This window comes from Trichosurus vulpecula, chromosome 1, assembly GCF_011100635.1.
Source record: "Trichosurus vulpecula isolate mTriVul1 chromosome 1, mTriVul1.pri, whole genome shotgun sequence".
Classification (NCBI taxonomy): Eukaryota; Metazoa; Chordata; class Mammalia; order Diprotodontia; family Phalangeridae; genus Trichosurus; species Trichosurus vulpecula.
Window position 1 is genome coordinate 50664107 of NC_050573.1, and position 141878 is coordinate 50805984.

Consider the following 141878-nt stretch of genomic DNA (forward strand, 5'->3'; position numbering starts at 1 on the left):
AAGAGAGGACATAGCTACTGCCAGGAGAAATGGTGAGAAGGAACAGGGAGGGTTGAGGATGGGAACTAAAAAGGTGGGGAGGTGCTGAGAGAGAGAGCTGGGACATGGAGGGGGAAGAACTCTGGCTCGCCTCGTCCCAGATCCCTCTCCTGTCCTATGCCCAGGCTCTGCCTTGTGGACTGGCTTGGGGAACTGGGAGAATAAATTTGGTGAATCCCATGCCCGACTGCTCAAGCTAGAAAGTGAGCACAATGAACTCAACACCCAGAGTAAGTCCTGCCCACAGAAACAGAAGCCCCAGCCACCCCTCAAAGCCAAGGTCATCCCCGGCACCTGCCCCACTCTTTGGACATTGGTGTACCCATCCTTGCCAGATCTTCCCACACTGACCCTGCTCTATGTCCTTATACCAACCCTCTTGGACAGTCCAACACTGATCCTGCCAAGTATTCCCATAATAACCTACCCTGACCCCTTCCTAACAACCTTGCTGACCATTCCCAGAATCAGTCCTCCCAGAAACCCACCTTAGGGCTCGCCAAATATCTTGACATTGCCACCAGACATACCCATACTCACTCTGCTGGACGCACTCCCACTCTTTTCCCTCCGCTCTGCCAGTGACTCAGGCCCTGGCAGAGGCTGGGAAGGACCGACAAGACATTCGCAGTGAGATGTTCCGGGCCATAGCTGCTGTGAGGAGTGGGAACAGTGAGTTGATTCAGTCACAGACACTTGGTTAGGGGTTAGAGAGGGAAGCTGGAGTAGGGAAACTGGGAGCCAGAGGGCATCAAAGTGGCCTGGCCTTTGGCTGTCTACTACTTGCTCATGGGTCCAAGCACAGGGCTGCAACCTCCATCCTGCACCACCCCGGTGCACCACCACCCCAGTGGCTATCCCATCGGGTGGTCCCTTTCCATCCTGAACACTGGTCTCTCAGCATACTCAGGGCCCTAGACTTACAGAACCTCACTTAGCAGCAAGGTGTAGTGGGGGCACTGGAGGACCAGCAAAAGACCAAGGGCCCACGGTAGCTCAAGAGTCATCATCCAGAATCCCTCCTTGACTTTATCCTGGAGGGGAGGTGTATGCTGGGATATGGCACAGGAAGAGAGACCCCTTTCTCAGGCCAGAATCGCAGTGATATGCCCTGTGCTGGGAGCAAACTCTAAGCACCATTCCCAGGCTCCTGCTCCCCGTGCCCTGATTTTTGGCTGGCCTTTGAGGGTTCTTGCTACTTATTCTCCACCACCAAAGCTCACTGGGACCAGGCGCAGCAGAACTGTGCCAAGACACAGGCACACCTGGTTATTGTGAACAACCTTGAGGAACAGGTAGGAGCCTAGGGAGCAACAAGTGCTTGGCCAATCTGATAGGGAAAACATGGACCCCAGGGGAGCCTCTGTTCTGAGGGGGGGAGATATGGCACTTGGGGGAGCCTATGGTCTGGGGAGGAGACATGGCACCTGGGAGAGCCTCTATCCTGGGTGGGGGGGAAGTAAGACACATCTCCCCCTTATCCAATGGGGGTACCTGGCCCCTAGAGTAGCCACCAGTATGAATGGGCGAGATATATGTCCTGTGAAGGTTGGGGATCATGATTCCACTGACAACTCTTACTCCTTGCTAAGACCTTCCTGACCCAGAACACCAGAGGCTTGGGTTACTGGATTGGACTCACGGCAACTCGTGCCAGAGGAAAGGTTAATGGGTACACGTGGATTGATGGCACCAAACTCACTTTTAGGTAAATGTCTTCCCCTGGGACACAAGGCGAAGCTCTCAAGGCACACGCTCAGGTACAGGTGTTACCTGAGTCTGAAGCCTCACTTGGTAGACCAAAGAATGTCCAAGGTTGAAGGGCTCTTATTTAGAAAACTGAATATAAAAAATCCATTTTGGTGTGGCAGCTGGGTGGCACAGTGAGTAGAGCACCGGCCCTGGAGTCAGGAGGACCTGAGTTCAAATCCGGCCTCAGACACTTGAGAAAGTTACTGGCTGTGTGACCTTGGGCAAGTCACTTAGCCCCAATTGCCCTGCTTTCCCCCCTCTAAAAAAAAAAAGTCCAAGTTGGAGGACTCTTAAAATATAAATCAGAGTATCAAAGCTTGAGATGCCTTAGAGGGTACATCATTGAAAAGAGCTGAGACCAACCTTAGAACATAAGGTGTGTCAGCACTGATAAGAACTTGAAAACACAGAATGCTAAATGAGATCTTAGAACATAGAGCATGGGACACTAAATCTAGGGTGGACCATAGCTAGCATAGGATGTCAGGGTTGGGGGCTGGGAGGGGCCTTATAACAACATGGAATGTCAGAGTTGGAAGGGTCCTTAAAATACGTGATCTCAAAGCTGGGAAGACCCTTAGAACACAGAATGTCAGAGCTGGGAGGGCCCTTAGAACACAAAATGTCAGAGCTAGGAGGGCCCTTAGAACTCAGAATGTCAGAGCTGGGAGGGCCCTTAGAATACAGGACTTCAGAGCTGGGAGGGCCACTAGAATATAAGTTAGTTCATTCAAGTTGTCAGGTCTAAACAAATGACCTCACCAGGCACTAAAAGAATAACCTGCGATTGTGGAGTGCTAGAAGTGACCTGGTGTAGTGGACAAGATGTGAATTTAGAGTCAGATGACCAGAGTTTGAATTCGGGCTCTGCCCCTCACTCCTTATGTGAAAATCCCTTCCTTTTCCCAGACTTTACTTTCATCATTGTTAAGGGAAAGGGATCAGCTCAGATTATGTCTAAATTTTCTTCCAAGTTTCATTCTGTAACACTATGGTCTTTGAAAAAAAATGATTGGGAGAATTGCCTTAGGACTGGAGAGGAACAAATGTCCTGATTTTTTTTTAAGGAAAGAAGGTGGAGCCTGCAAATTATAGGCTGGTGAACTTGACTGACTCCCAGCAAGATTCTAGCATACATTATTGAAGGGTTAGTTTGTGAGCTTGTGTAGAAAGAGAAGCAGTGAATTCCTAATGATAGCTCTTCTAGATGGTCTCTGAGGTCCCGTTCAACTTGGATATTCAGTGATTTTGTGATGGTGAAGAAACTAGAAATCATAAGAACTGGGGCAAGGGGAGGGACGAGAGAGCCAGCTTCAAGTATTCAAAGAGCTGTCACATGGAAGAGAGGCTGCACTTTTTTTTTCTGCTTGGCCCCAAAGAACAGAACTAGGATTAATGGCAGAAAGGGGACAGGTTCTAGTTTAAGAGAAAACTTCCTGACGATGAGAGCTCTCCTAAAGTAGAAGGGCTGAGATTTAGCTAGGCCACAATTAGTGTGAATAATGAATCCGTGAAGTGTTTGGTTTATTAGTATTCACAGAGTTACAATTATGTAAAATATGGCTATTGGTTCCAGCCCGATGGAAATATGCCATGGGAATTTGAATATGTGCCCATTTCAGGGGACTCTTTATTTTCATGAATTGGGACCTATCTGTAGTGAGAACCCCAGCCCTGCAGGTCTTTAAGCAAAAGCTAGATGACTCTTTTTAGGGATATTGAAGAGAGGATGACTCCTCAGGTTGGACATTATGTTAGAAGTTTGAGTTCCCTTCCTGAAGAGAAAAGAAGAAACAGAGAGAGACAGAGAGAGAGAGACACAGAGAGAGACAGAGAGAGAGAGAGACAGAGAGAGGCAGAGAGAGAGAGACAGAGAAAGAGAGAGAGAGAGAGGGGGGAGAGAGAGAGAGAGAGATACAGAGAGAGAGACACAGAGAGACAGAGCCAGAGAGATACAGAGAGAGAGACAGAGAGACAGACAGAGATGGAGAGACAGAAAGAGACAGAGAGAGACAGACAGAAAGACAGAGAGAGAAGGAAACAGAGAGACTCTGTGATTCTTAGTGGGGTATTCCAGACATCCCTTGGGAATTGGGGACAAGAAGGGCAGATGGCTTTTTGCTTATCCCTTTTTCTTCTATCATTCCCTCCCAAGTGTGTAAGGTCCCCAAGTCTAAAAGCACAAGCAGGTATTCTATGTTATTTTCTAGAACTCCAGGACACCACTGGCTTTTGGCTTGGTGTGAGTCTGAAACGTGGTGTCTTCTGTTATCATGGTTATGGGACCTCCTTCTTCTGCCCATACAGCTACTGGAATGAAGGGGAGCCCAATGATTCAAGAAGGAACGAGAACTGTATCATGTTACTTTACACGGGTCGATGGAATGATGCACCCTGTAATAACCTCAATGACAACTGGATCTGTGAGAAGAGGCAGCAATGTTGAGGTGAAATCTACTGCCCAAGCCTGGTTGGGCACAGAAAAGGGACAATAAAAGATTTTCTCTTTCCCTCCAACATAGTGGATTGTCTAAGGATCCTTGTCTTCTCTTCAAACCAGGGACTCCCTAAGGGAAGTGGTTGTTTTCCATCTCAAATTGCTCTGGAAGGCAGACACCCTCTCTCTCTCTCTCTCTCTCTCTCTCTCTCTCTCTCTCTCTCTCTCTCTCTCTCAAATTTTTCTTGAACAGAACAAATTTTGCTAAAACAGAACTAGGATTAATGGCAGAAAGGGGACAGGTTCTAGTTTAAAAAAAAACTTCCTAACAATGAGAGTTCTACCAAAGTAGAAGGGCTGAGATTTAGCTAAGCCCCCATTAGTGTGAATAGTGAATCTGCAAAGTGTTTGATTTATTAGTATTCACACAGTTACAATTACCTAAAATATGGTTATTGGTTCCAGCCCAATGGAAATATGCAGAAATGATGGCCACATCTAATAAAACAAAATTTAACAATGATGAATAACCTCGGGTTCAAAAAAATTAATATGATGATGCTGATGATCATCATCATAATAGCTAGCATTTATAAAGTATCTACCATATTCCAGGCACCATTCCAGGCACTTTACAAATATTATTTCACTTGATCCTCACAACAACCCTGGGAGGTAGATGCTTCGAAGATCCCCATTTTACAGTTGAGGAAACTGAGGCAGGCAGCAGTTAAGTGACTTAGGTTAAGTGACTTAAGCAAGGTCACACAACTAGTAAGTGTGAGAGGGCCAGATTTCAACTCAGATCTTCCTGACTCCAGGCTCAGGGCTCTACCCGTTGTACCGTCTAGGTTCCTTATGTGGTAGAAGATGGAATAGGTATGGCTAGACAGCACTTCATCTGAAGAAAATCTGGGGGTTTTAGTGAATTTCAAGGTCCAAATGAATCAACAATGCAATATGGTGACCCAAGAAGCTAATGGTAGCTAGTATTTATGTAGCACTTTAAGCTTTGCAAAGTGCTTTGCAAATATCATCTTATTTTATCCCTAACAACACCAGCACCTAAAGTGACCATTTGACAGATTAGAATCACCCTCATAAGTCACAGTCTTAAATCACTTCAGAAGGCATGTGCTAACCTAGTTAGAGGAGCCAAAGAAAACAATTGGAAATTGAAGAAATCTGCGCATATGCTCACTAAGATACTTTGGATCACAACTAGAAAAAGGTTCAAAGACTTGGGATCAGTTCCAAACGAGCATCCACAAACATTTGATTTGCACAGTCCTCCTGAGATGGTTAAACAGATTGTTTCTATCAATATTGAATCATAGTCATTGAAGTCACCATTGCAGGTGTCTAATTATTCCTTTTAATAAATTGATCATTTACTAAATAAATTACTTTAAAAAAAAAGAAAAAAGTTAAATTCAAGAGGGAAACTGGCAGGGATAGGAAGAGGATAGGATTGTAAGAAGAGGAGGATTGTAAGATTGGGTGTTGTATCTGGGAGGGAAAAGTCAGAAGCAAACCAAACTTCAAATTTAGAGAGTCAATTGTGAAGGGGAGGAAAAAACGGTAAGACCCAGGGATCGGGGGTCTGGGATAGGAAAGAGAGGAGAGGCAGTGAAGCAAAAATAGACCATACCAATTATATATCACTAGAGTCTACCACACTTCTCTTTCATGTCTGCCATTTTCTTTGTAAAGAGGGGAAAGAAGGGGCAAAAAGAGGAAAAGTACAAGAGGATAGGATGGAGAGAAATATCAAAAATTAACAATCATAACTATGAATGTGAATGAGAGCAACTAATTATAGGATCATTCATTTAGAGCTGGAAATTACCTTAGAAGCCATCAAATCCAGCTACCTCATTTCACAGATGAGGAAACTGAATCAAAATAAAGGGTAAGGACTTTCCTAGCATCAAACAGCAAATATCTGAGACAGGATTTGAATCCAGGTCTGACTCCAAATCTAGTGCCCTGTCCAGAATGGATCAGAAAGCAGAACTCAACCAGATGTTGTTAAGAAACACCTGAAAGATAAAGATTTATATAGCATTAAAATAAGAAACTAAAGCAGAATTTATTATGTATTAGCTGAACTTAAAAAAAAACCAGGGGTAGCAACTGTAATTTCATATAAGGCAGCAGTAAATAGATATGATTAAAAGATTAAAAAAGAAAATTACAATATGCTTAAAGGCATTGTAGACAATAGAATGATAACAATATATATGAACCTAATGGCAAATTATCTAAGTACTTAAAGGAAAAGCTAATTGAATAACAGGGAGAAATGGACAGAAAAACTATATAGTAGTTGGGGGTCTTAATGTACCCCTATTCAGACCTAGACAAAACAAACAAAAAGATAGTCAAGAACAAAGTTAATGACCTGAATAGAATTTTAGAAAAGTTAGTTGTGATATTTATTGCAACATCGATTATTGTAAGATTGATAGTTATTGAATATTAAAGGAGTATACATGGTTCTCAAGCATACATGGCATCTTTACAAAAATTGACCGTGTACTAGAACATGAATAGCTCATGAAAAAAATGCAGAAAGGTAGAAATATTAAACATATCCCTTACTGACCACAATGCAATAAAAGTTATAATCATTAAGAGCCTTTGAAGAAAGAATTCAAACTTAAATAGAAACTAAATCATGGAAACTGATAATTTCATCAAAGAAAATGACAACAATAAGACAACATACCAAAATTTTTGGGATTCAGACAAGGCAATATTTAGAGGAAACAGTATTCTCTAAACCAGAGGTTCCCAAACTTATTTGGCCTACTGCCCCCTTTAAAAAAAATTACTCAGTGTCCTACCCCCCTAGAAATATATTTTCTTTAACTCTTTAATGTTTTTTTTTAAATTGTGTCATTTCAAAAAAATATATAATTTTTTTTAAAATGGCCTATCTTAAATTTAATAATTTATTGTAAATTTGTGGGGTTTTTCCTGCATAGAAATTTTGATGATGCAATATTGTATCACGTACCTGTATAGTAGTGTATTGTAAACAAATCATACATGCACATATACCTGCTGACGCGTGCTGGACTTCCTGACAATGTTTGACACCCTTGCCTGCCAACACTTGCTTATTAAGACCTGTTAGTGGACTTGACCACTGATAGGTTATAACTTGCATTTTGTGTATTTATTTGAAAAATAATGTAATCACTATGACTTTAACTCTGTTACACAACAGATGAAATATGTATGAATGGTTTTTCAAAATTTTCTTCTCTTCTTTCCTTATGCTTTCACTGCCCCTTTCTTTTTATTCAATGCCCCCCAAATGTACCCAAAGCCACTACCATACCACCCCCTGGATTGTTTCAGTGCCCCCCAAGGGGCAGTATTACCCACTTTGGGAACCTATGCTCTAAACCCTTTCTTCAAAAAAAGAGAAAAAGAACAGATCAGTAAATTTTTTATGCAAATACAAAGACTAGGGGAAAAAATTCAACAAATCAAAAAACCCCAACTAAATGCCGAAATTGAAAAATGTGAAATTGAAGAGTGAGGCAGCTAGGTGGTATAGTAGATAGAATGCTGAACCTAGAGTCAAGGGGACCTGAATTCCAACCCAGCCTCAGATACTTACTAGCTAGAGTAGGAAGAGAAAATAGGACATGGAACTGCACTGCCTTGTTCTCCTCAAATTTCAGAGTTTTAGCAGAATACTAAAAATGCCAGCCAGATGCAAGCCCATTGCTTCAGTAAGTCATCAGCCTGCCCTTAGAGGCTTTCAGACTCTCTTGAGGTAGACAGCATTGAACTCCAAAGCTCTGACTACAAGGCTGTGAGTTTGAAGTAACTGTGTCCTTCCTCCAGGGTGTGGGGCTGACTTATTGAGCTTGAGGGGTTATTAGATCATGATCTCTTGAGGGGATATAAAAGGTTGTGCCCATCTGTTTAGAGGTAAGGGTGGAGTTGAGAACAGTTCCATTGTGCAACTGTGTTTCCTTGTTATTTACCTTTCTACAATGTCATCGTGACATGTTTTGCTATTGGATATCCTATGATTTCCTATATGATTTATCCTATATGATTTGCTATTGGATATCCCATGGCAGTGATATTGATGGAGGTAAAAGTGATGATGATAGTGGTTATGATCATAAAATTATAGCTAAAAGGAAACATAAGAGATTATTTAGTCTAGTGCCTTATCTTGCATAGGAGAAACTGTTAGGCAGCCAGTCAATAAACATTTATTTGGTGTCTACTATGTGCCAGGCACTGTATTAAGGCTCTGCTGATATAAAAAGCAGCAAAATATAGTACCTACTCTCAAGGTTAACAATCTAATGGTAAAGACAACAAGCAAATACATATTACAAACAAACTATAGGGGAAAAGGAAATGATTAAGAGGGAAAGTTAGGATAAAAAGAGGCTGAGAAAGGCTTGTAGAAGGCTTTCTGCAGAACAGTGGTGTCAAATTCAAAAAGACAAGGCTACCGTACATAAGGGCCCATGTTGACTTGGAAAACGATATATTAACATTGCATTCTATTGTATTTTTATTTTTTATTTATTTTGTTAAATATTTCCCAATTACATTTTAATCTGGTTCAGACATTGAGTGGTTACAGTTGGAATGCAGATTTGGCCGACTGTTTGACATCTTTGCTGTAGAAGATGGGATTTTCATTGGGATTTAAAGGTAGTCAAGGAAACCAGAAGACAGAGAGAAGGGATAGCATTCCAAGCATGAGGGAAAGCCATAGAAAATGTCCAGAGTTGAGAGATGGAAGGTCCTGTTTGTGGAACAGCCTGGAGGACAGTGTCATCAGATCAAAGAATATGTGTTAAAGAGTAAGGTGTAAGAAGACTGGAAAGATAAGAAGGGGCTATGCTAGGAAGGGCTTTGAATGCCAAACAGTATTTTGTATTTGATCCTGGAGGTAATAATAGAGTCATTAGAGTTCATTGAATAAGATGGGGCTGACAGTGTTGGACCTGTGCTTTAGGAAAATCATTTTGGTGGAAGAATAGATGATGAATTGATTGGAGTGGGGAGAGACTTGAGGCAGGCAGACCCACTAGAAGGCTATTGTAATAGATGTGAGGTGATGAGGGTGTTCACCAGAGTGGGGCCAGTGTCAGAGGAGAGAGGGGGGTGTATTTGAGAGATGCTGCAAAGATGAGTTGACAAGGCTTGATAACCGATTGGATACAGGGGATGAGAGATAGTCCAGCATGACTCCTAGCTTGTGAGATTGGGAATATGGTGTTGCCCTCTACAGTAATAGGGAAGGTAGGAGATGAGGAGGGTTTAAGGGGAAAGATAACGAGTCCTGTTTTGGACATATTTAGTTCAAGAAGACTACTGGATAAGGCAGTTGGAGATGTGAGATTGGAAGTCAGCAGAGAGGTTAGGTAGGGATAAGTTGATTTGAGAATCATCAACACAGAGATTACTAATTACTTCACTGAGTGAAGTAAGATAGAGGGAGCAAAGAAGACAGACCAGAACAGAGCCCCAGGGTTAAGTGACTTGTCCAAGGTCATATAGGTAGATATTAATTAACAGAACTGGGATTTGAACCCAGGTCCTTTGTCTCTAAATCCAGTGGTCTTTCTGTCTTACCACGCTGCCCCATGGTGATGATGATAATAGTTATGCACAATAAGGATGGCTCACAATCCCCCTTTCTACCACAATCCCTGACCTCGTCTTTGGGGACTTCAGTTTTGGCAATGAAGAACCTTCTAGTACTGGCCTCCCCAGTAAACAGCCTCTTCAGCTTACAGGTCCATCACCATTCTACCTCACTCTCCAACACCCCCAACCCTCAGGCAAAACTGGTCCACTTCCAAGCTCCTGAACCCTGAAAATCCCATTTCCAATCCCAATTGCCTGTCCTTCTGTCCACCTCTCTCATTGTCTCCTTCCTCCTGAATCTTTGTTCTCATTACAACCTGTGGTCTCTCAGCCTCTCCCTGTTCCTCCAGTTCCTCAACTATGTTTCCCCTTTCTGTGTCTTGACCCTATAGTTAGCCAATTCAACAAGGCACTATTCCCCACTGTCAAATCTTGTCCACCTCAAAATTTACTGTTTTCCTATAGTGCTCTTCCCCTTCTTTGCTAAACTTCTGGAAAGAGTTGACACCATTTGACCACTACCCATTCACTCCTCAACCCCTTCCAGTCTGGCTTCTATAACTACAACCACCTGAAATTGCTCTCTCCTTGTTATTTACCTTTCTACAATGTCATCGTGACATGTTTTGCTATTGGATATCCTATGATTTCCTATATGATTTATCCTATATGATTTGCTATTGGATATCCCATGGCAGTGATATTGATGGAGGTAAAAGTGATGATGACAGTGGTTATGATCATAAAATTATAGCTAAAAGGAAACATAAGAGATTATTTAGTCTAGTGACTTATCTTGCATAGGAGAAACTGTTAGGCAGTGAGTCAATAAACATTTATTTGGTGTCCACTATGTGCCAGGCACTCTCCAAGGTCAGCAGTGATACCTTAATAATTAAGTCTTCATTGTTCAATCCAGTGACCTATCCTCAGCCTTTATATCCTTCTTGGTATTTTTGCTGTATCTGACATGGTTGACCACCTCTTTATCCTGAAAATCTCCCTGAAACCTTGACTTGTGTAATGCATCTCTCTCATGGTTCTACCGTTTCTAGGTCTCCTTGTGTAGTTTTCCCCCTCCTGCTGCTTCGGAAAAATGGGTTTCCCCTTAGTCCTCAGTCCTTTTCCCCCCTCTCTCCATACTCCCTCCCTCTCCAAAGCTGGCACATAGGTGACCCTTAATAAATGCCTATTGACTTGACTATTAATTTCATTTAATCCCTGGCTTCAACTACCACTTCCAGGCTAATGACTTTCAAATCCATAACTGTAGCTTTATTTTCTCTCTTGAGTCGCAGATCTGTATCTTCTACCAGCAACAAGACATCTCCACCCGTGTGTTTCACTAACATGTAAAATTCAACGTGTCCCAAAAGGAAATTAACATCTTCCTCCTTAAACATGTCCCTCTTACTGATTTCTCTATTTCTGTTGTTGCTTTCAGTCAACCAGGCTCAGGACCTTAGATCTAGCTTTGATTTTTCTCCTCTCTCTCACTGTCACATTCAATTTAATAGCCTCCAGACTATATAATTTTTTTTGCCTTTTGTCTCTCCTCTGCTCAAGCCATCCTTCATACAGCTTCCAGAAAAATATACCTGAGGCATAGATGTGGTCGTGTCCCTCTCCTGATGAAAGATCTTCAGTGGCTCCCTATTGCCAAAAGAATAAAAAAAATCTTCAGTTGGTCTGTTGGTTGTTGTCTGTCGTGCTCAAAGAGATCAAAATGATATCACCATATTGGGGTCAAGGTACAGTGTGTCCAGTTGTGGCTGATTAGACCAATAAAAGCTCAGAATGCTTTATCACAAGTCAGGCACAAATAGTCCTCATGAACATTTGGAGTGGAGATGTCTCTAAATTTGTGAATCTCACATTTCTTTTGAGCTACTGCAATTCTGCTTTGCTCATAGAGCTCAGAGCCTTCTTTGATGTGGACATGCCATGAAGGGTGGTCCTTTACCAGTGTCTTCCATGTCTCACAATTGATTCCAAAGTTCTTCAGAGAGACCTCGAGAGTGTCTTTGTATCACTTCTTCTGACCTCTGTGTGAGTCCTTGCCTTGTGTGAGTTCTCTGTAAAATAATCTTTTAGGCAAATAAATATACATTTGTCATTCAAACAATGTGGCCAGCCCATTGGAGTTTGAATGCTTGGCAGTTCAGCTTCTGTATCTGCTACCTAATCCTGCCAGGTGGTCTTCAGACTCTTCCTAAGACAATTCAAATGGAAGTAATTCAGTTTCCCAGAATGGCGTGGGTAGACTGTCCAGGTTTCACAGGTCAGCAAAATGACTCTGTAGACCTTCAGCTTGGTAGGCAGCCTAATACCTCTTCTCTCCCACACTTTCCCTTAGAGCCTCCCAGACACTGAGCTAGCTCTGGCAGTGCATGGGTCAACCTCATTATCTAGGTGTACATCCCTGGAAAATATACTGCCAAGGTATCCAGAGTGTTCAAAATTTCTCCATTTTCTGTAACCAATGGTTTCACATACGGGTGGTGTGGTGCTGGCTGGTGGAGAAGCTCAGTTTTCTTAGTGTAAATTGTTAGGCCAAAATTAGCACAAGCAGTAGAGAATCAACCCATTCTTTGTTGCAACTCAGCTTCAAAGGCTGCATTGAGTGCACAATCATCTGTGGACAAAAAGTCATGCACCAACTCTCCCTCCACTTTAGTCTTGGTTTGTTGTCTTTTCAAGTTAAATAATTTACCATCAGTGTGATAGCTAACCTTGACCGTGTTTTTGTCCTTGTTGAAGACGTCCAACAACATCCCTGAAAACATCATACTAAAAAGCATGGGAGCAAGCACACAGCCCTGCTTCCTTCCATTGGTGACTGGGAAAGTGAGAGAACAACATCCATTATCTGGAACCTGTGGAAGCATGCAATCATAGAACTGGCATACAATACTGATGAGCTTCTCTGGGCAACCAAATTTTGCCATGATCTTCCATAGTCCCTCACAACTGACAGTAGCAAAGACCTTGGCCAGACTGATGAATGTTGTGTACAGACCTCTGTTCTGCCCTTGGAATTCCTCCTGGAGTTGTCAGGCAGCAAATACCATGTTGACTGTACCTTGGCCCTTTCTGAAGCCACACTGGCTCTTGGGTAGATGACCATCTTCCAGGTGAAGGATCAGCCTATTAAGGAGGACTCTGGCAAGGAAGCTCACCAGCAATGACTAACAGAGCCCCCACCCCACCCCGTGATTGTCAGAGGACAACCTATTTCTTTTTCCTTTATTGAGATGGACAATGAAGGCGTCCTGGGGGGGATAACCTCCTCTTGCCATATAACCAAGAATATTTCAGCCAGCTTTTGTATGAGCAGTGAACCTCTGCCTTTGTAAATCTCAGCTTAAATAGAATCAGCACCATGTACTTTGCCACATAAGAGGAGCTGAATGGCATTCAAAACCTCTTCTTCTGTTGGAAGTTTGGCTAAAGAAGGATTGATTACAATCCAAGGTATATAGTCAATGGCTTCAGTATTGATTGATGATGGTCTGTTAAGAACATTATGGAAGTGTTCAGCTCATCTCTCCAGGGTCATGTCCTTATCACCACATCAGTAGTTAAGATGCACCATAGGCCTTTGGCCCATAAATAGCCTTCAGGGCATCATAAAAACACGTTGGATTGTTACTATCAGTGTAAAACTGAATTTCATCTGCCTTTTTAGTGAGCAAAGAATCTCTCTAAGATTCACTTGCATTTTATTTTTGATGGAGTTAAATGCGCTCCTTTTTTTGGGGTGGGGTGGCAATGAAGCAATCAGCCTTAAGTGACTTGCCCAGTGTCATACACATAGTAAGTATCAAGTGTCTAAGGCCAGATTTGAACTCAGGTCCTCCCAACTCCAAGGCTGGTGCTCCACCCACTCTGCCATGTAGCTGCCCCAGGGCTGTCTTCTTAGAGATAGAAGAACTATCCTTCTGGTAAACCCTGTGGAGTTCTCATTTTGTTTAGCAGCTTCTGAATTTCCCCATCATTTTATCAAACCAGTCTTGATGTTTGTGAGTGTTCTGGCCCAGATCAGTAAAGCATTGTAGTGCTGTACACTAAATCTCTGAAAGCTGCCCACTTTTTTTTCTGCTCCACTGTTGCCAGCCATGTGTTGGCTCAGTTTCCCCTCCAAGTTAGCAATGAACTGTTCATGTGTAGAGAATCGCTCTAATCCGTTAGCATTGTCTTCTGGTGGTTGTCTTGCTGTAGGGCTGCTGCTTTTGTAGAATGTGGATGTTTAGCTTGGAAAGGATAAGTCTGTGATCAGTCCAGCACTGTGTGCCATGAATCACGGTCATTACTCTCACATCCTGTCTGTCTCTTTTCCTTACAATGTCTATTAACTACCAATGTTGGCTGTGAGGGTACAGCCACAAAGTTTTATTGTGTTTAGGTGAACAGAAGACAGTGTTGGTGATGAGAAGGTCATGAGATGCACAAGTCTTCAGTAGTAAGTGACTATTGCTATTTCCAACTCCATTCCTCCCAAGGACTCCCTGCCATGTCTGATAGTCTATGCCTATTCTGGTATTGAAGTCACCCAGAATTACAAGCCTGTCCTCATTCAGCACATTGATGATGAGGTGTGTTGGTAAGCAAAATGGGCTCTTAGCACTCAGTTCAACCAAGTGCCCTTGAAGAGTTTGGCTTTTGTTTCCTTTGATTAATTTAATGTATTTCATTGTGTCTTACTAGGTGCTAAGCCCCAGGCCCAAACCCCAATTAGGTGCTAAGCCTATGTGGTGTGAAGCTCCCAGGGGACTAAGGGGAGGTGCTAACTCCAGAGCCAATCATAGGAGCCTAAATTCTGGTCATTCAGATGACGTTTGATGACATCTGAAACAGTATAAGAAGAGAAGACAGAGCTATTTTCTCAAGGGCTGTCACTCTTGATGGCATGTGCTGATGTGGAGACTCCGGGCAGCTGTAGCTAAGAGCCCTCCAGCTCGTAAACCCAGATGTTGGGACTTTGTTAAACTCTGGTAACTATGAATTGGGATTTGAATCAGACAAGGTCTGTCTGTCGATGTTTGTACTTTGTTTGTATTTTGCTCTGAAGTTCAGGGTGCTGGCTTTTCCCCCTGTACTAAGTGAGTGATATTTGCATGTTGGATTAAAATAAGCTTGTTAACTCCTTAACATTGTTTTCCTTAGTAAAGCAGATTAAAAGAACCTGGGCTTTTGCAGCATGCTGGCAGCGTTCTTGTTGTTGGGCTTGTGTTGGTCTTTCACCCCCACAACAGCTGCTAGCCAGATTGTTGAAACATGAGGGTCTTCAGGTCTTCACAAAATTTTTCTTAGACTTCATCAAGTTTCTTCATGGTGGGAGCATACATGCCGATGATGGTGGCATGACCTTTCCTTGCAAGTGGCAATCATATTGTCATAAGCCTGTCATTCACTCCTTTTGGGAGGCATACAAACTTGTTGACTGGATTAGTGAATGCCAGCTTCCCTGCACTCCTCCTCACTGTGGTTACTCCAGAAAAAAAAAGTGTTGTTAAATTTTGAATATAAACATTTACACCTTGGAAGCTTGCAAAGCAAAACACCCACACCCACACCCACACCCACACACACACACACACACACACAAAACACAAATGGATGGCTCTAGCACACCCCTGTGTATATTACTCTCTTAGGTTCATTTCCTTAGCGCCCATAGTTTAAAACACTAATTATGTTGTAATCACATTTTTAAATAAATTAGAATTAAATTCCTTCTAACTCTCCCTTCACTCTGCATCAGTTTATATAAATCTTCCCTTGTTGCTCTGATTCCATCCCTTTCATCATTTCTTATGGTATAATATTATTCCATTACATTCATATACCATAATTTGTTTAGTCAATTAATGAGCACTCCCTTTGTTTCCAATCCTTTACTACAACAAAAAAAAATGCTGCTACAAATATTTTTGTAAATACGGATCCTTTCTGTCTTATGCTGGTCTCTTTGGAGTATATGCCTAGTAATGGTATCATTGGCGTAAAAGGTATACACAGAATCGTTGGATCAATGCACAAACCATTTTCTCCCACCCACAGTTCTTAAAAATAAGGGAAAGAAAAGAAATGGGCAGAAGGGTGTTCATCCTGCCATCTCCTACATTAAAGGGAAAAAAAGAAAAAGCCTCTGGCTCACCTGTTTGCTGGTAAAGTGGCTGCCAGGGCTCAGTCAGTTCTGAAGGATATGGGTTATGACTCTAGTCTTGTTGGCCCTCAGCTTCTCTGGCAAACTGGTTAAGCTCACCATTCAGACCACCCCTGCCAGCTCATTCCGAAGTAGAGACAACTAGAGAAAACAGGGAGGAAAAAGAGGGGCACGGAAAAAGGGTGCCAGGATGCAGATATTGTGTCTTCGATTCTGTTGTGCTTGCTCCTGCTCTGTCACCAAAGAGAAGCTTATCAAGGTCCTAGATGGTGGGGGGAAGAAGAAGGGCAGTCCCTTTCTGGACCAGAATCTCAGAATTTGCTCTGCCAGGCTTTCTCTGCTAGTGAATCATTTCCTTGGATCCAGAGGGGGAAAAATGATAAGAGATAAAAGGTCAAAGCAGATTCTCTTAAGACACAAAGTTTTTCCTCACTTAAATCTGCTTCTTTGCAACTTCCACTCATGTCTCTAATGTTGTCCTGTAATTAGAGTGATCAGTTTTCATGTCTTATCACTCTTCTCCAGATCACGCAGTCCATGAGGACAGTGTCTTCCATAAACCTTGTGTCTTGCTCAGCACCCATCGCAGGACTCTGCTCAGGGTAGATACTTAATGTCTGCTGAACAAATGAATGAAAATTAAAAATTAGAAAAAATAGCTAGCACATTCTGAGGAGGGAGAGATCATTGTGGGCAACGATCTGATAAAAATATTACAGTTTTTTTTCCTTTTGTTCTGTTTCTTCTTTCATAACATGACTAATGTGGAAATATGTTTTACATGATTGCACATGTATAACGTATATCAGATTGCTGATAATTTGTTACTCAAAATCTTATAAAAATGAATGTTGGAAAAAAGAAGCAGATGAATAAAAAGATTGAATAAAAATTATAAAAATAAAAATTTTACAGAATTCACAGACATACGGAACTTTTAAGAGACCTATGCGTCCTTAACCTAGAATCCATAAACTTTAAAAAAATAACTCTTAGAACTGCATTTCAATATTATTGGTTTCTTTTGTCATCTTATGTATTTCACGTTATATATTGAAAGAGATTTTACTGAGAAGAGGTCTGTGGGCTTGATCAGTCTGCCAAGGAGGACGCAAAGAGGAGCTTTGACCTAGTCCAAGTCCTTATTTTGTAGACAGGATAAAGCTGAAGCCCATAAAAGTGACTTGAGACAAAGGGAGAGACTGGAGCAGGGTTGGAACCCAAGTCCTACTCTAACTAAATCCTTTGTTCTTTCTTCTACAGTACTTAACTGCTTCTTTGGGGCCCTAGATCCTAGAACCCAGACATTTTGCTTCCTTTCACTGGAACTAGTGGGTTGTTCTGGCAGAAGACATTTCCGGAGAGGAAATCTCTTTATCTAAGGGGACATGTCCCTTCCTCACTTTGCAGATCTGGCAAAAACAAGTCATATTCCTGACTTTGGCTCGTGACTTGTGTCAAAATGTTTTGAGGAGCAACAGCAGCTCATGGAACTGTGGTGGGGTAAGCAAGGGAAAGGTGTTTCTATATGTCAGATTCTATTCCCTGGGTTCCAGGGAGCTCTCTGTCAGTCAGGCAGGCAAGCAACAAGCATTTATTAAGCACCTACTATATGCCAGGCACTATGCATTGCCCTGGGGATACAAAGAGAGGCAAAAGACTAGTCCTTGTTCTCAAGGCCAATGATTCTGTACAAAGAAGATGAATACAGCTAGGTGATGCAGTGGGTAGAGCACTGGGCTTGGAATCAGGAAGACTCATTTCCATGAGTTCAAATCCAGCCTCAGACATTTGCCAGCTGTGTGACCCTGGACAAGTCACTTAACGTTGTTTGCCTCGGTTTCCTCATCTGTAAAATGAGCTGGAGAAGGAAAAATGGCAAAGCACTATGATATCTTTGCCAAGAAAATCCCCCAAAATGGGGTCACAAAGAGTCCAACAGGAGTGAACAAAGCGGCTACTATGTGCCGGAGACGACAGAGTCACAGGACTGCAGATGGAACAATTTGTGTCATCCAGCCTCCTCATTTTACAGATGAAGAATTTGAAGCCCGGAGAAGTTAAGTGGCTTGCTCGGAGTCACTCAGTAAACTAGCAACTAGGAGGATTAGAGTTTGAATCCAGAACCTAGGAGGATGAGGATTTGAATCCAGGACCAGTGATTCCAAATCCAAATGCTTTGCTTGCTTGTGAGATCCAGGCAGTTGGGTTGGTCACATCGCCCCTCCTTCCTGACGCTGTATATTGGCTGCTTCAGCTGTCTGTCTTTACTGGTTACACCTATCAGACTCATTGGTGGGGTTCGAGGCTGGTGTAGATTGATGGCTATTTCAGGTGCCCAAGTCACAGGACTAAAAGACAGCTCGCAGGCGGAGCCTCCTCCGCAGCTCCTCCGCCTCTCCCTGGGGACACACCTCTCGCCTTTGCTCTTTCCTCACTATTGGCTATGCCAGATGTCGTTCATTCACTCTCCAAATCTTCATAGGCTAAAACCCCTATCCTTTACCATCTCCCTTGTTCCCATTCGCTCCTTTTTGAAGGGGCGGTGATGTTTCTACGTAAACACGGAGTATCCCCTGGTTGGCTACTCTCCCCGTCACTCTTGTCAGTAGGCCCGGCGCCGGGGACTTTCGGGCTCCCGGATTGGGTCCGCCGTCGGGCGTAGGGCGGGGCGGAGGCTCCTGTCAGTGAGGTGAAATGGCAGCGGCAGTGCCGGCGGCGGCTGCGGTCCCGGGGGGCGGCTGAGGGGGCCGGGACGAGTCGGGGGGCGGGTGGGAGGGAGGAAGGGGGCGGCGGCCCGAGCCGGAGCCGGAGCCGGAGAACAGAAGGCGGCGGCGGCTGAGGAGGAGGAGACCATGGCGGCGGCAGCGGCGGCGCAGGTAGGGCCCGGGCTGTCCCTGCTCCCGGGAGCCGGCAGGCAGGCGGGCGGGCGTCTCCTCAGGGAGCCTCCGCGGAGCGAGCATCCCCACCCCGGGCCCCGGCCCCGAGCCCACGGTGCACCTGCCGGGCTGGACCCTCGCCCCTGGCCCAGCCCCTGTCCCCGCCCGGCTGGTGGAGGGGCCAGGACCCCTCCCTCTTTCTCTCTCTCGCCCGCCCAGCCTTCCTGCCCTCCGCCTCCATCAGGCCCCCTCCCATCCAGGGCCTCGGAGACCGTGGGGTTCGTCTGACAGGTGGGGGAAACTGAGGTCCAGAAAGAGGAAGGGGCTGGTCCAAGGTCACACAGCAAGCCAGGGACAGAGATGAGATTCGAACCCACGTCCTCGGGTGCCCAAACCCGGGCATCTTTTCGCTCTCCGTCCCCCTCCCCCCCTTCTTCTTCCCCTCCCTCGTGCAAAATGCGGAAGGGGGAGGCCCTGGGAAGTTACCTCCTTCCCCCCGTCTTATTCCCAAGCGTGGGGTTTGGGGGCGCAGGACCCAGGAACCCGGCCACCGATCTCCAGCAGAGCCCAGCCCTCCGAGCTGCCTTGGCTTCTGGGCCCTGGGGGCAGAAGGGGGCTGGGGTAGACATCCAAGGGCTGACACCGCACTCGTCGGGTGGCCGTGACTGTCCTGGGCAGCTGTGAACGGCCACCACCCCATACATGTCTTCCTCCCCTTGGCCTTTTCAGAGGGCATGGGGGGGCTCTCCCTTCTCCCCTAACTTCTCCCACCTCGGGTTCCAGATGAGGCAGAATGCTGTAGTAGGACCAAACACCGGGCTTAGAGTCAGAAGACCTGGGTTCGGAGGCAGGCTCTGCATCTTATACCACCTGTGTGTCCTTGGGCAAGTAATTTAACCCCTCTGCATCTCGGTTTTCTCATCTGTAAAAGGAAGGGATTGGACTTGCTGCTCTCTAAGATTCCTTCCAGCTCTGAGTCATATGACATGAAGATCTCTAAGGTCCTTTCCAGCAGCGATGTTACTCAAAACCCTTTCCTTTTTCTCATCCCCATTTATTTCTGGTCATTAGAATTCCTCCGATCCTTACCCCAGGATTATAAGATATTCAGACCTGCCTTAGAAGTCAGCCTTGAAGTCCTATGCTATGGTGGAGTTTGACCAGTGACTTCCTAGGCTGATCCTAGTACAAGTGAGGTACAGTACAGGGAAGGGGGTGTGACCTGATCTCTGGTACCTGGGTAGGTGAGGAGAGTCACACCAGGAGCAGAGTGTATTGAGAAGAAACTTGGAAAAAGGCAGAGGTCAAGGAGAAGCGAGCAGAGGGGGTTTGTCAACCAAAGTCAGGCAAAGAGGAGACTCTATGGTGACTTGCTGGGAATGTTGTAGCAGAGAGTTCTGCTCAGAGGTCATCTAGTCCAGTCCATGCCTGAGGTCCCTTCCAACTCTGAGGTTCTGTGAATCAGCACTATTACCCCTTCAATACATACATCCCAGTTTATATCACTTAACCAGCCCACTAACGCAGTCTGTTCAGCTGCAGGAGGTGCATAAGTTGCTAGTCTTAAGGGCTGACCTGACTGGTTGGGTGGCATCCTGACTCCATCTGATGATGCCGACCTTCAGATGGCATTCATCTGCTCACCCTTTCTATGGCTGTTAATTGAGGCTGCACCTTGATAGCAAGAATGTAGTCTCTCACCTTTGATTGGATTGTTTTGTCAGAATGAAATATCTTCAATAGGTTGTGGCATTTGGGGCACAGTGGGGTTGCATGTGAGTCTGCCAAGATCAGGCATTTCTTTGTTAGGGAATTTTTTTAGAAAGGAAAATGTACTAAAAGGCTTGGGTAAAAAATTAGTGGATAGGTCACTTCATTTTTCTCTTGCCTCTGGGCTGAATTGAGATTTAGCAGAAGAAAGCTTACTGTTCTGTCTGAAGCTATCTGTTTCCATCTTTCCAGGTGGCATTAACTGTCTGTCATCTTGCCTTTATCCCAGTTTCTGCTTTCTGGCAAGAGGATAGTACCAGAACAGTTGGTTTGACCTGTGGGCTCCCACGAACTCCTGTGGATAGCTGTGGGGTGGTTTGGATGGAATTTCATGTGGGTTAGCAGCTGGCATAGAAAGTGACTACATAGAGTCAAGTCAGCTATATAGAACTGGTGAGGTGGCATGAAGATGGATGAAAGGGACAATTTGGAGTGTTTGACAGCAGCAAGGTCCCCTGCTTCCCATTCTTGGTGGGCCATTGTGAGAATGAGTATGACAAACTGTTAGAGCTCTGACCACATCATTCAGGCTAGGAAACAGATTTACATACTTTCTTAGTACTTAGGAAAGAGTTTTAAAGCACCAGCAGAAGAAGGAGCCTGAGGCTCCTTTGGTGACTAAGTTGTTGACTTTCTGTACACCTCTGAGCAAACCCTTCCCTTCTCAGTGCCTCAGTTTCTCAATCAGAAAAAAATGGAAGAAAAAAGTATTGAGAATTCCCAGGGCTGAGCCCTGCCCTAAATTCAGTTCAATCCAACAAATATTTATTGTTCCCTTTTCTTTATGCCTTCCATGGTGGAGTAGAAAGAGCACTAGGTTTGTAGTGAGAGGACGTGGGTTCAGATCATCCCAGTTCTGCTACCAACTAGCAACCTTGAACAAGTCATTTTAATCTCTCCAAGCCTTCATTTCCTTATAAAATGAGGGGCTTGGACTCGATGACTCTAAGACCCCTTCCAATGTAATATCTACCATCCTCTGACCCATTTTGGATACCAGATAGTGGCAGTTATAAAAACCATGGTGGCAATGGGTTGTCCCCGCTTCCCTCCAGGTTATCTATGTTCAGTGTAGAGGGAATCAGTAGGAGTTTGGAAAGAGGGCCATTTCAGTTCCATCACTGAAGAACTGATCCCACATGATATATGGCTAGGTAGCTAAATTAGAAGCCTATGAAGCCTGTGTTGTGGCTGTACTTTAGATGGGGGGGTGGGTCTCCTTAGTTAACCCTTTGTGGCTGATCAGAAATCTTGCCAGAAATTGAACTGGCAGAAATAACAGGTAACTGAGGGATTAGGTCAGTCTGTTCTGTGTGATAATAAGAGGAAATCCGGAACAAGTTGAGACAGGGAAAGGGCTTGTTAGGCGCTTAAGAAAGGATGAATCTCCATTTGCTTTCTTGAAAGCACAACAGCCTCCTGGGGTATTTTATTTTTCACTGTATAAAGTAGGGAGCCAAGATCAATAGAATACTTAATAGCTTCACCTTCATAGGCAGAGTTGGAGAACTCCAGAGCCATTAGGAGCTGAGGGCAATCACAAAGATCGTAGAAGTTAAGAATATGAATGTGCCATTGAGAAAGAGTAGCAGCCGGAAATAGGATTTGAAGTTCCCTTATTAAAGTACAAACATTCTGGACTATCTTTGGGATGACACTAAATTGCAAAACTGTCCATAGAAGAAAAAAAGACGCTTACTTTGAGAATAGGACCACTGTGGGTTTTCCTGAGGCAAGTATGTGTCATAGGATCATAGGATTTAGAACTAGGAAAGACTCTCTTCATTTATCTTTTACAAATTAAGAAACTGAGGCTCCAAGAAGTGACATGATTTCCCCAAGTCCAAGCAAAGCAAGATTTGAACCCAGGTCTTTTAACTTCAAATCTTGTGTTCACTTTGGAACACCATATTGCCTCAGCTATTTAATTTGACTCTCATGATGTGTAGGAGGGGTTCTGTTTCAGTGTGTAGATTGGGTCCTAAGAGCTATAACTCAAATTAAATAGCAGACAGATCAGATGGTCAGATGTCATTTGGACTAGTCTGTCTCCCTTTCCTCTGAGAACTCTTAAGAGATGAGTTGATCTGCCCCCTTCATTGTTCTCCCATCAAGGCTTTTATAGGCTTTGAGGAAAGCTCTTACATTTCCATATGGTTCTAACCAAAACATAAAAATGAAAGAGAATAGCGTCTGTTCTTCCTGCTCCTTAGTTCTGGATTTTTAAGGAACCAAGAACCCTTACTTGATACCAGTGCATTATCTCCCTACTTCTTTCATGGCTCAACAAGTTCATTCTTTCTCTAATGCTCAGGAAGCAATTGAGGCGAGAATTAATTAACCTGGCTAACAGTGAACTGGTCACAAAGGCAGAAAACCTGCAAGGTGTGGGTTGAAACCTACTTTCAAGGTCAGATGGAATATTCTAGTAATGACAGTCCTTCTCTTTAGGCATCAGGACCTTAGATATGCTGCTTCTGTTGTTACTAATGCCACTAATAGTTATAATCAATAATAATAATAGCTTACTGTGAACCAGCATCTATCATCAAACAAGGAACATCCACTGGGCATGGAGAGCCTGAATAAGATGAGATGCAATTTGCAATGCCAACTCTGATGGATTTAAGTTCCAACTCTGCCACTTACTTGCTTTGTAACCTTGGAAAAATTCCTTCCCAAGGGATGCTGGGATATAATAGGAATTGTACTGGATTTGAAGTCAGGAGAGACCTTCCACCTCTGACACTTGGTGTCTGACTATCATCAGCAAGTCACTTCACTTCTCTGAAGTGAATTTCATTATCTGTAAAATGGGGTTAATTATCCCTCTAGTGCCTGCCTCCCAGAGTTGTTCCAAGAATCAAATGAGATAATGTATGTAAAGTATTTTGTAAACTTATAGCGCTATATAAATGTCAGTTACTTCAATCACTATTGTTTTCCTCTCTGGGTACATGCCCCATTTGCAAAATGAGGGGGTCAGATTAGGTGACCTGTAAACTCCCTTCCTGCTTTACCATTTTCTAAGGATGAGAGAAGTCAGAAACTATGGAAACAGAACCTGAGCTTTGGTCCTGGAAGTCCAAAGGAAGTTTTTACACCTTTCCCAAAAGGTAGGAGAGGGATAGAAGTTGAATAAATACAGGATGGTAACTGCAGCACAGTTGAGGCGATAGAAATAGCTTATGTTAATCCAGTGGAAGGTTTCCATCATTACACTGTTACAGTGTTCCTGTTGACCAATGACTGAATTCTGAAATGACTGTGTTTGTGTCAGAGGAGAGCCTCCAATTGTGCCGTCTTGAGGATGGGAAAACTTTTTTGTTTCTTAGGAAATGTAGTGCACAGGAAAAGGAACATCACATTTTATTGGCATTATCAGACTATTCTGTCTAGATTGAAGTCAATTATCATCCAAGAAATGACTGTTGTATGTTGATGCTGTAAAGGCTAATAGCTATATTAGACAATCTAGAAAATGTGGTTCCCTTTGAGGTCTTTGAACTGGGAAGGAGTCTATGTTCTTAAGCACCTAAACACCTGTTATATAGGCATAAGTGGGAGATCAGGAACATGGTACCAGATGGGGGAGGGGGAGGGTCAGGGAATTCAGGTGGGAGGGTGGTGAAGCTGGAGAGCATGAACTTAAGTAAAATGTTTCCACAGGCAAGAAAATTTGGGTTCCTTCCTCCTCTTAGGAGGGAGAACTCTCCTTGCTTTCTTGGTATACAAATATCTGGAAAAAATAACTATATTTATGAAAAGGAGATGCCATTTTGAAGGAGGATGAAATCTTATATGAAATATATAGCAAAAAGTCAGCTTCCCAAACTCTATTCTAAACTGTTTCTGGATGAAGATGTTGTGATATCATTTCAGGATGGGGCTAGTCGTAGCAGTGAGTGAGTGTCGAGAATGATTGTCTCCTAGCCAGTAGAAGACTTTTCCAGTGCCCAGGCATTGTGCCCAAGCAGAATAGAAGCTTGCTAAGGGGTCAGAAGCAGCAAGGATTTTATGGAAAGTGATGGGGAAGTGAATTTCATGCTAGTGTAATGAACATCTCGTCCTTAAGTTTGCAAATCTCAGACTGATGTTGTTTAATAATTTCGACTCTCTGCAAAAACTACTCGTTCATGTGAGAAACACCTGTCTGATCTTCAGGAATTCCCCGCTCTAGTTTTGTTTTGGAAACCCAAGTCCAGGCTACCCCCTCACATTATTTGATGTAGTAGAGTGGGAGAGAGGAATAAGGAATCAGAACTCTTAGGTTTTCTCCCTATAACTGATATTAAGGATATTGGAACAATTCTTCTCCCCTCCTTATTCATTCCACCTTTTTAGTCTCAATGCCCCTCCTTGTTAAAAAAAAAAAAAGAGCGGAAGAGTCTTAGTTCCATCTCCACTGGCCACATGTGGTTGTTGTATGCTCCTCTTGGACACATTTAGGCAGTAATTATGATGATCCCACAATTCCAGCTAGTTTGGAAATCTCCCTTGTGCACTTATTTTGCCCTCTCTCCTTCTCTCCCTTCCCCCCAAATTCTTGGGTGAATCCTTTAGACTCAGCATTTTCTGTTCACAATTCAATTCCTTCCAGCCCCAGCTGCAGACTTTGACTCTCTCAGGAAGCGCTTGAGTGGACTGCGTTGTCAGAATCTTAAGAATGATTAACCCCCAGTTAGACTGAAGTCATCTTCACTGAATCAAAACACCTTCCTTGGACTCCTCGGTAGGTTGTTTCTGGGACAGGAGGGTCAGTATACTGGCAAAGACATAGGTAGAATGGAAAAGTTGGCCCTGTTGCTTGGGACTGTCAGCTGGTGGGGGGGTATAAGAGAGGGGCATTTCTAGAAATAATTTACTTGGCTTGAAAGTTGATAAGGGAACTGTTTCATAGGTTGTTCATGGCATTTGGGGGCTGTGGGGAGAATGGAAGTAAGTTCCTTGAGTTTCCTACAAGGTGAATGAGAATTGGTAAAGCTTTGGCATGTCTTAGACATCTAAGTGTTAATTCCTTTTCTTCCTACAGAGAAGGGCAAGGGTTTTTCTGTCGTAATACTGAGGCAGAAAAAAAGCAATATGTGGTATAATGCAAGAAGCATGTGAAGGAATCAGGAGTCTAGGTTCTTATACCTATCACCATAGTCCTCAGCAATTCCCTTTCTGGTATATTGGACAAGTGTGCCACCTGCTCAGTCATGGTGAATGTGGCTAAGCAGGAACAGTTTATTTCACAGAGCTGCATCTGACCTGTGGGATCTGGCCATACACTCTAAAGCTTTGATCTCTAAGCATACCTACTTAAAAGAGACAGGACTTGTTTAGCTGAGCAGCACCAGGGACGCCGAGGCTCCCCATATCTTGATTCTTGGTCCTCTGTGCTACATGTGTGTTATATCTGGTAGAAAATGTATTTTGAACATTCTATCTGTACGTCCCAGCAGGAGGTGAAAAGACAGTGTCTTTAAAGGTAGGTAGATGAGGATTCTGAGGTACTAAGTAGGTGAGAGCCTTGCTCATCAGGAGTGCCAAAGCAGAGTCTCAAGAGTTCCACTGGGTATGGGGGGGAAGGGAGGGAATGAGATCAGGAGCCATCTGACTTTGGCCCATATAACTAAAAGGACAAATTGCCAGTGCTTTGATCAATCCTGGGCTCCCTGCTAAGGAAAAACTGACTTTTTGGCCCATTAACAAACAGCCACATAATTAATGGTGAGTGGTAATTGCCTCTGTCAGTGCCAATAGCACACTCTAGTAAATGAGATGAGAACTATCAGATGCTCAGCTTAGAGGACAGGATGGTGGGAGAGGATTGTGAGGGGAACAGGGGTGATCAGGAAAGAATGCAGAAACAGTAACATCCATAGCATTAACAACCCATATTCTCTAGGCACTGTGCCCAAATTCCTTCAGCATTCTGTAGCACTGTGGTGTATTGTGGGGTTCTGGCAAGAACCTTAAGTCTTATAGAATACTGTTGGTATAGGGTACTATGGGGTCTTGTTAAGGTTTGGGGAGTATCTGTTTCTTGGATACTGTTGAGTTGTATTTGGTACTTGAGTACAATTTGAGTATTCAAAAATCAAGTCATGTTGCCTATTGCATGCTTAGAATTTACCTGTGACCCTGTGTGTCATAGGAAATTACCTTCCTTATTCCCTAAGGATCCATTCCGATCCTTCCCCCTTCAATGATGCCATGTAGAGGAGTCAAGTTCTGAAAATGGGAAGGATGCTGGCTAACTTTGTAGGTTTGGCTAGAAGGCAAGGGGGCAGGAGTGCACTAGGAAGAATTGGTTAATTGGTTAATTGGTCAGTAAGTAAAGGAAAATGACGTTGTTAATTGTGTAAGGCTGAAAAGAGGTGATTGGTAAACTCTTATTGATGTAGAAAGAATTGAAGGAGGCAAGGGAGAATGTGGATATTTATTGAGTGCACACTATGTGGTCAGTATTTTGTATAACCAAACCTGTGTTTCTCTCATACTACAGATGGAGTTGTAACCTCCCTCATTTGGGCCTCCTGTGGACCTCTTCTCTTTCCCTTCAATTTCCCCCATCCATAACTATTTCTGATGAACATCCCTGAGACCCTGAGCCTTCCCGGCATGGCGAGCCCAGCCCTCAGCCCTGACTCCTCTTCCCATGAGGCCCTTTCAGGCCCTGCCTGTTCTCCCACCTCAGACTCTGAGAACCTCAGTCCAGATGAACTGGAGTTGTTGGCCAAACTAGAAGAACAGAATCGGTGAGTAGAGAAAGGGACATTTGCTTCCTAAACAAGGCCTGGAAAAAGAGCTGTCATTTCTACCAGCCTTCTTAAAGGGTCAAATTGTACATGATGCTATTTTACAAATTACACAAAATCTTGCATGGATTCACTTCTCGACCTTTAAAAACTAATTATTCAAAGTAGACACATGAAGAAAGAGGAGGATCCAAGGAATTGAGGGGAGGAGGCAGAAAGTCCTGGGATGAGGGGATATTGTGGGGAAGTACAAATTGAGCATCAGGACTGGGAGATTGGACAGGACTAGGACATTACGGGTTTTCAATTGAACTGGCCTGATCTTAGGGGCCTTGGGATCCTGCTCTTGCAATAGCCACTGCAGCTCTCCCTACTTCTTACTCTCTACCTGCTAAACAAGGCCCTTAAAACTCCATTGTCACTGAGCTGCAGGGCCCACCCAGGCAAAGGCTAACTGGTAGGGACTAAAAGATTCATTGAGGCCCAAGGCCCACCACCAGGAACACGGCACCCAATGCCCAGGAAAGAGAGAAGAGTCAGTCAGCTTTTCAGTGATAGGTGTTTCTGTGCTGTTTGTTCTCCTTCCCACCCAGGCTTCTGGAGGCTGACTCCAAGTCGATGCGTTCCATGAATGGTTCCCGGCGAAACAGCGGCTCTTCCTTGGTCTCTAGCTCCTCAGCCTCTTCCAACCTCAGCCACCTGGAGGAGGACACTTGGATTCTCTGGGGCCGAATTGTTAATGAGTGGGAGGAATGGCGACGCAAAAAAGAAAAGCTGCTCAAGGTAGGACTCGTGGGGAGTAGCACGAGCATTTCTACCAACTCCACAGTGGCAGAGCAGAATCCACCAGATGGGAGGTGGGTATGGGGGTGTCCATTTACTGTACTGGTTGTGCCTGGTCCTTCCCTCATGATCATTGTTGGCACCAGTAAACACTGCCACCCACTATTTGCAGAAAACTCTACTAAGCCCTCTAGGAAATAAACAAGATTCCTGTGAAGTTTTCATTCTTGAGGAAGTAGGATATACTACATAAACATAAAGTAATAATTAAAATAGCAATTAATAAACGAGTATTTATTAAGCACCTGCATTGTGCCAGGCACTGTGCTAAACACAAAGGATAAAAAAAAAAGTAGTAAAAATAGTCCCTGCCTTCACAGAGCTTCAGTTCTTATGAGGCCGACCACATGTATGTGAATCAGTACCTACCGGATAAATTCAGAGTAGATAGAAAATAACCTTAGAGGAGAAAGAACTAGCATGTGAGAGGATTTAGAAAGACTTCCTGCAAGAGCTGTGTCTTAAAGGAAGCCTGAGATAGTCTATCCTTCCAGTGTAGGGGAACTAAGATAAGAGGCAGAGTGTTTTGTGAAGAACAGCAAATGGGCTATTTGTGACTAGACTATAAGGTTTGTGGAGGGTAGTAATGTGTTAAAAGGCTGGAAAGATAGCAAGCGGCAAGGCTGTAAAAAGTTTTAAAATGCTAAAAAAAGAGGTTATATTTGATTCAAAAGTAATAGGAAGCCATTGCGGTGCTTTGAGTAGGGACATGAGGGATGACCTGTGCTTTAGGAAAGTCTCTTTGGCAGCTATACTGAGGATGGATTGGAGTAGGGACACTGGAGGCAGGGAATCTATAAAGCCTTCCCGAACCCCCCAGCCAATAGCCTTTCTCCCTCAGAACTCCATGACCCCTGCCCCACACTGCCTCTCATAGCCTCATTAGCCTTCTAATTAGACTCCAATCCATACTCTGCATAATTGCCAAAGAGATTTTCCTAAAGCACATGTCATTTCTCAATACATTTCAATGGCTTCCTATTACTTTTGAATCAAATATAACTTCCTAATGAAGCTATGAGAGGCAGTGTGGTGTAGTAGACCATGAGCTGGCCTCAGAGTCAGGATCAATCTGGCTTCAAGTCCTGCCTTTGATTTGTATTAGCTGTGTGACCCTGGGCAAGTCATTTGACTTCTCATTGTCCCCCTGACAATTGTCTTAAGGCTATAATTAGGTGCCAGTCTGCATCGATAGGAGTTTCTTCACTAAGAGTTCCCAACACTGATGAGATCACAGGACAAAGAAAAGAAAGAAAATAGCTTTTAGTAAGTGCCAAGTGAGCAGGCTGCACAGTCATGGAGTTCCAAGGGAGAGATTGCTCTTGGCTGGGAGATTAGTAGAAAAGAGACCACATTTGGACCTGGAAGATTGTATAGGGCTTAGATCAAAAGAGAAGTGAGGAAGGACATTCTAGGTGCAAGTTGAACACTATGAACAAAGATAGGAAGAAATGTGTGTGGTATGTTCAGAGGAGAGTGATGAGGTCAGCTTTGCTTCAGTGGCAGGCCTTGGTAGGGTAGCAGAAGCCCATCATCAAAGAAAACAGGCAGGAAAAATCAAGTGATTCTGAATATTCTGGTTGGAGCTTATGCTTGTTCACATTTACGTTGGTCTAACGCATTATTCTCGGAACAATGTTTTTAAATGCATAAAACAATTATAACAAAATACAGTTATTAAAACATTGAAGAAACAAGTTCACAGGCCCCTTAAAGCCTCTCTGGTTCAGGGTGTGCTTAAGGAATAACAGAAGAGGCATAGGGGGTGTAGTGGATCTCCACTAGAATTGGAGTCAGAAAACCAAGGTTTGAGTCCTGCTTCAGATACTTAACTAGCCGTGTGACCCAGAGCAAGCACTTTTCTCTGCTTCAGTTTGCTTCTCTGTAAAATGAGGGGGCTGAACATAATGGTCTCTAGACACTAGAGATATGAAGTCAAAAATAAGTGTTTTCAGGGTGCTCACATTCTACTTGGGGAACAGAACATGTCCACAGATAAGTAAGTACAAAGCCAAACCAGTTAGGAGGAGAGAGATCAATAACTGGGGAGATCAAGAAGGGCTTTGAGTAGAAGGTGACATGCGAGCTGAGTGGTAGAGGAAGTTAGGGATTTAAAGAGGTACAGTTGAGAGGTAGAGCATTTCTGGTGTGGGGGAGCCTGTGTAGAGGCCTGGAGGAGGGAAATGGAATCTTGTGTCATGGGAATAGTGAATAAGCCAAAATCTCACCCATGTGTAGAGGAATAATGTGTATAAGTCCAAAAAGGCAAACTGGAACAAGGCTGTGAAGGCAAATGAAAGCAGTTTGTCTTTTATCTGACCCTGTAATAACAAGGTGAGGTAATTCCCGATGAGAGTATATAGGTGACTAACCAGGCATCTGCACTTACACACGGTAGCAGAAACAATGCTGAGGGTGCAAACCTGGGTGACTCAAAGGATGACTGACTTGTCAACTTAACTTGGTGTCCTAGAAAGAAATAGGGAAGTTCAGAAAAGGCATGGGTTTGGGGGAAAAGATGAGAAGAAAATAAGTCATCTGGGTGGCACAGTGGCACAGGCACTAGGCCTGGAGTCAGGAAGTACTGAGTTAAAAACTGGCCTGAGACATTGACTAGCTGTGTGACCCTGGGCAAGTCACTTAACATCTGTCTACCTCAGTTTCTTCTCTCTAAAATGAGAGTACCTATTTTCCAGGGTCATTATGATGATAAAATAAGATGTTTCTAAAGCGCTTTGCAAACCTTGAAGAGTTTTATAAATGGTAGCTATTGTTAGATCATCTAACCTCCCTGGACTTGTTTCCTCATCTGAAAAAAGAGAGCAAAAGTCTAGATGAACTCTGTCTCATCTAGCCCCATCATTCGAGGATTCTAGACAAGATCAGAGCTATAAACCACAGCTATGAACATGCTGCCGAGAAGAAAGGGAAAAAGTTGTTGGAGCCACATGGAAGGTTCTTCTGGTAGCTCATGGATCTGGAGCTCTTGAGGCAAAAGCAATGTCTCATGCTCTTTGGAATAATAAAGAAGATATATGGGTGCCAGGATGTTTGAAGAAAGAATTTACTGGGCATAGAAGGAAGAGATGTGTGGTATGGAGAGTGACTGTGCATCCTTGACATAGCCATTTAAGAGATATGTTGTCATTTCGGAATTATATGCAGGACCTAAGAATCTTGTGAATTTCATCAGCTAATCCCCATAATGATTTGTGTGGGGATGGATTATGCTGCCACAAAACATCTGTAGGCACTGGGAAGCCCTGAACAGTAAAATGAAGGTCTTGAGGGGTCATGAGTGGGATTTTAACCACTACTTTTAATTAAATGATGAAGCTTTTAGAAGGAGGATCCTGAAAGTGAACAGCTGTCTATGTAGATAGTATCAAAAAATAAGATTTGCTGCTTCATGACTCACAATATCAGAATGATGGATGCTTGCCTAAGGATGGAGGGCGTCTTATGAATACTAGGAAGAACATGCTTGGCAACCTGATCAAGAGGGCATTAAACTGTAATTAGAGGCAGAGAGAGAAGAATTCATAGATACAACTGCAAAACTAGATACTATAGAGAATAACTAGAAATAAGGAGACATGTACCCTATTTATTCTTAAGAGAAAATCATAGGTAAAAGGACCAAAAACAATGCCTGCAACATCAGATATCTGTATATCATTACATAGGATGTGGATAATAAACAAGGTGAACTTGAAATTTAAACACAAATATGTAAATATGACTTCATAAGAATCCTTGAAACTTAGTGGCTTGAAGGAGACTTTCATTTATTCAATACAAACTCATTAAGTGCCTATTGTGTCTAACTGTACTAGGCACTGGTGAAAATCCAGTGATAAATGGAACATGGACCCTAATTACATTCTAGTAGATACATAACTAGGACAGCAAGGTGATGCAGTGGATAGAGCATCAGGCCTGGAGTCAGGAAAACCTGAGTTCAAATCCAGCCCCAGACACTTACTAGCTGTATAACCCTGGGCAAGTCATTTAGCCCAGTTTACCTCAGTTTCCTTATCTATAAAAGGAACTGAAGAAGGAAATGGCAAACCACTCCAGTACCTTTGCCAAGAAAATCCCCAAAATGGGATTGCAAGCAGTTAGACATGACTTAAAAACAACTGAACTAAAGATATATGACTAGAATGTAGCAGTGGAAGAACATGCCTCGTTCAGGTCAAAGGCACCGCACATGGACAATGCGGAGGGGGCTGCCTTGGGGATCAGTGGGCTCGCTCTTGGCAGGGATATTGTACACAGGGTTCTTTAATAGGTACGGTTTGGACTAAATGTCCAGTGGGATCCCCTCCAGCTCTGAGATTCTGGGACTTAGAACTGCATGAGGTTTAGAAACATGGTAGAGAGCTTTTGGAGGACAATAAAAGGAAGGAGAAATAGGTGATTATCAGTTTGCTCTATAATCTTCAACCTGTCTATCAATCACTTCCTTCCCTGGTGCTGACAAACATTCTCAACCCTCTCCCGTCCTTGAAAAACCATTATGTACATGACTCTTCCATCTTTCAAGTCATTGACCCCACATCTCTTCCATAGTCAAAGGAATGGGGACTGGGCCTGTGATCCAATTTCTTTGGTATAGGCAAGACCCAGGTGAGGAAACTCCATCTACCAATGCATATTGACACCCTCTCAGCAACTTTTAGCCTTAAGGAGTTATCTAGAGTACTGAGAGGTTAAGCGACTTGCCCAGAGTCACACAGCCGTCATGGGTCAGAGTGGGGACTTGAACCCAGCTCTTTGTACTGTTCAAGGCTGCCTCTCTTCACAGTCAACTCCTTAGAAAAAAAGCTTTACGCTTGTTGATTCAACTTCCTCTTTTCCCACTTGTTCTCAATTCCTTGCAAAGTACCTTCCAACTTTACCTCTTATCTGAAACTGCCATTTACAAGATTACAACAATTTCTTCATTGCAAAAACTAATGTCTTTTTTTTTAAAGTCCCCATCCTTCTTGACCTCTGTAACATTTTATCTACCAGAATGTAAGACTGCCCTCTCCTCTTAGATTCCCTCTCTCCTAGGTTTTTGTGATACTCTCCACACCTGTTTTTCCTCCTGTTTGTCTGACCACCTTTCACTCTGCTTTGATGGATCATATCTCCAAGGCTCTGTCTTGGGCCCTCTTTCCTTTCTCTTTACAACTTCTTGGTGCTTTCATCAGGTCCTGTGACTTCACTTATCCTAGATCTATATGTCTAACTCTAGTGTTTTCCTGAACATCCCACCTCACCAGCTACCTAGTGAACATCTCCAACTAGAAGTCTTAAACCCACCTTTCCACCAAACTGCTTATTTTGTTAAGGGCTCCGTCATCCTTCATTCCTTGCTCTTCTTTACTCCCTCCCCTCAATCAAGTTAATTGGCCAAATCTTGCCAATTCTGCCTTCACAACACATCTTTCATATGTCCCTTTCTGAGCACTCAAACACATCCTCTACCCTTGTGTAGGCCTCTCACTCGGACTGTTACAATAGCCTCATAGCTATTGTGCTTCCAGTTTTTTCCTTCTCCAATCCATCCACACAATTGCCCAAATATTCTTCTCAGAGCACTATCTGACAATGCTACTTTCTTGCTCAAGAACCTTCAGTGGTTCCCCGTTGCCTCTGGAATAAAGTAAAAAATGCCCTACTTGGTATTTACATTCCTTTACGGCCTCGCACCAACCTACCTCTTCCAGTCTATTGCTTAGTACTCCCTGATACTGACCTGACATTTCAGTGAAATTAGCCTGCCGGCTGTTCCTTAAATGTGTTGTTCCATCTTCCATCCCTATGCTTTTGCACAGATTTTTGCCCCTGCCTGGAACATACTCCTTGCTTACTTCCACATCTTAGAATCCTTGGCTTCCTTCAAAGCTCAGCAGGATATAAGCTTCTTGAGGACTTTTTTGTTTTGTTTTTCTATCTCTAGCAATTAACTCATTGCTTTGCAAATAGTAGGTGCCTAATCAATGCTTTCTAGACAATATTACAAACTGCCTTTGAGTTCAAATCGCTGTCACCAGACTCAGATAAACTACAGACTGTAAAATATATTACTAAAGGTGAGCATCTAGAGAGAGGGCACAGAGATTGCAAAGAGCAAGCACGATTTTATCAAGATTATGTCATGGGGTAATAGGATCACAGATGTGGAGCTGGGATGGCTTGGTTGTCTTCTAGTCCAGTCCCTTCATGTTGCACTTGAGAACATTGATGCCCAGAGAGTTGGACTGAACTAGGTTATGGCCAAATAAGCTCCATCAGCAGCATGATTATTTATGTATTACATATAGTGTACATTTTACACATGTATATATATGTACACTGTGTATACCCAATGATGTGTATACATATGTATATACGTGTGTACATGTACACGTTTATGTATATAAAATCTATTATATGCATACATATTTATATATACTCAGACTGACATGACCATCTCACATTGAATCCTCCATCAGAACAAAGGAAAACAGTTAAACAAAATCAGTTGCCAAGTCTTATATTGTATGTGACATATATAATGTTCCTCATCCTACAGAGGAGGAAGATGTTTCCTCATCTTTTTTTCTGGGACCAGTATCAATCATTACATTTAATCAATGTCTGGCTGCTTTTTAATGTTGTTTTAATTTACATTGTCGCATATACATTGATCTCTCGATCTGCTTACTTCACTCTGCATCAGTTCATACAAATATTAGTTTGTTTCATTGAATTCCTCAAATTCATCATTTCTTATAGTATAATAGTAGTCCATTACAGTCATATACCATAGTTCATTCAGTCATTCCCTAATTGGTGGGCATTCAATTTCTTTTCATGTTTTTGCTACCACAAAAAAATGCTGCTATGAATATTTTCTTTGTCTTTAATCTCCTTGAGTTTACCTTGTTTTTAGCAAAACATTTGGTAAAGTTTGTCATATTATCCTTGTGGAGATGAAAAGATGTAGGTAATTAGTGAATTTGACACTGGTGGCGATACCAAAAAATAGTTATCAGTAGTTTAAATGTCAATTTGATAGGATGTCTCTAATGGAAGAGATTACAGGGGATCTGTGCTTGGCCCAGGGGTATATAACATTCTTATCAATAAATTGGATAAAACCATAGTTAACATGCTTATCCAATTTCCAGAAAACACAGTACTATAAGGGATAGCTAACATATCGTATGGCAGTCAAGATCCATAAAGACCTTGACAAGCTAGAACGTTAGGCCAGAGAAAGTCTTACACATGAAAAACAAAATTGACTTCATATGTATAAGATGAGAAAGGAGATCATCTGAAAAAGGTGTGGGATCTTTAGTGAATTACAAACTCAATGTGAGTCAAGAATGATATGGCAACCAAGAAAAACATAATGCTAAATAAGGCTTTATTGAGAAAGCCTAAGTGTGGGAGTTCATCACTGTACTTGGCCTTGACTGGACTACAGTAAAGTGTTGCATTCAGTTCTGAGTACCACATATGAAGAAGGGCATGATAAGCTGTAGAATGTCCAGAGGAAAGCAGATAGGATGGTGGCATGGTAACAATCTTGAAATATTCAAAGGGCTGCAGAAGGTGAATTGGCTTGTTCTGCTCAGTCCCAAAAGGGAAGGACCTAAAAGCAGTGGGGAGAAGTTGCACAGAGTCAGAGTTAAATATGATATAAGGAAAAACTTCCTAACAAGTAAGGATGTCTGTAAGGTAATGACTTTGCCCCTTACTAGAGGGTTTAAAGCAAAGGCTGAATACTTGTCCAGCAAGTTGTTAGAAGATGCTTATTCAGGTAAGGGTTGGACTAGATGGCCTCTGAGGTCTTTTCTAAGTCTGTGATTCTATAGAAGATTCATTATCTTAAAAGCAGAGCATTTGGTAAATTTGTCTTGTTAAAAGTTTCTTTTCTCAGTAGGCAAGGGAAACTACTACTCTGAACCTGATTTTGACCACCAGGGAGAAGTTGCTTGTGAAATAGAAGTGCTAGAACATGGGAGAAAGGGGCCGTGTCATCTTAGGGTTTATAGCAACTAAGGGAATGCCAAACATGGTCAGATGCTCACAGTATTAGGAGAACAGATTTCAAAAAAGTCAGAGAGAAAATAGCTGTGTTCCTGAGACCAGAGACTCTTAAAAGGGAAGGTAGTTCTAGAGTGGCTAGAAGGCTCTTAGAATAAAATTCTCACAATATGATTATTAGTATTTACAATAAGAAAGAAGAGGGAGGCATTTAAAGAGACTGAAGGGGGAAAGAGTCTGATACAGCTTCCCAGATAGCTCTCTCAGATTCAAAGAGGAATGTCCATGTAACAACTTGATAGGGAACGGTTAAACGGGAGGAGAAAAGGTGTCAGATACAGGAGTTGGGGGAAAAGGGGGAAAAGCACTGCAGTACATGCTGTGAAAGAAGATGCAATAAAAGGCATCAACAAAAGAACACAGAAGCATGGCAGAATTGTGTCAGGGAAGCTGAAATGAGATACAACAAAGGGCTTTTTTCAAAAAAGCTTTCTTCAGAGAAAGGGTAGGCCCACTGCTTAGGAAGGATGGATGACAAGGGAAAAAGTAGGACTACTTAGCATTTTTTAAAAAATTCTGGATTGTTTTACCCCGTTCATTAAAGGGAATAATCATTTGATTGAGAAGGGTAAGATTAACATGGTCACAAGGGAATTGGAGAAAAAGATGGAGAAGTAGCTAATGAGATAGTACCTAGAGATGTTAATGCTAGAAATCATAGGAGCAGGAGGATGATGGGGGAGGGCACTGGAAACCAGTCATAGGAACAGAAGGTTGCAGGTGTAGAGGCAGAGGCAGGGGCAGGGGCAGGGGCAGGGGACATGATCATGGTCCTCAAGAATTTGAGGAGCTGTCATGGGGAGAAGAAATTAGACTTGTTCTCCTTTGAGCATTGGGAAGGAGCTGCCCAAGGGCAGATTTAGGTTCAACATGAAAATTTTCTTAAAATTAGAATTTTTTCAAAAGTGAAATGGACTACTTTAGGAAATTTTGAATTCCTTCTCTCTGGAGTTTTTTTCCCCACAAATCATTTTTAATAATTTATTACCTGTGAACAAGGGAAAGAGCTGATAAATCCAAAAGAAACAGTTTTATTCTCTCTGAGGTTTTCAAACAGAGATAAGATAACCACTTGGGGATGTTTCAAAGGGGAAATTTGTTCCAGTTCCTGTTGGACTAGATGACCACTGAGGTCCCTTCCAATTCTGAGAGTCTATGATTCTGTAAAACAAAGCCAAGTCTCTAGATCTAGAAGAATTTTTCTGGGCGTTTAAAAAGAAAAAGAACTTAAATGATTATTTATTATGATTCGGAGGAATTGGACTTAGGAAAATGGTAGAGACTGGAAGGCTAGAGATGGGGGAAATGTTGCCCCTGGTTTTTTTAAGGGGAAAGAGGAATCCATAAACTATAAGCAGGTCAGCATAATATCAATCCCAGACAAATTCTGTAATGTTATTCAGTGGCAGTTTTATGAGCACTTAGGAAGAGAAATATTAGATACTAAGAACCAAAATAGGTTCACTAAGAACAAGTCATGATAGAATAACCTCACTTGCTTTTAAGAGTGTTATTAGAGTGACTAATTAACCAACAGACATTTATTAAGTATCTCTTGTATTCCAGGGACTGTGCTAGGTACCAGTAATACAAAGATAAAAAATGAAATGATCCTTCCTTCTGATATGGATACAAACGGTAGCCTAAGGGTTAAAAAGAATATTAAGGGTTACTTTTCCAGTACTTTGTGAAGCCCCTCCTGAGGGGACTTGGAGCTCATTCTGTAGCTCTTAAGGGTGTCCTAAAGTCCTTTTCCTCTTATCTTGAAATGCCATAAAACTTCTCCTTAACTTGTACCAAAAGAATTGCTTTTGTCTCCCTTATCCTGTGTCCCCCTGTCCTTCTTATCCTGTCAATCATCTTCCTCATCCTGTGTCATAAAATTCCTCTTTATCTTGTAAACAACCATCTCCCTCATCATTTGTCATAAAATTCTTCCTTATCTTGAGTCTTCAACCACCATAAAGCCCTAAAACTACATCATCATCCTGAATATCTACAGGATGTATAGCTTTATGTCTATACTTCCAAATATTAGGGCCTTTTGCTTCTCACTAACAAGGCCCATGTAGTTTTCACTAAATAAAGCTCCCATTGGCTACAGAGAACATCTAAGTGAATTCCTTCACACTCAAACTACTCTCCCAAATCTGACCTTAACATTTATGCTGCCAAAACCCTGGATGTCTCCTGAGACCTGCGCTGAAGTAGTATAAGGGTTCAGGACAATAGGATGAATTGGGGTAACAGCTTCATTCGCAGCCAGCAGGTCCCGAATCATGTAAAACTCCCCATTTGGCTTAAGGATGGGGATTATCAGAGTGTTACAGGGTGACTGACAGGGAACCAGTAAATCATCTTGTAAAAACTTAGCAATGAGGGGCTGCAACCCCAAGCAGACTTCATGTCTAATAGGATATTATCACTGATGTGGGTATGAGGTTGGTTCCCTTAGATCTGAACAGGGATGGCACATGTAGCCCTTCCAGGGACTCCATTGGCCTAAGCTACCAGGGTAACCCTGGTCCAGACCTCATGAGAGATGGGGTGGGGGAGATCTGCCTGTTGTGACTAATAGGATTAAGGGGTTCTGGATCAAGGAAAAGTGGGACCCTAATGTTAACATGAAGTCCTGGCTCTGTAGAGGAATGGGACAAGTGGGGAGGATAAGGAAAGTATGTGTAAAAGCCTGTCCCTCATAGATCCCCCCTACTTCCCTACCTTTCCTGGGTCTGCCATCAATCCCCATTAATCCCCATTAATTATAAGGAAGAATTTTATGACACAAAATGAAGGAGATGGTTGCTTACAAGATAAGGAAGAATTTTATGTATTTCAAGATAAGGGGAAAAGGACTTTAGGACCCCCTTAAAAGCTACAGAATGAGCTCCAAGCCCCCTTGGGGGGGCTTCACAAAGTACTGGAAAAGCAAACCTTAATATTCTTTTTTAACCCTTAGGCTACTGTTTATATCTACATCACTTCCAAAGAACTTACATTCTATTACAGGAAATAACATGTATGTATATACATGTAGCAGAGAAAAAATACAAAATAAACACACAGTCATTAGGGAGGGAGGCCACTAGCAGTTGAGGGAATCAGGAATGGCTTCAATTTTATGAGATATAGGGAAGATAGATTGCATTCCAGGCTTTGAGGGGAAGGGAGACACATAGTGCAAAGGCTCAAAAAAAGAGACAGAAAATGAAATGCCATATTTGAAGAGAGAGAGAAGAGCAATTTGGCTGGATCATAGGAGTGAGAGGAGAAAGAGTAATACATAATGATCTCAGAATGATAATTTGGGTCCAAGTTGTGAAAGGGCTTAAAACCCAGGAGAACTTATATTTGATCTTGTAGGTATTAGGAGCCACTGGAGTTTGAGTAAGAGTTTAATATGGTCACATCTACACTTAAGGAAAGTCATTATGTCAGTTGTGTGGGGGATGCATTGGAATGGGGAGACATGAGGTACAAAGACCAGTGTAGCAGTTCAAGTGAAGAGTAATGAAAACCTGAATTAAAGAGGTGATTGTAAGTAGAGAGGAGTTGGATTCAAAAGATGTCATAGAAGCAGAAATGGCAAGATTTGACAACTGACTGGAGAAAAAGTGATGACTGAAGCATACACCAAGGTTGTGAACCTGGGGGCCTGGAAGAATGGTGGAAGTTCAGTAGAAGGGAAGGTTTGCAGAAAAGATAGTAATTTCTATTTTGGTTGTGTTGAATTTGAAATGGCTGTAAGCTATGATTCTAGAGGACTGAAGATGAATTAGGCCACCCGTCTCATGATAAAGAGATGACAGACTCAAACTGTAGAATGAAACAAGTATCTTGATGCACAGCCAGTATAGGAATTTGTTTTGCTAACTGTACATATTTGTTACTATGACTTTTCTTTGTTAGTGTGAGGTGAGGGTGGGAGGATAAGAGAGAATAAGGAAAGAAAAACAAAAGAAAAGAGACCCACTAAGGTATGGTGTTTTCATTTGTTTTGTTTTGTTTTTAATTTAGAGAGCAGAAGGAAGGCCAGAAGGAAGCACAGATAGGCAGGGCAGCTTTGAAAATTACAGAAATGTATTTTTTTACTTAAAAAGAAAAACAAGCTATACATCATGGAGATCTGTAGTCTCCTAGACAGTCATCTCTATCTATTCTATTATGTTTATGGAAATAACCGTTTTGTTTGGAGTTTGTTAAATTCAGAATAAAATTTTTTTAAGATTTTTTTTAAAAGGGAGAGAGATATCTCTGTGATAGTCAGTTTGAAATATCCAATCAGCAATTTGTGATGTGAAACAAGAGTTCAGGGAAGAGACTGGGACTCTTCTGAATATATAGATCTGGGAGTTCTCTGCATGGAACTGATAATTAAACCCTTAAGAGCTGAGAAAGTTGTTGAAGCAGTATAGAGAGAAAGGAGTAGAGGTCCCAGGACAGAACCTTGGGGTAAACCCACAATTAAGGGGCACTACATGGATGTAGAACTAGCAAAAAGAGACTGAATAGGGGTGGTGAGCCAAGCAGAAGGAGAATCAGGAGAGAGTAGCATCCTGAAGATCTATCCAGAAGGAGAGGGTGGTCAGTGGTGTTGACAGCTGCAGAAAAGTCAAGAAGGATGAATAAGAAGTCATTGACTAGCTCCATATAGCTATATTCATTCAGTATCAACTTAGAGGAAGGCATCACTAGTGTTATGCTGCCAGCCTCTGCCCTGTTCTGGTCTATATTTTTATCAACAGCTTAGTTGAAAGCATAGATAGCATGCTTACCAAATTTGCAGATGACATGAAAATGGAAAAGAAAGCCTAATATCTGGGATGACAGAATGAGGATCCAGAAAGGACTTGCCTGACCAGAATGCTGTAAGCCAAATCTTAATAAGTTAAAATTTATTAGGGGTAAGTGCTAAGTCCTACACTTAGTTGTTTTTTTTTAATCAGCTGTTCAAGTATAAGATGGGAGGAGATTTCTGAATGTCAGTTCATATGAAAAGGACTGGGGGGCGGAGCCAAGATGGCGGCTGGTAAGCACGGACTAGAGTGAGCTCCGTACCCGAGTCCCTCATATGAAAAGGACTTGGGTGTTTTATATAGAATTCAGTTGTGTGGCATAAGGCACAAAAGGCTAATGTAATCTGAAGCTACATTAACAGAAGTACAAGGTCTAAAACAAAGGAGATGATAGTACACTTCCAAAGTATTGTATTTAGTTTTGGATGCCACAGTTTAAGAAACAGAAAAGATAGAACATGTCTGAAATATTAGAATCCCAGAATTTCAGAATTGGAAGGTACCTCACTGGCCATCTAATACAACTCATATCCAAAATAGTCTCCAAAATAGACAAGTGGACCTCCTGCCTCTGCTTGAAACTCTCCAGTGATAGGGAGCCCACCAGCTCCAGAGGCAGCCCATTCCATTTCTGGAAAGCTGGGATTGTTAGGAAGGTTTTCTTGACAGTAAGCCAAATTTGCCTTTTTGTAACTTCCACCCATTGTTCCTAGTTCTGTCCTCTGGGACCAAGCAGAACAAGTCTAATCCTTCTTCCACGTGACAGCTTTTCAAGTCAAGGAAAGTGGCCAGAATGGTGAGAACCCTTAAAACCATATTTGTGTGAGGATCTATTGAAGAGCCTAGCTTTTAGAAGAGAATATTTGGTGGGGAGGTATTGTCAAAGGTATTTATGTGTTTGAAGAGCTCTCCTGAAAGAAGGATCAGGCTTATTGAGTGGGCAGAACCAAGACCAGTGGGGTAGAAGGCACAAGGAGGCATATTTTAGCTTAATACGAGAATTTTCCAGTAAGTAATACTGCCCCAACTTTCATACTGGAGGTAATATGAGCAGAGACTGGATGTTGTACTGAGGATTCATGCTGTAGATAAGAGTTCAGCAGATGACCTCTGAGGGTTCTTCTGATTCTGATTCTGAGATTCTATGATTCTTGTGGGAGATAAAATTAGAATGATAAGTGGGGGTCGGATTGTAGGAGGCCTTGATTGACATCTTTAAAAGTTTACAATCTACTCAGTAGACAGGAACCACTGAGAGTGTTTTGAACAGGGAAGTCACACAAGCAAAAAGCCCTGTGTTAGGAAAAGCAGCGAGGATTAGTGGGTGGAGAATGAACCCTCAGATTCAGGAAGACCTCAACTCACATTCCACCTCTGCCATATGCTGGCCCTTTGACCCTGGGCAAGGCACTTGTCCTTTCAGTGACCCAGGCAAGTCTTTAAGGGTCAAGTCAGTAGCACCTACTATTATTTAGCACCTACTATGTGGCAGGCATTGTAGAGAAGGTGCTGCCTTGTACTGATGGAAGAAGGTCCTCACAGGGAGCACCCCAACCTGATGAAATTGCAGGTGCTGTCAAAAAAATCTGGCATTGTGATATATAGTATTGAGTGGAGTAGGGAAAGATTAGAAGTGGGGACACCAATCTAGAACTACTTTTTGCCTATTTGAGGTTCTTTTCCTCCATACCTCATTGTTCCCAACCTGAGCTTCTGAGCCTGAAGCTTCTTTTCTCTACTAAACTGAGAGAGGATCAGAAACCCCATTGTAGCCTACCCCATCATTTTGGGTCTTCTGCTCCCCAGGAGCTGATCCGGAAAGGTATCCCTCACCACTTCCGTGCCATTGTGTGGCAGCTTCTCTGCAGTGCCACAGACATGCCAGTGAAGAACCAGTACTCAGAACTGCTCAAAATGTCATCTCCCTGTGAGAAACTGATCCGTCGAGACATTGCACGGACCTACCCTGAACACGAGTTCTTCAAGGGGCAGGACAGTTTGGGCCAGGAGGTCCTCTTCAACGTCATGAAGGTAAAGGGCATGGGGTTGGCAGTCTCCTAGGGGATCATTTCTTCCACAGAAATCTCAGGAGTCAGCTTTCTGGCTCTTCTCTTTCTTCAAAGTGTCGCTGAGAAGAGATTTTTTTTCGGTAGATGGCAATAAGTTTGGGATACTGAGTCACAGGAGGTAGCTGGTTTCCAATGTCTGTTTTTAATCACTTTTTCAGGAAGACCCTTAAGCTCTTACTTCCTATGTCCTGATTTTCTTATATCCCAAGCTGACCTCTACAGAGGGAATCAACAGTCTCTGCTTCCCAGTTCCCAAGGCACTGGCAGGTACATTGTTACTGTTCTCTTCTCTTCCAGGCTTACTCGCTGGTGGACAGAGAGGTGGGCTACTGTCAGGGCAGCGCTTTCATCGTTGGCCTGCTTCTAATGCAGGTTAGTGGCCTGGCCCCTGAAGCCAAAGTAGCTGACTGCTCTGCTCCCCTGTTTATGCATCATGTATGTGACTCTCACCGTGGGAATCCCTGACTTCTGTCGTTATTTTATTCAGTTGTTTGGCTTCCCTGGGGTGGAGTAGTGGAAGCATTTGACTGTATTATGTCAGTGCTTATATCCTACTGATGGTGGCCCCACAGAGCTACCCTGTTTGTTCACTTCTACATTCTTTGATGGAAACACAGGCTGAGCATCCGTAGCATGTTGAGACATGATACAGCGCTGAGCTGGTCCCTGTGTAAGAATTTGCTAACTTGTACAATCTAGGGGAAGGGCAGAGGGCAGAGGGCAGAAATGCCCAGTAGTAGTCATTCTTTCTCCATCCTCTTCCAGGGACTCGAAGGTAACTTAGGATGGGCATTTTGGAGGCAGTGTTAAGGGGAGGAAATGAAGGAGGGGTGAGCACCATTGGGCCATGGGAAACTCTTCTAGATGAGAAAGAAGGGCTAGCAGTAGTACAAGGGACAAAAAAGGTAGAAAAATAAACACTCAGGAATTTGGAAGGCACACCATAGGAAGTCATAGCCCAACATCTGCCTTTCTCATCCTTAATACCTCACCTGACTGGCACAGATGATATCAAATATAGCTCTTCCCTAGCCCTCTGTGCTGCAGAAGCCCAGTGAAAAATATGAGAAGTATAGGACATTACCCCTATCTGTGAGAAACCTCTAATCCTGTCTGGAACCCTGTTCAACACAGTGTCTTTCTCCTTTTCACCCCAGATGCCTGAGGAGGAGGCATTCTGTGTATTTGTGCGGTTGATGCAGGAATATCGTCTACGGGAACTTTTTAAGCCTAGCATGGCTGAGCTGGGGCTCTGCATATACCAGTTTGAGTACATGTTACAGGTGAGGTCTGGGACATGAACTGAAGTGATTTGTCTTTTTGGTGAAGGTGAGCATCCCTGGTTCTGATATTTGTCAGTTACATCAAGCCCTATTAACTGAATCCTTCACCAACCCAAGAACAGCCTACTCAGGTGTCTCATGTAGAAGGGCCCAGAACTGAGTGCAAGACTAATGGAGATCCAGGATGATGGCTTCAGATAACTACTGAGAAGCCATGGTTGCTTCCTCTGCCTTCCTGACTCTTAGGCTTTCCTGTCCTTCTGTCTGGAAGTTCTTTAAGGACAGTAGAATTTAGAGTGAAGGAAACCCTCTCTCTTGTCCATGTCAGATTGTGTGGCCTGGCTTAATCATAAAGGGAAACCTTACCTGTGAGTTAACTATACCTTCTCTGTTCTATCTTCCTTTTCTCCTCTATTCCTCCTTTTCTTGGCAACATACTGTAAAAAGCAGCTTTTCTGAAGGAAGTTACTTTGCAGACGTACCTTACTAAGACATATACCCCTCTCTATTGCTTTGAGCCTTTTCTTTCTGTCTTAGGAGGGAGTCTGGCTCTGCCTGACCCTGGTTTCCAAAGCCTTTTGAAAGGAAGGCACTGGACTGGATTGATTGAGGAAATTCCCAGAGCGATGGTTCTTTACTGTGTCTGTTTAGGAAACAAGGTTAAAAATATGTGAGGGGGGAGAGAGAGAGAAAATGAGAGACAGAGCCACAGAGAGAGACCCAGACATTCCTCCCCGCCCCGCCCCCCCACCACTCTGTTTCTGTGTGTAACAGGGAAAAATGTCTACCCACCTCTGCTTATTAAAGGCGAGCTGGCAGACATCTTTGTTTATAAATAGCAGCCCCCGCACTGCTCATGGCTGCTAGACAGAGCTGTGTAAGTTGGCCCATTCAGGAAGCCAGATGCAGGTGGAGGGGGCTATTAGGCCCCCTCAGGACTGAGGAGAATAAGGCAGAATAAGGACTAGCATAAGAGCTGGTCCTGAGAAAATAGAAAGATTCGCTTGATCCAAGTATCTGAACATCCCAGGGACTGAGGCTTCCCGTGGTCTAGTTATATCTGGCCTCTGAAGTTGATTTCCATTTTTTCCCCATGATGAAAAACTACTTTATCTCCTCTACCAGGAATGTCATGATTTTTAGGTCAGTTAGCCAAGAAGTTCTAAAGCTGAATATGTAACTCAGTGTTGTCCTAGGAGTCAAGAAACTCCCTGTTCTGGGAGGAAGTCTGCAAAGGTGGTGGAGGGGAATTGAAGGGGCAGATGATTGGAGCGCTAGACTGACTCTGTTTCCAGTTCCATCAAAGATACCCTGGAGGACCCTAAGAATTTCCCCATGTCCTACTCCATGCCTTAGTTTCCCTCCTTTGGCATCTAATTCCTGAAAATCTGTGATTAAGGGTAGGGATGTGAAAAGAGGACTTGCACATGTCATGTAATGGGAGACAAGGAAGGATCATGGGAAGAGAAGGGGAAATTTAAGCATCTAACATTAGAAATAGGTACATGGGATTGAGATCCCTAAAGGGTTTTAGATAGAAAGAATAAAAATTGTTACAGAAGCCTAGAGAAGTTGGGTACTAACTGGAACATGAGCTTCCCTCTGTGGCGACGATGGAGTGGCTAAAACACATTTACACTAAGGCTGATGGCTAACCTCTGGCTGGGGTCAGGATGGGTTGTACTAGAGTTCTGTCTTAGGGAAACATTGGTGGGGACACTGGGACCTCTCTTGCCTTCTTTATTTTCTGGCAGGAGCAGCTTCCAGACTTGAACATCCACTTTCGATCCCAGAGCTTCCATACCTCCATGTATGCCTCATCCTGGTTCCTCACACTCTTCCTCACAACCTTCCCTTTGCCAATTGCCACTCGAGTCTTCGACATCTTTATGTATGAGGTAAGGGCTAAGGTTCAGTGGGCCTGGGTGAAGGGAAGAATTCAAAGTAACCTAGATCTGTGTCAACAGGCCCTAAAATAACAGCTCAGTTCTCTTCTTTGCTAACTAATTCATGATTTTCTCTTTTTTCTCTTGAGTTTCTCTGCCCTTGCTGTACTTGCCATCTTCTGTTCCTTTTTTTGAATTCTTCCAGCTTCATACCATCTTTTCTCCCAATCCTGCTTCTACCTGTTTGACATTTCAAATGTAGCAGAGACCTAGGACTAAGAGGGGAGAAATAGGTAGAGCCAGCATCTCTGACCTTCATTGTAAAAACAGGCAACTTCTTCCCATTGCAGGGACTGGAAATTGTGTTCCGGGTGGGTCTGGCCCTGCTTCAGGTGAACCAGATGGAGCTGATGCAGCTGGACATGGAGGGCATGTCACAAGTGAGTGGGAGGAGGGAGTAACTGTGAGCCTTATACAGACAAGATTCACATTGTACACCTAGAAAGTGTATTAAAATGAGGCAGGAACCTGGCTTGGGAAAAAGGAGGAATGAGATCATCCATGAGCCTTTTTTTTTTAAGATATCTAGGAATCTGAAGGCCATTTCAGAGGCTTTCCTGGTGGAGGTAGTGAACAAAGATCCGAAGGAGGAGTGAGAGAGAGTGAATTTGCTAGTTAGGCCATTCTTGGCCTACAGGGCAAGAAGGGAATGCAGAGGGCATAGAAAAGGAGGGTAGAACACATTGTTCCGTCTTCTGCCTCCAGCTTGGGTTCCCTGAAGCCACATGCTGCAGAATGTGCTTTACAGTAAATTAGAATCATCAAATAGACATGACATTGGGCATGGTTTCTGTCTCGGATGTCCTAGCCAATAGGTCAGACCCAGGAGAAAGAGAATCAACAATCCTGGGACAGAGCCTTACTGGAGGAAGAGGTTGATTTTCCACCTCGCACCCCCCTTCACCCCCCCACAATGTTTCCCAGCTGGTGTTTCAGGGAAGAATACACAAAGGCAGCAGTTGTGTCCACAGACACAGGGGGATCCGTTGTATTCAGCCTGAGAGGCCAGCTTGTGGTGGAAGAGCAGGAGCCAATCTCCTTGAATCCCCTTCCCTCCCCCACCTCCTGTTGCCAGCCTACCCTAAGCTGTGCTGGGCTGTTTCTAACATTTAACCCTTTTGCTAGGGTCTGTATGGGCCCCAAGGCTCTTGGTCAGTGCCCTGCCATCTCAAGGTAGACTAGATGACTTTGGGGGAGGAAGATTCCCCTTCTCAGATCCCACCTCACTCTAGCCTTCTTTAAGATAAAGTTCCTCCCTGTTTGCTTCAAGGCTCTTTCTAGGTGTATGCTATCTAAGATTTCTATTTTGCTTAATTTTACTTTGATTCAGTTAAATATTTGAGCTCCTATAGTGTGCCCAGTACCATCCTTAGGTACCTTCAGCCTTTTACCTTATCTCCTTGCCTTCCTCCTTGTCTTTATGAAAGCCTTTTTCTCAGTCTGCCTACCCACCCATTTTTTTTTGTTTTATCCTCCTCCTGATTTCTGTGTTTGAGAAATTTGGCCCTTGACTTGAAGGAAGCTAGAGAGAGCTATAGGAACCCCGAGTAATGTGACTAGCCTTATCAATCTTTCTCTACATTTCTTTCCCCTATCAAACTTAGACAATCAGTTGTTTGGTTTCTTTATGGAGCTTGGTCTCTTGAAGGACAGATTCATCCATACCGTGTCTTAAATCAGAGCCCTGATCCAGAGAATAGCTGGATTGAGTGGTAATCTTGTGTTTGGGGAACTGGAAATGGGAGGAATTAGGATGCTGTCTGCCATTAACCTTCTATGGCAGTGGTTTGTTTTTGTGTGGGCCCAGTAAGTTAAGAATGGCTTTAACATTTGTAATAAAGTTTTATTGTGTTAAAAAAAAAGATATAAAAGCCATTCTTAGCTGCCCACTGGCTGAAATTTCAGACCCCTTGCTCTAGAGAAACAGGAGGTTGGTAGGGGTTGGGGGTGACTGGTGACCATTACTCAAAAGGGACCCTGAGGGGTTCCATGGTGGGAGGGGTAGCTGTGACTGGGTATGTCTCCACAGTATTTCCAAAAGGTGATACCCCATCAGTTTGATAGCTGTCCTGACAAGCTGATTCTCAAGGCCTACCAGGTCAAGTACAATCCCAAGAAGATGAAAAGGTCAGTATGTGGGACTCTCGATCCTTGGGAAGCAGTTGGGGTGGGCCAGGAGCTCCTAATCAGGAGATTCTCAGAAAGAAATGAGGTGCAACAGGAGGGGTAGAAGAGGGGATGTTTGACTAGAACTGAACTAGAGTTGCCCTTCTTTATAGGTTGGAGAAGGAATATGCTGCCATCAAAAACAAAGAGATGGAGGAGCAGATAGAGATCAAAGTAAGTTCTTGACCTCAGGGATTATTCCTTTCCACCCCAAGTTGAGCCTTACCTAGCAGCCCCCCAGTGGTGGTGTTGATTCTTCTTTGATCCAGGGATCAACCCCAGTCGTTTGATTAACAGACCTTGGGAGGAGAGATAAAAATGTCAAGGGCTGCAAATATTTCTAGTGCCTCAGTGACTGAAACTGCTCATCTTCCTTCCTCCTTGTCATGTGTCAGTGTCGTGTGTAAACCATGAATTAGCAGACTGCCCCCAGTTGGAGATCACCAAAGTACTTTGAGATCTTCATTGGTTCTGTTCTCTCTTAGATTCCCCATTTCCTACTAACCCAGGGGTCAGAAATCTATATCCCAGGAGGGCTTAGGAAGGGCCACAGCAGTCCTATCAAATGGGTAGAGGAGAACAGGTAATGCAGGGGGAAAGGAGATAAAGAGCAATGTGATGTGGCCCAAAAAGTTCACTTCATCTTAGACTCTGCTGAGGGACACAGGATCCAAAACAGGGGAGGCGATGCTTCTGCCATCCTCCGGCCAGCTCCCAGCTGGAGGATTGCACTCACTTCTGGGCACCACATTTTAGAAAGGCCATTGACAGACTAGAGCGCATCCAGAGTAAGGCCAGAGCACCACGATGGTGCAGGGCTCAGAGTCTAGGCCACATCAAAGATTTCTGAAGGAACTGGAATGAACTTAGAGGAAGGAGTATTAGGAGGGAATCAGGACAGTCGTTTCAAGTTGTTGAAGAGCTTTCATGTACAAGATGGCTTTGACATGCTCTGCTTGGCTCCAGAGTACAAAACTAGGAACAGTAGGGGAAGTTACAAAGAGGCAGTCTTAGGGAAAACCTGCCTGAAAGAGCTGTCCTTGAAGGATAGTGTGTTCCCCATCACTGGAAGTTTTCAGGCAAAGACTGGATAACCATCACTTGGGGATACTGTAGAAGAGAGAGGGCCTTCCAATTCTGGTGGTAACAAAGTGCTCCTCATTGGTGCCTCTTCCTTAGGCTATCCATCAGCTCAGCGCCCTCACCCCTGTTACAGCTGCCAAACTAATCGGCCTTCCACTAGAGGGCCCCCACGGCCCAGCTCTTAGTTATAATGATAATGATGATTTTTGCATGTCTTTATCTGGCTTTGTTCTCTCACTTGAACCTCTCCCCAAGCCTGTGACTTAGATAGAATATGAGGTGGTATTATCTCTGTTTGGAAGATGAGGAAACTGAGAACCCTGGAGATAAGCAACTTGCCTGGATTCATCCTGTTACTCACTAATCTTATGAGTTGCAGGGGCCCTGCCAACCCAATGATTCAATGAATTTGTGAAAAAGAAAGTGACCTGCCTAAGGTTTCACAGCTGATAAATGTCAGGAATAGGACATAAACCTAGCTCTGACTCTAAACCCAGGACTTTGATCACTATGCTCTATCTTCTCCTTATATTCATTCATTTATTCATTCTTTAATCATTATTTATTAAGTGCCTACTATGTGCCAATCATTGCACTCAGTGCTGGAGATACAAAAAGAGGCAAAAGATAGTCCTGGTGACTTCCCATTTTATTCTCTGGTAAAGAGATTCCTCCTAGGGTAAGGGTCAGGCTGCTAGGTGACGCTGTAGATAGAGCACCAGGCCTGGAGTCAAGAAGATGCAAGTTACATCTGGCCTCAGACACTTACTAGCTCTGTGACCCTGGACAAGTCACTTAATTCTGTTTGCCTCAGTTTCTTCATCTGTAAAATGAACTGGAGAAGGAAATGGCAAACTACTGTAGTATCTCTGCCAAGAAAACGAACAAAAGAAAGAAAGAAAAAAAAAGAAAAGAAAACCCCATACGGGGTCATGAAGAGTCAAACATGACTGAAACAACTGAACAACAACAGTAGGATAAGGGATTGGAGTAGATGACCTTTGAGGTTTCTTCAACCTCTGGGATTAGGTGACTAAGACATGGGTTTAACCTGAAGCAGAAAGGTCAATTTGATGATGACTAAGTTGGTGACTAAGGGGGGCTTCGAAGTCTCCTGAGTTCTTAAAAGGATTCTCTATTCTGTTGATTTGGTGGGATAAACTCTGCTTTATGACAGATAGATGGCCTAATTGAGCAGGGTTAGCAGCCTTTTCAAAGTAATATGACTCAGCCCTCATTCACGTAATGCCTCACATTTGGGAAGGAGTAAGTCAGGGAAAGAGAGATGACAATGGAGACATCTCTCTGAGCCTTAGCTTCCTCATCTGTAACTATAACACTACTTATTATAACAGCTTCTTGGGAGGATTCTATGGGAAAGCATTATAGAAATGCCAACTATTTGTCTTCATGGAATAAGCTTTTTGACATAATGCTTTGCTAAGTCACACTTAACCAAACTGCCCAGTTGTAGCTTTCAAAACAATCCCTTTCCTCTGCATGGAGCAAAAGCAGACACTAAGAAAATGCAGTGGAGATGTTCTTACAGTATCTGTCATCTGTGATCAAAAATGTTGAAGATGTATAATAAAATTATGAAAAGGGAATGATTTTTAAAATCGAGAATCAAAACCAAGTTTTCGCCTATGAAAACACTTGCCGTAATGCAGCAAAGCCTCTGTGGTTTGCTCATTTACTCGCCTGGTCTGTGAAACATTCTTCGGCTCCATTCTTCATCAGTCAGAGACATTTAAGGCCTACTCACCCTTTCTCTCTTCAAACCACCTATTTTCTGGCAAAGTAGAGACAGGTCTTGGAACCTGTTTTCTGGGTGGATGTCTCCTTGGATGCTACAGATTTGAGTACCAGCTTTGTGGGGTCTCAGGGAGGTAGCTGCCAAGGAAGGTGTGAGTGATTTTTACCAGCTGCTGTGATAGATAGAAAGACATGTATGTGTACACATATGTACATATATACACATATAAACATATGCACACCTATATACATATATATTCCTGAAATTTATACATTTAATTATGCATTCATTTAAAAATTGTACATTTATACAATCATTCTTCACAAAACCACCCCAGCTCCATCACCAATAGTAATAACAAACTTGTAAAGCACTTTTTAGATTCTCTTAAAAATCACTATCACGTGTATTATCTCTTTTGACCCACATAGAAATCCCTGCGGTATAGGTAGTAAAAAAAAATCTCTGAATTAGGAGTCCAAAAAACTGATTTATGTAGTGTGTGCTCTGGTGCTCAATAGCCATGTGTCTTTGACCACATCATTTATTACAGCTGAGACAAAGCCTGCCCTACCTAACTTAGACATATCTTGAGGCTCAGATGAAAGCATGTGTGTGTAAGTGCTTTGAAACTGTAAAGAACTAGACAGATAAGTTTCTTATTATCCTCCTTTTACCGATGAGAAAACTGAGGCACCGAAGTGAAGGTGACTTGTTCAAAATCCGTAGCCAGTAAAGGGTTGAGCCTTTACAATCCTTGATCAGGATTACTGATTCCAGGTCCATTGTCTGACTATTACACCCATTGCTTTTGTATCTTAAGTGCAAAGGAGGAAGGATCAGACTCCTTTCCTTCTCTCCCTGCCCTACCCTCTCCATTTCTATAGATGCCTTCTCAGCTTGTGGCTTCTTTTCTTTGGGCTGCCTTTGTGTGAGGAGAAGGGTACACAAGTATAATTTGTCCTGGATTGCAAACCTACTGATGGAGGACTCTGTTTGGGGGTCATATGTGGTAGCATTTTAATTCTATCTGCAACCCTCTCCAAGTTGACTCCTGACACCCCATCTACACAGGGAATGCATATTTATCTCAATGAGCAAAATGGGAATGGGGAAAGTCTATTTACCAATATGTAACTGTGGGCATCTATTTCCATACCAAATAGAAATGACATTTTATTATTCCTAGTTTGGGTTGTAGGCTTCTATTAGGATACAGGGTTGAGAATTGATAATAATTCAGTTATTTTGACCTTTTTTTATCTTATCTTCATCTTTTTATCTTATCTTTGTCTTTTTATCTTATCTTTATCTTATCCTTTTCATCCTTCAAGTTGTTCTTGACTGGTCTTTTTCTGAGTTCTTCCTGTGCCTCTGAAATTATGGGAATCTGAGTAGAGCACAAGGATGGTGTAGAATGTGATCAGGGGCTAGTTCTCTCTCTTACCTCCGCTATTCCTCGTGGGGCTGGAAAGGGCATTGGTGGGACTAGCCCAGCCAAGAACATGGATCTGTGACTCAGCACTCCAGACTGGTAGAATGCAAAGTGCATCAGAGCAGGAGTCAAGAGGCCTGGGACTGTGGGCCTTTGGGCAAGTTCAGGGTCATGGTCTCTTGGGGCCCTTTAGTCCCAAAATTCCCATGATTGTGCAGCTAACTCCCTGGCATCTGCCCCAGACAGAGCAAGGCAAAAGAGGGAAAGGGCAGTGTTGTGAATCTTAGTGTAGAAATAAAAATGCAGCCAATATTTATTAAATATCTGGGCTAGTCCTTGGAGATCCAGGAAATTGCATAGACTCCCTTGCCTTCAAGGAGCTATTTTTCTATTCTACTGGAAGGACTATTAACATGTATCAGACAACTATGATACAAAAAAAAGTGAAGAGTGAGAGAAACTGACAACTGAGGAAATCAGCAACAGTGTCATAGAGCACGTGACACATGAGATGAGCCTTGAAGGAAGATAGAAAGGCATGGAGTTGAGGAGGGCACTCATGCCATGTGTCAGGAGACAGCTTATGTGAATAATGGAGATGGAGAGGATTCTTGCTAGTTGACCTCTGAACTAAACCAAGGCATGTTTTTTTTAACTGAATGAAAGGTTTGGTTTTTTTTTTTGTTCCAGGAAAAATCCATAGCCGTTTGAACATGAACCAAGACTATATTTTCTAAAGTTATGCAGGATTTCTTTACCTGAAGTCCAGGAAACTGTTTGGAGGTGGGGGCGGGGCGGGACCCAAAGCTTTTGATAGATGTATTTCAGTATAATTGGTTTCCTTTGTAAGCTTATGTATTTTATTTTATTCATTTAAAAACATTCTGAGAAGCCGTCCATATGCTTCAGCAGACAGCCTACCACAGGGGTCCAGGACCCACAGAAAGGTTTCGAATCCCTGGACTAGACCAGAATTGTTTGTCGGAAATCTAAGGTCAGGCCCTTAAAAGGAGATGTAGCCTTCAGGAGAAGAGAATTAGATAGTGACCTAGATTGACCACAGGGAAATTGGGGTCAGATTGGAAGAAGGGGTCCACTCTAACATGTCCTCTCCTATCACTCCCTTGGTGTATAGAGGCTGCGGACAGAGAACCGGCTCCTGAAGCAGCGGATTGAGACCCTAGAGAAGGTGAGGGATGTCCCTGTCCACCTCCAGCAGCTCTCCCTTTTCCAGAGGAACCTCAGTCCCCAGAAGGCCTCACTTGGCATTTTAAGCGACCTCCCCTTTGAGATCTCTGGAGGCCGGGGTTACCCAGTTCCACTCCTTGAGGATCCCATCTCCATTTATTGTTGCATTGCAGAGACCACCTTTGTGGTGGAGGGGACGGTCATTACCCTGAACTGAATGTTGCCCTGTGTCCTGCGAGACCAAGGCCTAGGGTCTGAGTAACCGTGTCCTGTGGGCAGCACTTCACATTGGTGTGTGACAGTTCCCACTGTCTTCCACTGTCAGTGATGCTGTGATTTGTATTGTGATGTAAAATGAGACTGTGATTTAACTTTACTAGGGCTTGAGTGGTATTGTAACTAACTCTTTGGGTTGGTTGGGCCATAATTGGCACTGTAAATACCATGATCTAGATAGATAATCACAGGTACATAAACATATGTATGTGTGTACATATATATGGGTGCATATGTATATGTGTGTATATATGTATATGTATATATGTACATGTATATACATACACATATATACACGCACATATATATGGAGAGAAGGGGAGAGAGATAAAGGTAATGCTTCCCTGAATGATGGTAAAACTTCTATCTTAATTAGAATAGGGGTATAGTTGATGTTTTAATTGGATTGCCATGTACTTAGGTGACAGTATGCCCAGCACCAGAACTTTGGCAATCCAATAAATGCTTATTTGAACTATACCACTGCCCTTTTGGTGCTACTAGCAGATTGACGAACTCCATAGCTTTGACAGTGTTAAAAGGGAAGGTGGAGGGGTGGGTCTGTGGTGGAGGGGAGGCATAGGCCGATGACCTTCTTCCTCCTTCTCTCCCAGCCTGCATTTAGAAGTACTCCTGGGCCCAGGCTTGCTCTGCACACAACTAGGAACCTTTTCCCTCTTTGGTCACTTTGCTAGGGACAGGGAACTTCATTAGGATTCTGTTTTCTTTGTCACATAGCCCGGAGATATGTCACGATGTGTCAGGATTTTTTTGTTGTTGTTGTTTTGTATACATGAGAACAAAACAACAAAAGTAAACTCTCAAATATTATTTTAGAAAGTAAAAAACTTGCGTAGAGAATAAAAAATTCTTTCTGCTACTATAGCTGCTCTATTTTGTCACATGAGAGAACCTCTTCAACTAATGTGTGAACAAATCTGATAAAGCTGGAAAACAAGGAGTGGGGTTGGACAGGAAGCAGCCTGCCCTGCTTTTCCTACTTCTGCAGACACTCCAGTGTACCACGTTCTCCCTTCCCCAATTACTACCCATGTATTTTTCTGTGGAACTGAAGCAGTGTTGGCCTTGGCTGTCTTCTGGATTTCTGCCTATGGCCTCTGGTCCTCAGCCTGTTCTTTCTCCCTTGCTTCTAGCTCTAGTCTACTGTGCTAGTAACTGCCGGTTATTGTCGTGTTTTTCTTCTCCCCCTTTCCCCACATCCCATCCCTTCTGCTCTACCTCTCCCCTCTTTCGGGATCTCCTCCCTGTGGGTTTCGGTAGGAGAGTGCTGCTCTGGCTGATAGGTTAATCCAGGTACGGTACTTTTTTTTTTCTTCCTACCCATCTTTGGTTTTCATCTGCACTCCATGCTTCTTCCCTTCTGCCGATGCTTAACTCTGCAGTGGTTGCAGTCATTTCTTGGATTTGTGTGTGTGTGGACAATGCTCTGTTCCCATATAAAGGATGGGGGAGGAGGTGGTTTTCACACAGTGCATGTAACAAGTGTCTCCCCAGTTCTGACCAAGTGGCCATTTGTAGAATTATTGGGTGCATGATGATGCATTTTTCAGGCTTTCCCCATAGTGATTGTGTGTGTGCGTCTCTGTAAATCTGGGGAGAGGGGATAGTTTTCCATTCTTAAGATGTGTGCATGTTGGGGGTGGGGGGCGTGGATAGGAAGGAAGGAGGGATAGAGAGGAAGGGTTTCTTTGTAGGATAAGTTGTGTGTGCGTGTATGTATGTACCTGAATCACTATTATGTTTTCTCAGTCTGCCCTCTGTCCTCCCATCACAAATATAAAATGCTTCTTAGGCCAGTGTCTGGCTTCTCATCTAACTCACCTACCTGTTTCACTAGACCATCTTTTCTAAAAACCTTCTGCATTGAGCCTGGTGGGGAAAAGTCCATACTTATTTTTGGTTTTTTTGTGGGGATGGCTGGGGTGATAGTAGTGTGGTCATATGAGGAGTCTTTAAAATCATTAGGAGTCACCTAGTTTGATTTCCCACACATCCAATGAAGGAATCTCTTCAAGAAAACATCCTTGAACTGTGTTTTTGTTCCTTTCAACAGGCTACGTTGGATAACTTTTAACAAACAGGGTAAATTGCCCAAGAGCTAGAGATCCAATAAAATGTATGGATCTGGCTTGTTATCTGCTACTTCACCTGCCCCCCTCATCTCTATTTCTAAGCCCTTAAAACACTCGTTTATTTGCCATACAAGATATAAGGGAAAAAATGATGATCCAGACTGGGTCAGGGAAGGGACTGACCTCACATCTAACGTGATTTATGTGAATTATAGAATCCTGGAGACTGAGCTTCTAGCCCAGTTTCTCTGTAGTTTCACTTGTTGCTGGATTTTAAGTTCCTTAAAGACTAGGAGTGTATCTTCTTCATTTTTGTAACCCCTTCAAAATCCCTGTACTTAGGTGCACAGTAAATTTCTGTTGAATAGAATTATTGAAGCAGCTTGGGATAACAAAAAGAGCTTTGGATCATGCATCAGGAGACCTAGGTGCCAACCTCAGCTCTTTCCACTGAATTGCTATGTGATCTTGGCCCAGTCACTGAGATGCCTTTCAGCTCTTGGTCTATGTTCCCGAGACTTCCTGGGGACTTAGTTGCCTTGGTCAGTTTGGCAAACATTTAAGCCCCTCCTTACTACTTCTAAAAAACTGATTTCAGCACTGTAGATACTCCCTCTACTGATACAGATTACAGCCTCTCCATGCATCACTAGTCTGCATTATGAGTTGCTATGGCCATTAAAAAAAAAAAAGAAAGAAAGAAAAAATCATGGCCTGCCAGCGAACCTTCTAGTATTGAACCCTTTTTGACTTGAGCTAAGTTGGTGCCTTGATGAAAGACATAGTCCATTGCTTGGTTTAGGACCTGCCAGAACTTTTGTTCTGCTCGTATAACCTTCAAGAACCTTTACCCAATATCTATGCCATCCGTGCCTTGTCATCTATAAAATCAGGAAGGTGAATTAGACCATCTTTAAAGTCCCTTCCAACTCTGACATTCTGTGACTTAAGTACTTTCCTATCCATTATTTCATATGATCTTCATAGCACCCCTTTGAGAGAAGCCTTGCCACAAACCAGCAGTCCTGAGGTTGCTGAGGCATGTCCATCATGCTGCTTTACTAACTGTAGCTCCCTGCATTCCCCTGAGGATCCAGGAGAACAGAACCGTTCCTGTTAAACAGGGGCAAGACAGGACTCCTGTGGGCCTGCAGGTGGAGCATTTGAGCCACAGAGCGTGTGTTCATCTTTAATACCGGCACAACCCGGTCCCTAAGAGGAACAATAGAAGTACCAAGAGGATTAGGATATTGGGACTCTAGGCTCCTGGCAAACTTGACTTGTCTTCTTCCCCACTCCTGCTAGTTTGCTGCTTCTCTTTTTCCTTTTTCACAAAGCTCTTGATTACTACCTTTTTCCCCTCTCTTTTCTTACTCCTTCACCATCTCCCAGCACCTGACCATGAAGCCTAACCACCCTGCCATGTCCAATGCACCTCTTGTCTCACATCTCCCCTTGGAGCCCAGACTCCATCTTTGTGGCATGGGGTGGGAACCAAGAGTTGGGAGGGATAGGGTGGGAGGCAGGAGCATAAAGAATCCTTGTATAACTGGACCTCCCTTCTCCTTTAGGGGCAGGTCACCCGAGCCCAAGAGGCCGAGGAGAACTATGTCATCAAGAGGGAGCTAGCTGTGGTGAAACAGCAATGCAGCTCAGCCACTGAGAACCTCCAAAAGGCTCAGAGCACCATCCGGCAGCTCCAGGAACAGCAGGTAAGGCCCTAATGCCATACCTGGGCAGGGCAGAAAAGGAGCTGGAAGGGATGCCAGCACTACCCCTGGCAAGTCAGCCCTCTCAAAGTTTGTGCCCTGCAAATGTGAACAAGTGACATATTTGGGCTGTGTCCCTCTGAGCCAAATACGCCAAAAGGAGAGACAGCAATGGGAGAAAACAATGATACAAATAATCCAGAGGTGCCATTGAGTTAGGAATCCTAGCCTAGGAGAAAAAACATTGAATTTGGAGTCACACTCAAATCCTGTCTCTGTTGCTTACTAAGTAGTATGACAGAGGGGATCCCCCCCACCAAGCGTGGAACTTGGTCAGGCAGGCAGGCCACAGCATTTATTAAGCACTGACTTTGTGCCAAGCATTGGGCTAAGTGCTGGGATTACCAAAGCAAAAAAAGGCAAGAGACAGTCTTTGCTATTAAGGAGCTCCTAGTTTAATAGGGGAGACAACATTAAAACAAGGATGTACAAATGAGATCTAGATGTCAGGAAGAACTAGATTCAAATCCTAACTTACATATTTACTAGCTATATGATCCTGGGCAAGCCAGTCAAACTCAGCCTCAGTTTCCTCATCCGTAGAATGGGGATGATAATAGCGCGCACACACACACACACACACACACACACACAGTTGTGAGCTCAAATAACATAATGTGTGTCAAGCACTTGCAAACTTTAAAGCATTATAGAACTGTGACGTCTTCCTATCTACGTGACCTCGAACAAGTCCCCTCACTTCTGTGAGTCAACCTCAATCAAATAAGGATAACAAAGTCTATACTCCATCCCTCACAGGATTGTTGTAAGAAAAGTGCTTTTCGAACCTCCCAACATAAAATGAAAGTGACTGAACGAGTCAGTCCGCCTCCTTAGGCTCCATTTCTTCATCTGTAAAATGAGAGACTCGGCCTGAGGTTCTTGTTGAAGGCCCTTGTAGCTCTCAATCTGAAGGAGTGTTAGGTTGGGGCTGGGGTAGCTGGGCAGGGAGAGACTGGCCTTCCCAAGGACATTTGTCTTAGGGTAGCCTCAGGAAAGTGGCTTGGCAGTCTGAGGATACACACGAGAGCTATGTTCTGATCCCACATCTAGTTGGATGACCTTGTACAAATGGCTTCCCGCCTTCTGAAGAATGAGTGCAGTTGGCTAGGTGCTCTCCAAGGGTCCTTCTCACACTAGTATTCTGTGGTACAACAGATCAGGTGACTTAGCGGTTAAAGTGCTGAACCTGGAATCAGGAAGACCTCCGTTCCAGTTCCCTCTCAGACACTTCCTGGCTGTGTGACCCTGCGCAAGCCATTTAACCTCTGTCTGCCTTAGTTTCCTCATCTATAAAATGGGAATCCTTATAGCACTTACCTCCTGTGGTTGTTGCAAAGATAAAATGAGATAATACTTGTAAAGCACCTTGCTAGACTTAAAGCACAATGTAAATGCTAGCTTTTGCTAGCTCTGTGATCAGTAAGCTAGTTAATGAGGAACCTATGGAAGGAAGCCATGGAAAACTATTCCAAACTATCGCTACACACACACACACACACACACACACACACACACACACACACACACACAATGGCAAACAGTTGACTGTTTTCTTTTTCCCCACGTAACTCGAGGAAATCTTCCTGAGTCTACACGAGACAAGTATAATCATCCTCATATGAATATAACCCCGTTTGCATCTAAGAGGCTACATGGCAGAGAGAATTTTTTTTCACAGTGAGCTGAACAACACACACAAGAACAATCTTCTTAGCTCCCAAAGTCCTATAGTAGCATGGAGGTAACCCTAGGTTACCAAAGTTACTGGGGAAGCAATTCCTGTGGAGAAGGGACCAGCTATCCCATCAGCTACTGACTAACTACTATCCCAAGGCAGGCAAGCCAGCTTAACTGAAACAGCATGGCATCCTAGGGAAGAGATAGGGTAGCATGTTCCAAGCAAGTCAAACCATACCCCTCCCCTCAGACTCCAATGAAGACAGCCCAAGAGCCTTGGTAATAGCAGTGCCCTCAGACCACCATTTTCACTTCAGCTATCATTGTGGAAGGAAAGCAGTAACTAAGGAAAGGGGACCCCACTTCTTCCCTACTATCAACACCAACTGTCTCTAATAGGCAGGTAAGCCCAAGAACCTCAGGAGTGGCAGCAAGCCCAGACCACTGATTCTATTTCTTCCCACTCCCCACCTCCCCCCAACCCTGACCTAGCCCCTCAGCCATCAGCCTGGGAAGCAGCCCCTGTGGAGATGTGGCCTGACAGGTGCTTCAGAAAATGTGCCAGTGCCCCCTCCTCAGCGACCGCAACCCCTGAATACCAGGGAAAGAAAGTTTCACCACCAAAGTCCTTGGTATCATCAAATGGTTCTACGCCAAAAACGGATATGATTTTATCAGTAGAAATAAAATTAAAGAAGATGCAACACTATCGGCTTTGTCATCACACTCTAAGGACCCTAGTCCTTTCCATGTCACTTGCAGCTAGAACTTTCTAAGTATCTTATTTCTCCCATTTGAATGTGAACAGGGACTGGCTTTTTCTCTTTTTATCTCCAGCATTAGCACAGTGCTTTTCACATATTAAGTTCTTTTTAAATGCTTTTTCATTTGTTAATTCAAAGGCTACATCAGCAGAACATAAGCTCTGACAGGTTCTACTCACCCTGGAAGGGCATTAAATACCGACTAATCTCCAAGGACTCACCTACTTAAGTTCAGAGAGGCTTATTACAAATAAGTTAGCTGCTTGATAATGAATCCTTTTGCTGTGACAACCCATGAAATGAAAAAGTTTTTTTTTTTTAAATATCCCTTAGTCCCATGTGGCCTCCTTCTACTTCTTCGGTGACAGAATGATGGAAAGGAGAGAAGATGCCAAAAATCACAGTTTTTAGACCATCTATAAACATTAACTTAGTTACTGGTATTTTAAATGCGAAATCCTTGTTCAGTGACCAGCAAGTAGACATACTACTGGGAGAACTGAATCAATTTTTACTTTCTTGCCAAAAATGACTCCAGAAGACAAAGGAAGTGACAGTTAGGTGGAAGGATAGCTCGTAGGCTCTCCTTAGATGTATAAAAAAGTTAGTTAGCATGCATACAAAAACAACAAGAAACATTATTTTATGAGACATTTGATCTCTTATATTTTACTCATGATAAACATTTGCAAGAGGATATTAAAATAATTACAGTTTATATATCAGCATATATTGATGAAATAGAAAAAAATCTATCCACTCACTAAGAACTTTCCTTCAATTAATTTTCATATATTTTAATACTTTGTAACTTTAGAGCTAAAGTAGGCATGGGGAAGATAGAAAAAAATGTTAGAAAACATAGATTAAGAGTAAGAAATGAAAGCAGCCAGAGGGTTATAATACAGAAGTCACATAATAATGTATCGCAAATTCTTTGAAAAGAGAGTCAGGACATTCTGAACAAGCTGAATGCCAAATAACATCACAAAAATGGAATTGATTATATTTTAACAGACAGAAAACAACAGATTACCTGTGTGGGAGTTATTTCCAAGTCAGCAGTGTGTACAGCCAGACCGTTAATTTGTTAGAGCAAAGGTCAAAATCAGCACCATGTTAGAATGAAAGAAAAAATGAGAACATATAACACAATTGGGCCAAGTCTAGCCTGACTTAGTTAAATGAGCTGTTGATATGGAAAATTAATAAACTATTAATAATAATAATAATGATAATAAATTAGAGAACAGACATTAACACTGGCCGTCACTATTTCCTTAAGAAGTTTAACTGATGTAAATCAGTTACCAAAGCAAGGGGTGCAAGAGGCTCCCTCAACCAGCAAACCTTAATAGTTACACCTTAGAACAATGTCTGCTTAAAACCTAAACTCATTCATAAAATCATACAGAGGAAGATGATGAAATAATTATGAGCAATATTGTTTCACAAAACATGAAGAAGCAGTGAAAAGAAAAGCACATTTACAGAAAGCTTGGAGAGAAGTTGAACTAAACCAATCATACTGAGAACATTTAAATATGAAATTTAAAGGAAGAAAATGAATGGGCAAAAAATGGAAAAAACCTGTTAAGATTTCTATCATTAACTCTTCTTTAATGGTAGTGGAGCAACCACACTTGAAGTATTGATATCACAGTCCCTAATTACGTGAGTTACTACATGAGGAAGCAGAAATGACACTAGAAACAAAGGCAGAAAGAACAGCTAGACTAGAAGTGTGTAGAAAAGATGTCTGTGCAGGGGGTGACAAAGTTTTGAAGGTGTTGAGAGATTGATCCTCGAGTTATCTAAAAGGACAGATACAAAAGACTTGGAAAAATGTTGGGCTTTATTACCTCAAAAAAGGCATCTGAGAAGGTAATGGTAATTCTGCCTGTGTTATCAGATCCCACACAAGCATTGAGAGAATCCTTGAAGATTTGAAAAGGAAGCAGTCTGACTTTCACTAATGACATTCTCTAGACTGCATCTTTATAGTTGACTAAGTGGTCACTGAGCACATATGCCACCCCCCCACACACACACACACACTGTAAATGACCAAGAATTGACAGTAGAAAATATAAGATCATACGTCTTATTGTTTGACTTGGTACAACAAAATGCCACCTGAAAGGCCCTACTACAACAATGTAGCTTCTGTGCATATGTCAAACTCATCCCGGCTTCCTTAAAAGATGTAGCATTGAGATAACCTTGTTCAAACCTCTGATGATTAATATCAAATGATGCATAAAACAAGACAATATGATCACTAGAGTGTTTGAAATCATTATGGAGAACATCCAACACAGAGTCAGTTGGAAGAAAGGTTCATTATATGTGGTTAGAGCCTCCAGATGGCCTTGTTGCAGATGACTTTGTTCTAATTCATTAAACCCCAAAACATTTTGGGAGCCTCATTAGTGAGAGCCATAATCACTCGAGTGTTCAGCTTGATCCATATCCATACAGGAAAAACTAGGTAGATGCAGATTGCCTGTTGTTCAGGCTATGATATAAAGTTGTATGGACAATAGCCCATCAATATATGTGCCGTGGACAAAATCTGTGGATGGATCGTTAGTTGGGCCCAGATTTGAACAAGAGGAGAGGAGCAGTCTGAAATGCCTTTGGAAAAAAATGTGCAGTGCTTATAATGATTCAAAGCTTCTTCCTGAAACAAAGACCCATCATTGTAACATCATTATTCCTCTGCTGTCGTGTGTGGCAGTGAATCATGGAATACCACAGTCTCCAAAGAATTAAAGTTGAAGGTCACCCAAAAGGCGATAGAATGGTCCATAGTGGTCTTAAGTAGGCTACAACATGTTACTAATAAAGATTAACAGATTACAATAGAAATATGACCAGAAAAGGAAGTGGGCTAGGCATGTAGCAAGAGTGAAAGGTAACTGAGGCAGTGCAATGAAGTGGAAAGAGTGCTGGATTTGAATTCAGAAGACCTGGGTTGAAATCCCAGTTTTACCACTTAGTGCCTTTGTGACCTTGGGCAAGTTACTTAAACAGAATAGGACCTCTCTTCCCTCATCTGTAAAATGAAGAGGTTGGACTAGATGAGTTCTGATGTCCAGTTTGAAATCGTTCTGTAATGACCAGTTTTCCTGCTCTATTGGAATCCATGAAATGTTAAGAGATCCAAAGGAGGACACCCCCCCACCAAGATATTAGGTGAGTCCCCTGTGGAGAATTTATTGGAACAAATGGACAAGATATGCAAAAAAAAATGGGCAGATGCGGATGGGCTTCACCATTGGAGGTAGAGGAGGTCCACCCAAGCTACATATCAAGTAAATATGGAGGACCCAACCCCACCATGTGCGTGTGCGCGTGTGTGCATGAGAGAGAGAGAGAAGGTATTGAAATTTCAGTTTCTGAGTCCCCTTTCCTAAGGAGCGGCTACATAATAATAGTTAATTATAGCTAATAATAGCACTTTAAAGTTTCTAAAGAGTTTTACATGGTATTTCATTTGATATTTGATTTTATTTGATTATAACCTACTCCTAGGGAGCAGAGAGAAGAACTGGGATTGCCTGCCAGGGTGCTGATGGCTTTCCCTAGAGAGAGATTGCATCTCCCTGGGGTTTGAACCCCAGGATCTTTGGCCTCAAGAAAGTGAATGACCTGGCCTTTGGTTCTTTATGAACAGGAGCAAATGAAGTATTCTTCTGGTTGGAGACAAAATCAGTCCAAGCTTTTCTCTACATCAGGTCAGGAGCATCATTTTAGGACTCTTCGTGGCCATGTGAGGCCTGAGTATAGATCTGGGTGCTTTTCTACTATGGGCAAAGGCCTGAGGAAGCTGGAGAACAGTAATCTATGGGTCTGCCAGGATCCAAGATCCCTGAGGAATGGGCTTGGGTAATAATCAGTCATCGAGCATTTACTAAACAATCACTGTGTGCCAGATACTATGCTAAGCACGGGGGATACAAAGAAAGGCAAAAACATAATCACTTTCCCTCAAGGAGCTTCCATTCAAACGGGAGAGACAACATGCAAACAGCCATGTATATACTCAGTACATGCAGAATAGGTGGAAGGTAATCTCAGAGGGAAGGTACTGGTACTTAGGGGTGGGGGTGGGAGGACCAGGAAGGGCCTCCTGCAGAAAGTGGCATTTGAAGTGAGTCTTAAAGGAGGCCAGGAAAACTAGTAGACAAAGAGCAGGAGGTAGAACATTCTAGGCGTAAGAGAAGGCTTGGGGTTAGGAAATGGTATCATGCTTGAGAAGTAAGAAAGCCAGTGTGGCTGGATTCTGGAGTACATGTAAGGGAATAAAGGAGAAGACTGTTAAGATAGGAAGAGACAAAGTTGTAAAGAGCTTTAAGTGGAGGCAGCCGGGTCAGCCATGGAGGACAAAATTAGGACTCTGGAAGACATGTAATCACAGAGAGTTAGAGCTTTAGAATTTGAGTTGGAAGGGGTGTCAGAGGTCTTCTAGGCCAACCAAACCAAACCGACCAAAATTACGAGTCTAGTCGACAGCATCGTTGGCCGGGTGTCTCCTCTGTTCTTAGTAGCAACTGAGATTAAAAGTAGGAGTCTTTTAAACAGGATATCTGTGTTAGAGTCTGGGACCTCTGCCTCCCATGAAGAAAAATATTCCTCACCACTACAACCTGCTAAATATGCGTGTGGTAAGTTCAGGGAACCTCCTCCTTGGAGTCCCCCATAGTCACAGGGAAGCATCTGTCCTGGTCCCCCCCCCCCACCTCAGACTCATTTCTTATCTGATAAACTGTCAACAGCTGCAAACCAAACCGTGCAACGGTTCCTCTCTCCCCACCCATGCTCGCTCCCCACACTCCACTCCACTTTGTGGTTATGTTTGCCTGCACTCTGGAGCTAATAGGACACCCTGTTGGAGGAACTTGTCAGCTTTTTTTTTCTCACAGCAATAAAGATTTCGCAGGTAAGGAGTGCACTGTTGTCTTCCATTCTACAGTACTTGGCATGGATCAGGGCTTAGTATAATCAGGAAAGGCCTGAGGGCTGCCCTGCACAATGGCTAGGGAGACAAAACATTTGAAAAAGAAGGTTCATGAGTAAAGGCTGAAGGAGCAAGAATGGTTCAGCCTGGAAATATATTGGTAGGAGGTGAGAGACACAAAGGCCTCAAGCCTCAAGACAGTTCACTTAAATCTCTCTGGGCCTCATCACCTTTTCTTGTCAGTACAGTGGAGGGGGGAAGCTGGTGGGGGGAAGGGACCAGATGACCTCTAAGGTCCTTTCTAGCTCTAATAGCCTAGAATCTATGTTATATGGAAGGTGGAAAGCAGCAGAAGATGTGAGGAAATGAGTTACATTTCTATTACAGCAAGGGGAATTAGATTTTAGGATTTTAGGAAGACCCTGAAGGGGGAGCACTGGAACCAACAACTGAGGGAAACCATGGAAGTGAGTGAGAGACAGAAAAAAGATAAAGGAGATGGGGGTGGAGTAGGAGAGAGAAAGCATTTATTAAGTGCTTACTAAGTACTGCTCTGGATAATAAGAGCACATTTATATAGAGCTTCCAGGTTTTTAAAGCACTTCACGTCTATTTTTTTGTTTGATCCTCACTACAGCCGTATGAGGTAGATCCCACAGGTATTATTACACCTCTTTTTACACGGGAGGAAATCAAGCTTGTGATTTGTCTGTAGTCTCTTAGTAAGTTGTGGAGGGAAAACTCTTCCTGGTACTCAGGATGCTCCTCGTGAATAAGGTGCTTTGTTAGGTTGTCTTCATTACCACTTAGGTTCACCCTGCCATTAGACTTTGTTCCCCCGCCTTTAGGTGCCCTAGCCTCCCAACAGTTGCCTGATATCCTCATGCTGTCTTCTTATTCTCAGAGACCTCTAGTGTTGTATACCTCCTTCTTATCTGTGTCTCTCATTTCCTTGGACCATCAAGAGCCCTTTGCTTGAGATTCCAGCTCCCTGCCTGTGCTTGGAGAAACTGTTTGACCAGTGAACAGGGGCTGCATTTACTTGCTGGTTTTTCTTCCTCCGCCTCAAAGGGGCTTCCTTAAGACTTGAAAGCAAAACCATAAATGTAAATATCCCTATTTAGTCACTGCCTTTTCTTCTCTCTTGATTGGTCACTCAGACACTTTTCACATATTAAATCACCTTTTATAGTAGTTGATCAATATGAAGAAAAGTAATTCTTTTTTAAAATTTATTTTAATATTAAATTTATTTTTTTTGTTTTCAGCATTCACCTTTATAAGATTTTGAGTTCTACATTTTCCCCCTCCCGAGACAGCATGCAATCTGATACAGGCTATACATGGACAGTTATATTAAACATATCTCCACATTAGTCATGTTGTGAAAGAAGAATCAGAACAAAAGGGGAAAACCACAAGGAAGAAAAGTAATTCTTAATAATTTTCATTGTCCAGAGTTTGAATTTTGTAGTACTTAACATCACAAGGAACTGGGTCATAATCTTGACAGATAGAAACTTCTTTTTAATGTTTCATTTCCCTACTGAGAAATGTTTCTGCTCTATTTCCCCTATTACTGAAAGCTTCCTTTGAGTGTTCCTGGTTGTATCCTTGAAAAATCATTCTTTTTCCAAAATACTAACTTTTTGCATGATCACTAAGAGCAAAGCCTCATCTCTGTGTCAAAAGAGACTTAGCCTTCTACCGTTCTCCATGCTTCTCTAGGACTCACAATTTTTCTCCTTTCTTGAAAGATAAATAATTTAATTTTTCTTTCTTAGTGAAAAGTTTTGTTTTTTAAGTCTAAGCCAAGTTAGCAGTCACTCAAAGCCCAGCTTCTTCCCCAGTTTTAATAATAACAATTATAATTATAGCCAACATTTACATAGCACTTTAAAATTTACAAATACTGTCTCATTTGATCTTCAACAACACTGGGAGGGAGGTGCTACTATTAAGGAAACTGAGGCAGACAGCCACTAAGTGGCTTGCCCGTGGGTCTTACAGCTAGTAAGTGCCTGAGGTCAGATTTGAACTCAGGTGTTTCTGACTCCAGGCCCAGTACTCTATCCTCTATGCTTCCTAGCTCTTCCTAATAGATACTTTAAAGGATGTGTAGTCCAGTTAGTGTGGGTGCTCTTTTCACTAACACAGCTTGCAAACCCCTCCTTTTTTTGTCCTGCACCATTCCTGCGGTATTTACCCATATATCTTCCATAGAGGACCTCTGTCAGATGTTCTTGATTCTTTCCTCTAGTCCATCCTCTCTGGGACTTCAGAAAGCAAGAATCTGGATGAGAGAGAGGGTGAGAGAGAGAGAGAGAGATGTTGAGAATAAATATGGTACCACAAGTCCTCACGTGGAATGAGGATCATTACAGATCACTCTTGATCCCCAGGCCACAGCTAGGCAACTGCTGTTCATTTAAGTAGATCTCATACTTGGTTGGCTATAGAATATTTAGCCAGGGTCACAAACCTTAACAGCCCTAATATCTATCCTCTATTCATTCTCCCTGTTCACTGTCATTCACTGTCACTCACTGTCACTCCAACAATTCTGTGGAGCTTGGGGAACTTACCTTCATTGTAGATTAAAATTTTCAATGAAGTATACACTTAGAAAACTCACACACCCTTTTTTCTTTGACATATATTATGAACCAGCTGGTGAACAACACATGCCCACTACCCGAGAAGCACATATCTGCTTGCTGAGTACAGGGCTCAGACTAGCAGGGATTTTACTAGGCTAGGTGTTCTTATTTCCTTACATTTGGCAAACTTTTATTAATAGGCCACTATGTGTGAAGGTTTGTGAGCATCCCTTGGGCTATAAAGATAGATAGCATACAGCCCTTACTCCAGCAGGCAAATATGTAACGCAAATATAAAATTCACCCTGACCCAAGAGAGCATCCTGTTAGGAAGTGTAGAGGAGCAGTCCAGGCAAAGAGCAGTGGAAAATTTGAAGAGGGAAAGATGACTTTCACTTGGAGGGACGAGGATCAGGAAAGGCTTCGTAGAGAAGGTGATATTTGAATTGAACCTTAGAGGAAGGGAGGAATTTTAAGAGATGGACATGTGAGAAGAAGAGAGAGCGTCCTAGGCATGGGAAACAGTGTGAGCGAAGACTCAGCTAGGAGGAGAAAGGAGGACAATGGCAAATGACTGGAATATGAGAGAAAGCAATAGGAGATGAGGCTAGACTAGTGTGTTGGAGCCAAATGATGAAGGGCTTTTGAATGGCAGTGTGAGGACTTTATGTAATGGGTAGCCATGAGAGATATCTGAGGCCCCATGCATTTACCCATATGCATTCACCTGTATGCTGTCTCAGGCTCCAAGAGTTGCCCAGCCTTTCCCACCCCCACACCCTGCGTCTCAGGGGGAGACTTCTGCACACACAGCCTGCTGGAGTGGGAAGGAAGCATCCAGTCCAACTTCTCATTCTACAGATGAGGAGACTGAGACTCAGAGAGTGAAAATAACTTTCCCCAAGGTCACACAGCCAGTCTGTGGCATGGCCAGAAGAGAGCCCAGCGATCCTCACTCCCAGAGCCTTGGGGCTCTTTTCACTTCTTTCCATGTGGAAGTGTTTAATGGGTTGTGTCACCCTAATACAGGAAGCCTTCCTTAACCTCTCTCAATTCCAGCATCTTGCCTCTGTTAATTATTTTCTATTTATTCTATATATAGCTTACTTTGTATAAATTTGTTTACATATATATGTGTGTGTACATATATGTATATGTACATACACGTATATACACACATACAAAGTTGTCTGCTGGCACTATGCTAATATAGAATATATAAGCACATAAGTGCTTACTAAATATTTATTGGGTGATTGGCATCTGGTTCTAGGGAGAGCCCAGTGGCCCTGAAAGGAGAAGTGACCAAAAGCTGGAATCCTAAAGACCTCTGACATAGAAGGGATGTCAGGGGACAGCCTGTGCCTAAGCAGACATCTCTCCTATACTGTCCCCAACTAGAAGTCAACCAGCTTCCATTTGATGTGCACCCCAAAAGAGCTCCCAAGGCAGCCCCTTGTACTTTGAGACAGCCCTAAGAATTAGGAAATTTTTCCTTAAGCCAAAAATTGCCCTGTCTGCAACTTCCACCTACCGTTTCTAATTCAGCCTTCCGGGGTGAGGTAAAGCAAATCTTATCCCTCTTCCCTGTGATCACCCTTCGTGTATTTGAAGACAGTTTTCATGCCTTCCCCTGAACCTTCTCTTCTCCAGACTGACTATCCCCAGTTCTTTCAACTGATCTCCATATGGCACAGTATTCAATACCCTCATTATTTCAGCTAACATTCTTTCTACTTGTTCTCACTTATTAGCATCCTTCCTTAGAAGTGATACCCAGAATTGAACACAGCATTGCAGATAGGGTCTGACCAAGACAAAGAACAGCAGAACTCTCTCCTCCCTTATTCTGGACACAACACCTCTAGGAATGCAGATTGAGTCAGGTTTATATCTTACCCTATCATATGTTTTGTCCTATGCAGGATAACCCTCGCCTAACAGAAGAGTTTGTGGCCCACCTGGAGACAGAACTGGAACAGTCTCGAATGCGTGAGACAGAGACCCTGAGTGCCCTTCGAGAGATGCAGGACAAAGTCCTGGACATGGAGAAGGTGGGGCCCATGAGGAAGAGGGGTGTCTTGGAACTAGGAAACAAAAGGGTCGGTCTGGGTAGGACCAAAGACTATGCTGGGATTTTTTTTTGTAACCTATCTATCTTCCTCACCTCAGTTGGATAAGATAGAAGTTCCCCTCCCCAAATAGCTAAGCTTCTGTGGCTTCAGAGTGAACCTCTGGATTTTCCTGTGTTACACCCCCACCAAACCACCACTGCCTTGTTTGCCGATCTGGCTTTCTTGTCCACTGCGGTTAGTCCCCTCTCTGCAAACCTTGGTGAAGGTGTTATCTGTGGTACCTTTAAATACATGAGCCCAGAATTCTCCTACCACCATCTCCACATACCCCTCCCCTCACCATTTCCTTCCTGCCTCTACGTGCCAGGGGAGATGCCAGCAGAGAGCACTGAGAACACTGCCCCAGTAATGAGGGGGAACAGAAGAAAGAGCCAGGAGTTAGAGAGTCGAGGTACAAAGACAGAGGGCCAGATAGCTGAGTCCTCTTCTCAGACCTGAGGCACAAAACAGAGAAAACATATCTGGATCTCCTTCCTATGTCGACAACTGGGGTTATCGGCTCTGGGTGGAAGGCTGATGCCTGGGCCTTATTTCCAACTCAGAGGTGGGTAGTCAGGGCTCTGGATAGAAAGGCCAAATGCCTGGATCTTATTTCCAGTCCTGAAGTGGGAGAATTAGGGCACATGACCAAGAAACTAGATGTCTGGTGGAAATGTGGTGGTTATAGAACCATACCACCAGCCCAGAAAAACAGTACACAAGGCATTGGGACTGTCTTCCACAGTTATCTGAAGATCTCCAAGCACTTGTCAGTCATGCAACAAGCATTTATTAAGCACCTACTGTGTACCAGGCTCTATGTTAAATACTGGAGATACAAAGAAAAGCAAGAGACAGTCCCTGATCTCAAGGAGCTCCGGTCTAATGGAGAGATGACGTGCCAACAACTATGTACAAATAAGATATATACAGGATAAATTAGAGGTGGTCTCAGAGGGAAGCCACTAAGATTAAAGAGGACTAGGGAAGCCTTCTCACAGGAAGGACTTCTGCAAAGACATGAAGAAAGCCACATATCTATCCATCCATCCCTGTCCCTATTACTTACAGAATCAAAGAATTTTGCTGCTGAAGATTCTATCACTCTGGCCTTGTAGATCAGTTGATCCAGTCCCCTATTTTATAGAGGTAAAAACTGAGGAACAGAAAAGTTAAGGGTCTTGTCTCCTACACAAGCCTCATCTCTCTAGATAGTTATACAAAAAGTTTTTTAAAGTGTTGTTTCTGCATTACCACTGGGAAGACCTCTCAGTTATTTATGGAAGGCATGGCTTGGGAGAGAGGCAGGTGACATACTTTTTCGTTCCCTTCTCCTCCCAAACCCCAACTACCTGGATATGTACATACATAGAGAGTTGTAGACATAGAAACTACGTTTGTAGGTACACAACACACACAACGTATAAATTGTCACATAGAAATGTTGGCTATAAAGCAGTGAGGCCAGTGGTTGTAAATCCTGTCCCAAAATCAATCTCAGGACTTTATGGTCACACTGTGTGTGTACAGCATGGAGAGAGGAGAGACACAACTTGGGTCTCCATGGCACCCTCTGATTGTAAGGCAGCAGTCCTCCTGTGGGCATCTGATGAGGGGTGGTTCAGAGAGACACTGGTCTCCAACTAAGGGAAGGGCCATTTTCAGAAGCAGAGCCAGCTTAGAAATTGCATTGTGATGTGTCAGATCAAGTGCTGGGCTAGTAATTGGACCTGGGTTCAAATAACAATTCTGACACTTACTGGGTGGCTGTGCAGGTTACCCTAGTTTCTTCCCCTGTAAAATAAGGATAATAATACCTGTGAGACCCTTTTCGCAGGGTTGTAGTGAGGCTCCATGAAATAATGTGTGTAAAGTACTTTGAATACCTTAAAATGCTATATAAATGTCAGTCTGATCATTGTAATTTGTATAATGGTTATAAGCCAGGTTTGGCCCTGAGCCTAGTTTTCCTTCTGTGTCCTTCCTTCCTGGGCAGTGCTCAGTAGACTTGGCATGTCTCTCATTTCAGGGCTTCTATTCAGATAGAAAAGAACTTTGGGCTGAACACACCCCCTGAGGATGTCTTGTTTGCCTCCAGTGACACGAGAGAATATGGGAACCACTGCTTGGAACATGCCAGCCACTCAAAAAGGCTAAGGGCAACGTGGGCCCCAGGGGTTGGCCCTGCCTCCTCTGCCCTGTTTGAGTAGTACATACAAGGCTAGGGCCAGCTTCAGGCAGTCTGTATCCCAGCTCCAACTTCTAAGGGCTACTCATTAGAGTAGAGATGCAGGATGCATTTGCCTTATTTCCTGCCCTAACACAGACAGCAGAGAAGCAAGGGGCCAGAATTCATGGCTCCCACCCCACCTAGTTTCATATTGACTCCACTCTCCAAAATGGAGACTGCTAATGAGCAGGGATCAATTCATCTTTAGATAGCCTCGACACTAAACTAGTCCCTGTCTCCTTAGTCCATTGCTTTGGCCCCCAAACCTCAAAGAGGCTAAAGAGGTCCTGTAAGAGGTACCCCATTCATTTGGAGGGAAAAGCTTGGAACAAACCCTCTCTCTCCTCCATCTCTTCCCCACCCTCATTAAAAGCCAGGGCCCTTCTCCTAGGGCTCTAAAAATAGTGCACTCAGAGTCCTCCCCACAGCCATTTGTGCAGTGGTCTGATGTCACTCTCCTTAGTTTCGATCAGAGTGGTTGGTACTGTCTCCTCCAGACCTAGGCCTTAGCATGAGGGGTACTGAGGGACCCCGGTTTGTGAGAGGGTTTTTGGGAAATTTACATTAATGCCTTAGTGTTGCCAGTACACAGATGGCTTTTGACAAAAAGGGTGGAGGCCAGCTGTTCCTCGTCTTTCCTGAGACTGGACAAGGAGAAAGGGATCTGGTCTATAATTGGCAGAGTGGGAGACTTAACTTGAGCATCAGGAAGAATTTTCTGTCCCTAGGGTGAAACTCTTCATGTCTAGTGTAGTGAAAAGAGATTTGGTCCCGAAATGAGGAGAGCGTTCAAAGTCCAGCTCCAACACTTGCTTGCTTGTAACCTCAGGCATGTCACAACTTCCCTGAACCTGTTTCCTTCCCCCATTGAAATGCCTCATGGGGTTATTGTAGAGAAAGCACTTTGTCAGGTCAAGTCAACAGGCATTTATTTAGCACCTCCTAAGAATGGAGGATACAAAGGCTGCCATCAAAGAGCTCAGTCTAATGGGAGAAACAGACAGGATAAATTGGAGGTCATCAAAAGAGGGACAGTGCTGGCTTTAAGGGGGGTTGGGAAAGTTTCTTGTAGAAGGTGGGATTTTAGCTGGGACTTCAGGGAAGTCAGTAGGCAGAGATGAGGAGGGAGAGAATTCCAGGCATGGGAGACAACTGGAGAAAATATCCAGAGGAGAAAGATAGAGTGTCTTGTTTGAAGAACAAAAATGAAACCAGTGTGACTGGATTGTAGAGTACATGGGAGGAGTAGGGTATAAGAAGACCAGAAAGGTAGGAAAGGGTCAAATTATGAAGGCTTATAAAGCCAAACGAGATTTTATATTTGAACCTGGAGGTAATATAGGAAGCCACTGGAATTGATTGAATAGGGAGATGACATGGTCGGATCTGCACACTATAAACCTTAAAGCACTACTTGAATAGGTTGTTGCTTCCAGAATGGTTGCTTCCACCTAATTGTGGAACCTACTTTTCAGGGTAGCTAGGGAGAGTTTCATTAGTCCAGGTGGTGTAGGGCCTCTTCTATCTGGAGCCAGGTGGATGGACGATATGACTTCTCTAGAAGCTAGAAGAGTTTATGTTCTCTGCATCTTCTAAATATCTGGGAGGGGCTGAGAGGAAGGGTCAGGTGTCAGAACCAGAGGGTGCCAGCAACGGGACAAGGCCACATACAGAAAGGTCACAAAGAAGAGATCCAGTCTCTTCTTTCTAACACCCTCTTTACTACATCATCTCTCCCTCACCTCCATCATCCTTCTCTCCTTCCCTCCATGTGTCAGGCTTCATTTCTTAATCTTTCATCACAGCAACTTAGGCTGGAGTTTGGGAACCTAGGAAATGGAAGCTTTGATCCCCAAAGGGGCTCTCCTTCTAGTCCATAGCAGTAGGATTGACCTAGGAAGCCAGAGGTTCCTGGAAGTCCAGAGGTCCTAGGGCTCCATTCACCAGCCTAGCTATAAGAATGAAGAATGACAGTTGCCTCAGCTGAGGTGAGGGAGGCCATGGGCCTGGCAATGAAGAAGAGGTGGCACACAGCCTTTTGAGAGGCAGAGGCACCAACCAAGGTAGTCTGGACCAAGGAACAACTAGACCCTAGTGGATAATATCACCCACTGCTCTCTTCGTGTACCAAGCCTTGGGGCCTGGCTCGAGGGTTGGGGGGCAAAAGCCTGACTCCCTCCACTGACTCTGTTCCCTCTTCTACTCTTCCTAGAGGAACAACTCACTTCCTGATGAGAACAACGTGGCTCGGCTACAGGAGGAACTCAAAGGTCTAAAACTTCGGGAGAGCGAGGCCGTGGCCTCCCTTCGGGAGCTAAAACTGCAGGTTCAGGAGCTCACAGACAGCTGGCAGGTAAGAGCAGCAGGACCCTCAGGCCTCCCTGGACGGCTTTCTCTCTCACTCATTGATGTGTCCACAGTCATGGACTAGCAGTCAGAAACCCTGGGTTCAAGTGTTGTCTCTGCCACTTCCTTATTGTGTGGGCAAAACCATTTCCTCTCTTGAGCTTTGGTTTTCTTGAGGCTCACAAGGTTTGCATACTCTATTAGAGTCTTCTTCCAGTGCTCCTCTGGAGGTGCCCCTGGCTTCTGTACCAGCCGAGCAAGCCCTTGCTGGTCCTACCAAGCTAGAGAAAAGGTTGGAGTGAGGACCTGGCTTCAGATTGCATTTCTATTGAATCATAGAATCTCAGTGGCCATCTTGCCAACTCTTGCATGAACAGGATCCCCTCTGCACTAAGACTCTATGACCCTTCCAAATGATCAGCCATCTTCCAAGCCAGGGCTTCCTGGGATGGGGGGGCGCATTCCCTCTTGCAGGATGCCAGCTTCTGGTTTTGTTTTTATCCTTGAACCTATAACACCTCAGGCAGTGCCTTGCCCATAGTAGGGACTTACTCAGTGTTTGCTGGAGGGAAAAATCAAATTGATTTACATGACAGGCAGCCCTTTCCACTTGTGGGCAGCTCTAATTGTTAGAAAATCTTCCCTCACATCAAGCCTAAATTTATTTCTTTGCAGCTTCCTTCCACTGCTGCCCTCTAGGGTCAGGAAGAATAAATCTAATCCTACTTCCCTCATGACATCCCCTTAGATACCTGAAAAGCACTATTATGCCTCCTATATGTCTTCTCTTCTCCAAGTAAGCATTCTAATTCCTTCAGCTGATCCAAGTTTAGCATCGTCTCCAATCCAGTCACCCTTTTGGTCACCCTTCTCTGGATGCATTTCAGCTTCAAGGTCTTTCCTAACGTATGGTTCCCAGAGCTGACCACAGTCCTCCAGACAGGGTCTGACCAGGGCAGAGGACAGTGGGGCAATGACCTCCCTCATTTTGAACATGACACTTCTCTTGGCCATTTGGACTTCTGTGTCTTCTTGTTGACTTGTGCTGAACTTGTGGTTCACTAAATCCCACCAGGTCTTTCCCTAGTTACTGCTGTCTAACCAGGCCTCTCATCCCATTACTTGTGCCTTTTACAGGAGAATGGTGTGGAATTCAGCCTAGCCAGTGTCTAGGAGGCTCCTAGGCCCATCAGCCCCCATTGGGATTTCAGTTCCTAAAGTTGTGTAGCAAGAAGTGCACAGGGGAGCAAGCACCCTCCCTGATGAAATCACAGATATTCTTGAGGACAGGAGTAATCAAGATAATGCACATTTATGTAGTCCTTTAAAGTATGCCAGGTGGTTTGTACTAACTCCCTCACAGGACTCTTGTGAGAAGTAATAAGATAATGTAAATGCTTTGTAAATCAAACCGCCCTGTAGAAATGGCAACTCTTATTGGTGAAGAGCTGCTGCAAGGAGGACCTTCAAGTTCAGCCCCATTTACCCAGTAACATGAAGCACCCTGGGCAAAGCCAGGAAGAGGCCACCCCCACTGTGCCCTCTCCTGTATATTTTCATCTTCCTGGGACTACAATCCTGGGTCTTATTTGGAAGATGCTCATTAAGTCATCTCACACTCTGAGTTGCGTTGAGATTCGCTAATCTTACCATCTAAGGTGTCTTCTGGCTCTAAAACCTGATGACCCTGCCTCCCTCCTGGATAGGCCCACCTCTCCCGGGGAGGGAGATGGAAGGAGTCTCCCCGGAAGCTGGCTCTTAGTGACCTGCAGGATGAACTGATGACTGTCAGGCTTCGAGAGGCCCATGCTCTGGCTGAAGGGAGGGAGCTGCGACAACGAGTGGTGGAGCTGGAAACACAGGTCAGAGAACCTGCCCAGAATGAGGAATGGGGCCTTCACCCTCCCCTTGCCCTCCTATCAAGCCTAGGCCATCTCCCTGCCCCAAATGGACCTCGTGAACCCCACTGGGTAATGCTGTCTGCCCTCACTGTTGGCTTGCGCCTTGTTGGTTACAGGCCAGGTGTCACCTAATTTTGTTAGTCTGTGGCTTCTGGCTCTAGACTCCTCCTGCACTGCCTGGAGCCACTCGGTCACTTGCTGGTGACTTCTCCTCCTCCTAGGACCAGATCCACCGAAACTTATTGAACCGAGTAGAAGCAGAGAGTGCAGGCCTGCAGGAAAAGCTCCATTACCTGGTGGCTCAGAACAAAGGCCTGCAGACCCAACTGAGTGAGAGCAAACGCAAGCATGCTGAGGCTGAGTGTAAGGTGGGCCCCCACCCCCACCCCCAAGCTGTGCTTGCTTCCCTGCATGCTCTGAGGTCTTTCCCCATCTCCCCACCCAGTCTGCTGTGCTCCTATCTGTCCCCTTTCTCCCCCTTCCTTTGTCTCTCCCTCCCCTGAGTCAGCTCCTGTGCTTTCCTGCTGCTTTTGCCCCTCCAGAGCAAGGAGGAGGTGATGGCAGTGAGGCTCCGAGAGGCAGACAGCATGGCTGCTGTAGCGGAGATGAGGCAGAGAATTGCAGAGCTGGAGATTCAGGTGAGGGGCCAAAGCCAAGGCCACAGGGCGTGACCAAAGAGGAAAGGTTGATGTGGGGAAGCCCTCGGCTCCTCTTGCCTCCCCTCCCCATTTAGTGACCTGGGATGAGGCACGTGTTTGTCTTACAGAGAGAAGAGGGTATGATCCAGGGGCAGCTCAACCACTCGGACTCCTCCCAGTACATCCGTGAGCTCAAGGATCAGATTGATGAACTCAAGGCCGAGGTGAGTCCCAGGACTGCCCCAGGCTTTGACTTCTTAGGTCACTCATCTGCCTTCTGGCATTCCAAGAAGGGAAACCAGCCATTCCCTCTTTGGGCATGCTGGGAGACCTCCCCCCTTTATGCTAGGGCACAAGCTAATATGCCCAGGAGAGAAATTCCCAGGGTCCTGGACGTCCTGACAGATTTCCCAGATGCTGTGCTAAGAAAGAAGCAAAGTGCATTTGTAGTCTTCCAGAGAACAGTCAGACCTTCCCTGGGATGAGTGCTCCTGAGGTGCTATCACAGGACTCTGGACCCAGACGGAGAGCAGGGCTTCCATCCTCCGAACCTCTTACCAGTTGATGGGTCCTACGGCAAAATGCATGGCAGGAGCCCTGGCCTAATAACCGGGAGATTGGAGTTGTGCTCCTGACTCTGCCACTGCCTCAGTGGGTGACCATGAGCACAGAAGCCCCTTCCTCTTTTCTCGCCTTAGTTTTCCTAATTGTAAAATGGAGCAAAAATCCCTGCTGCCTAGAAGTAGTGTGAGAGGATCAGCTGAGATGATGGAGGTGAAAGCTCTTTGTAAGGTTTAAAACTAAGTCATCTTCCATCGTGATCATGTGTCCCTGTTGTTTCAGGAGTTTTCTATTATCTTTAGAGCAGACACAGGATTGTGCCTACAGCTGCAGAGGGAGGCAGAGAAGACAATGTCTCGCAGATATTCTCTCTCTAGGTCCCCATCCCACGAGCTGGCCGCCGGTAGAGCCCCCAGGTCATGGCCAGAATCAGTGCCTAGAAAGGGCTAAGAGAGGGGTCAGCTGTCAGAGCTGGAGGGGCCCAGGTTGTCAGGGAGAAAAAAAGGGAGACCAGGAGGAGGCAGGACTCCTTAGCACGGGCTCCCTGGCTGCGCTTGGTGTCTCAGGCCCACTCATGGGCCCCCCAGCAGGACAGGAGCTCCCTGCCCCATAACTCTTGTCTTGATCCGAGCAGAGTCTCTCACCCTGGGCAGGCTGGCAGCTGGACCGAGGCGACGCACTGCATGCTGGGACTTGTAGGCTCCCACAGGCCACCCCTCCGTATCAGAGCCCAGGGTAACTCCCCCTCCCACAGAGCCTCCCCCTCAGGCTCTGGTGTCTGGGTGAATGAGGGCTGGGCTAAGGTGGAAGACCTTTTCCTTAGAACCTGACCAGCCCTCTACCACTCCTCCTCCAATCTGGCCCCTTGTCTTCCCCTCAAATCCAGTAACAGCCGTCTTGCTGGTGGGGCCACAATGGTCTACACCTCCTCCTGCTCTCTGTTCTCCACCAAAGAGCCATCTCTCCTCTCTTTGTGGCCCCCTGCCATCCAGTGGGTCTTGCTCCCTCCCTCTTCCTGTGTTTCCCTTCCTGATCCCTCAGTCATCTCCTTTATTTCCTCCATCTCCATCCCCCCTCAGTCCTCTCGAGCATTCCCTTTACCTCCCATTTCATCCTGACCACAGCTTATCTTCCCACCTTCCCCTCTAATATGGGTTTGGATCCCTCAGGTCCACCTCCTTCCCAACCTTATCTCCCCTCCCCCCATCTCCCAGGTTCGGCTACTGAAGGGCCCACCCCCGTTTGAGGACCCCCTGGCATTCGACAGCCTCCATTTGGTACGTCATTTGGATGAGGACTCGCTACCCTCCTCCGATGAGGAGCTCCTGGGTGTAGGCGTAGGGGTGGGGGCAGCCCTACAGGATGCCCTGTATCCTCTATCCCCCCGAGATGCCCGGTTCTTCCGACGACTGGACCGCCCAGCCAAGGACAGTGAGGGCAGCACGGACAGTGAAGCTGATGAGCTGGCCCCTTCCTATGGCCAGAGCCTGGGTAACTGAGGAATGACTGCCTCCCTAGCCCGCCCCACCTGGGGCCCAGACCTCTCATGTTCAGGGGGGTAGGAGGGCAGGCTCTCCCCAACCTCTATTCAGCGTTCTTCCTGGAGGGGATGTCCCCTCCCCACAGGGATGAGGGGGAGTGGGGCACGTCTTGGTGTGCCTAGCCCCTCCACAGAGTGCACCAGAACATCTACCTTGAGTGTTGTCTACACTGCCCTCTGCCAAGGGCGCTTGTGATTCACTGTATTTAAACTCAACTCCATTCTGTGGCTCCCTTCCCATCTCCCACCACCCTACTTCCTTTCAGGGGTTCTCTAGGGCAGGGACTGGGGGACAGGAGGATGCTATGGCTCTAGGAGTCACAGGATCCCCTCCCCCTCGGAACACTTCTGTGGTCTCTAAGTTTCTGATTGTTCCCAGTGTTATTTATTTATCTACAAGAAGGTTGTTTGTTCTCTTCCCCCACCCCCATCCCTGACTGCCCAGGACCAGAAAGCACTGCCGTTCCCTCCCAAGAGAGCAGCACAGGCACTGGGGTGAGGAGGGGCATAGAGGACCAATGGTCAGGGATGGCCTTCTCTGTGGCACCTGCTCTCTTCTCTGCCTCTATTCCCAGGATTAGGCTGGTCTGTCTTCTCCAGGGACTTGAGAGCTAAGGACACGTAGACCTTCCTGCCCCACCACATCCTTGGAGGTGCTTCAGATTAACCAAGTCCCTGCCTGCCAGTTCTGTACCTCCACATTTAGGGGTTGGTGGGGGAGTTGGGGGAGGGCGGAATTCAGCCATTAGCAAATCTGACAAGGGAAGCAAGATCTCTGAGCAAAAGATTCCCTCCTGAGTATAAAAAGAGGCCAAGTCTTGGCAGATGGGTCATGAGCACAGGCCTCCCAAAGCTGTAGCCTAGTGTCAAAGCAAGACTAGGATTCTCTTTCCTGTGACGTAAAGACCACCAGCTGCCCCTGAGCTATGGCCTCCTCCTTTGGTCAGGCTGGCTTATACCCTTGAAGATGCAGGATGTACAAGCCACCCAACTTCATCTGTTTGCTGGGCCTTTTGTGGTATCTTCCACTCTCAGAGCTCCATGTCCCTGGCACGTCCATACTCTCAGTGACTAGCTCCTTCTCAGGCCATCCCCTTGTAGCCCCTGAGGTGGAGGGATGGGCCTCGGAACAGAAGACCTGGTTGGGGCAGTCCCTGTATCAGTTTGGGCATTGTGCCTTCCATTAGCAGCTGTCTCTTCTTCCCTGTGCCAGTTCCATTTTCTCGCCATATTGTTTCTCTTCCACCGCTCCCTTCTTGCCATCAGCCAAGCCAGTACCTGGGTCAGTGCCCCTGGAGGAACAGGCCCTTTTTCTGCTAAAACCAAAGTCATCCCAGTCTGGGGAGCAAATATCTAAGAGAATGTCTAGAAGTATCGTCTAATCCTGAGCAGCTCACCCACCCACCCACCTGCCACTAGTCCCAACCAGGGTTAAGTAAGTTCCTGTGCCCGGAAGTCTGAGGAGGGTTTTTTTGGGCCACAGGTGGGAAGAAGGAGCCACTCCTAGAGCTAGTGAAGAGCGGCCTCTGACCATCATAGTCCCAGACCATGGAGCTCCCTCACCATATAGGGCCTGCTCATCCCACTGTGGAGCAGTTCTCTTCCCCTCCACTCAGCACTTTGCTTTCTAAGATTTTCCTGGTGTCTCTTTTCTTTGCCAGTATTCAAGGTGCTGCCAGGTTTCCTCTCAGCCAGATGGTGACCATAGAGGGAAGGGGGATTGTCACTTGAGTGTCTTATCCCATTTGCCTCTCCCTGCAGTGCAGTATCAGTATTCAGCACCCATCTGTGCCCCTCTAGACCTTCCACCTTCACTCCAAGCCGGTCCACCAACCCAGCAGAAGCCACCTAGGAGGGGAACGAATTTGGGCAAAGGGGAGTAGAAGTGTTTCCTTGGTAGGCCCTGCTTGTAGGAGTTTCACCTGCTTGTAGGATTTGTGCCTGTGGCCATGGAAGGAAGAAGTGCCATATTCCCTGAAGAATAAGACTTCTGGTCTTCCATTTCATCCTTGACCACCTCCCCCCCCCACCACCACCTCGGGCTCTGTTTGCTGAGTTTGAGAACTTAGGTGCCAAAATCCATGAAGTGTCTACTTAAGCTGCTCTGGGGGCATGCTCCCCTCAAACAAACACACTATACCCTAAGTGTTATTCTCTGTCCTTGCAGGAGGATCTGCCCTATCTCTCATTCCTCACACCCAGTACTCTTGTCCTCCCCCAATCACTGAGGGCTCATGGCTCTAGGGCAGCCCACCACATTGGTGCTCCCAAAGCTATCTCCTGACCCCTGCCACCATTACCCCTTCCCCTTAGCTGATATCAGAAGCAAATAGTCTGATCTGTACTTAATAGGAAAGCCCCTGTGGGGCAGGTTTCCCACTCTCTTTTCTCCATGCCTTTTTTCTCACACACATACACAACACCACCTCCCACTGGCTCTGTCCTCTGTGCTGAGACCAGAAGTAGTTGAGGGTGACTGGCACTCTGCAGGTGTCTGGCCTGCTCTGCAATGTCCCATCAGGTGCAAGTGTATGGCCTCCACCTCCCCCCTCTGCCCACCACCATCCTCACACTGCCTGTACAAACCCATATGTCTCCACATGAAGTTGGAAAGACAAATAATAAAGCATATTTACACGGTCTTAGAATTGGTGGGTAGGATGTTGGGGTTGGGCGGGGAGTGGTGGAGTTTGCTGGGAGAGACCCTAACCTAAGCAAACTGAGATGAGGCCTGAGCTTCACGGCTTAGAAGGAAGCAACTTGAGGTTCTTTCCCTTCATCTAATAGCAGACAGCATGAAGGGAGCAAGAGAGACTGAGGACTGCTTTCATTCCCCTGAAGTACTAGGGAATAAATTTTCTTTCAGGACAGAGTATAGTTGTGGAGGGTGGGGTTTTTGAATGCCAGCAGGGAAAAGAAAAAGGACAGACCCTAAGAACTTAGACACAGTGGGGGCAGGGGGTGGCACACAAACTATGAAAAGCTTTTTCTCACCTCATCCCAAACCCTTGGGTTCTCAAGGCTTGCTTGATTGTTAGGGAGTTTTCAATGTGTCTTTAAGTCCTGACTTAAAAGTACTGGGAAGATTGGCAAGAATGAGTAGATGGTTTGGTGGGATGACATCCCTTAGGGGCTGAGGTTTGAAGTCAATGGTGACTGGGGCTGTGAAGGGGCATATGTGTGATAGGGAGATGGGGTTTGTGAATGACGTGTTTGTATATATTACTGTTTTGTGTGGGTGTGAAGAAGGATGTGTGGGTGGGGTGAGGAGTGTGCTTATGTGTAAGTAGGCGTCATTAAAGTCATCAAACATGATATACCGGGGGACACAGGAGAATAAGGTTTCACTACTGTCCTTAAATAGCTTCTGGACAATTTTAACTGAGTGGAGAAGACACGTGGAAAAGTAAGAACCAGAGGAAGGTTGTAGGAGTTGAGACCACCAAGGGTGGAATGGACAGGACAGATTCCAGGAGGAGGTAAGACTCAAACTGGTCTCTGAAAGCTAGGTAGAATTTTGAGAAGGAAATTGCAAAACCAAAGCCAGGAGGCAAGAATTCGTGTGTTACTTTGGGTGATGGGGTGGAAGTGGTGATCGATGTGACTAGGAGCAAATTTGAGACATTATGTAGAACGTCATGCTGGTCCTCTAGGGGTGGGGAGTGATATGAATGGCTAGACTTTAGGCAGATGAAGCTAGCGAATAAAATACAAAGGGGAGAGACTAGCAGGAGACTGCTTTGGAAGACTGGGTAGTCTAGGTCAGCGATAAGGGGATAAGAACCCACCTCTAATTTGTATGGGAATGAATGGGCCCCTGAGATTAAACATGAAAGGTAAGCATCCCTTATAAATCTGATATCCTGGACAGGAAACAAGGCTTTAGGGGTATAGGCAATTCATCTCCTGCTTGTGGAAGGCTTGGACTTTGGAAGAGAAATAACAATTGATGTTCATGTAGAACTTTGAAATGTGCAAAATATTACATATGTATGTTGTGTATACATATACATATATATATTATCATTTGATCCTCTCAGCCTTGTGAAATAAGAACTTTTGGTATTATCCCCATTTTGCAGATAGGAAACTGAGGCTCAGGTGAAATGACTTGCCAAAGTCACATAGGTAATAAATGTCAAGAGTCAGACTTCAAATCCGGTCTTTCCAAGTTCAACACTTGGGTATTTGGTTTTCTGAATCATGGATTCTACTTCAGTGGATCTGCGATCCCATCAGTGTAGATACTTTCACCACTGATTGAGATCACAGCCCTCCACACCATCTTATCTTTGTGTGATTCTTATCCATGCCTTTCTGTAAGTCCTCCACAGAAGATTCACCCAGTGTTTGGGAAGCCTTCCAACACTTAAGATAGAAGAAAGATGGGCTTGTGGTCAAGGGATCTCACGGGACTGGGAAAAGCATCTATGATGAGGGACTCAGTAGCCTGATCAACAAAGCTTTAAAGCAGGAATATGGCAGGAAGAAAATGCCTCCATACAAACCATAAAAAAGATATTATGTGGAGGATGTGATCATAAGCTTTAGACCTGAAAGCAGTACTAGAGGCCATCTCATTCAATGCCTTCATTTAACTGATGAAGAAATTGGGACCCTAAGAGGTGAACTGACTTGCTCAAAGTCACACAGAAGCAGGAAAAGGATTTGAACCTAGGTTCTCTAGGCTCAAAATCCAGAGGGTCCACCACTCACATTCCACAAAGAATAGTGCTTTTAGTAAGGAGAAAAGATCAAGAATGAAGTCTATATCTTCAGTTATGTCAACACCAATGGCACAGTCTAAGCAAGAGACAGTGACTGAGATTTTAACACAAGCGGGTACACCTTCATAGGTGTCTTTGAGACTTAGGGAGATGGGATTCAGGACAGGAATTCATCGATGGATGATCATATCTTGTCCAAAAAGAAACATAAGAGAGGCAGTTTGTACATTAAGAAGCCTGTGCACAAATCTTAATATACAAGGAGAATTAATTGGTGGGTGAAATGGGACTACAGAAACCACAAAGGGAAAGGACCATGACGTCCTAGTTTGTGATAGCCAAGGACAGAGACAAACGAGATGTTACGCTTTGCCTCAGAGGGCAGAACTAAAGTAGAAGCTGCAAAGATGCCAGTTCCCACTGGAGGTTATGAACTTCCTAGAACTTTCTAAGAGGAATGGATTGCCTCTTATTAGAGGTCTTCAAGTGAAGACTGGATGACCACTCGTAAGGGTAGTTCTACAGTGGATTTATGCTCATGTACAGGTTGGACTAAATGACCTCAGATCTTTTCCAGTTCTGAGATTCTGGAATTCTTACAGTAGATTCCAAAGAATCCAGAGAAAAGAAAGGTCTGATCCTGTGGCAAAGAAGAGTGAGAACACCCTTTGGGTTGGAATGATCAGGGCAGACTTTGTGAAGGTGAGACTGGAGCTAGACTTTGATGTGTAAGTAAGATTAGGCTAGCTATGAGGCATGGTTGGTAATGGGAGAAAGCATGTGGGTGTGGATATGGTGGAGAGGATCTGTGTTGAGCTTTCTGTTCTACTTTCTCTCTGTGGGGGCTTGAGGTAAGTCTATATTCCCTATGAACCAAGAACAGAGGGCAGAGTGTGTGTGTGGGGGGGGTGTAGTATTAGGGTGGGGCTGCCTTGGCACTCCTCCTCAGGTCTGAGTACAGGGACACCTGGATCCTCATTCCTTGTGCAAAGGAAATCTCTGTAGTTTTCAACAGGAGCTCAATTAGTGTGTGTTCCCATGGCTAAAAGGTGGGGGTGTGGTGTGTGTGTGTTTGAGGAGTATGGGGGGAACAGTGGGAAGATAGGACAGGCCCCCAAGATAAAGTCACTTGCTTTTTAGAACCCCAGAGTAAGCTGGTGCCAGGATGTTGGGGGAGGGGGAAAAAGATGCAGTGTTCTAGGCATCTTTCTGCTCAGCCCTCTCAGTTCTCATCCTCCAAGGTATATCTGAATGTCTGATAGCTATAGAAGAATCCAGGCTAATCTAAGCTAGGCTCTTCAAAGTGGGAGGAGTCAGGAGGGTTGAGGGGCTAAGACCCCTGAGTCTTCAGACTGGGGGGAAAAGATGCCTGGATCCTAGTCTGCTTTCTTCTACCTCCCACCTCTGGTGGGTAGCCCCCAAGATGCCTCGATCCTTCCTAGTAAGAAGCAAGAGATCCTCTGGAAGAAAAAAGTTGATTGGTAAGTATGGCCCCAGCCCCAGAATCCTGCAGGGCTCCCATGGAAGAGCTGGGTACTAGGCTGCCCAAGTTCTGGAGGGAGAGAAGGGCTAGCCAAATTCAAATTGGAATTTAAGAGCCTTGGATAGGGGTGTTGGTAGGTGGGGGTGTTGAGTTAGGAACCAGGATATCTTAGATGGGGCGGGGAGGGGAGACAGCAGAGTCGGGAGCTAGAGTATCTGGGTTTTCCCACAGTTCTTAAGGAGTGATGGGTTCTTCTTATATAGGCTTTACTCCAGGGGATCCAGCCCTGTCTGTGGGGAGCCTTGGAGGTACATGGGCTGAGAGGCCCCTATCCCCAGACCCTGAAGCCGGCTCCTCCCTGAGGTCCCCTGCTCTAGACGAGGGTGACCTCATTGGTAAGAGCTCCCTTGGGCCTGAGGAGGTAGCAGCCTGAAGACTGTGGGCTAAAGCCCCTAGATTGTGAGAGGTTGCCAGACAGTTGGATCGTAGGGGTCTCATACTGACTGGATTTATTTGACCTAACCCCAGGGCTCCCGGGTCTGGCCAGCCTCTCCTGGGATGGTCACTGCCCCCAGCCCCAGCTCCAGCCTCAGCCTGAGACAGGAGTCACTTCCCCAAGTCTGCAGCCACAGCTACTGCTGCTACCACCCACAGCACAGCCCCCTCACCAATTCAAGGTAACCCAGGACTGGGGGGCGGAGGGACAGAATCTAGTCCAGCGGCAGCCCCAGCCCGGTCTTTCTGCCTCTAGGGTGGGGCGGGATGGTGTGGAAGAGCCCTAGCCTTGTCCCTTCTTCCACCGCTCCCGCCCTGTCCTCAGGAGAGACTGTTCCCCTGCGGCGTGTGCGGGAAGAGTTTCCGGCGCTCCTCCACTCTGTCCACACACCTGCTCATCCATTCGGGCACGCGGCCCCATCCCTGCCCCTTCTGCGCCAAGCGCTTCCACCAGAAATCCGACATGAAGAAGCACACGTTCACCCACACCGGTGCGGGCCCGGAAAGATGAAGATGAAAAGGGCTGGGTTGAGCGGGGTGGGGGAGCAAGCTTGCAAGCTGCTGGAAAGGCCAGAAGGACTGTCCCCTCCCGCCCCCCGCCCCCGACGTATTTCACCCTAGCCGGTCCTTGCATTCATCTTCATTAACTCCTCAAACTCCCTCCATTACCCTACACTATCCTCATTTTCCCTACTGACCAGCCACCCGAATTCTACCCATCTTTACCCCACTAGATCCCCATCTCCCCCTCAATATGCTCCCATAACTCCCCAGTTCTCATTACTGCTTTATCCACCTTACCTCCATAGTTCCCCTCCTGTCCAACCCCATACCCCATACTCACTCCCCTACATATGCTCCTTGCCCAGCCCCCCACTTCCACCAAGTTCCCCTCTACCTTTCCACAGGAGAGAAGCCCCATCACTGCGGAGTGTGTGGAAAATCCTTCAGCCAGAGCTCCAACCTGCTCACTCACCGTCGGCAGCATGGGGTGAGCCACCCCCTGCCTCAGAGGCCAAAGTGCCTACCCTCACAGCAATCCTCCTGCCCTAAAGAGTCACCTAACACCTCCCTGGGGGTCCTGAACCCCAGGGAGAAGGGAGAAAACTGTCCCTAAAGCCTTGTTCTCTATCTGCTCAACCACATCATCACCATCGGCAGAAATGGGAGGGCTTTGGTGGAACCTGTGTAGGGAAGCCCAGATCCACAAGTCCCAGACAGCCCAATCCCTCCAAAGACAGCAGCTCCAGCTCCACTATCTCATCTTTATTACAAACTAAAAGGGCCTTAGGAAACACACAGGCACACCATACACTGACTCTAGGGGCCACAGGAGCAAACCAGCAAGGACAATCTACAACATACATACAGTGCACGAGATTGACAAGGAGTTTGTCGGACCAAGACCCTTCCAGAAGTCAGATGGAAGGTTGTTAGGAAGCTAGAACATCATCAGGGCTTTCCCTTTGCCCAGTTCCCCTTGCTACGGAACTGCAGGTGGGAAAGCAGGTAAAATGCAGGGCTGGGGTCTTCATTTCAGAGGGCATGCTGGTCCTTTGGATGGGACGGGACAAGGGCACCTCAGTGGAAGGTCTCCACCTCCACTACAGTCCAGTCTCCCTGTGGTGAGGCAACATCATCTGGGGAGAAGCTAGTGACAGATGTGATGCTAGCCCGGGACTCATCCAGAGGGGACAGCAGTTCTGCCCAGCGGCCCAGCTCAGCATCACTCAGAGCTGGGCGGCCACTCCCAGGTCCCTGCCTGGCTCCCCCTGGTCCCTCTGCAGCCAGCAGCAGCGTCCGGCTCAGCAACTGCTGTACTACACTGGCCTGCAACGCTCCCAGCTGCAGCTCACCCACTCGAGATGGCTTGGGACCACGTGGGGCTGGAGGCATCTTCTCCACTGTCTGATCATCCTCTTCCTCCTGATCCTGTACCTCCCTGCTTGGAGGCCCAAATGTTGTTTCCGGGGCCTCTGCCTCATAAATCGTGGACAGGCCATCAGGGGGCCCAGCCATAGGGGACCAGGGCAGTGGCTCACCTACAGGAAGGAAGGATAGGGTTGAGACTTGTGCCCTCTTCAAAGAGCTGCCCTCTTCCTCCAGGCTCTTTCCCTCTGCCCCTTGGCTGGGGTTACCTGGGACCCCATGGGTAAGTCGAGGAGAGGTAGTACAGGGGCTCTGGGTGGGAACCCCTGGCCGGCTCCAGGCAGCAGGATGGCAGGCAGCAAGTTCGAGGTCAGGATCAGGTGGAGGCGAAGCTGGGGCTCCTATCTCAGGGCCACTGTCATAGGCTCGCAGCTCCTCGGGCGTACTTGTGGCACTGCTGCTGTGTCCAGCAAGGTCCGGGCCACTCAGAGTACTGGAAGGGCTTCTGGACAGCTCCCCACCCAAGACTCCCAAGGACAAAACAGACTCGGGAAGGGGCAGTTCCCCAGGAGGCGCATTCTGCAAATGGGGTTGGGCCAGCACAGGGGCTGTGGCCCTGGAAGAGGGAGAGGGTGGCACGAGAAGTGTGTCCAGGGGAGATGGAACGGCCTGCACAAAGGGTGTGTCCAGGGGAGAGGGAGGAGCCTGAAGAGGCGTGGCCAGTGGAGAGGGAGGAGGGGGCAAAACCAGAGGAATAGGAGGGGGCTGCAAAGGGCGTGTATCCAGAGATGGCGCCTGAGAAAGCATGGCCAGATGAAAGGGAGGGGCCTGAAGAGGGGGTTTGGCCAGGGGTGGGGAAGGCGGGACTAAGTGAAAGGATGGGGTTTGTTGAGAGTGTGTGGCTATGGCAGAGGGAAGGGCCTGAAGAGGGGGAGAGTCCGGAGGAAAGGGAGGAGCTTGAGGAGGGGGTGAGGCCAAAGGAAAAGGAGAGGACTGAGGAGGAGGTGTGGCCAAGGGAGGAGAGTGTGGGAACCAGAGAGAGGGTGGGTCTGAGGGAATGGGAGGGGCCTGGAGAGGGGGTGTGGCTAAGGACAAAGGTGGCTCCTGTGAAGAGGCTGTGGTTAGGGGAAAGCCCTGTAGAAGAGGTGTGGCCTGAGGGGGAGAAGGTGGGGACAGGGGAGAGGGTGGAGCCTGCATAAGGGGTGTGGCCAGGAGAGAGTCAGCCCTTTGCTCAGAGAATGTGGCTAAAGGAGAGCACAGGTCCTGAAGAGTGGAAGTGGTTGAAGGAATGAGAATAGGCTGGATGGGTGTGGCCACAGAAGAGGGAGGGGCCTGTGGAGGTGTGGCTGGAGGGAATGGGGCCTGGAGGGAGGGTGTGGCTAAGGGAGGAGATGGTGGGGCCTGTTGAGGGGCTGTGGTCACAGAGGGAGAAGCCTGAGGAAGCCATGTGGCTGAGGGAGGATGGGTCTGGAGAGGACTGGTGACTAAAAGAGAAGGTGGAGTCTGCTGGGGGGATTCGGACCTAGAGGGATTGGCTTGTGGAGGGTGTGTGGGCAAGAAAGGAGGAGGGGCTTGTATAGGGGGTGTGGCTAAGGGAGAGGGTGGGGCCTGCTGGGGGGATGTGGAGAGAGAGGAATTGGCTGGTGGAGGGGATGTGGGCAAGGAAGGGGGTGTGGCTAAAAGAGAGGGTGGGGCCTGCTGGGGGGATGTGGAGAGAGAGGAATTGGCTGGTGGAGGGGGTGTGGGCAAGGAAGGGGGAGTGGCTTGCATAGGGGGTGTGGCTAAGGGAGAGGGTGGGGCTTGCTGGAGGAATGTGGAGAGAGAGGGATTGGCTGGTGGAGGGGGTGTGTGCAAGGAAGGGGGAGGAGCTTGTATAGGGGGTGTGGCTAAGGGAGAGGGTGAGGCCTGCTGGGGGGATGTGGAGAGAGAGGAATTGGCTGGTGGAGGGAGTGTGGGCAAGGAAGGGGGAGTGGCTCCTATAGGGGGTGTGGCTAAGGGAGAGGGTGGGGCCTGCTGGGAGGATGTGGAGAGAGAGGAATTGGCTGGTGGAGGGGGTGTGGGCAAGAAAGGGGGAGGAGCTTGTATAGGGGGAGTGGTTAAGGGGGAGGGTGGGGCCTGCTGGGGGGATGTAGAGAGAGAGGAATTGGCTGGTGGAGGGGGTGTGGCTAAGGGAGAAGGTGGGGCCTGCTGGGGGGATGTGGACAGAGAGGGATTAGCTGGTGGAGGGGGTGTGGGCAAGGAAGGGGGAGTGGCTTCTATAGGGGGTGTGGCTAAGGGAGAGGGTGGGGCCTGCTGGGAGGATGTGGAGAGAGAGGAATTGGCTGGTGGAGGGGGTGTGGGCAAGAAAGGGGGAGGAGCTTGTATAGGGGGAGTGGTTAAGGGGGAGGGTGGGGCCTGCTGGGGGGATGTAGAGAGAGAGGAATTGGCTGGTGGAGGGGGTGTGGCTAAGGGAGAAGGTGGGGCCTGCTGGGGGGATGTGGACAGAGAGGGATTAGCTGGTGGAGGGGGTGTGGGCAAGGAAGGGGGAGTGGCTTCTATAGGGGGTGTGGCTAAGGGAGAGGGTGGGGCCTGCTGGGGAGATGTGGAGAGAGAGGAATTGGCTGGTGGAGGGGGTGTGGGCAAGAAAGGGGGAGGAGCTTGTGTAGGGGGAGTGGTTAAGGGAGAGGGTGGGGCCTGCTGGGGGGATGTGGAGAGAGAGGAATTGGCTGGTGGAGGGGGTGTGGCTAAGGGAGAGGGTGGGGCCTGCTGGGGGGATGTGGAGAGAGAGGAATTGGCTGGTGGAGGGTGCGTGGGCAAGGAAGGGGGAGTGGCTTGTATAGGGGGTGTGGCTAAGGGAGAGGGTGAGGTCTGCTGGGGAGAGATGGACAGAGAGGAATTGACTTGTGGAGGGGGTATGGCCAAGGAAGGGGGAAGGGCTTGTTTAGGGGGTCTAGCTAAGGGAGAGGGTGGGGCCTGCTGGAGGGATGTGGTCAGAGAGGAATTGGTTTGTGGAGGTGGTGTGGGGAAGGAAGGGGGAGTGGCTTGTATAGTGGGTGTGGCTAAGGGTGGAGCCTGCTCATCTTTTCGGCTAGGCGGTGGTGTGGAGGGAAGAGAGGGACCCTTGGACCGGATTACTGGGCAGGTTGAGGGCGGGGCCTGAAGAGAGGTCTGGGCCAGTGAGGCAGCAGAAGTACTGTCCTGGCGACGGGTGGGTCCAGGCAGGCGGGACTGAACCCCGAGAGAACCTTCGCTGGACTTCCTCCTGGCCACAGAAGCTGGGCTGGAGACAGGGTCCCCAGGACTCTTGGGAGTTCTTTTAGGGGCTGTGGCTTTGGGCAGGGGAGAGGGCCGGGCTCTGGTGTTGGAGGGAGCCCGCGGAGACCCTGGCTCGGGCCCTGAGATTCCAGGCAGACGTGACCCAGGGAGCCCAGCCCTTGAGGCTTGGGCTCCCTGAGCCGGTCGAACGGTATCTGGAAGAGATGGGACAGAAGAAAGGCCTTTGGGAGGGTCTTTTTGGACGACCCTAAGAGACCTTCCCCCTTTGCCTGCACCTAGAGGTTGTTTTTGGCTCCTCCCCAAATTGGAATGGGGGAGGCCAGGTGGTGTCAGCCAGTCAGCTCCTTCACTGGCGCCCTTTCCCCATAGATCCCTTCCCTGGGTACTCACTGCTGACAGGCCACCACCCTCTGGATCTGACCCCCATGCCATCACTATCCCCCTAATCCTCCTACCTCTCCTGGCCTCTGCTGGAGCCGCATTGTTCCGTCCTGTGGGGGTGGAAGCTAGTGATGTCTTAGCCTTGGCTGCAGACTCTGCTGGAGCAGAGCGGACTTGCTTGGCTGGGGTGGACACTTTGGAGCCCTGAAGCCCTGGCCTTAGATGGGAGAAGAAAGCCTGGGTCACACAAGGAAAGTAAGCTTGGGTCCCCCAGAGTCTTTTAGGGCTGGCCCCCTTTCCCTGGAACAAAAGCTGATAGTTTGTATACATTTGCATCTAAGGTTGTAAAATAAATCTGTTCCCTGTGACATGCTCACCCCTGAGAGGAGCCATACCTGGGGAGGGACTATGAACCTGAAAGGGACCAGCCTGGGGAGACAGCCTATCTGGGGAGGGGGTCCTATTGGGGAAGGGTCATAAATGAGGAGAGGCCTTAATGAGGGACCAGTTTGGGGGAGGGCCAAATATATGGAGGGGAGGTGCCCTATCTGGAGAAGGGACTAGCCTGGGAAGGTGAAATACCTAAGAAGGGGCCATGCCTGGGGAGGGTCCCACTCTGGAGTGGTCCTATCTGAGGAAGGGTCATATGGGGAGAAGTTCACCAGAGAAAGGATCATACCTGGATAAGTGTTATGCCTAGTGCTCAGTCATACCTACAGTGGGTCCATATCTGGAAATGGGTCATACCTGCCTGAGGAGAGACCAGTCTGAAGAGGGGACATTCTTGGGGAAGGGTCATTCCTGGAGGCTCGGCCAGCACCTGGGGCTGGTTCTGCTTTCCTCATCAAAGGTTGCCTGGGCACTACAGGGAGAAGCTCCAGGTCAGTTCAATCCTGACCTCCTCTGTCCTCCCGTAACACCTTAAACACAGCTTTGGAAGGGGACAGGGATGGGAGTGGGAGAGGCAGGGAGTGGATGAGGGGAGGCCTTCCTCTAAGGACAGGAGCCCTGCATTATCAGCCCTGAAGGGCACCTCAGGAGGCTTGAGCAGCCCATCTGTTTCCCCCAAATTCCCCTCCCTTTACTCTCTCTGATATTTGGAGAAAAGATGAAAAAATAGAAGAGACAGGGACCATCAAATAGGAGCAGGGTCAGGGAGTAGAATTCAAGGTCATTGTCAGGGAAGATCAAGAGTCAAGAAACGGGGCAAGTTTAAGGTCCCAGAATCAGTGTCAGGCATTGAAGCTGGCAAGAGACAAGACCTGGGGCCCCTGTACCTGTGCTAGGAACATTGTGGCCTATCTTGCTGGTTTTGGGGGGCCCAAGTAGGGCCGTGGCCACCTTGGGGACAGGGGTTGCTCTTCCTGCCTGTTCCCCTGGAGACCTCTTCACCACAGCTCGGGGCTCAGCAGTGGCTCGTGGGGGCACTGTGCCTGATCTTTTAGGAGTCCCAAGAGGCGCTGGCACTGAGGAGTTGGGCAGGCGGGGAGCCAGGGGTCGACTTCCCCCAGCTTTGGCTTTAGTTCCAGTATTCATCCTGCAACAAAGACAGAGGATGACACCTGTATCCCAACCTGTCTTGCAGCACCCAGACATGCCAGCACCTTCCCCCACCCTAGTCTCTTCTGCCTTTTCCCTGGAACCTAACTGTCCAGTTCCTCAGTCTCAGCCCCCATGCTCCTCATACTTCTTTTGTATCCTCTTCAGCTGGAGGAGGGAGCCAAATGACTGCCTCCCCCACCAGCTGGGGACACCGTAGGCGTTCCCAACTCTCTTGGGTACATCCTATAGCAACCAGCCCCTTGGCACCCAGCAGGTTCTGGGAATTAGATGGCAGATGGGCTCCCCTCACCCCCCCATACACAGCTTAGAGAGAGATTAGCACCATCTACCCCTCCCCCTGAAGTGCTGGGATAGTCCTGACGCCACCACCCAGGACCGAGGCATCCTATCCTCTGCCACCCAGCATTTCAGAGACCCAGTCATCCTTCCCCTGATCCCACACACAAACTCCAGAGATCCCTCCACCCCCAGTATCTGAGGGATAAAACAGACCTTCCCCTCCCCAGTACAGGTGCTAATCCACATATCCAACCCCTAAGAAGACCAGGGGAAACCGAGGTTCCAACTAGGCCTGAGGAAGGGGCCTCAAAACCCATGCCTCAATTCAAGCAGATGGAGAGCTTAGGGAAGGGGGAGCCGCTCTGGTCCTGTCTCCCGCTCGAGTTGGGGCGGCTGAGTCGGGGTGTGTTCCAGGGGGTGTCTGTTAAGCTTCCCCCCCACCCCACCCCCACATACACCTTGATTCCAAACACCTGCTGGGGGAAGGAGCGGATGAAGGGGGGCTGCCATGAAGGAGTTAATGGAGACAAAGAGCCCAGCGCGATCGCCGAGGTCCCCGCCTCTCAACCCCTCCCCCTCCACCTGCTCCGCTAGCTCCGCGCCCCCCAAGCCCATATCTCAGTCACCTTCAGCTTGGAGCAGCTCGAACACCTGGGTCCCCGAGGGACGGCCTGACCGGGCAGTAGGGCCTGGGCGCCGAACCCAGGGCAAGGGGGAGAAGAGGGAGGAGGCCAAGGAAGGGGAGGGGGCTGGGGGCTAGGAGACAACAGGCGAGCCCCGCCCCACCCCGCCCCCTGTCCTAGCCTTGGCCCGCTAGAGAGGGGACTACGCAGGAGGGGGTAGGGCCAGTGGCCCCGGGTTAACGTGGATGAGACCGAGGAAGAGATGGAGAAGGGGGCGGAGAGACACGCCAAGGGAAAACGAGATGGGGAGTTTGGGGCGGGGGAGGGAATGACAAAAATAATTAAGAGATGCAGGCGAAAGGCGGTGACAGAAAGAAAGAGGCAGACAAAAACACAGGGAGAAAACGCAGAGAGCCAGAGACACAGGCTGGAAGCAGAAGAGAGACGGGATGAAAGAGGAGAGGAGAGGAACAGTAGGAGAGAAACTGGGGCAAAGACGGAGGGAGGACGAATCTCTGGGGGAGCTTTTTTTAAGGGGGTGTTTCCATGGCAACTGCCTCCAGGAGTCCAGAAGGAGCATATGCGGAGTGGGAGGAAGGAGAATTTCCGGTGCCCCTCAAATGGCCTTCCCCCATTAGATTCCACCCATACATTAACCCCATACACTACCACCACCAACCCCCAAGCCCACCCCTACCCCCCAGCCCCATTCTACCCCTTTCCCTCTCTTCAACCTACCTGGCCTCTCCAGTCCTCTAGGAAACTGACAGGCTGTGCTTTGGCCAGGTTGGAGGTGGGACTAGCACTCCATTGGTCTATTTTCTTGTGGGCAGACCAATCATCATGTTGAGTATCCTTCCACATTTGGACTCTCTGATCTGTGTCTCCACCCGGGGCTGGGTAATGAGATGTTTGGTCCTGCCCAGACTCCTCCAGGGACCCAAGGACCAGGGCCTTCCTCACCAAAAGACTCCACCTTCTAAAGAGACAAAAGGATGGCCCTACCCCTGAGGGAGGAAGGGACATGGGGTGGGGGGAGAGGGGAGAGACATGATTTCTTGTGTAGGGGAGGGGAAATTGAGAGAGAGTGAAGACTACTGTGTAGCGTAGAAGTACGTTGAGTTTGTCGTTGGAGGCTATGGGCTTGAAACAAGGCTTTACAACTTACAACTACGTCAACTGGCAGGGCACTTCAGCTCTGTTTCCTTATCCTCAAAATGGGAGGGGAGATGGACTTTCTAAAGTCCCTTCTAATTCTGAGCGTATGTGTGTATATAGGTATGTATGTATATGCACATATATACACACACATATATAAACTTAGTTATTTGATAACTATAGAACAAAGTAAGGGCCACAAGAGAAATATGAAGGTAAGATTTGAGTGCATACTATCTGATATATGAAAGACAGTTGAGTGTGGCATAGATCTGATCAGGAGTCTGGCCCACTCTTCTACAAGAGACATTGTTATGTTCACCCTTGTTAGGAAAAACATGGTGATCATAGCTGGCTTCTTGTTTCTTCTCTTGCTCATGTTCAAGAGGAGGACTGAGGAAGAATTATAACGACATATCACATATAAAATATCTTTAAGTCTGGGAGTACAATGTTCAAAATAAAGGGCACTCTTGCTAATTGCTCTCAGGAGGAAGGTAATAGCTGAATCTAACCAGCCTAACTCCCCCAACCCTATTAAACTCTGGTTATGTAAAATATCATCATGAATGCTGGCTTGAATAAACCCATTTATCTAAGCAAAACAGTAAGCAAAAGTAGGGAGTGCATGATAGTAAAGCTGGATACAAACGCCTCAGCTCAGCCAGAGAGGAAGGGACTGATCTCACCCAGGGGAATCCACTCTCAGCAGGTCTTAGGGTTAAAAGGGCATGTTCTGCAGGTGAGAGGCTGACTTGCCCCACATACCTGGCTCCAAGAATGATTTGCAGTCCTCCTTTGAAAAGTCCTTGCCTTGCCTCTCCTGATCCATCTCTTTCTCCATGTCTCTGCCTTCTGCAGAATTAGTCTCTGAGATCTCTGGGGCAATCAGGAGTCATATCTCTTAACACATCCAAAGCATATGAAGCAGAGCACAGTTCCAGAGCTAGCTTATAGGGCAGCACCTAACAAAGTGTGGCAAACAAAAAACCCAATGGGAGATTACAGAAGAAAGTGGTCACTTACACTCGGGATCATGAAGGAAGGTGTAACAACAATGTTGCTAGCAGCTGCTGTGGGGGTGTAAGACCAATAACAATAGCACACAGGAGGGCTGCCAGCACAGGTTCTTGGATCTGCTTTTCTAAGGAAAGCAACTTTAAGGGGTTAACAGTCTCACTTTAATCAAACATACATATATCATTCAGTTAGTTCAGGAGGAAAAGCCAGCACCCTGAACTTCAGAGAGAATACAAACAGAAATTACAAACAGAGACAATACGAACAGAGCAAAGACACACAGTTAACAACATACAGGCCTCTAGCTGTCTGACCAAAGAATTACATAGTTACCACAGAGAGAGGCACTAACATCTGGGTTTTCAAAGCCTAGAGGTAGCTACCCAGAGTCTCATCTGGTCAAATCACACAACACTCTTCCAGTGAGAGAGAGAGCCCCAAGGCAAAATGCTAACCTCTGACTATATATACCCTTCTTAGGGCCCTGAAGGCTTCACACCTAATCAGCAAAAGAGTGTGGGCCTGGAGCTTCACATCTAGTTAGCAAAAGGGTGTGGGCCTGGGGCTTTGCACCCAGCAAGACTTTAATCAAAGGCACTTGATTACTTTAGCATTCTAAAAGAGAAAACAGTAAAAAAAAAAAAAAAAGTCCCACCTTAATTATCAATACACAGGGAGGTGGCATTGAAGATGGACTTTGAAGGATAGGAATAAGATTTCAATAGGTGAAGTACTAAAAACTTTCCTTCAGAGGTAGGAGACAATAATACACATTTGAATAAATGGTATGCACAATGGGTATCATATTGCTTGCCTTCTCATTGAGCAGGGGAGGGGCTAGAAGGAGGGAGAGAATTGGGAACTCAAAATTGTAAAAAAAAAAAAAAAAGAATGTTTAAAAAAATTAAATAAAATTTATAAAAAAGAAAATGGTGATGTCTTTCTGGTCATCCTGTCATCCTTGTCTCCTTCTTTATCATTTCCCCACATCTAACCAACTGTCAAGTCTTCTCAGCTCGACCTTCACAATATCTCTAACCTCCCTCCTCTCCTTTCTGCTTGCACAATTTCTATCCCACTTCAGACCCTAATTGCCTCTCAGCTGGATTATTTCAAGACTCTCCAAACTGGTCTCCCTGATTCCACTCTTTCCTTTTCTAATACAACCTTCCTAAAGCAAACAAATCAACAAATTTCGGAATCTAAGACTAAGATCTGACTAGGTCACCCTCTACTCAAAACTTTTCAATGGCTGCTATTGCCTCTAGGACAAAGCCCAAAGTCCTCAGGTTGGCATTCGAGACCTTCCACCTACCTACCTTTCCAGCCTAATTACTGGAATTCTTTGTTCCTTTTGGCATACAGAAGACTGCGCTTCACACTGCCAGCATGGCAGAGTAGAAAAAATGATGCTTTGGAGCAAGAAGAACTGGATTCAAACCTAGACTTTTCCATTGACCAGCTGAGTGATATTGGGTAAATCACATCTTGGGGGTTTACTTTCTTCATCTGAAAAATGAGGGGTGAGACTCTAAATGGTAGAATTCTGAGGTCCCTTCCATCTCTAAATATATAATCCTTTGATCTAGTAATAGCTAAAGGTAGCTGCTCAGAGGGTAACATTTGTGTACAAGCCACTGGGTGGCATTCTAGACACAAGTTAACTCACAAATGAAACGGTGTTATTTCTGATTCAGTCACTGTATGATGCTCAAAATTTCAGCTCTGCCATCTCATCCCTGGTATCTGCCCAACTTACCCATGTTTGCCCTGCTGGACTTTTCCTCCTCTGGTGCTTTCCAGGGCATTTAGGTATCCCATCCTAATTCAAAATAGCTTGGTATGTGCCCTTCTTCCCACAGGATTCCAATATATTTCCCAATTTTGCATCACTCTGAAGCATAACTTTGGAGTCCTCTATGGCTTAAATTGGCTATTGTATTTGCTGACTGATTGACCTTTCTCAGGCTCCTTGGCTGGATCTGCATCCAGGTCATGCCCACCAACTGTGGACGTATCACAGGGCCCTATCCTAGAGTCTTTTCTCTCCTCTCACTATACTATTTCACTTGGTTATCTCATCGGTTCCCATGGATTCAATTGTCATCTCTATCCTGATGATTCCCAGATCTTCTTGTCCAGCTCTACCCTCTCTCCTGGCTTCCAGTCTCACATCTCCAACTGCCTATCAGGCATCTTGAACAAAATGCTCCGCAGACATCAGAAACTAAGCATTTTAAAAACAGAACTCAATATCTTTCTCTGCATGTCCTCCCCTCCTCCCAATTTTCCTGTTAATATCCTCTTGGTCACCTAGGATCTTCCTAAAGCACAGGTCTGAACACATTGTCTCTCCATCCAATGTACTCCAGTGGCCCCCTATCACCTCAAGAATCCATTTTGCATTCAAAGCCCTTCATAACATGGCCCCCTCATGCCTTTCCAGTCATCTTATACCTTACTTTCACCACATACCCTATAATTCAGCTACACTGGCTTCCTAATTCCTAGAGCAAGGCAGTCCATCTCCCTACTTCAAACATTATTACTGGTTGTCCCCCATGCGTGGAATGCTGTCCTTCCATATCAGCTCCTGGGTTCCCTGACTTCCTTCAATTACCAGCTAAAATTCCATTTTCTACAAAAAGCCTTTCTTGATTCTCCTCTGTTATGATTATCTACAATTTGTCTTACATAGTTTGTACATAGCGTTTTTTTGTGTTGTCATTCAGTCATTTTATTCCCCCATATGAGTTCCTCGAAAGCAGAGGCCCTTTTTTGGCTATTCCTTTTGTCCCTAGAACTTGGCACAGTGCCTAGTATTTAATAGGTGCTTAATAAATGTTTGTGGACTTGATTTTTATTCTTATAAATTTGAATTAGTTCCAAATATGTGTATACACCCATATCTTGAAAATGAGCCCTTTCTGATATGGAAATGTTTTGCATGACTATACGTGTATGACCTATATCAAACTGTTTTTCTTCTGAGGTGGAGGGGAAGATGGAGGGAAAGAATTTGGAACTCAAAATTTGTAAAAATGGTTGTTACAAATTTTTCTTTACATGTAATTGAGAAAAATACCACTATGAGGTCTGTTTCCAAAGATGATTAGGAAAAAAGGGAAAGAATCTATATGTTCTGAAGTTTTTATAGCAGCTCTTTTTGTGGTGGCAAAGCACTGAAAATTTCAGGGATGCCCACCAATTGTGGAACAGATGAACAAGTTGTGATGTATGATCATGATGGGATTCTACTGTGAAATGAAGAGCTCACTGATTTCAGAAAAACATGGATAGACTTGCATGAAATAAAGAAGGGCAAAATGAGCAGAACCAAGGGGACATTGTATACAGTAACAGCAATATTGCTTTAAGAACAACTTTGAGCAACTAAGTCATTTTGACTATTACAAATATCCAAATTAACTGCAAAAGACTGGTACAGCTAGGTGGCTCAGTAGACAGAGTGCTGGTCTTGGAGCCAAGAGGACCTGAGTTCAAATCCAGCCTCAGATACTTGACACTTACTAGCCATGTGACCCTGGGCAAGTCACTTAACCCCAATTGCCTCACACACACTCAAAAAAAAAACCCACAAAGAACCTATGAAGGAAGACTCTGCATCTAGAAAAAGAATTAATAGAAGTATGTATAGAATGATTTTACATACATACATATTTGTGTCTAATGGTAGCCATGGGTGGGTTAGGGAAGAAAAAAAGAAAGCCAATAATTTTATTATATATTTAAAAGGAATTAGCAAGTTGCACATAATAGATTTGCAATTTCATGTTGTAGACCCCTCCCCAAACCAATTTGAAGTCCCAAGATCTGAGAAAGGCCTAAAACCCAGATTGGCCAATCAGGAGAGGCATTGTGGCCCATTCCAAGCTTAATCTACCATAATGTTTTGCAATTTTTGGCGTTATAGACATGCCTTGCTCTCTGAGTAAACTCAGAGAATGCCTCTTCCTGTGTCAAGAAGGCCAGATGGAGCTGACTGAGAGCATTTTTCCTCTGTTTATGGCCATTAAGGATAAGATCCTTTACCTGAGACATTATCTTGAATAATGGGACTTTTTCTTATCTTAATATTTTGTGGACATACACCATGTTATGGCATGCCAATGGTAAAGAAAACATAGATGTCCTGGGGTGTAATTTCAATTGACATTTTGCCAACTGTCATATCTTATTGTATTTACTATCTATTCAATTAAGAAAATTCCTTTCTCATACCATAATTAAACATATATGGAGATGATAAATTTAAGTGACACAGCCACCCTGAATTGCAATGGTTCTAAAATGTATTTAAGCCTTCTTGTTTCTTTTGTCAGGCAGTCAGATTTTATCTGGCTCCATACATGTATGTATTCTGCTAGCTGTAAGGGAATAAATAATATAAATATATATCACCTAGCCTGTTTGCCTCTTTTAACCAAACTTTCAGGTCGACAATGTACAATGATCTTTTTTTTAAAAAATTCTACTATGTTGTGGAAATGCTTGTTTTATTTCATAAATTAAAAATAAAATGTTTTTAAATGAGCCCTTTACCAGAGTGCTGCAAAGATTTTCTCAGTTACCTGCTTCCTCTTCTAATTTCAGCTGCATTGATTTTGTTTGTGCAAAAACTGTCAAATTGTATATTATAATAATTGTCCCTTTCAATTTCTATGATCTTTTCTATCCTTTTTTGATTATGAACTCTTCCCCCATCCATAGATCTGAAAGGTTTTTTCTCCCCTGCTTCTCTAATGTGCTTATGATGTCACTCTTTATGTCTAAGTCATGTACCCATTTGGAGCTTATCTCAGTATATAGAAAGGTACATGAGGTAGACCTACTTTCTGCTAGACTGCTTGCAGTTTTCCCAGCAGTTTTTTGTCAAATGATGAGTTCTTATTCCAATAGTTGAGAGCTTTGTGTTTATCAAACACTAGGCCGCTGTGCTTGTTTGCTTCTGTATATCATGTACCTAATCTTTTTGACCTCTCTATTTCTTAACCAGCACCAAATCATAGGAACGTTAGCTTTAAAATTTCTGAACTGGCAAACTACAGCTCCTAGTGAGGTCCAAAAGTCCAACTTCCCTTCCCTGGTCTTCTATAGCTAGCATTTCCCAGTGCCGCACCCCCCCCCCCACCCATTTTGGTCTCAAAAGTAAAGGGTGTGGGGCAGTTTCTGTCCTGGCTTACCATAATCACCTCTTGGAGTCTGACTGAACCTCTAACAACCACCACTTTCGATCTTCATAGTCTCTTCATCTCACTTCTAGCTGCCAAATAGGTGATGCCTTTGGTGGGTGCCTCATGGGCCAATCACCCATTTTACAGTTGAAGAAACTGAGGCAGACAGCAATTAAGTGACTTGCCCTGGGTCACACAACTAGTAAGTATCTGAGGTGGGATTTTAACTCAGGTCTTTCTGACTCCAGGCTGAGTGCTCTATCCACTGTGCCATCTGGGTGTTTGATGAAATGATTCTAGAGTCCCCTTTTAAGTCTGAGCATAAATATGGTTCTTGGTTCAGAGAGATAAGGGAAAAAAGTGAGTATTAGAAGCAAACAATGAGGAGCATTTTGGTGTCCACTGCTTCATGGAAGATTAGGGCTGAAGAATGAAAGACCTTTGAATTTGGTTGCTTTGAAGCCACTGGTAACATAGAAGGGAGCTGTTTCACCTCCAGTGGGGTGCTAGTGAATGCTTAGCAACTGACTCTCTGGGGGGAAATGTACACAGGACACAATTTTGACCTTATTAAAATTTCCCCCCATCACTTGCTTAAGTCTAGACTATTAACAAAATAATAAAGCCCTGATATGTAGCATTTGGCAATCTCTGAGGTGTAAATGCTCAAACTTAAAATTTAACAACTGGCTCCCAGCACTGTTTGAACTAGCTCCAGTAAACCTGATGGGCAGGGATCTGGAAACAAATTTATAGGTCACTTAATTTGACCCTCTCATTTTACAGACAGGGAAACCTAGAATTCTTTGCTCTTAAGCACACTTGATGTCTGAGAGGTGTGGGATAATAGATGGAGCAAAAACTTGGAGGCTGGAAGTACCCATCAATTAATCAATCAACCACTATTTTTTTTTGCTTTTTTTGGCAGGGCAATTGGGGTTAAGTGACTTGCCCAAGGTCACACAGCTAGTACATGTGCCAAGTGTTTGAGGCTGGATTTGAACTCAGGTCCTCCTGGATCCAGGGCTGGTGCTCTACTCACTGCACCACCTAGCTGCCCTATTTATTTTTTTAAAGCAATTATTAGGAGCTATTTTACCCAATTACATGCCAACAGATCTAATGAGCTAAATGAAATGGATGGATGTTTACAAAAATATAAATTGCCCAGATTAACAGAAAAGGAAACAAAACTCAAATAACCCTATCTTAGAAAAAGAAATTTAACAAGCCATCAATGAGCTCCCTAAGAAAAAAAAATCACCAGGACCATTTAAAGAACAATGAAGATGGGGACTTCCAGGAGCCAAGATGGTGGAGTAAGAAGTAAGTGGCTCTCACTCTCCCTTATTGACCTCTGAAAGCCCAGTAAATATTGCCCCAGGAAAAACCCTGGAACAGCTGAGCCAGCAGAAAGATGGGGTGTAGCAGTCTTGTAGCTTGGGAAGCTTGGGGTATTAATAGGAAAGGTCCCTCTCATTCTGGTGGAGGTGGGGGCAGTACAGGACAGGAGGCATCCCAGCAAGCCAGCGGCAAGTCCCCACCTCAGCAAACCAAGGGGAAATCCTGAACCCCAGGGTGGGGGAGCAGGCAAGCACCAATACTAGGACCCCACCCCCGTACCCCATCCTTACTCCCATGCCTCAGCACAAGCAAGGGAACCAGTAGACAGTAGCTCAGAAAACCACCACATGCTTTGGTGGGCAGGTGTCCTCCAGCAGCCAAACCTTCCAGTGCTTTAAAGAAGTCCAGGTGAACAGGCATTCTCCAGGAGCCACACCCCACACCTCCACTCCGAGAGCTTTAGTGTTGCTGACCCCAGCTCAGCACTAGGTAAGCTGCCAGACCCCTACAGCCTCCAGCTGCCAGCACCTGAGACCCCAGCACACAAAGCCAGTGACCAGGTCCTAGGCTCCCAGCACAAGGAGCTTGGATCAGTGGCCCCTGTGCTCCAGCAGGAAAGTACAATTGTAAAAGCCAAGAAATAGTCAAACACCATGAGCAAAGAGCCAAAATGGATAATGACCATAGATTCTTACTATGGGGAGGTAATGGCAAGCAGCATTGGACTTTTTGTTGTCTTTTGTTTTGGAGTGCTTCTCAGCACTAAGGCAATCAAGTGCTTTTGAGTCTTGCCTTTGTTTCAATCAAGAGTCTTTGATTGAATCGGGAGTCTTTGATGACCTGCTTAAGTCACAGGAGGGCTTAGGTCACATGGGTTTGAGTTACAAAGATAATACACTATGACTAGGCAGAATTTATAGCAAGAATGCAGGGCTGGTTCAATATTAGGAAAACTATCAGCATAAGTGGTCATGTCAATAACAAAAACAACAAAAATCATATGATTATCTCAATAGATACAGAAAAAGGTTTTGGTAAAATACAACATTCATTTCCATTACAAACACTAGAAAGCATAGACCAAATGGAGCTTTCCTTAAAAAATAAGTAGTATCTACCTAAAACTAAAAGCAAGCATTATATGTAATGAAGATAAGTTGGAAGCCTTCCCAATGAAATTGGGGTGAAGCAAGGATGTGCATTATCACCACTATTATTCAATATTGTATTAGAAATGCTAGCTATAGCAATAAGAGGGAAAAAGAAATTGAACGAATTAGAATAGGCAGAAGAAGTCAGAGAAAACAAAACTATCACTTTTTGCAGATGATATGACACTATACTTGGAGAATCCTGAAGAATCAATGATAAAACTAGTTAAAATAATTAACAACTTTAGGAAAGTTGCAGGATATAAAAGAAACAGAAAAATCATCAGCATTTCTATGTGTTACCAACAAAGTCCAGCAGCAAGAAATAGAGAAATTCCATTTGAAATAACTGTAGACAATATAAAACACCTGAGAGTCTAGCTGCCAAGACAAACCCAGGAACTATGTGCACACAATAACAACACACTTTTCACACAAAGTCAGATCTAAACAACTGAAAATATATTAATTGCTCACGGGTAGGCTGAGCCAATAAAATGAAAATGACAATTCTACCTAAATTAATTTACTTGTTCAGTGTCATACCAACCAAACTGCCAAAAAATTTAAAGATAATAATAAAATTCATTTGGAAGAACAAAAGGTCTAGAATATCAAGAGAATCAATGGGGAAAAAATGTGAAGAAAAGTAGCCTGGCAGTACCAGATCTCAAACTGTATTGCAAATCAGTAATCATCAAAAGAATTTGGTCACTTGCTAAGAAATAGAGTGGTGGATCAATGGAATAGATTAGCTACACAATGCAGAGGAGTAAATTATCATAATAATATGTTTTATAAATGCAAAGATCTAAGCTTTTGGGGCAAGGACTCACCATTTGACAAAAACTACTGAAAAAACTGGAAAGCAGTTTGGCAGAAATTAGGTATAGACCAGAATCTCACACTGTATACCAAGCTATGGTCAAAATGAGTACATGATTTAAACATAAAGGTTGATACCATAAGCAGATTGGGAGAGCAAGGAATAGTTTACCTGTCAGATCTCTGGATAAGGGAAGAATCAGTGACCAAAGAAGAAAGAGTGTCACAGAATGTAAAATGGATAGTTTTGATCATATTAAATTAAAAGGGTTTTGCACAAAAAACCCCAATGCAGCCAAAATTTGAAGGAAAGCAGAAAACTGGGGTGGGAGGGAGGGGAGAGAATTTTACAGCAAGTTTTTCTGATAAAGGCTTCATTCCTCAAATATATACAGAACTGAGTCAAATTTATAAGAATATATGTCATTCCTCAATTGATAAATGGTTGAAAGATATGAAGAGGCAGTTTTCAGATGAAGAAAGTCTTTGGAAAAAATGCTCTAAATCGCTGTTACTTAGAGAAATGTATGTTAAAACAACTCTGAGGTACCACTTCTCACCTATCAGATGGGCTAATATGAAAGAAAAGGAAAATGATAAATGTTGGAGCAAGTGTGGGAAAGTTGGAACAATAATGCACAGTTGGTGCAGTTGCAAACTGATCCAACCATTCTGGAGAGCAAATCACAAAGACATTTTTTAAAAAAAGGAAAAGGACCTATATGTACAAAAATATTTCTAGCAGTTTTTCATGGTGGCAAAGAATTGAAAATTGAGGGGATGCCTCTCAATTGAGGAATGGCTGAACAAGTTGTGGTATGATTGTGTTGGAATACTATTGTGCTATAAGAAATGAAGAGAAGGATGCTTTCAGAAGAAACCTGGAAAGACATGAACTGATGCAAAGTGAAATGAGCAGAACCAGAACATTGTACCCAGTAACAGCAATACTGTACAATGATCAACTGTGAACGACTTAGGTATTCTCAGCAATGCAAGGATCTAAGACAATTCCAAAGGATTCATGATGAAAAATGCTATCCACCTTCAGAGAAAGAATGATGGAGTCTGAATGGAGATGGAAACATACTTAAAAAACAAACTCAACAACTTTATTTTCCTTGTTTTTGGGTGGGGTTTTTTGGTCTGTGTTTTTTTGCAAGATGACTAACATGGAAATGTTTTGCATAATTGCACATGTATAATCTATATGAGATTGCTTGCCTTCTCAATGAGGGGAGAATTGGGAACTCAAAATTTTTAAAAACAAATGTTAAAATTTTTTACACATAATTGGAGAAAAGCGTAAAAAATAAACACTTATTAATTGTCTACTATGTGCCAGGCAATGTGCTAAGTGCTGAGGATACAAAAAGAGGCAAAAGATTGTTCCTGCCCTCAAGGAGCTTACAGTCTAATGGGGGGAACCTCATGTAAACAAATACATACAAGGCAAGCTACATACATACATACATATAGGACATATTTGACAGAGGAAAGGCACTGGAATTAATAGGGGTTGGTAAAGACTTCCAATAAAAGAAAGCCAGGGAAATCAGTAGTTGGAGCAGAGGAGGGAGAGCATTCCACGTAGGGGGAACAGCTGGAGAAATTGTCTAGAAGCAAGAGATGGAGTGTCTTGTTTGCGGAATAGCCAGGAGGCCATGGATCCAAATAAATGTGTTGGGAAGCAAAGGTATAAGAAAACCAGAAAGGTCAGAAGGGGCCATGTTATTCAGGGATTTGAATGCCAAACAGAGCATTTTGTATTTGCTTCTGGAGGCAATAGGAAACTGTTGAAGTTGATTGATTAGGGAGGTGACATAATTAGACCTAAGTTTTAGGAAAATCACTTTCCTGGCTGAATGAAGGACAGATTGGAGTAGGGAGAGACTTGAGGTAGGCAGCCCCTCCCCCCAGTAGGCTATTGCAATAGCCTTGAGGTGATGAGGGCTTGCAGGGTGGTAGCATCATAGGAGAGAAGGGGAGTGCATTGGAAATCTCAAATTTCTGTGGACTTGGGCATCTAGGCATTTTCTAAGCCTCCCCAGCTTCTTTATTTTTCAGTGGGTGGAGGAGAGGGTAAATGTGGCAGAAATGGTAAAGTATAAGAGAAATGAGAAGAGAAGGAGAGGTGATGGACTGTAAGTCACCTCAGGTGAGTGCCTCAGGTGATCTAAGGACTCAAAGGGCTGACCTCCTCTGTTCAGCTCACCTAACCTGCTGGGATGAGCTCTCTGTTCAGCCAGCTTACCCTCTTTAGAGACAGACAGAGAATATAGATAGAATTTAAACAGAACTAGGTAGAGACAGGATCCGTGAGAGACAGGAAAGCTCCAGCTCACATCCTTGTTCAGGTCCCAAAGCCTAGGGTCCTTCCTTTTGAACTCTCCCTTTTCCACCTGCTGGTCATTGCAGAGGCTCCACAGGACAGGGGGAAGAAAGGGAACAGAACACTTTACTGTCTGCTTCCACCTAAGGGAAGAGAGCAAGGCCCTCCTATCAGAAGCTCTCGATTTGTCTCTTTATCTCCAGGTTTACTCAGCAGAATCTCCCATCTCTCTTTCTCCCCACATCTACCCCGGGGTTAACTAGCCTTTTAGGATCCTACATTTCCTAACTCCCTTGGTGCTGACTCCCTAATATTCCCTCTCCTGGGTTGGCCTGGGGATTGGTTGGCTGAGGGGGAATAATTAAAGGACCCCACTTCTTTCCTTCTCCCTTAGCTGGGACTGCTCGCCCGGGAAGAAAAGAAGGAAATGCTAGATAGCTGGGAGCCAGGGTGCCTGAATCCCTTCTCTCAGAATGACCTCCAAGTGTCTAAGGCTTAGTTTCCCCTGGTGGCCCAGTACAAAGCTCTACAGGAAAGTCGTCTAGCCTCCTTGGAGGCTGACCCCAAATGACTGGCTCCATCCCCAAAGAACTCAGAAGTTTGGACTATGTGGCCTCCCCAACTTAGAAGCCTCCCCTGACTTGCCTTGGGGTCCCAGTGGCCAGCTATTAGTTGAAAGCACCGACATTTGACTCCCGGCACCCTCCGCCTCAGTTTCCCTTTCCCTCCAGTCTCGGGCCAGAGTAGGGCTGGGGTGAGGGGCGGGGCCAGGTGGGCGGAGCGGCCCGGGCTTCTTAGCTCCAGCGGCCACACCCGACTTGACTCACCCGCCTGGCCCCGGTGCTGCTCGGGACGTCCGGAGGAGACCGGAGCGCATTCCCCAGAGAGCAGGGATTGAGAGACTGCTACACCGGCGGGTGAGTGAAGAGAGGGGTCTGTCCCGAGAGCAGGTTCACTTCTGAGAGTGGGAATCTGTCCCAGGAGAGGAACCTCCTCGGAGGACAGAGATCTGTCCGGAAGGCTGGGGATCTGGACCAGGAGAATGAGGCTCTGTCCCGAGAGGTTGGCGGGAGGGAGTTGTCCTTGTGCTAGGAGGAGGACCTGTGGGGAGAACGAAGGTCTGCCCTGAAGGCGGGGGGCATCTGGACCTGGAAAGCGAGGACTAGTCTGGAGGGTGATCTTTCCAGAGAGCCGGGCTCTGTGAGGGAAGAGTGGGGATTATCCTCCGGACAGGGAGATCCGCTGAGACAGTGGCGGGAGAGGAGATAGTGAGATCTACCCCCGGAAAGTTGTCGGTGCCATCGAGGCTGCGCCCCTGAGCTGAGTGGGGGACTCGGAGAAAAAAAGCTGAGGGCAGACATATTCGGGACCCCCTCCCAGCCCAGATCTCTTCCACGCTAAGTGCCTGTCACCGTAGAGTCGGTTATGGGGCCCAGCCCAGATCTCTTCTACTCTGAGCCCCTGTCACCATAGACCCTGTTATGGGGTGATTATTTCCTTAGCCAGACCCCAAGTCCTGAGTTCCAGTTTCAAAATCCCAAATGATTTTTGACTCCTATCTCTCCAGTCGGCTTCAGATCCTCAGTCCTCAGCCTGTCAGCACTCCACTATCCTATCATTTGGACTAGCCTGTGACTTGGTCAATTAACAAATATTTGGGTGGCTGCCTTCTAGGGATTTCCAATCTCCTAGAAGAGTTAACGTAACTAATCCATAATGAATCCAGTATTATAGGGCAGATGCCAAGATCTCTAGCCAAAGAACAGGTAGGAGCTATCTGCTCAGATAGGGCTGGGGTGGTCTAGGAAGGCTTCCCCCAGGTGAGCCTGGAGTTGAGCACTGAAAGACCTAAATGGAAAGGATTTATGGAAAAAAAAGAGGGAAGGACATCTGGGAAAGGGAGTGACAGGGCAAAGGTTAGAGCAGAGGAATGAGCAAGGGATGATGCATGGAGCAGAGGGCTCCAGGACTGTGCAGGGCTAGGTTGGGGCCAGCTAGCCGAGCATCTCAAGTACCAACTGTATGCCTTTATTCCCCTCTAGGCTGAGGGAAGCCATGGAAAGTCAGAGCAGGGGCATGGGCAGAGCTGGACTTTAAAAAGATACCTGGTAGTTTATGCCAGAAATTTCATCTAGAGGTGGGGGAAGAGAAGAAAAGATGAAAGGGAAGCCAGCCAGGAGGCCATTGTCAGGTTAATGAAGTGAATGGGTTCCCTGGCCTCTCTTTTTTGGGGCCTTCCTGCCCCTACCTACTCTATGCCCCAGGCATCCAGGGCTTAAATCTTCCCTTACAGATCTGATCTTAGGAAAAGAACAGATGACACAAAGGAGTCAGTGACTGAAAATGACTGGCTATGGGACCCTCCCACATATTGGCATTTTGACAGGGTTAAATGCCTTCAAAGGAATGAAGTCTGATAGGATATCAGGCCTTCATCAAAGGTCTAGTGACTTGCCTTGGAGTGTCTGAAATCACTGTAGGCCATAGGGTAGATGCTGCCCATCACTTGAGAACACAGTACTTAGAGGTCTATTATCCTTGGGCCCTTCCACCAAAATCTTTTTCAGACAACATCCTAGCATGTGGAGACAGTCATGTGTCTATGGGGGCTTAATGATAGGTTTGGGACAACAAAGTTAGAATTAAAGACAGACAGAGATTATGACAATTCCTGTGTGTCTGTGATGCTATATGCCACTCTATGTTTGAACATTTGGGTCTCTGTCTGGGACTGCTTGTGTTTTTGTGTCCATCTGTCTGTAATGGACATTGGGTCTGATGTTCATCCATGCCTCTGTTTGCCTGTAATTCTCTGTGTCTGTCACTGAGATTGTGTATGTCAGTATGTAAGAGAGACTGGTGGGCTGGTGACTATTTCTGTTTCTGTGTGAGCCTGTAACTGAGTAACCAACTATGAGTAAGATTGTATCTGCCTGTGATTGTGTAGCTATCTGATTGTGTGTTTCAGATACATGATGGTGATTGTGACTCTTCCTCAGTATTTGTCCTTCTTGAGTACATTTCGAAGATTTTCCCTGGCATGATATGAACTAGAGCAGAAATGAGGGCTTTGTGACCAAAGCTGATAAATGGTCTATTTGTTTTAGCTGGGGTTTTTTTGGGGGGGGGGGTTGTTATTGTTGTTCATCCTTCATTCTCAAAGACATCAGTTTGGGGGTTGGAGGAAAGGGAAGATTTGATGTTGGCTGTGGAAAGTGAGACTTGCAGTGATAGACATAATTAGGTGTTTAACAAATGCTTTCCATGCTGATCTGCTGTGACGACCAGAACAACAATTCACCATATATTAAGTACCTACTAAGTGCTAGCTAGCATTCTTAGGGACTGGAGGATATTGAGAAATATATAGTACTTGCTCTCAAGGAGATTATATTCTGCTTTAGGGGACGCAATGTGGACACAAATATTTATAGTACAAGGAAAATAGAGGAGCAAGGCAGAATCAAGGAAGACTTGAAGGAGGAGGAGGTGGCACCTCAATTTTGAAGGAAGACAAGGTCTGGGGGCCACGAGGCTAAGCAGGGAAGGCCTTCCAGGAATGCCTCATACGAACAAGTTCTCAGAGGCAAAATTTGGATCATGGAGGATGATCTGTGGAGATCCATCCAGGAAAACTGACAGTTGTCCAGTTTGACAGGAACTGATCATATGTGGAGGGGAATCCTATGAAAATAAGTTGGGAAGGTAAATGGGGACCAGATTGTGGCGGACTTTAAAGTTTGTCACTGGAGATGGCCAGCAGAGGAGTAGAAGGGCTAGAACAAGGATAGTGGCAATGTGGGGGCAGAGAACCAAGGCATCATGACCCTCTGACCCCGTCTTCCATCAGCGCTGCCAAGTGTATGTCTGTGTGAACGCACTCATACTTTTTTATTATCACAAGTATGCCTACATATGTGTGTATGCTCTGCAGGCTTGTGGTCATGTGGATGTTTCTGTCTTTGTATGTTTTTGTATACCACAAGCAGGTCTGGGTATGGGCATGTCTGAATGGTTATGTGCCAATACGTGCCAATACTACTGACTGTGAATATTAGTATTTCTGTGTGTGTGTGTGTGTGTGTGTGTGTGTGTGTGTCTGTAACTTGGTTACCATCTGTGGAACTGGGCCTCTGACTATAACTTTGGGTGTGTCAGTATGTGTATGTGTATCACTGTGTGAGTCAGGTTGTCCTGGTAGATGTGTGTATGTGAATGGAGGGTTCATGTGAATAAAGACAGGTATGAGCCTGTCTCTGCTGGAGTACACACAGTCATGCACATATTAAGCAGACGTGTGTGTGTGTGTGTGTGTGTGTGTGTGTGGTAGGGCAGACTGACTTGTGAGGACCTAGACATGAGGGTCTGATCACTGGCCTAGCATCCTCAGACGCTGTTTCTGTGCAAGAGCATGCCGAGGCCTAGAGATTAGAAACATCAGTGATGCTGGCTGGGGCTTGGGGATGATCAGCAGGGTTTCATCAGCTCCTTCCAAAGGGAATTGGTGGGAGTCTAAAGTGGAAACCTAGTCTGGAACCCAGGGGTCTTCTATCTCCAACTCCCCAAATAAATTCTGGGCCTAGGGCTAGGCAGAACAGAGAGAGCAGGGACAGGGCAGTAAGGTACTTTGAGAGTCGCAGAAGGGACCTTAGAGAACATCTTGTCTGGCACTCTCATTTACAGATAGTGAAACTGAGGCTCAGAGAGGGAAGTAGTCACACAGCTAGTAAATAGGTCTTGCGGGTGGCTCTCCAGACTTTGATTTAGGTTGCCATATTGATGGAGGTGGAAGCAGGGGCAAAGATAAGAGGTTCAGGATGGAGATAGGATCCAGTCAGGAAGAAAAGGGATTGCCAGGGCTGGGAGGGCAACTTCTGTAATAAGAGAGATGTGAAGGCTAGAGGGGATGGAGTCTGGAGTCTCTTCTCTGCTGTCCCTAAAGGGAAGAGCACCTAAGACCGGGGAAGCCTTCTCTATGGCTAACTCCTCTTGACCAGGAAACTCCTAGATATGTGGCTCCCACCTTCTTGGGTCCCTCCTCTCTGACCCAGCTTCTTCTGTTTGTTAAACCCCCAAAGCCTCTTTTCAGATTCTGAATCCAGGATCTCTACCCAAAGATGTGTCCTGGTAGTCTTGCTTCCCATCCTTCCTAGGGCTTATAGAACTTGGAGCGGGGAGGGAAAGAGAGGGGGAGATTGAGGGAAAGAGTGGGGCAAGGAAAGAGGCTAATTTCAGAGGGCAAGGAGCCAGCCTAAATACCATGGTAGGTGGTGTCTGGCCCTGATCCAGTCCTATACCCCACGCCTGGCTTCCTGTGTCTCCCCAGGGCGCAGGATAATAGTCATAGTCTTAGAATATCAGACCTGGAAGGGACCTAAGAAATAAATGGTCCACTCCAACCCCCTCATTTAACAAAGTAGGAAAAATAGCTTGGTCTACAAGGACACCCAGGGACAGAGAGACAAGGAAGGCCTGGGTGGCTGCCTCCTCATCCCGGCTCTACTCCCTAAATGTAGCTGCTCCCCTTTCTCACCTAGGATCCAGGCTTCCCATTCCTTTGTCCCCTAGTCATTCTCTTTTCTAAACCAGGTGTCCTTATCTTCTTCCACCTCCCCCAGTGTTCAGGCTTCCATTGTTCACTTCCTATCAGAGCTGGGCCTGAGCCCCTGGCCCTCTAGGAGCCCAGCCACCCCCACCACTAAGGCCAGCTGACCTGCCCCTTTCAACTCTTCCACTCCCTGCCCCTGGGGCCCTGGTAACCAGAGCCAGGCTCTAGCCGGCTTTTCCGGTTGGAGGTGGCACTGGGTTGGAGGTGGCACGGGGAGTGCCCCCATGGGGTGGAGGTGGAGGTATACAGATTTAGTCCCACCCCTGGAAAGCCCAGTGTGGGAATTCAGGGTCTGGGAGGCAGGAGTTTCCCAAACTGCTTCAGTCCTTGAGGCAGTTTGTGGCATTAGTTGGGTAGAGTTAGGAATCTGGAGTTTCCTGGGAGTCAGATGAGGGGACTCAGTGGAGGGTTAGCTGCTTGAGTCCCAGGGAGGGAGTGGTTTTTGGTTAAAGCCTACTCTGCTCCCTGGATTCTGGGAGAAAAGGGAGAGATAGGGGGTGGCAAGGGAAAACAGAGAGAGGAGGTGTTCAGCTGAACTCAGTCTGTTGTCTGAGAATATGAGATAGCTGGGAATTGAAGATTAGGACTGATGAGGCAGAAGGGTCCGCGAAGGCATCAGGCCATGGAAGAGAGATGTTGGGGGCAGAAGGCTAAGACAGTAGTTGGCTTGGGGGCCCATGGAATGCCTCGGTCCTTGCCCTCTCTCTGGGTCCCTCGATTTACTCTCTGGCTGCACTATTTCTGGGCAGCAGTAGAGAATAATCAAAGCAATGGCCAGAGACACTGAATTTTAGCTCTGGCTTTGCCACTAAAACTCAATGTGGGATTTTGGGCAAGTCCCCTCCTTTATCTGGGCTTCTGTTTCTTCCTCTGTAAAATGACCTTTAGGGTCTTTTCCAATTCTGACATTCTGTAATTCCTCCAGAGGCAGAATGATCCCAGTGGCTGAATTCAAGCAATTCACGGAGCAGCAGCCAGCATTGAAAGTGCTAAAGCCATGGTGGGATGTGCTAGCTGAATATATCACGGTGGCCATGCTCATGATCGGGGTCTTTGGCTGTACCCTGCAGGTGAGGGGCCAGAGCCCTCTGGACAGACCATGAGAAGAGACTGGGAAAATCCAAAAGTTGGGCTGGGGGTGGGCCTTGGTGGAAGGGAGAGAGAATTACTACTGAGGAGAAAGGGAATGGAAGTGCAGCTGCCAAGGCCAAGCATTGCAGGGTTGAATTGAAGAGGTGAGAGAGATGGTCTCTTCAATCCTTTCTGAGTGTATGATGCTCAGAAAGCCCAGGACCCAAACCAGGGCCAGTGCTAAGACTTGGCAGACCCATATGTGATCAGCGCTCCAGTAATTCCTTAAATCTACAGAGCACTTTAATTGTGTGTTTTGTAAAATCCTGGAAGTGAGAGCCAAGACAGGGAAGGACTATATTTACAGCATGAGAAACTGAGGCTCAGAGTAGTTCTGGCCATGAAGGCAGGACTAGGTGCCAGACTCTTCCCATCAGCCACTCTAGGCATTTTTATCCTTTCTTTTCCTATCTCCCCTATCCCCAGGTGACTCAGGACAAGATCATATGTCTGCCTAGCCACGTACCCCGGGAGAATCTTTCAGAGACCCCATGTGGGGAGCTGCCTCGGGGAATCTCTGGGGATACGGAGGACCTTCGGGAGCTCAGTGGCCTCAAGAACAACCTGGACTTACAACAGTATAGCTTCATCAACCAGCTCTGCTATGAAACGGCACTCCACTGGTATGCCAAGTACTTTCCCTATCTGGTTGTCATTCACACTCTCATCTTTATGGTCTGCACAAGCTTCTGGTTCAAATTCCCTGGAACCAGTTCCAAGATTGAGCACTTCATCTCTATCTTGGGCAAATGCTTTGACTCACCATGGACAACTCGGGCCCTGTCAGAAGTTTCTGGTGAGAACCACAAAGGTACCTCAGGACGGGTAGCAGCCACAGCCATAGTTGGGTCAGGAAAGACAGGTGAGTCAGAGAAGGTGCTGACAGAGCCCGAGAAGGTGGTGATGGAACCTCCAGCTGTCACCCTGTTGGACAAAAAAGAGGGGGAGCAAGCCAAGGCCCTGTTTGAGAAGGTTAAGAAGTTCCGCATGCATGTGGAAGAGGGTGACATCTTATATACCATGTATATCCGTCAGACAGTACTCAAGGTATGCAAATTTTTGGCTATTCTGATCTATAATGTCATCTATGTGGAGAAGATTAACTTCTTGGTAGCCTGCCAGGTGGAAACAGCAGAAGTCACAGGGTATGCCAACTTCTGCTGTAACCACACAAAGGCTCACCTCTTTGCCAAGCTGGCCTTCTGCTACATCTCCTTTGTGTGTGTCTATGGTCTCACTTGCCTCTATACACTGTACTGGCTCTTCCACCGGCCCCTCAAGGAGTATTCTTTCTGTTCGGTGAGAGAGGAGACAGGAATGGGTGACATCCCAGATGTCAAGAACGACTTTGCCTTCATGCTCCACCTCATTGACCAATATGACTCACTTTATTCCAAACGTTTTGCTGTCTTCCTCTCCGAGGTCAGTGAAAGCCGGCTCAAGCAACTCAACCTCAACCATGAATGGACGCCAGAGAAACTGCGCCAGAAGCTCCAGCGCAATGGGAGAGGACGGCTGGAGCTGGCGCTCTGCATGCTGCCAGGTCTACCTGATACAGTATTTGAGCTGAGCGAGATAGAGGTCCTCAAGCTGGAGGCCATCTGTGACATCACTTTTCCTCCAACCCTGTCCCAGCTGGTCCACCTGGAAGAGCTCAGCCTGCTTCACTCCCCTGCCAAACTACCCTTCTCCTCCTTTGTTTTCTTGAGGGACCGACTCAAGGTGGTGCGGGTGAAGTGTGAGGAGTTGCGTGAAGTGCCCCTGTGGGTGTTTGGCCTCCGGAGTCTGGAAGAGCTCCATCTTGAGGGTCTTTTCCCGGCAGAACTTAGCCGGGCAGCTAACCTGGAGAGCCTCAAAGAGCTGAAGCTACTCAAGAGCCTCTCCTTGAGAAGCAATGCAGGCAAAGTACCCCCCAGTGTGACTGATGTGGCCGGTCACCTACAGAAGCTCAGCCTCCACAATGATGGGGCAAGGCTGCTGACCCTTAATGGATTAAAGAAGCTAACAGCACTGAGGGAGTTGGAGCTAGTGGGCTGTGGGCTGGAGAGGATTCCCCATGCTGTCTTTAGCTTGACTGCGCTACAGGAGTTAGACCTGAAGGACAACCACCTGCGCTCCATCGAGGAGATCCTGAGCTTTCAGCACTGTCGCAAGCTGGTCACACTCAAGTTGTGGCACAACCAGATTGCCTACGTCCCAGACCACATTCGCAAACTGAAGGGTTTAGAGCAATTGTACCTCAGCCACAACAAGTTGGAGACCCTGCCACCCCAGCTCTGTTTCTGTACCAACCTCCGCCTGCTTGACATTTCTCACAATGGCCTCCGCTCCTTGCCCCAAGAGGTGAGCATTCTCCAAAACTTGCAGCATCTTGCAGTTTCCTACAATGCCCTGGAGGCACTCCCGGATGAACTCTTCTTTTGCCAAAAGCTGAGGACGCTGTTGCTGGGTTACAATCATCTAAGCCAGCTCTCACCTCGAGTGGCTGCACTGCAGGCCCTCAGCCGGCTGGAACTCAAGGGTAACCGACTAGAGGCTTTACCTGAAGAACTTGGCAATTGTGGGGGGCTTAAAAAATCAGGGCTGCTGGTGGAAGAGGCCCTGTATGAGGGACTGCCTGCTGAAGTTCGGGAGAAGATGGAAGAGGAGTAAGAAGAGTCCTTGGGGATTCCATCAGTTTGGGATACCTCACTTGGAGAGGCTGAGACTAGGGCGAGGGATACACACCTTTGGGAGAAAAGACAGAAACCAGAGGAAGGTGGGGCTTGAGGGAAGCCCTTAGACAGGTTTGGGAAGTAATCCTAGGCCTGTGGAATAGGGGTGAGGCTCCTCATGGTGGGATTAGCTTAATCCTGGAATTCAGAGACAGCCACACCTGTCTCTTTTGGCTGGTTTTCCCCTTCCAGTCTAAGGTTGGAGTCAGCCCAGTTTACTTGGCTAGGACTGGCATCCTTCCTTTATCCTTATTCACTGAACCATTTGTCTTCATTTGGTGCCTTAGACTGTGAGAAAAAAGGGGGAAGAGGTTATTGTGGAGAGTGGAAAAACCACACTCCTGAGTGATTCAGAATACTCTCTCACTGCAGTATCTGGCATTCATTCCTAGGGGATTAGAGGCTGTTCCCCAAATCCTGAATCCCATCTCTCATTTATAAAACTGTTTGTTATAAACACTTTTGAACAAGGATTTGGGGAACTGAGATTTTTTAATTTGAGAAGTTAGAAGCTCCCTGAAGATAGCACGGTTATCCCTTCTACATTGCGACTTTCCCAATTGCGGTTTTGATCTATCAAGGGTCGGCATAGGAAATTAAATGGGAATTTGGCGGGGGGGGGGGGGGGTGTTGTGGAAGCTGCAGATGACACGCAAAGGCCAGCAGACGACACAGAGCCTACGACCAAATACTTACCCCAAATTTTACAATAAGATACTGTAAACACCCCATATGAGAAAAAAAAATTCGGACTTCACAAAGGGCAGGCCAAAAATTTTTACTTGAATTCCCCCTGCCCCCCCACCATGCCTTTAACCCCCTTTGATGTGGAAGGGATCACTGCAACTGTATCTTTTGTAGGCTCAGTACAGAGCCAAGCATATGCTTAATAAATGGCAAAGACAGTGATTGCTACACTAATTTCTGGTGCTTCTCTACCCGACTCAGCCTCTGTTGTTTTCTTCCCTAACCCAGGTCCTTTCCTCCTCTCTCAGATCTCCAGATTCACTCATCCCCTACACTCCTAATAGGAAACCCTTAGGCTGACATCATCTATTCCAACTTGTAGCTTTAGCAAAATGCCCTTTGTAACGTCCCTGGCATGAGGTTATCCAGCTTTTTCAAAGACCTCCAATGTCAGGAAATTCACTACCTCCTGAGGCAACCAAGTTCATTTTTTTTTTGACAACTTTGGGCTGAAATCTGCTTCTTTGACATGGTAACTTCCACTAATTTGTCCTAATTTTTCTTTTGGAACTCAAGCTGAATAAGTATACACCTTTTACAGGACAATCCATTTATTTAAAGAGAGTGATTTGTGTATTTCCTTTGATACATCCTTGTATGATTTCATCCCTCTCGACCCTAGTTGCCTTCTCTGGATGTGTCAAAAATGTGAAGCATAATACTTAACACTATCAGATTTAGTCTGACCAGGACATGGCCTTATATTTAGAGCTAAAAGAGACCTACAAGGTCATTTTAGTAGCATTTCCTCATCTGACAGCTGAGGAAACTGAGGACCAGAAAGGTAAGTGACTTGTCTAAAAGATCAAATATATAGTAAGTTGGAATTTGAACCTAGATCCTCTGACTACAAATCTAGCTCTCTACTTCACTAAGAAGAGGAGGAAAAAAGGAAGAAAAAGAGGGTTTAGAGGCAGAGACAAGAAAAAATTCTATCTCGTGATTATTACCTTGTGATATCTTGAGCAAATCACTTAATCTTTCAAAGTTATGAAATGAGAGTTGGATTAGCTGATCTCTAAGAACCAGCTTTAGGTTCCCGATTCTATGTAAATTGCTCCACAAAACCTAGCTTTTATTCCAACCATCACCTATCTCTCTCTCTGGGACTCAATTTCCCTACTTTTTCCTGAGACTGAGGTAGAGTGCCCACACTCCTGATTTCAGGCTATGGTTTCTGTTTCTTATCGAGTCCCTACGGAAACTCCACGTAGGACATAGGGCTAGACAATAGCTCATGAGACAGACATTAGGGTTTTAGTGAACTATAAACTAATATAAGCCAACATTGTGAAATAGTAGCCCCGCCAAGATCCCCCAAAACAAAACCTGTGATTTTAAACTTTATTAACTGAAACCAAATAACACAAGCAGTAATCTCCAATGCCAGGAGATGGCATTCGCTTTGCCCTTGCCTCCAGATCATCTTATTTTTCTACCCTCTTCTCTCCTTGGTACCTTGGAAAAAGTACTGGATTTAAAGTTGTAGGATCTAACTTTAATTACAGGTTGTTACTTACATAACCTCCGGCAGGATGTGCCTCTCTCTGTGCCTCAGTTTCTTAAACTGTAAAGTAAGGGAGGGGTGGACTAGATGACATTGAAGGTTCCTTCTAGTTCTAAATCAATGCTCCCATAATCCCTGTGGATTCTTTCTGTGTTTCCTCCCTCCCTAGTTCCTTTATCTCTTTTCAAATTTTTCTTCATTTTTGTGCAATTTCCTGTTATCGCTCATCAGCATGGCCACTGATCAATGAGCCCTGATCAGCCTCATAGATCAAGGTTGCCTCCTCCTCCTTCCCAAGGTCCATAATTAGGGTATTTCTGTAAGGTGAAGGATAGAAGGGGGCAAGAAAGTGGGATAGAAGAAGGGCCTTGAACTCTTTGGCTCTACTAGCATCTTCATCAATCCTTGCTCTTCACCTGGCAGCCTCCAGGTCCAATCAGTCACTTAGTAAGCATTTATTAAGTAACTACTATGTGCCAGGCCCTGTGCTAAATGCTGGGGATACAAAGAAAGGCAAATGACAGTCCCTGAGAAGCTCACAATCTAACAGAGGAGACAACAGGTAGACAACTGCATACAAACAAGCTATGTACGGGATAAATAGGAAATAATCAACAGAGGGAAGCCCTAGAATTAAGAGGGGTTTCAAAAGGCTTGCTATAGAAGGCAGAGTTTTAACTAGGAAGCCAGGAGGTGGAGATTGTCATTAGCAAGAACAAACCCCAAAATCTGAAATAGTTTTAGAAAGAAATTTATTTGGTCTTTTGATAGAGGAGAGTGAGCTGGAAAGAGTGTGGCTCCATCTCATCTAAGCTCTGCAACGTTTATATTATATATAGGATTTAAATAAGGGTTACCCACAAACAAACCCACTAACTTGAAAGTAAGATAGAAATGGCTATCAGTAAATATAAACTTTCAATAAAATTTGAAGCCAAAACACAAGCTTGGGCAGCACTAAAACAAGACCTGAGTGGATCCAAAATATAAATGTCTTGGGTGTATGCAGGAAATGGGGGAAATAAAAATCGCCCGTACAGATTTCTGGCATTCCTGGAGAGTTACTGAGATCAAGGTGACATTCTGATTTCAAACAATCTCTAGTCACAAAAAGTTAAATTCAAACAGTATAATTGGTTGGTTGTTGTCCTTCATCCTTAAAGAGGACCAAAATGATATCACTATGCTTCAGTCAAGATTCAGTGTTCTACTGTGGCCGATCAGACCAATATGAGTTCCTGCTCTGCCACAGGTCAGGCACAAATATTCTCTGTGAACATTTGGGGTGGATACTCCAAACTTGCTCATTCTGTGTTTCCTTTGAGCTGTTTCAATTCCTCTTTGCTCATAGAGCACAGTACCTTCTCTGATGCGGGCACACCATGCTGAGTGGTCCTGTGCCAATGTCTCCCATGTCACAAAATCAATTCCAAAGTTCTTGAGAGAGACCTTGAGAGTGTCCTTGTGTAGCTTCTTCTGACTACCAGGCTTGCCCTGTGTGAATTCTTCATAAAATAGTCCTTTTGGCAAGTGGACATTTTGCATTCGAACAACATGGCCAGCCCATTGGAGTTGTGCTCTCTGAAGCAGAGTTTGAATGCTTGGCAGTTTAGTTCGACTAAGAATCTCAGTGTCTGGAACCTTATCCTGCCAGGTGACCTTCAGAATCTTCCCAAGACTATTCAAATGGAAGTGATTCAGTTTCTTGGCATGGTGCTGGTAGACTGTCCAGGTTTTACATCAAAAGTAAAGTATAAGCAAAACAGCATAATAATAAGTTTTCCAAACAGCATAAAACATTTTCTGTATTTTCCCTCTTAGGTTTATTAGAGCCCGGCATTCTCATACTAGTAGAAGCATACTTACAGGGGCAGAAAGCTGGGTTGTGATTTCTTTCTTTTTCTTTTGGAGACAATCAGGGTTAAGTGACTTTTCCAGGGTCACACAGCTAGTAAGTGTCTGAGGCTAGATTTGAACTCAGGTCCTGCTGACTTCAGGGTTAGTGCCACCACAGATTTATTAAGTAGCTACTTATTATGATTTCTAATGGAGTTCATGAAAACCCAGCTCAATGGCATCCTCCTCATTACCTACCTCATCTAGAGTTTGACAGAATTCCTTAAAGGAGAGGGTGGGAGCCATATTGGTAACAAATTTTTCCCAATGTCTCATAGAGGGATCAATTCGAGTAAGTCTCAGGGGCTTAAGTCAGAGATTTAAGCTTACACCAGGAGATGAGCGCACTGCGGCTACATGTATCACAAAAATCATAACCCCATGATTGCTTCAATGTCATAAAAGTTGAACAAACTTAGTCACATATCCCTTAAGGAGACAACCTCATTAAACAGACTCTATAGGTAAATTAAGGCTACTTAAAACTAAACTAAACTAAAGTCAAACTAAACTAAACTACATTTAGAGGATTCACAATGGACAAATTGAGAGAGAAGGCTTACCTATCAAAATTAGTTAGGGAAAGCCCTCCTTATACAGTTAGCTAGGGGAAAAACTAAATTGTTTTAGGGAACTCAAACATCCCTTTGGCTTCTACCTGAGGCATATCAAACAGTTAACATTATTATTCCATAAGTCAATTCTGATCACGTAAGGTTACTATAAACTGAAGAAAAGTTGGAGGAGGGGTGGCTCCGATCCGCAGACAATAAATAAAAGGAATTTGGGCATACCCCGTTTGCAGGCAAATATAATGATCATTGATATTAAACAGCATCAAATCTCCTTGTTCCTGATAAGCCACTCCCAATATCCATTTAATCAGTATTTTTCATCCTAAGTCCTAGACATCTCATGTAGTCATCTGATCCTTGAAAACATCTTCCCTTGGAAATTCTGGAATAGGACTCATTTTCAGGGCAGCTCTGGAAGGAGTTCCTCTAACAGAGGTTCCCAAACGTATTTAGCCTACTGCCCCCATTTAAAAAAAAAAAACAAACTACTCAGTGCCCCACTGGAAATCTACTTTCTTTAACCCTTTAACTTTTTTTTAATTGTGTCATTTCAAAAAAATATAATTTTTAAATGACATCTTAAATTTAATAATTTATTATAAATTTGTGGGTTTTTTCCTGCATTGAAATTTTGATGATGCAATATTGTGTCATGAAACCATATACTAACGTATTGTAAACAAGTCATCACATGCATATATGCCTGCCGATGCATGCTAGACTTCCTCACAGTGAGTGACACACTCACCTTTGAACACTTGCTTGTTAAGACCTGTTGGTGGACTTAACCACTGATGGGTTGTAATTTGCATTTTATGTGTTTATTTGGGAATAATGTAATCACTACAACTTTAACTCTGTTACACAACAGATGAAACATGTACAAATGGTTTTTCAAAATTTTCTTATTTTCTCTTCCTTCTTTATGCTTCCTCTGCCCCTTTATTTTTATTCAATAGCCCCCATTTGCACCAGAGGCTACTACTGCCCCCTCCCCCCGCAATAGTTCCAGCGCCCCCTAGGGTGCAGTATTACCCACTTTGGGAACCTCTTCGTCCAGCAGATTTGTTTCTCTGATTCCAAGTCCCTTGCAGATTCCCTATAATGTGGCTAAAATCTGCCAGTAACAAGGACTTAACACAATTCTGTAAATTTGGTTTTCCATTATTACATGTTACATTATTACACTATTACAGTTCATGTGATGAAAACCAGTTCAAAACTTATGGAGCCAATCCTATTAACAACAGAACTATAAGAAGGATGTCAAATTAGGAACCCATAATTCATCTGAAACTTCAGAGAATTTCACTTGCTTGAACCCTGAGTTGTAAAATAGGCCTTTCTGTTTCTTAATATTATCAGACAAAGACTTCAAAACTGGAAAAAAACCATGATTTTAAAATTTCTTTACAATTATTAATGCAATTTTATATGTAACATCATTAATCCTGTTTTCAGAACTTATTGCTAAAACATACTCAAAGCTGGTATATGTCATTTGGAAGCCAATCACATGTCCCTCTCTTCTCTCTCTCTCTCTCTCTCTCTATATATATATACATATATATATACATATATATACATATATATACATATATACATATATATATATATATATATATATACCTAGATAGATAGATAGATATAGATATAGATGTGTATGTATATATATATATCTTGGTTTCTCAAAGTGAAGTTTACTACTTCAATAAATTTAAAACTTTTACGTCATTATCCTATCCCTCTCTTTTGAGTATATATGTATATATTAGAATTAGATACTTTAAGGACCTAATCTTATACGTGAATATATAACCATCAGTAAGGGGATGGCAATTGTAAGAACTTACTTACCTAGCTTCTCAGGATATGGAGTTGACCACAAATTCAGATTAAAAATAGTAATACCTTTCGTACTTGCATCCTATTATAGTAACTCAGAGATTTTTTAGTATCACAACAACAAAAACTTTTACAATTTACCTGTCTTGATTATAGAAATTTGCTATGAAAGAAAAAAGGAGGGACACAGTTATAACAATATCGACACTGTTCTTTCAAGGGCACAGACTGACCTGACATAAGCATAACAGGGGAAGAAGTCCCTTATCTCTGTTTCCAGGTAAACTCATAGTTTGGAGAAGGAGATGGCAAACCACTCCAGTATCTTTACCAAGAAAACCCCAAATGGGGAAATGAAAAATTAAACACAACTGAACAACAACAACAAAATGTCATAGTTAACAGCTGATCATGTGGCGAAGTTCTGCATTTTTCATAGGGTATTATTGCCAGGCTCAGAATATACCAGGTGGGAAAATTCCTTGTTCGGAAATGAAATAACACAATGGGGAAACTGAGTCAAGAGGATTATACTTTGCCCTCACAAGGCTGTCTCTTCAATTTTCCCAGGCATAGACATTCACATGTAGCAGTTCTCAGACCCTGCACTCTTTTTGAGCAGTAAATGACATTTTCCTGAAAAGTGGACATTGGCTTAATGATAACCCAGACAATCACAATCTGAAATCCAGCCACAAGATATTTTTGACTTCAAATAGCAAAATTTCACTAAGTTCTCCAAGGTAAACAAGAGCTGTGTGGTACACCGAATAACTTCTGAAGTGGAAGCCCAATCAAAGCTCACTTTACTGCCTACCAAATATACGTTTCCTTCACTAACTAGGGTCTTTTCAACCAGCTCACCAGAACAAGACACAGATATGTGATAAAGTGGTCCTAGTTTCTTCACAGCAGGTCATGAGGTTGAACTGATGGCCCTTGCTTTTGAGGTCTTGATCATAACTCCATTTTCACCATGATCTCAAGGCAGCTACAGCCAGTCACAGATCAGGTATATAGGAGGGTGAAGAAGAAAGACTGGAAGAGAAATTAAAAGAAAGAGAAAGAAAAAGAAAAAACTCTACCAATTTACGTTTAATCAGATTTTTTTTAACAGCTGCTTACCAAGCCTTTGGTTAATCAAGCCAAGGGGATTACTCATTTTGCAGATTAGGGTGGCCTAAGCTAATTATAACCTCACCTGAGTCTTTTCCTAGGCTAAAGCCAAACATAGCCCCTTAATTTTCTGGACACCTGGAGTCAAGGCCTGGCCTTGAACTTGAAGGGAGTCACTCTGTTTGATGTGATCCAGTGTTGATTGGGTCCGTCCATTCTCAATCCAAAGATCACAGAGACTTACTTAGCTTCTATGTTCTTAGAGAGCCTTCAGGTCTATTTGGGGTGACCACCAGGGAAATTCTACTTCTGACAGCAGAATTGTCATTTGCAGGAATGAACCCCCAAATCTGAAATAGTTTTAGAAATGTATTTGGTTGTCTGGTAGAGAAGAGTGAAGGTAGAGCATTACAGCCATGGGGGACAGGCAGAAAAATGCCTGGAGCCTAAAGAGGAAGTGTTTTGTTTAAGGAACAGCAAGGAAGTCAGTGTCACTGAATCTAAGCACATATGTGTTGGGGTGGGGGGGGGTGTAAGGTATAAGAAACTTGGGAATGTCTATAAGGGTAACTAGGTAATAGAGGGTTTTGAAAACCAAACTGTGGATTTTGTATTTGGTCTCAGATCAAATACAGGTGATAGGGAGCTACTGGAGTTGCTGAGTTGGTGACTGGAAGGGGTGTGTGACATGGTGGGACCTGAACTTCAGGAAAATCACTCTGGCAGCTGGAGTGGGGAGAAATTTGTAGCAGGCAAACTAACCAGCAAGCCATTGCAATAGTTCAGATGTGAAGAGATGAGCTCCAGGGTGGTGGCAGTATCAGAAAAGAGAAGGGGATGTGTTTGAGAGATGTTGCAAAGGCTTTGGCCATAGATTGGATGTGTGGTGGGGGGAAAAGATGGTGAGCATCAAGAATGATACCTAGGTTGCCAGTCTGAGGGATTCTCAACGGTAATAGGGAAGGACTTGGGAGGAAAGGTAACAAGTTCAGTTTTGGACATGTTGAGTCTGAGATAGCTAAAAGACATCCAGTTGGAGATGGCTGATAGGCAGTTGGAGATGTGAGAATAGAGGTCAGCAGAGAGGTTAGAGGTAGCTAGGCAGATATGAGAACCATATGCGTAGAGATGGTAATTGAATTCCTGAGAGCTGAGTACAGAGTGAAGTAGAATCGAGGGAGAAGAGAAGACAGTCTAAGACAGCCCTGTGGGACCTAGCAAAGGAGACTGAGAAGTGGTCAGGGAGGAGAACCAGGAGAAAGAAGTGTCCTGAAAAACCTAGAGAAAAGAGAGTATCCGGGAGAAGAGGGTGATCAACAGAGTCAAAGGCTGCAGAGAACAAAAAGGTCATTGGATTTGGCAATTAAGAGATCATTGGTAACTTTGGAGGAGGCAGTTTCTGTTGAATGATGAGTTCAGGATTTAGAGAGTGATGGTGGGGGTACCTACTGTAGTTGGCCTCAAGAAATTTGGCTACAAAAGAAGAGTATAGGACAATAGTTACAGAGTGGTAAGGAAGAGAGCAGTGTCCTCCCTAAAGCAGAAGCTATTCTGCCTGGAGGCAAAGCACGAGAGCCAGCGGAGGATGGACCCCAACCTGGAGATCAACTCAGTGCAACCCAGGACAAGTTGTTTGTCCTATGTTCTTGAAGAGGACTATGATATCAGGAAGATGATGCCGTGACTTGCAAGTGAATTGGATTTAAATGAGGGAGGATGGTGCAAAGTCGCCAGCCTCACTTTCTCCTCCAGAGCCATTTGGGTCCGGTGGCAAGATATAGATCAGGATGAGATGGCCCCAGATGTAGTGGGAGGGCTTGGACTTTTTCAGCTCTTTGCTAGGTCTCAGTTTGACTGAGGCAACGTCCATTCAGTGATTAAGGCTAGGTAAGAAATGAGGAAAAGAATGGCCTCTTTTACCTAGTAAAAAAAAAAATCAATCTTGGAGAATAAGACTCTTAGGGTTTCTGGCCAAAACAGAAATAACTGCTATTGACATTACTCTGAACCATCAAGGCCCAAACAATAACCAACTGGGGCTTGGCTGGGACCTATTATTGGCCAATCATTGAAAGCCAGAGTGATTTGGGTTTAAGGCATGGTGCTTAAGAAATTTAGCCCTTAAACCTCAAGATATTTTGCTTGGTCTCAGGGATCAAAATTTATATTCCTTTGGGCAGGTAAGGGTATGATACCCAGAGAGAGGAAATGAGAAGAAAGGAGCTGCATTGCCTAACTGGAACTGGCCAGTTGGTCCCCAGTGGAGCAGCTCATACTACTCATGGGTTGTTGTTTGTCCTTCATTCTTGAAGAGGACCATGACATCAGGAAGGAGGAAAGGAGGAGATGGAAAAGGAAGAAAGAAAGATAGATGGGACATTAGTGAAGGTTTTTAAATATTGGAGAGATGTAGACATGTTTGTAGACAGTAGGGAAGGAGCCACTAGACAGGGATATATTTGTTTGCATGTTGTCTCCCCTATCACATTATAAACTCCTTGAGGATGGGGACTGTCCTTTGCCTCTTTTTGTATCCCCACTGATTGGCATAGGGCCTGGCACATGGTAGGCACTTAATGTTTATTGATTGAGGGAGAGATGCAAGATAGGGGAATGAGGATGATAGAGGCAGTCTGCTAGAGGAAATGAAATGGAAATGGGATGCATAACCTTACTTGTGTAGTTAGAGGGGTTTGCCTTGGCAAGAAAGGCATTCTCTTTGTATGAGGGAGGTAAAGGAGCGGGTAGCAGAAGGTACCTGAGTGACACAAGGAGGGAGTTCATGGCAAACAGTCTGTTTTTTTCAATAAAGTGTGAGAAAAAGTTCTCAGCTGAGAGGGGTGAAACCTGGACAGTCTACCAGTGCCATGCCAGGAAACTGAATAGCTTCCATTTGAAGCTTCCCATTGTCTTGGGAAGATTCTGAAGATCACCTGGAAAGATAAGCTACCAGACACTGAGATCCTTACTCGAACTAAACTGCCAAACATTCAAAGTCTGCTTCAGAGAGCACAACTCCGATGGGCTGGCTATGTTGTTTGAATGCAAAATGTCCACTTGCCAAAAGGACTGTTTTATGGAGAACTCACACAGCACAAACATTCACCTGATCAGAAGAAGCAATTACAAGGACATTCTCAAGGTCTCTCTCAAGAACTTTGGAATTGTGTGACATGGGAGACATTGGCACAAGACCACTCAGCATGGCGTGCCCACATCAGAGAAGGTGCTGTGCTCTATGAGCAAAGCAGAATTGAAACAGTTCAAAGGAAAAGTAGGATGTGCAAGTTTTGAGTATCCACCCCAAATGTTCACATGGACTATTTGTGCCTGGCCTGTGGTAGAGCATTCCAAGCTCATATTGGCCTGATCAGCCACAGTCGGACACATCAAATCCCGACTCAAGCATAGTGATGTCATTTTGGTCCTCTTCGAGAACAAAAGACATCAACCAACCAACCAATCTTTTTCTGGAGGTAGATAATATCTTCCTTCATAGGTCCTTTGTAGTTGATTTGAATATTTCTACTACTCAGAATAGCTTAGTCTTTCAGTTATTCATTGATCAAGATTGCTGTTACTGTATACAATGTTCTCTTGGTTCTGTTATTTCACTCTTCATTATTTCATGCAAGTCTGTTTTTCTAAAATCAACCTGCTCATCGTTTCTTACAGCATAGTATTGCATTACAATCATATACCACAACTTGTTTAGCCATTCCACAATTGATGGGTATGCCCTCACTTTCCAATTCTTTGCCACCACAAAGAGAGCTGCTATAGATATCTTAGAACATACAAGACCCTTTCCTTTTCCCTGATCACTTTGGGAAACAGACCTAATCGTGGTGTTGCTGGGTCAAATACAGTTGTCTATCTCTTTGGGCAAATTCCAGATTGCTCTCTAAAATTGTTGGATCGGTTCACATTGGTGAATGGTGTATTAGTGTCTCAATTTATCACATGCCCTACAACATTTGTCATTTTCTCTATTATTTAAGCCTGATAGATGTGAGATGATATCTCAAAGTTGCCTTTCTCTAATCAATAATGGTTTAGAGCATTTTTTCATGACTATACATAGCTTTGATTTCTTCATGGAAAAAGATCCTGTTGGGGTAGCTAGGCAGTGCAGAGGATAGAGCACCAGTCCTAAAGTCAAGGGAACCTGAGTTCAAATCTAGCCTCAGACACTTACTAGCTACATGACCCCAGGCAAGTTGCTTAACCCTGATTGGCACACGAACAAAACAGCCTGGTCATGTACTTTGACCATTTATTAATTATATTCTGACAAATTTGACAAAGTGCTCTATATATTTGAGATGAGACCTTTATCTGAAAAACTGTCTCTAAATTTTTTTTCTCAATCTTCTGTTTTCCTTCTAATCTTGGCTACATTGATTTTGTTTATACAAACCCTTTTAAACTTAATGTAATCATAGTTATCCATTTTACCTGTACACTGCTGTCTTTTGTTTATCCATAAAATCTCCTATCCACAAATCTGATTGGTAACATGCTCCATGTTTTTCTAATTTACTTATATCTCTCTTATATCTAAGTCACATATCCATTTTGACTGTATCTTGGTAAATGGTGTTAAGCTGTCGACCTGAAAGTTTGGTTAAAGGAGGCAAACAAGCTAGGTGATATGTAAATTCATATTGTTTATTCTCTTAAAGCTATTGCATACAAGGAGTCAGAGCATAAGTTCTGACTGTCTCAATAAAAGAATGAGAAAGCTTAAATACATTTTAGAACTATTACAATTCAGGGTGGCTGTATCACTCAAATTTATGATCTCCATATATGATTTAACATAGTATGAGAAAAGGAATTTTCTTCATTGAATAGATGGTAAATACAATAAGAGTGATGACAAAGTCTCAATTGAAATTACAACCCAGGATCTCTGTGTTTAATTTACCATTGACATGCCATAACATAGTACACATCCATAAAAAATTAAGAAAAAGTCACATTATTCAAGATAGTGTCTGAGGTTAAGGGTCTCATCCTTAATGACCATAGACAGAGGAATGAATGCTCTTAAGTCAGCCCTATCTGGCCTTGTTGACATAGGAAGGGGTATTCTCTGAGTAAACTCAGAGAACAAAGAAGCTGTGTTAGGTCCAGGTTCTTCTTCTGGTTGATTAGTTCAGGCTCTGCCCCTTACTGAGGTTATTAAATTGATATTAAATGATTATCAAAGTCTGTACCCAATTTCTGCTAGACTGCTTTCCATTTTCCCCAATTTTTACCAAATAATGAATTCTTACCCCTAAAACTTAAATCTTTGTTAAACACAAGTTTACTATGATCATTTATTACTGTGAATCCTATGCCTACTTTGTTCCCTTGATCCATTTTTCTATTTCTTAGCCAGTACTAGATAGTTTTGATAATTACTGTCATACAATTGAGTTTAACATCCGACCCTGCTTGTGGTGGCTCTTGAAAAGATCCCAGATGTGGGATTGTACTGACTCTTCCAGAGCCTGGGAGGGGCCAAAAAACCCGAAAATTGCTCTTGTTCAGTTATCGAGGAACGGAGGGGTGCTGGCCTATGTGTCTTTTAGTCCCAATTCCCGGGTGTGACCTTGGGCAAGTGGCCCTTTACCCCAGAGCCTTTTCTTTTTTCATTACTTCACTGGCCATCAAAAGAGGAAAGGGTTGGTTTTTCTCACCAGCAGGTTGCTGCTGCTTTCCGGGGCCATGGGCCTACATTTGCCCGGTGGCTGCCTGGGCCGGGGGGGGGGGGGGGGGGGGGGGGCAGGGGACCTAGGGACATCGCGCTGTTGTATTAGAGGCACTAGTACTAGCATCGGGAGTAAGTCTGAGAGGCCCAGACCGGGCACCCACCCCCGGCCGGGGCTCGGGCAAAGCCTTTCCCTCTCCGTGCCTCGGTTTCCTCCCTAAATGACCTCTCCGAGGTCCTTTCCAGCCCAACGAATAACCCCAGTGCCTTAATGGTCCAACTGAAGGCTGGGGATTAACCTTGAGTGTCAATTAGCGAGGAGTAATCAAGCGCCGGATGTACTAATTAGGGCCAATAAAGACATGGGGGGGAAGGGGGGAAAGGCCAGCCAGGGCAGGAACACGGGGTAGGCGGGTTTGCCGGATCCCCGGGAAGCCCCCAGCCCAGTCTTCGTCTCCCAGTCCCGTAGAAGGTCCTACAGGGTTACTGGGACAAATGTCCCACTTTTCTGCGCCTCAAGCCCCCAGAGGACCCCAAATAACTAAGTAGAACAGCTGGAAACGACCGTTAACGCCCCGCGACCGGAAGAAGGCAGCACCGCCCCCAGCGCGCACGCGCCGCGGAGTCCCCTCCCCCCTACGACCGAAACAGCGCGCGCTTGCGCCCAAAGATCCCTTCTCCCCTTGGCAAGAAAGCGATCCCTGTAGCTATAAGGTTCCTCCTCCTCGGTAGGCCACGGGCGTCCCCGCGCAGGCGTAGTACGGACTGCTCTCCGTGGCCGGAGGCGATCCCTTGGTGGCGCAAGTCTTCCTGCCACGCTTGCGCACCGTTGGCCTTCGGGGAACGAGAAGCGGGGACAGGGGCGGGAGGAAAGGAGAGAGCGCAGGTGCAGTGAGCTCCGAAAGGGAAGGGCGGGCGGTGACAGATATAGACATGCGCACTTCGGGGCGGGACGGAGGCCTGGTGGGGTCATCCCGGCGCAAGCGCAGTGCGGTGTTTGTCTGAGGGTCGGACGGGCGGGAGGTGCGCGGCGGCGGAGGCGGCGGGGAAGATGGCGGCGTCCTCCCTGGAGCAGAAGCTATCCCGCCTGGAGGCGAAGCTGAAGCAGGAGAACCGCGAGGCCCGGCGGAGGATCGACCTCAACCTGGAGATCAGCCCGCAGCGGCCCAGGCCGAGTAAGGAAGTCTGCAAGGGGGGGAGGGGAATAGGGGGGAGGGGGAGTGGGCGGGGCGTCGGTAGAGAGGCCCCGCCCCCTGTCCGCAAAGCTCCGCCCCTGACTTCCGGAACCCCTCAGCTTTCCCCTCCAGGTTCCTCTCCCTCCCGAGACTCCCCCCTCCTTCCCCTGACCATGGGGAGAAAGGGTCACCCTGACCCAGGGCCGTACTCCAAGCCTGGGGGAGGGGGAAGACTTCCGGTTCCCTCCTTCCTGACCTGGAGGGGGGCAAGAAACTCACCGAGCCCCTCCCCAGACACCCCCGCCTCCCTTCTCCTTCGCCCTCTTCTTCCTTCCTCTTCCCTAAATCCTCCTGAGTGTAGTAAGGAGGGAGGAATTCTACCAAACTCCTCCCTTTCTCCTCTCCCCCCTTTTCTAAACTTCTGGGGAAAGGAGTCCTTCCTTCTCTCCTCAAGCTCGGGGACATGGTGGAAAGGAGAATTGTCCCTCCTGCTTCCCAGGCTGGAGTAAAGGGAGGCGGGGATTTTTGGTTCCCATTTCCTTCCCATTCCTCTTCCAAGCGTTTATCGATAAGTAGCATGCCCTCGTTTCCACTTTTCAGGTTTAGTAACCCCCAGACTCGAGACGGAGTTAGCTCTTAGCTTTTGGGGGAGGGAGGGAGGGAGCAAAGGATTGTTTTTTTGCAGGAATTTCAACAGCCTTTCCAGTGATAGCCTTAGGAGAGGAAACTCCGCAGCATTTTGTAGAGCCAGGGGAGAGCTCTTTATTGGAAGTCCCGGGTTTCTTTTCCAGCAAGGCGAGGAAAGCTTGGGTCTGGGAACCTGTGCCTTCTCACCCAGTTGCTGCCTGAATTCCCCCAGCCTCCCCTCTCCCTGACCAATAGATGCTGGGATTCGGGTCTTCCCCTCCTTGCCTCTCCTCCTCTCCTTTCTAATTGGGAGTGCCTGAGTCCCTCACCTGGTAGGGCCACTGCTCTTTTGGGGGTAGAAGGCAGGAGACCATTGGCATCGTTTTCCAGATGATTGAGTAATGCCATTTGCCCTGGGCAAATGCTTGGGTGTTTGCCTGTGCCTGGATCAGCCACGAACTCCCAGGATGTAAAATTGACCCTGAATTGGGTTTGATGAGGGGTGGGACCAGTTCCCTTTAATCAGAAAGAGAGGATTATTGGGGGAGGAGGTTCCCCTTCAGATGTCTGCATTCATTGTTGGTTCCATCCCATTTTCCCGTCTCTGTTGGTTTTTTTCCTCATCTCTTCCCCTCAAATTGATTTGATGCCTCCCCTTCCCCTTTCTTCTGTGTTATGATTTGATTTCTTTCCTTTGGATCAATTAGTAGTTTCTGTTATTTATTGTGGTGTTGTTTTTTTTCTTCCTTTTCCCCATCCAGTTATTGTGATCACTCTAAGCCCTGCTCCTGCCCCGTCCCAACGAGCAGGTACCAGCCTTTTTATCATCACCGCTTGGACTTCTGCATCATTGACTTAACTTGCTGCCTTCAGCCCGCATAGAATTGCTATGTGTTCAGTTTTCCCTGTCTGATTATCTTTCTCTACCTGAGCCATTGTATTTGTCTACTTTTTCCTGATGCGCGTTCTCTCTCTCTCTCTTTCTCTTTCTCTCTTTTTCTCTCTCTGCCTCTTTGTTCTGTTCACCATGCCTTTCTTTGTAGATTGATGTGTAGTCTCTCTCCACCTTTGACTTTTTTTTGGCTTCGTCTCTGAGATTGTCTGAGTGCAGGTGTGTATATGTGGATGGATCTCTTTGTATCCAGAGAAGTCTGTATGTCAATTCTTTGGCTGTGGTGTGGCATGTTGTATGTGCCTCTTGCTGTTTGGCTTTATCTGACTGGGGTGTGAATGTGTGTGTGTGTGTGTGTGTGTGTGTGTGTGTATTCTGATTATTTCTCTCTTAACATCCATTCCTGATTAGTTTTGTACCCTACCTCATCTACCTCTTTCTGCTACTTAATGCTCTTGGGGTCTTACCCCAAACAATGATTGAGGTCCAACCCAGGTGACCCAGAGAATTAGGATCTTACTATTCCATTCTTGTCCTTTATTTAGCCCTCAGCCACCCAGGTTTTTCCCCTGAATCAGCACTTGCCAGTAGTAGGACCTTTCTCCTCAGTTTTCCTTGCTTCTGGCCCCTGAGTCACCATCCGAATTCGGGGAGTTGCCCTGCTATTCTGTGCTCCCTAGACCTGGTGATTCCAGTCCTATTTCATCTTCAAATTGACTCGTACATGATACCTAATGTGATATTGTGCCTGTCTTCCAACTGACCCACTTGACCAGCTGCACCATCCTGCCTTCTGCCCCCTGGGGTCCAGTTTCTATGCAGCTGACTGAGATGGAGCAGAATAGCCACACAGCATCATCCTCCTAAAACTTGGACCTAAAAGCTAAATAGCGTAAGCAGTGATGGATGCCTCCCTGTCCCTCAAGCCCCATCTTCTATGTCAAGTCAACAAACATTTATTACCACCATCCACGTGCCAGGCAGTGGGAATACAAAACGAGGCAAAACAGTTTCTGCCCTTAAGTAGCTCAGAGTCTGTTGGGGAAGCAACGTGCAAACAAGTTCTGTGCATAGTTAAGTATAAATGGTCTAAATGGGATGAGCTGGAGATAACCTCAGAGGGAAGTCATTAACATTAAGGAGGACAGGGAGAGGTTTCTTGGAGAATATGGGATTCAAGCTAATCCTTGAAGAAAGCAAGGAGCCAGAAGTGAGGAAGAAAAGCATTCCCAGCACAGGGGACATCCAAGGCAGAGCACTGGACCTGGAGTCAATTCAAATCCAGCCTTAGACACTTTCTCCTTGTGTGACTCTGGGCAAGTCATTTAAGCTCTCTCTGCCTCACTTTCCTTATCTGTACATGGGAATAATAACAGCATGTCCCTTCCAGGGTTATTGTGAGAATAAGATGTAGAAGATGGGACGGTCCAGCTGCCTCACCTAACTGAAAGACATTCATCCTAGGAAATGATGCATCTGCTTTCCCAGAGGCACTGTTCTCCCTGGAGACAAACAGATCTTGGAGCAGAGAGGCCCCATTTGGAAGACTGACCTGGGAATCATTATCCTGTCATTTTTGTGACCCACTCATTTGGGAAAGAGCCCTGGGCCTTGGATAGCCTCCTTGAAGGACATAAGTGGAATGGTCTCCCATTCTCTCAGTCAGGACAGCCTGCCTTCAGGCTTCCCACCTGTTAACACTGAAGATACAGGACTAGCCTGGAAGATTTTCTAAGAGAAGTTTCCCTGCTGAGCCAAGATCGAGAAGCTTTTGAAGGGTTGTTTTTTTTTCTCCCTTTGCAAACTTTAAAGTGCTGTCTAAATACTAGTTGTTCTCCTCGTTACTATAAAAGGCGCAGAGTTGGGAGATGAAGGGTCTTGTGCAAGGAACAGAAAGGAGGTCATTCACTGGATTGTAGAGTACAGGAAGGGTGTAAGAAGGCTGGAAAGGTAGGAAGGGCCTGGTTATGGAGGGCTTTATAGCCAGCTTATATTTTATCCTGAGGACGACAGAGAGCTACTGGAGTTTATGTAATAGGAGAGTGCCATGGCCTGGCCTTCACTTTAGGAAGATCAGTTTGACAGCCGAGTTGAAAATGGTTTGGAGTGCAGAGACTTGAGCCAGGAAAACCAACCAGCAGACTGTTGAAATAGTCCAGGCATGAAGCGATGAGGGCCTGCAGCGGGACAGTGGCAGTGTTAGAGGAGAGAAGGTGACGTGTCAGAGGTGTTGGAGAGGTAGAATTGATGGGACTTAGCAGCAGTGAGGAGTGAGAGTGAGGAGGCAAGGAAGGGCCCATATGGTAGGATGGTATTTTCTTGGACTGAAAGTAACAGTAAGTTAACAGCCTTTTTTTCCTATTAGGAGGGATGAATAAAACCATCTGGAAGAAGTTGGTGGGAGTTTTGTTTCAGATTCTCCAGCCCTTTGAGCTTCCCTCTGGCTGTCCTTTGACAAATTGGGCAGGCAGAGTTGAGTCAAGGAGCCAGAGTCTGAACTGATGTGGTTTCCTTCCGAGGACAGCAGGGAGTTGAACTAGACAGTACTTTTCAGCTCTGATGCTCTCTTACTCTTGGATTCACTTCATTTAGAAAGTTCAGTGACAGCTGTGGCGGTAGTCCACCCTTAGAGAGTTTTCTTCATGTCTAGGCTCCCGGACTTAGGATATGGGTTGAGCCTGAAAGGGCAGAAGGTGTATGTCACATCTGTTTCTTCTGTGGTCTTACTCCTTGGCCTGTTCCCTCCCCAGAGTTTAGGGGAGCAGTGACATGTGGGGATTGGAGTGAAGGATCTCTCAGGTCTCCCCTGACTATGGAAAATACTCTGAACCTCTTTCTTTCTCCTCTTGCTTCCCAAGGATCTGAGACACTGGTTCTCACTTTATAGTGAAGGTACTTAAGGTAGCCTTGGGGGCCAGCCTGGAATTCTAGTGGCAAGGTGGTGAGAGGCTAATGTCCCCCAGGCTGGCCCTAGTACACAGGGTATAGGCAGAAGCGGGGCCATTCTCTAGATTGTCGAGGGATATGGACAGAGTAGTAAGGGTGGCATGGAGGGAGAGAGAGGTCAAGGAGGAAAGAGTTTGGCGGTTGTCCCAAAATAGCAGGACAAAGAGTAAATGGTGACCACAAAGAGAAATACCTAAGGTGGGAAGAGGAGAAGCATTTGAAACAACCTCACACTACCCTTCCATGAGATTTTCCGTATTTTGTAATAGGAACCTTATCTTTACTGCTACTAACTCAATAAACATTTAGTAATCAAGACAGCGTGCTTTGCCTGGCCTCTGGGCTGCCCAGACCTCCCCAGATGCCTCAGTGGACAGAAACTCTTTCCCCTTAATTTAGTTCATACATGATTAAACGAGGGAAATCTTTACAGCTGAGAAAACCTGGTAAGTGGAGGATGGGACAGTCCAACTGCCTCACCTAATTGAACTGGAACTGAAAGACATTCATCCTAGGAAACAACCCATCTGCTTTCCTAGAGGCACTGTTCTCCCTGGAGACAAACAGATCTTGGAGCAGAGAGGCCCCGTTTGGAGGACTGACCTGGGAATCATTATCCTGTCATTTTTGTGACCCACCCATTTGGGGAAGGGCTCTGGGCCTTGGATAGCCTCCTTGAAGGACCTAAGTGGAATGGACCCCCCCTTCTCTCAATCTGGACAGCCAGTGGTATTTGCCTTCAGGCTTCCCACCTGTTAATGCTGAAGATATAGGACTAGCCTAAGGGAAGTTGCCCCGCCGAGCCAAGATCGAGCAGCTTTTGAAGGGTTGTTTTTTTCCTCCCTCTGACCATCCTGATTTCCCAAATCGGTAGCCCTCATCTTTTCCAACTTCTCTTAAGCCTCTTGTCTCCATTTAGCCGCTCCTTCCCTGCCCTCAGCAGCCCATCTCGACTCTTGTTGAGAGAGCCTTCCTTCCCGGGCCCTCTGGCTCCCATTCTCTCCTTTGTGACTCTCATTAGTGGAGTAGTAGGACTCCTGGGTTGCTTCTGTAGTTTTCCTGTCCTGAAGCTCAATGTCTGTCTTTCTCCCTACCCCCCACACTCTCCTCATGGCTGCTCAGCCTCTCATGTTTTTGTTTAAAGCTGTCTTTCTTTCCAGGTTTCCTGTTCCTCTTCCTCCTTTTAACTCTTGAGTGTTACTCCTTTTTTCCTCATCCCCATCCCCATCCTCCATCCCTCCCCCAGAGTGGCTGCCTGCCTGCCTGCCTGCGGCATGTCCTGCCCCTCCTGGGGGCTGTTAGTTGCATGAAGGGGCCAGCTGTCCTGCATGCAGGCTGCTTGATGTGATATCATTTGATAGGCTGTCAGGAGATCTGATCTTCCCCGTTCCACCCCCCCTTGCTTCTCAGAGGGAGACCACTGAAGAGGATGCTGGACTCCTAAGATCCCTTTGACATCTTCCTGGGAACCTGCCCCTCCCAACCCTTTGGCTTCCATCTTTCCCTCTGCTTATGGGGCTGGGTGGGCATTGGGAAAAGGCCCGCTAGAGGCCTGCCCTCATGTGCAACCATAGTAGATGGAGGGACTGATGGGAACGTTGGACAGCTGGTGCCTGGGGCTCGAGTTCGGTTTGTTCTTCAGGCCTCTCTGCTCTCCTCTTCCTAGGACAGGGCATGAGCTAGGATCAGTTTTGCAAATGGGCTCCATATGTCTTCCTGCCGAGGCTTGGGGCCTCCCTGAATCCTAGCAAACCAAGAGCAGTCACTCTTCAGAAGCCAGGCCCCAGGAACTGTGAACTACATTTAAGGGCTTGTTTCCTGTGCTTTGAGATGAGGAAAGAGCCCTGTCCTGGGAGGTTTCTGGAGGCCCAGAAAATAGGCCCAGCCCTGTTCTGCTTAACAGCATGATTTTGAATAAGTGGTTTGCCCTCTTTAGGCCTCACTTTCTCCATCATTAAAATGAGGGGGTCAGCAATAATCCCTCAGGTTCCTTCAACTGCTGAGAGTTTTGAGGTTCTCCCTGGCCCACCATTTGATTTCTTTTAGGCCCTGGGAGGCAGGTATGGTGAAGCTCTGCCAATAGTGGAGATGATGTCACTGGGGCAGCCTGGAGGGCCTAGACGGTGTTAGGAAATCAAGTCCTCTTTGCTTCCCTCTCCTGTCCCCTTCTCTGTCCAGGCACAGATGTGCCAACCCTAGCATAAGATCTCCTGTTTCTTGTGGAGCTGCGAACAAAATCTCTAGTTTGGTGTGAGTTCTGGCCTCCCCAAGTGTCCTGTCCTTTCTTAGTTTTCCCTCTATAATCAGAGGAGTGGGAGAATGATACGTCAGTCCTTTCCCCTGGGACCAAAGTGATGGACAAGTCAATACTTAAGTGCTTTAAACTCCTTAAGGGGTAGCACTAGCAGGTAACTGAAAACCAAGCTCTGTCCTGACTGGGAATCGGGAGGGAGAGGAAGAGGGGAGGCCCTGCTTATTCAGTCTTCAGATAGCCTTCAGCTTCTGTTATCCTCAAACCTGGGAGGTGATTTCCCTAGAGAGTTGGGATTACCTTTTCAGTCTAGGACTGAATGAGGGGGCCACTTGGGTTGGTCATCTTACTTCCCTTGAAAGTAAGTCAGGTAGGTCTAGAATAGAACTTGACTGAGTTCTCTCCCTTCATTATAGGAAAGGGAGTGACCTGAAGGAGAAAGGTCCCTGGCCTCTGGGCCCATAGCTGGGTGGCTGATCTCCTGGGTCTGTTCTGCCTGCCTCTTTGGGGAAGTGGGAAGATTAATTTCAAGGTCCTCTGGTGGGGGGCCAGAACCCATGGGCCCTTTCTAGGCATCAGCATGGGTTCCTGAGTAGTGGTCAGTTGTAATGGAGGAGCTATTTGAGCAAGGTGTTATGGGGCCTGGAAGGTGGTCTGTCCTTGGAAAACTGACCTTTCTTCTTTTCCCTTTACACCCCTGGCTGTTCCTTTCCTCACTTCCTTTCTCACAGCTCTACAGCTCCCTCTAGCCAATGATGGGGGTAGCCGATCACCTTCCTCCGAGAGCTCCCCTCAGCAGCCCACCCCACCAGCTCGGCCCCGGCACATGTTGGGGCTCCCAACACCACTGTTCATGCCACGCAGCATGGAGAGGTGAGGAGACATGGTTAGAAGATGGTCTAAGTTTTAGGAATCTCCAAGTGAGATTGTGGAGAGAAGGGTCAGTGTGAGAGGCTGGAAGGGGTTGTTCTGATGTTTGGGAAGACAAAATAGCTTTGGGAAAAGCCCTGGGATTTGGCAGGGTGGAAGAGAAGAAGCTTTGGGACAATAGGGGTGGACCTGTGTGAAATTTTGGAGTAGGAAGAATGAGGAAATAGACTATCCAGGTGTCCCTGTTAGGGTAGGAAGAGTCAGTGTAGTTTGTCACTCCATTGGGTGACGTTTGGGGGCTACATGGCTAAATGTCTGTCTCTCAGGGTCACCATCCCCAATCTTTCTTCCCTCCAGCATAGAAATTGATCAGAAGCTGCAGGAGATTATGAAGCAGACAGGATACCTGACCATTGGAGGCCAGGTGAGAGTAATGGTCTGTCATCCATTCCCTTTTCCTGCCTGTTGCCCTGGAAGCAGCAATGGGGACCTGAAAGGGGGTGTGCATATGGACAGTTGAGCCTCGAGGTAGAATGTTCTGATGATTTCTGGGCAGGGGACAATTGGATGGAGGACAGAGGTGGGAATAGTGTTTGGTGATGGTGATTGCCCTGCTCCTTGTCTTCCCCAGAGGTACCAGGCAGAGATCAACGACCTAGAGAACCTGGGCGAGATGGGCAGTGGCACATGTGGCCAGGTCTGGAAGATGCGATTCAAGAAGACAGGCCACATCCTCGCTGTCAAGGTGAGACCCCAGCCCCACCTGCCTTCCTCTCTCAGATCTACAGGTCAAGGTTCTCCTGCTCTTATCTCTGGGTTCAGGGCAAGAGCCCTCTCCTCTGCCCCTCTTAGATTGAGAAGGGGCCCTTTAGGAGGGCAGGTCACACTGTCCCACTCAAGGTGAGGCCCTGCTTCCTGCCCTCTTCCTTCCTAGCCCTGACCCCCTTTGCACCTCCAATGGTCTTCTGCAGCAAATGCGCCGCTCTGGAAATAAGGAAGAAAACAAACGAATTCTCATGGATCTGGATGTGGTGCTCAAGAGCCATGACTGTCCATACATTGTTCAGTGCTTTGGGACCTTCATCACCAATGTGAGTGACCAGGCTGGGGTCGAGTAGGATGCTGCTTTTTGGTCTAGCCTAGAGGAAGCCCCCCTCCCTCCATTTTCTGTTCTCCACTCCCTTGCTACCCTCTTCTTCTACCCCCCATATGTCTTTATGAGTAAATGAAGTTACACATAATTCATTCTTGGTTTGTAAATTAAAGGAGTGGCTTTAGATTTATAAAAGGGACTAAAATATTGTCTATTTTTCTCTAAATTTCTGAGAGGTTACCTTCTTCCCCCAATATTCTGTATTCCCGTGACTGCACAGTATCTGGAAATTTGTCATCCCAGGGAGAAACACAGTACTGGGGGTGGGGAGGTGCTTTCCTTTCTCCCAGCTATTTCCCCCTTGTTCCCTCCACAGACAGACGTCTTCATTGCCATGGAGCTTATGGGCACCTGTGCTGAAAAGCTAAAGAAGAGAATTCAAGGGCCCATCCCAGAGCGGATTTTAGGCAAGATGACTGTGGCTGTAAGTAGGTGGAAATGGATTGGAGGCACCATTATCCCCCCGCCCCCCAGGTGGATTGGCACTATTCCCTTCAGAGCTTTCCCTCTTACCCCTGGTTTATAGACATGGATGTGAACCTTGCACTATTCTGCCTCCTGCTTAGACTTGGGGAAAAGGGCCAAGAAGCCATCACTTCCTGGGCTCCATGTGCGTGGTCAGGGCTGTAGGAAGGACACCAAGCTCTGGAAGGGAAGGGCCTTTAAACAGAAGAGATAAGTGGCAGTAAGGGAGGTCTGGGTGGCTGGAGCCATCCCACCATCCAGCAGTAAAAGAGCCCCGGGTGGGGTGGGTGTGGTTGCAGATTGTTAAGGCGCTCTACTACCTGAAGGAGAAGCATGGTGTGATCCACAGAGATGTGAAGCCCTCCAACATCCTGCTAGATGAGCGGGGCCAGATCAAGCTCTGTGACTTTGGCATCAGTGGCCGTCTGGTAGACTCCAAGGCCAAGACGAGAAGTGCTGGCTGTGCGGCTTACATGGCGGTAAGCCGCGGGGTGGAACAGGCCCTCATTGACCCAGGTATCATAGCAGCCTAGGGGGTTGTCACCTGTCTCTGGGGTACATCTTCATAGACTTGAATTTTAAAAACTCAACATATACTGAATTGTCCTTTTCAGGGTGGGGGTTGAGAGAGAATGGGAGGGACATTGTGAAATACCAGAGTGATTGTGTGTTTCATCACTACAAGTTTGGGTATTACTGACCTGGGCTGGTCCTATGGCCTACAGGTAACCTTCCCAGGTGTGTCTTGGGCTGTTTGCTTTACCCTATCTTCATGGGCATGTCTTTGAGAGCTGTTGGAAGAAATTGTCTGTCTGTTCTTCTTACCAGCCGGAGCGGATAGACCCTCCAGATCCCACCAAGCCTGATTATGACATCCGAGCAGATGTGTGGAGCCTGGGAATCTCACTGGTGAGCCAGGCAGACTGGGCCAGACCCCCAGCAGCATCCTGGGCACAGGGGAGGGCACAGCAGCAGCCACTGGGGGCTGGAGACAGTCGCAAAACATAAGGAAATGAGTATGAAGGAAAATGAAGTTAATGGGACTTTGAAAGCTGTAGGCTTGAGAGACCTCATGTGAATTTGAGACTGGGAGAGAAATTCCAGAAGTGGAATTGGCCTTCTCGAGAGGTCATGGACTTTCCATCACTGCCTGTTTCCAAGCAGGTGTTCGATGACGACTTGACAGGGTCGGATTGGACTTGGACGACCTTTGAGATCAGAAATTCTGTAAAAGAAGGAAGAGTGCAGGATAGAGAACAGTGCAAGAGGGAACCTGACTCGAGGGGGTTGGAGAGAGAGCAGAAGAAAGTAAGCAGGGAAGGTGACCACACTCTCAGCCCTTCTTTCCTAGGTGGAGCTGGCGACGGGGCAGTTCCCCTACAAAAACTGCAAGACT

General features: G+C 45.5%; 5 protein-coding genes across 14 annotated transcripts in view; all 5 read left to right on the forward strand.

Moving 5' to 3' along the window:
* CLEC4G (C-type lectin domain family 4 member G) overlaps positions 1 to 4308 on the forward strand; it is a 5408-nt gene extending 1100 nt beyond the window's left edge. Inside the window, exons 4-9 of one of the 3 annotated variants that reach the window (XM_036739088.1) lie at positions 1 to 32; positions 165 to 269; positions 622 to 711; positions 1186 to 1334; positions 1632 to 1747; positions 4099 to 4308. The exon at positions 1 to 32 is cut by the window's left edge and continues 31 nt beyond it. In XM_036739088.1, coding sequence (XP_036594983.1) covers positions 1 to 32; positions 165 to 269; positions 622 to 711; positions 1186 to 1334; positions 1632 to 1747; positions 4099 to 4237 — 631 coding nt within the window. In that variant the 3' untranslated portion in view covers positions 4238 to 4308. The remainder of the gene's footprint in view (positions 33 to 164; positions 270 to 621; positions 712 to 1185; positions 1335 to 1631; positions 1748 to 4098) is intronic. The other 2 variants (XM_036739104.1, XM_036739096.1) reach the window with 2 other exon arrangements.
* Positions 4309 to 18818: 14510 nt separating this feature from the next.
* EVI5L (ecotropic viral integration site 5 like) lies at positions 18819 to 82208 on the forward strand. 5 transcript variants are annotated; one of them, XM_036758372.1, is made up of 22 exons: positions 18873 to 18916; positions 25287 to 25418; positions 27180 to 27432; positions 28026 to 28215; positions 42969 to 43193; positions 43529 to 43603; positions 44389 to 44514; positions 46269 to 46412; positions 46751 to 46840; positions 48490 to 48587; positions 48740 to 48800; positions 54036 to 54089; positions 55646 to 55678; positions 58029 to 58169; positions 70159 to 70287; positions 74790 to 74930; positions 76630 to 76785; positions 77046 to 77192; positions 77367 to 77462; positions 77591 to 77686; positions 78677 to 78758; positions 79238 to 79369. In XM_036758372.1, the coding sequence occupies exons 3-22, from the start codon at positions 27263 to 27265 to the stop codon at positions 79267 to 79269; spliced, it is 2286 nt and encodes a 761-aa protein (XP_036614267.1). In that variant the 5' UTR covers positions 18873 to 18916; positions 25287 to 25418; positions 27180 to 27262; the 3' UTR covers positions 79270 to 79369. The 5 variants fall into 5 exon arrangements, with proteins under 5 accessions (XP_036614244.1, XP_036614267.1, XP_036614259.1 ...); XM_036758364.1 differs by having other exon boundaries at positions 78658 to 78758; positions 79238 to 79331; XM_036758349.1 differs by lacking the exon at positions 78677 to 78758 and having other exon boundaries at positions 18819 to 18916; positions 79238 to 82208.
* A 3569-nt stretch (positions 82209 to 85777) lies between these two features.
* Positions 85778 to 88227, forward strand: LOC118856172 (zinc finger protein 48-like). Its single transcript, XM_036766336.1, has 6 exons — positions 85778 to 85823; positions 86037 to 86168; positions 86302 to 86450; positions 86594 to 86759; positions 87177 to 87259; positions 87809 to 88227. Exons 1-6 carry the CDS (start codon positions 85778 to 85780, stop codon positions 88178 to 88180), a joined length of 948 nt encoding a protein of 315 aa, XP_036622231.1. The 3' UTR covers positions 88181 to 88227.
* A 25576-nt stretch (positions 88228 to 113803) lies between these two features.
* LRRC8E (leucine rich repeat containing 8 VRAC subunit E) lies at positions 113804 to 116654 on the forward strand. The gene is made up of 2 exons (XM_036742273.1): positions 113804 to 113941; positions 114429 to 116654. The coding sequence occupies exons 1-2, from the start codon at positions 113804 to 113806 to the stop codon at positions 116652 to 116654; spliced, it is 2364 nt and encodes a 787-aa protein (XP_036598168.1).
* Positions 116655 to 131080: 14426 nt separating this feature from the next.
* Positions 131081 to 141878, forward strand: part of MAP2K7 (mitogen-activated protein kinase kinase 7) — a 14318-nt gene continuing 3520 nt past the window's right edge. Inside the window, exons 1-10 of one of the 4 annotated variants that reach the window (XM_036742083.1) lie at positions 131081 to 131278; positions 132667 to 132714; positions 138726 to 138867; positions 139222 to 139288; positions 139496 to 139609; positions 139836 to 139955; positions 140334 to 140441; positions 140782 to 140961; positions 141311 to 141391; positions 141834 to 141878. The exon at positions 141834 to 141878 is cut by the window's right edge and continues 98 nt beyond it. In XM_036742083.1, the coding sequence (XP_036597978.1) occupies positions 131155 to 131278; positions 132667 to 132714; positions 138726 to 138867; positions 139222 to 139288; positions 139496 to 139609; positions 139836 to 139955; positions 140334 to 140441; positions 140782 to 140961; positions 141311 to 141391; positions 141834 to 141878 (1029 nt within the window). In that variant the 5' untranslated portion in view covers positions 131081 to 131154. The remainder of the gene's footprint in view (positions 131279 to 132666; positions 132715 to 138725; positions 138868 to 139221; positions 139289 to 139495; positions 139610 to 139835; positions 139956 to 140333; positions 140442 to 140781; positions 140962 to 141310; positions 141392 to 141833) is intronic. The other 3 variants (XM_036742085.1, XM_036742084.1, XM_036742086.1) reach the window with 3 other exon arrangements.

Excerpts from the sequence above, each read along its gene's own strand:
- EVI5L (XM_036758349.1), top strand. The coding sequence starts at position 27,263 with ATGAACATCCCTGAGACCCTGAGCCTTCCCGGCATGGCGAGCCCAGCC. Across the intron at positions 28,216-42,968 it reads AAAAAGAAAAGCTGCTCAAG|GAGCTGATCCGGAAAGGTAT; the intron begins GTAGGACTCGTG and ends TCTGCTCCCCAG. Across the intron at positions 77,463-77,590 it reads TTGCAGAGCTGGAGATTCAG|AGAGAAGAGGGTATGATCCA; the intron begins GTGAGGGGCCAA and ends TTTGTCTTACAG.
- LRRC8E (XM_036742273.1), top strand. The coding sequence starts at position 113,804 with ATGATCCCAGTGGCTGAATTCAAGCAATTCACGGAGCAGCAGCCAGCA. Across the intron at positions 113,942-114,428 it reads TCTTTGGCTGTACCCTGCAG|GTGACTCAGGACAAGATCAT; the intron begins GTGAGGGGCCAG and ends CCCTATCCCCAG.
- LOC118856172 (XM_036766336.1), top strand. The coding sequence starts at position 85,778 with ATGGCCCCAGCCCCAGAATCCTGCAGGGCTCCCATGGAAGAGCTGG. Across the intron at positions 86,169-86,301 it reads AGACGAGGGTGACCTCATTG|GGCTCCCGGGTCTGGCCAGC; the intron begins GTAAGAGCTCCC and ends ACCTAACCCCAG. Across the intron at positions 86,760-87,176 it reads GCACACGTTCACCCACACCG|GAGAGAAGCCCCATCACTGC; the intron begins GTGCGGGCCCGG and ends ACCTTTCCACAG.